The 144,179-nt window shown below is 38.9% G+C and overlaps 2 protein-coding genes across 2 annotated transcripts; both read right to left on the bottom strand.

Moving 5' to 3' along the window:
* Positions 1–2,679: 2,679 nt before the first annotated feature.
* Positions 2,680–5,478, bottom strand: ARL14EPL (ADP ribosylation factor like GTPase 14 effector protein like). The gene is made up of 3 exons (XM_063084859.1): positions 5,383–5,478; positions 3,357–3,496; positions 2,680–2,902 (listed from the first exon to the last, which is right to left on the bottom strand). The coding sequence occupies exons 1-3, from the start codon at positions 5,476–5,478 to the stop codon at positions 2,680–2,682; spliced, it is 459 nt and encodes a 152-aa protein (XP_062940929.1).
* A 26,593-nt stretch (positions 5,479–32,071) lies between these two features.
* LVRN (laeverin) lies at positions 32,072–97,876 on the bottom strand. The gene is made up of 20 exons (XM_063087866.1): positions 97,179–97,876; positions 79,387–79,529; positions 78,217–78,356; positions 74,852–74,978; positions 68,300–68,454; positions 66,113–66,226; positions 56,143–56,283; positions 55,560–55,625; positions 55,400–55,465; positions 54,834–55,006; positions 53,154–53,230; positions 52,699–52,838; positions 50,480–50,535; positions 48,313–48,466; positions 46,643–46,737; positions 44,639–44,746; positions 43,734–43,901; positions 43,381–43,518; positions 36,032–36,107; positions 32,072–32,212 (listed from the first exon to the last, which is right to left on the bottom strand). The coding sequence occupies exons 1-20, from the start codon at positions 97,874–97,876 to the stop codon at positions 32,072–32,074; spliced, it is 2,976 nt and encodes a 991-aa protein (XP_062943936.1).
* Between the last annotated feature and the right edge of the window lie 46,303 nt (positions 97,877–144,179).

The following is a 144,179-nucleotide window of genomic DNA, read 5'->3' as shown; positions in this document are numbered from 1 at the left end:
ATATTCATGAAGACACACCATCAGCATTGAAAGATAGCCAAGCAGAAAAGAGAAAAATCCTATTACACTGACAAGACAATTTCCTTGGCTAATGTAATCAGACAGTGCAGCTGCATTCCTTGTTAATCTAAATTTAGTTCAAATAACTAAAAAGCTTTACTCATTTTGTGATTAAAAGTTAGACACTTGCAAAATAAATTTCTGACAAATCACATAAATTTATTTTTGCAATAATCATTTAGTGCAGGAATCTTTTAAAAAATGCATTGAATTGGCATATCAAGATGAAATAACCTGATTTCTGAAAAAGCATTTCATCAAATGTTTTGTTAAGTTCCATAAAAGCAGTATGAGGTGTCTGCTTAGTAACTGTGTGATGTTTTACTTTATTTTTTGCCTTACTTGGAAAACTTAACATAATTTGCCAATATACTTTTTAAACAAGATTATTTTAAGCCAGATTACTTGCTTAAGACTGAATGACAAGAGGAGGAAGAAGGGAAGACAATTTTAATGCTAATTTGCTGAGGATTATTTTTTAGTCTGAAAAGAGGACAACTGATGATATAAGGCTGCATTTCTCAAGCTTATCTGATCATGAGCCTTACCTGGGATGCTCATTAAAAGATATGGACTCTGGGTCTCACCCCTAGAGATCTTGATTCCTCAGGTTTGGGAGGGGGCTCAGACATGTGTATTATTAAAAGCACCTGGATGAGTTTTAGATCAGGCCAATTTGGGGAATATGTGGTATTATGGAAAGAACACTGACCTAGTTTTAGTCTTCAAAACACGTGTTGTCAGCTCTCCCACATGTCTTTACCCAACTCATTTTATTACAATAGTTCTAAACTTCCTCAGTTATAATAATAAAAAAACAAGACAATGAAAACAAAAAGACTGTTTTAGTCCACAAACCCCATGAGGATGGAAAGCAGGTGGGTTTTGCCCACTTCTCTATTCCCTGCACCTAGCCTGCTGCCTGATGCCCAGAGCAGCTCTCCTTAGTATGTGTTGACTAATTCACAGCTTAGATGAGCTGTAAGGTTCCTTTCAGCTTTAAAATTATGTGATTCTAAAATAAGTAATAAAACAATGCCTTTGACCCACCATTTACAAAATGATAGTTATTCTCAAAACGAAATAAAAACTAAGCTGAAAGAGGCCCCCACTTCTCACTGGTTTCAGAGCTGCACATTCCCAGTACGTGTCTCAAAGGCCGTGACTCGGGTAATTTGCTGTTGTATCTTCCTCACAGAGCTGGGATGGTTAAAGATGATGCATTGGAAGCACTTAGGATGATGTTTGTTTGGCTCACAGTGGATGCTTAGTAAAGGTAAGTGCAGTCCCAAAGACCAGGTAAATATTCTGTGTAAAATGATGCAGAAGAAAATGAGTTCTCTTACTACACTAGAGGAGTACTGCGGTCACAGCATGATTTTTAGGAGTTTTGATACTTTAGTCCTAAGACATACCGTTGAGTAATAAGTCCAGAATTGTCAGAAACCTTCCCTGGCATGCGTACGTTGTGCAGAAACAAGTGTTTTTGACACTGATTAGAAGGAAAAATAAACACTGAAAACTTAACATTTCAAACGTATTTTAAAACAAAATGCTCTTATTTATTTTTTAAAATTTATTAAATTACTCCATTTAAAAACTTCCTCATATTATGTATCTAATATAACTCAGAAGTGGTTCTCAGTGTGGTCCCCACACCAGGGGCATTAACATCACCTGGGAACTTGTTACAAATGCAAATTCTTGAGCCCTGTCCCAGACCTAATGAATCAGAAACTCTAGGTGTCCGGCCACAAAATCTGTGTTTTAACAAGTGCTCCAGGTGATTGTGATGCACGCTAATGAATGAGAACCAGTGACAGGGTAAACAAGACCATTGTCAACAATGAATTCAGAGAAGGCTGAACTCAAATTTCTATATACCTCCTACAGTTTATCAGAATTGAAAAGACCACATTATGTACCCAGTCAACTGCCCATGAATACATTCAACTAGCAAACATACAACAAACCATTTTCGTATAATGTTTCCTCCCTTTGAAAAACATCCTGAAATACTGACCCTGAAGTGATAAAAGTAAACCACTGGCTTTGAGGATATTGAAGTCCTAAAAATACACATTTTTAATAATAAAAATATTACCAAGTATTACCAAGTTTCATTTTAATGTTATTAAAACATGAACAATTCAAAATGAGGCTATGGATATATACTGCAAACTCACAAGGGTTTTTTCTTTAAATCCAAATGGCAGTTCTGATTTAGAACTGGTACAAGGTTCTAATAACTAGCTATTGTAGATTTATGATTCTATGTTGTATGTAAGAAAAGCTCTCAGCTATAGATTCTGAAAATCTTAAAGCTACATTTTATACAAAAACAGCCAAGAGGGAAGAGATTTTTAAGTTGATGGGGTTAATGATGACAGGTGCTGATCCATCCTCTGTCACATTCTTAGGTCACAAGTTGAGAAATTTGAGAAGACACACTCAGAAGGTTATAGAACTACTGCTCATCCTGCACGGTTCTGCAGCTTGAGAGAACATGAGTCTTAGGTATGTTTTACCAATATTTTCCCCAAGGCCTAAAATTCACCTATGAGAAAGAGATCAACTTAAATGTATAAGAAAAACAAAGCAGTCTATTCACAATAGCTCCTAGTCAGGAACATTAAATGGCAGCGTGCTGATGACCTCTCCAGATTCAGTGACAATGGCATCATAGACCCACCGTCGGTTGCAGCGGCACTTCGGCCCACACTTGTTGGAGTTACATTTGGGGCAGGGGTAAAAGCAGCCCAGGCAATTCTTCTCTAGGCAATCACACAGGTCAGCATCATTACAAATGAGCCTGCCACTTTTGTCATACTTCCTCACAATTCTGCAAAAGAAAAGAATGACACTGATATGACAATGTAATTGTCTTCGACATGGAGAATAATAAATAGTGAGCAGCAAACTTCCTATGCATGCTCCTTTTACTCTGAAAGACAGCAGCCTAGAGGTCATCCAGAAACACTCCAGAATATTATATGGCAGTGATCTTGTGGGAGATCCGCACATGGGAGATTACTTTTAGTAACAACAAAAAAAATCATTAGAAAGAGAAATAATATAACATAGGAATGGATTCAGGATATCAAATGGGCACAGGACTATCAATAAGTGCAATGATAGTGCATCGGAAGTCTCTCCTACTAAAGCTATTACTCTAGTACAGGGCAGTTGAAGCCCTTTTTAAATCGATTCCTAGTTTGAGATTACAGTCTATTTCTTGAAACTAACTCATGCATTTTATAATCCCACAAATCAAATATAGTAAGTTATGACCTTACTTGTATTTTACAGAAAAATACTCATTCATCTTTGACATTCGTGCTTTCTTTCTCTGCTCCCTTGTTTCAGGATTAAAGTCTGCTACCTGTGGTCCAGGGTTTTGAAATGCCAGGCATTTTAACTGCCGCTCTATTTGTTGCTGTGAAACAAATAAAATGTATTAGTCGGAAAAGCTGGATAGTTTTATCTGTTTTACATTGTCTCAAAATTAACTCTCTGACTTGCACCATAATGGCATAAAAATACAGTATATATGTTTTACACAGAGAAATAAACAGTTTAATCTGACTACTTTTCAAAAGATAAATTTTCTCCCATTAGGCCATTCTTTTTGAATAAAGAAATACGTAATATGAAACTCATATAATAAAAATATTTTTTAAAAAAATTGAGGAGGAGCAGAAGAATTCTTTTTATACCTGTGAAACACCAGTCAGTTATCCAAATCTGATGGGGATGAACATCAGAATTAGCATTTTATGGTGGGTAAGAAGGGAGTAAAAGCCCCTTAGCTGTTAGCCAAAGAAGCCCCTGAAAAGTGTCTCTAACCACAGTGAGAACCCACAGCGCACTCAGCTGTCACCTTCAGTGCCCTGCGGTGTTTCCTACCTACTCCATGTCTTGTTGTGGTGTGGACTCCACTGGGGCTCCAGTTCGGAAGAGCCACCTGAAGGATCCACTGTTAGGCACAGCCAGATTTGAACAAGGAAAATCTTGCTAGAATGACTTTCTAGAGTGGTTAAGAGAAATTTTCACAAGTCTCTGGGGACTTATATTATTAAAAAATTAAATGGGACCTAATCTGGAAGACAAGCAGCAAAACATTGCACAAGTAGCACACAGGAGGGTCCTTCAGAAAAGTTCATGGATAGATTTGTACTATCTTTCAATTATCCTCAATTCATATTATCTTTCAATTCTATTTTTCCGCCAACTTTTTGAAGTACCTCCACGAACTTTTTGAAGTACCTTCGTATGTCATGAGGAAAAGGAATGCTCTTTTGAAGGATTCTAGATGAAAATAATCTCAGTAGCCTGAAAACATAGAGGCTGACATATACATGAAATACAATACCTTGAAACAAAAGAGAAAATTTTAGGATATGACTTTCAGTGTAACAAATAAGTAACAGACCTCGTAGGCTTTACTGCAGTTTGTTTAGTTTAATAACAGTCTAGTCAGTCTAAATAATACATAAATATATTTCTTGAAAATTTCATCTTGTGTGTATATTGGATTTATCTTAAAAACTTAACTTCATGAACCATTTAGGAACAGCTATGAAATAAGCACAATTTAATATCACCTATTGCTACTCTCAGCAGCATATGTGCAAATCTTGGCTCTACCACTTATTAGTGGTGTGCCCAGAGCAAGTTCCTACTTTTCTAAGCCTCAGTTTCTCCTTTTGCAAAATGCAGTTCACAAAAGTATTTGTGATAGGGTTAGATGAGTTAATATATACAAAGTTTTATAACCATGACATGACCTAATAAGAACAAAATAAGAGTCTGTTAAATAAAAACATTCTAATATATTCTCTCTATATATATTCTACTGTGAGGGCAGGATTTTTTTTTTTATTGGTCATGAATATTCATAGGGTACAAAGCTCACCATCACCACTCGTGCTCAAGATGTGATGGCTAGATCAATATTGGCAGCATGCCAATTACCACAAATTGTGATTATACCATGTGCCCCCCACCCAATTAATCCCCGACCTCCCTCTCCCTCCCCCTCCCCCTTCTCCCCACCCCACTTTGAGGGCAGGATTTTATTGCACAGAACACTGGGCTAAAAATCAGGGAAGTGAGAGGTGGAGAGAAGATATTAAAGTGAGACCAGCCCCGCAATTAGCAGAGTGAAGCAAAGGGCAAGTCCCAGAACACAGGGGAGCAGAGATCCTTCCTGAGAAGTCCTGACTGGGCTTCACCTTCCCACCTAAATCCATGGGCATTTCAGAGATGCCCAAGTTGGGAATGCCTCAAAGAACATGGAATCATAAAATCTGTGTGCCATACCAGTTGTTTCTGTCCAATTTGACAGCTTTTCTCAGGAGAACTTTTATCTGTGGGTCCCTCTTGAATGGAATTGTTTTTTGCTGATTGTTCACTCATTTCTGATTGCAAAAAAAGTGATTGGAAAAAAAGTAAAACACATTAATGTCACATAACCAGTAACTTCATCTTATGCCTCTTTTCTTCTCTCCCTCCACGTCTCACTTTGTCCCGAGGCCAGACTAGCTCAGAAAGCCATCTGCACTCCCTGCTCCTCTTTCCACTCGTTCTCAACTTCTGCACCTGACTCCCCTGGACCACTCTCCTGACATTCTTTTCTACCCAGTGTTCCATGAGCAAGACAATTCCATCTTTTACAGTCCTTAGCATCCTAGACCTCTGGAGCAGGTGACACTGGGGACCTTCCTCTCCTGCTTGAAAAGACTATGAATTCTTAGACCTCCACTCTTCCCCCTTTACACTTATTCTTTTGAGGGAAAAAAAGGTAAGACATTATTGTCATATAACTCCAGTAACTTCACGAAAATCTCATCCATTCCCTTGGTTTCAGCTGTCACCTCTTCAGATATCATTCCCAAGCCTCGTCTAAAAGCCCTGACCTCCTCATTCAAGTTCTGACAAAATTATAATGTAACTTGTGCCAATGCGAAGTCATCAGTTTTTTATAAAACCCAGCTGCTAAAATGCCATAATTTACTTCAAATTACTTCAATACAGATGCTCCTTGACTTACGATGGGATAAACTACGAACCCAATAAACCCATCATAAATTGAATATATTTGCTTCCAATTTACAATATTTTCAACTTTTTTTTATTTCATTGCTTTCACACCATCGTAAAGACAAAAAATCATAAGTCAAACCATGTAAGTCGGGAACCATCTGTATATATATATATATATGTGTGTGTGTGTGTGCTAGTTTGTGGGCGTGTGACTGAGGTAAAGCCAATACAAGGTGGTAATCATGAATGCACAGTCCAGGGCTGGTCGGTGGTGTTCTATCAGAAAAGACAACACTCCAGAGGAGGTGTCCACAATCCCCACTGCCCTCCCTAACTCTCGCCAGAATGATGATTACAGGGCATCATTTCTACCAAAGGAACCTAAGAGCTAAGCTTTACTAAGGTGGCTTGGGTCATTTGGCACCATCTCCCTGCCAACTAACTGAAAATTCCACTTCTATCAGTGGATCTTTGAAAAGTTACATGACTACGCCAATTGTCAGGTTACAGCAATTCATCACTAAAGCTAAAACGTTTCATTATTTTAGTTATACTAAGTTCTCCATTTGTATTGTCAGAGCTAGGGCTCAGATCCTTCTAACCCATTTTACAGACTGGGTCACCAGACCCCTCACACGCAGGTCCAGGGTAGGTAATTAGGAAAGATCCCGGGATCCATTGGCAGACGACATGAGCTCAGTCCACAGCAGCAGCAGCTTACATCAGTAGCAGCAGAAGCAGCGGCGGTGGCCTCTCTGCGCATCCTGGGGGCACTGGCAGCAACAGCCTCCAGCAACAGTAGTGGCCTCCCCTGGCCCGCCTGGTGATATCCCAGGGGCTGGGGGAGGGCACTGTGGATCAGAACCACTGTCCTTTATACTTAAGCCTATAACCCAGGACACCTGGGTGCACATGCGCAGTTACATTAGACTATAACCAAGGAACACCCGGGTGCAGGTGCATATTTACATCATATGCTGGGCAAGATTCTGAACATTTGAGGGGCCTTGACCATTTTCCTGTATTTTCCCTGCAATCTTCATTCTCCTAACATCTAGGGCCAACACCTTTGCTCGTTCCTCTGTTCACACTTTCCAAGTCCCAACATTAGGTTAGAAAGCAATATTGATTTTTCTTTTCTGATATTCCTAAAATTGATTCCTCTTTTCGGTTCTCTATTGAGTAGTCCCTAATGATAATAGTGGTAGTGGTGGTAATGGTAATATTTTACCCTTGACTAAGATGGCCTCAGCTTGACCAAACTTTAGACAGGTTTCTTCCTCACTATAGATCCCTGACTTCCCTTTCCTTAGAGGATTTACTTTAGAAATCTTTCAGTTATACACTCTTTCTCCGGTCCTTTGAGATGCAAATGTTCTCCCTTAATCTTGTCATTTTACAACGGAAGACTGTCCTTCTCAGGGACCTTGAAGCCATCCGTTTGAAATGTAATCATTAAAGAAGATGTTGCTCTTATCGCCCAGTTTCTATGAGAGGATAGGAGCCTAACTTTGAATAGGCACCAATGAGCAAACACAGGTGGCATAATCACAGAGAAAGACATTTGCAAACTCAGGAATAACTCAATGTGCTCAACACATCCCATTGACTAATCTTCCCCCCCACCCCAAATTCTCCAGTACTTTTCCAGTAGTTCATCCCAGCTCTTAAGAACACTTTCACCCTTTGTATCAGTGGAGTTGAGTTTACACTGAGTTCTGGTCTCTCTCTCTTATGTCAATAGCCGTGTATAGTCTTCCTTGCCTGTTTAAAAACTGTACTTTTTCCAGAGCAATTTTGCTTTGACAACCTCACATGTAATTTCAGATCTGATTAGGCAAACATTGCTGTGGAGTATTTTTCAAATTTTTATATAAAATCATATGGAGCTGTTTTAAAAATCATAAATTCCTACTGAATCCTAGATCTATTGGGATTATAATTTGAAAGAGAAATCTTGGAAATCTGTGTAATTAACAAGCTCTCCAGGTAAATACTATTGTTAGGCAATTATGGGAAAAAGGGTAGGGAAAGTAGTTATAATTTTCTCCATCCACTGCTGCCATTTGATCCTAAAAATATTGTCCATATTTCCTTCCTACCCTCAATTCATCTAATACATTCTGGCCTTTTTAATAATTTTCCTAAATCAGAAATTTCTCTAGCTCATTCCTATTAAAAAGACTACAATGACTCCCCCTGTCAATAATATCCCACATTCCTGGCATATCAGATAAGGTCTATCAAAGCTGTCTCCAACCTCCCTGTCTAGGCTCATCTCCTGTTATACCTGCTCTTGGGCCAAAGCCACCTGAACTCACTACTCCCATTAATGCACCTCCCATCTCTTACCTAACTGAATCTTTCAGTCTTGAGCTCCAGTCCCCTCTCTCTCCTCTAAGAAGCCCTCACTGATCACGAAGATCCCTTTTTCTTTTGGGCTCTGTTTGGCACTTCATTAAGAAAATTTCGAAAAGGAGGTCCCAAACTCTTTAGCTTCTCCATGTAACAAATATTCCTCCACATGGGAATAGATGTGACAGATTATGAGCATCTCTGCAAGCAAGGACTTTTCCTGAAAAGGTATAGGATTTAACTGCCCTGGGAGAAATGCATATCTTATGCAAATCTTCTGCCTGAGGTGCCTTTGTCTAAATCCTTTGTGAAATGCAGGTCTCAACAAATAGATTGAGGGAAAACTTGCTCCTTTGTATTCCAAGTAAAGCAAAAGGAAATCATAATAGAATTTCATCAGGGACTGAAATTGTAATTGGATTGCATTATGAGCCCAAAGTATCTGTCCCAGGAAAAGTAGCAAAAAGGTTCAGAACTCCCCCTTTTTCCCTTGCTCGATATTTCCAAGGCAATATTCCTAACCACAGAATGCAGGTGCCCTTGAAATTGGATGAGTAAAAAATATATATATATTTATTTTCACTAACCTCTAACTGAAATTCTGGCATCCCTTCTATTATAATGCAACCAACAAACCACAGTAGTGCTAGCAGTACCTGTTACTTTGTTGACTATGAAAATGCAGATTTTCATAATCCATTAGAGTTGCTGTAGTTACGTCAAAATTTCATTTATGTTCATCGTTTCTTCAGAATAATGGTAGTTCTTAGACGTGCTACTAATGTTGTTAGTTGACATATATTACATCACAACATTTTGATAAGTATGTTTTAATATAATTGGTTTCCTTTGTAACCTCAGAGATTTTATTTTATATGATTAAAAATATCATTTTGAGAAATAGTCCATAGATGTCACTGTCTGCCAAAGGGTTCTATGACACAAGAGAACACGAGGTACTTCAAAAAGTTTATAGAAAAAGGGAATTGAATGATAATACGAATCTTTCCATGAACTTTTTGAAGTACCCTCCTAATAGATCTGCAACATAACCAGCACCTCTTTAGACAAGCCCAAGTACAAAATGGCGCCGCCCACCTCCCCCTCCCCTTTCCAGAAGGCTCCTGACTAAAACAGAAACCCCTTTTGCTTCCACAAGGACGCAGCTCTCCACCCTGATCCACATTAGCATAATGACCCTCCTTGATGGTATCAGCCAGCCCTTGGCGCACTATATAAGCTCTACCACCCCCACGCCTGGTGCTGTCCACCATTTTCAGGGCAGCCCTGGGCTGCCTGCTATTTTGAGTACAGCCCAGCAGATTTTCTTCCTTGAATGGTACCCAGCATCTCGGCTCATTTTCTTTCACCTCCTAAGGTTAAGAATTCCTGCTACAAGGAAGTGAGAACCTGCTGCCACCATCTCCATGATCATGATGAGGAGAATCAACAGCTCCCAGCTCAGGATCATTCAAGCTATACAAGATGCTCATCTTCAAGCAAATGGCTGGAAGACATGTAGTATATCCTGAATTATTGCATTTGTTGGAGATACAAAGAATGTGAAATCAGTTTAATAAACACTATTTTGTCCGAAAATTATGTCAGATTGCCTATGAAAGATCCAAAATATGGTTTAACATTAAGAGAAGAGGCTCCTCCAGGTTGCAGACTCCCAGACTCCCCACCCAGACTCTAGAGCAGACCTAGTCACAGTGTGGTCTGAAGATGTGGCAACTGTGTAGCACCAGCATGTGGAAAGAGAACAAGCCTGGGCTACATGGAAATCAAGTGCTTCGTGAAGCACATTGGGTAGTCTAGCTGACATTTTTCTTCATAGCAAGACTGTTTTCCTGGAGAAAGCAGTTCATTGATTTACACTCTGACACAAGCTCCTTAATTCACCATGAATAGGATCCTTGAGTAGCTCAGGAGTATGTGTTGGTTGCAACATTCATCTTCTTTCTATAGTCAGTTTAACTTTACATGCAAGTTACTATTTCCGTTAGGTCTTTTGCTTTCTGGGAGCCGTCTTATACCTTTCTTTACTCCCACTGAGCTCAGAACTCGAAGCCATGCTTGATAAATATCTTGTGAATATTGTGCTATGGCTACCAGTTATTAGGTACCTACTATGCACTAAGCATTTTGCTAAACATTCTACATATATCACTTCATTTAATCCTCACAACAACACTGTGAACTAGATATTATTTTCTCTGTTTTACAAATAAGGAAACTGAGGCCCAGAAAGATAATCTGGGTCACATAGTTACTGGAAGGCCACATACGTTTGCAACCCAGATTTGTCTGACCCCAAATACTATCCTCTTTTCAGGACGTTCCACTGCTTCAAGGTTAATTTTAATGATGATCATGATCTCTACACAGGATATTGCTGAGAGAGGGGTTGTAATCAATGTAAGCCACACAGAGCCTTTTCAAAAAGAAGCCTGGGGAAGGAATATGGAAGAATGCACTTTAGATAATCTCAGGTCTACCGTTTTTAGTTCTTCTGTAGCAGCACACAGCTCAGAGGGTGTGCTGGGAAGAGGCTCCCATCTCAGGCATGTGAGCCACATCTGACTTAAGACTGGATTCTAAAGTCAGCATAGAAGAAGAAAGTCACTGTATTAGTCTGCTTGAGCTGCTCTAACAAAATACTACAAACTGGGTGGCTTAAGCAAAAGGCATTTATTCTTTACAGTTTGGGAGGCTGAAAAGTCCGAGATCAAGGTGGTGACTGTTGTAGTTATTGGTAAGGGCTCTCTTCCTGGCTTGCAGACTGCTGCCTTCTTGCTAAGTCCTCACATGGCCTTGTCTTGGTGCATGCACATGGGCAGAGCTCTCTCTCTCTCTTCTCCTTCTCACAGAGCCACCAATCCTATCAGATTAGGGCCCCCCCTTATGACCTCATTTAACTTTTTGGGGTTAGGGCTTTAACATATAAATTTGGGGGAACATAATTCAGTCCATTACAGTAACATAGAGACAAAATTACCCTTGAGAATCCCTTCAGAAAATGCTGCATATGAATAGCCCTACACAGACAGGAATTTCCCCAGCATTGGAATAGATTATCGGTTCTTAGGTTGAGCATCAGATGAAGTAGTTGGCTTACACATTGGAGTTATGATGGCTAAATTATTCATGATGGATAAAGTATGTTTTCCTTTAAACCTTAGGATCATGCACCCTGGCAAGTTGCTCACTCCGTGGAGGCCTCAGGAACTATGTCACTCAAGGAAACAGCACCAAGTCCAAGTCTCTGTCTTCACACTTACTCTGAGGCTCAGGTCATTGAGGGGAACTCCAGGGAAAATGGCTCACACTTTAATCACTTACACTATCTTTAGGGTGCCCTAAAGATAAGTGTGTGCAGTTGAATTTATGTAAATTGATTGTGTCTTGCATAAAGTAGAATGAGTATGTTTCCACCTTTACCCCTAAAGGCAAATTATCAAAGCATGAAGTGTTCATTTTAAACTCTAGCCCAAAAGTTGATCTTTATTTCTATTCAGTAGCAGATAAAGCCATTTATTCAGAGACACTATCTGTTAGACATCCCTTGAAAAATATTTGGAAGCAAAAGACACACATTCACACAAAACAAGAGAGTCAAGCTATTTTAATCTCATTGTCTCTAGACTTAGTTCCTATGCTCATTAAAAATGACAGGTCACTGAGATAATTGACAGGTTAGTCACATCCCACCAGGGGCTTATTCCTTAGACAGACAATTACTGTGCAGGTGGTCAATTAAGTCATTCCCCTGCTGCTCCCTCCCAGATGGTTCAGCTGTTTTCAAATCCACAAAACTATAACTTCTAAAAAATCTCCATTGCCATTTGTCTGTAAGAGTTATAAGTAAGCTTGAAATAAGCTTTTGAGAGTGTTATTAGATAAACAATGTTAATGCTTTAGAAGCAACTTTATTTACAATATCTACAGATTCCTAGAGATACTTTTGTAACTGTATTTTCCTACACACACACACACACACACACACACACACAAAACTCACTCTTGTGGCTCAATATAAAATAATGTGAAACACATATAGTATATTTAAAATAATTTGAAAGTGCACTCAGCAGAGAATTTTATAATCTGTGTAATACAATGTGACCACATAGTTGCTATCGCTAATGCTGTGAATGCTATAATCTGGCATCACTTTAAAACCAACCCCCTCAAAGGGCCCGTCTGGGTCAGTTACAGGTCAGCATCTTCAAGGGTCTAACGATCCCTTATTTATAATATGGATCACTTGAGTTATACATTCAAGTTCTTCCTTGCAATTTTGAAGATTATAAAAAACAGAAAACTGGTTAGTCTGCCCTACCAAAGGAGAGTGGAGAAGGAAGAATACTTTTTATGAGACCCAAAGACTAGACCATTTTCAGCATTATCCTGATAAATATATTCAGCATTATCATGATAAATATCCTTCTAAAGAACTCATCTCCAATACTTAAGTGTGGAGGTTCTTTCTCCCAGACCTCTACAGCCCTTTCATGCTCATTTCTTAGTGTTCATTTTTATTTCTGTCCACACTGCAATAAAAAACTCCAATGGTCTTTCACTCTCAACAACAAATGCATTAATACAGCAATATAAATGGAGTCAACATTCTGCGACTCGCTTTTGCCTCTGCTTTCTCTACCAGCCTCTGAAGGCATCAGGTTTAAAATGCACCATTTGTGAAGGAGAGCCTTTCAAACGATGAACTTCCACAGTCCTATTACTATCGCTTCTTAAGGAGAGGTGCCTTGTGAGCTGAAGTAGTGGGGTGGTAAAGAGAAAGTGCACCTACCTTTAAGTTGGATGAAAAAGAAGAAAAGAATACTGGAAAGAAAGAGAAACTGTACTGCCTTGTTTCCTTTGTTTTGCTGAGAAACCATGGAATCCTCAAGGGAAAAATCGTAAGGCCTCAGAGGTGCTTCTACAATCTAATGCTTTTATAATAATGGCTGGGAAGAGGAGAAGTAGAAAACGGGGGAAGGTGGAGGTAAATGTTCACTGCTCTTACACCATGAGTCTATCTAAAACCATACGAAATCAGGTAAGGACGGTTCATCTTCTCTCCCATCTTCCACTCACGATAAGCAATTAATCTAGAGTTAAGTTTCTATTTCTACTCTACTGCTCAGTCTCATTTCTCCACTTAAAATTTCCAATTAACACCAAATTGACGTTGGCTATATTTGTACTTCAGTTTAAACAGCATGCTATATACACTCATGTATATATGCCAAAGCCATTTAAGAAAAAACTATGTTGTCCCAAGAGAAAACTAAACTGTATTTATAAGCTGTGTCTAAGAAATATATTAATCTCTAAATTACAGCCCTCTAAACATTGTCCTCTGCCACCAGGATTCAGATATTATGTTGTGAATCATTTAAACCATTTCACTGGAAGGTTAATTCCTGCCCTGTTCATCTGTGAATTATAGGGTAAAAACCACCATTTCATTACTAATTACTTTTATTGCAAAGAACAAGGAAAGGAAACAAAATTCTTAATTATAAGGGCTTGCAACCCATCTGGCAATGATGCAACACCTCTTAAGGTTGTTCCAGAATAGAAATATTTGACCTGAACTATATATTGATTAAGCCAATGCTATATTTTGAGATTACACAGTCAATTTTGTATAATAAAAAATGGGTTTCTTCTTGCCAGTTCTGGACTGATAAAATTCAAAGCAGGTAAAAATCCTACCAAACTTTCCCACAAACTGCCAGTCATCACACCCTTCAAAAATATATTCTTTGGTCAATGTTTCTCTTTGTTCTCACACAATCAGCAGGAGAAGTTACTCTTCCCTGATCTTAACACACAAAACGCTACAGTAACATGCAAAAAGAACAAACATATCAAGGGCCAAGGGCAAAGGCAATAATGCTCTTGAAACAAGACAGAAGAAAAGGAAAATCTTCTAAAGCATAAGGATTGTAACCAACGAAGAAAAAGCCCAACCAAAAACTTTTAAAAATTGAAGTGCTGAGAAGTAGCAGTGCACCACAGAAATGAAAGTTGTTGCTTTCTCTTATTTCTTCAACTTAAATAAGAAAATAAGTCATAAAAAATAATCATCCTGTATTATTTACAAGTTTCTCAAGCAAACCCTAATATGGTTTTTGAACTAATGGTTTAACTGGTAAATCTTCAGGAGAACTTTATGTCACCTTTTAAAAAGATAGTTTAATTTTTAAAGATGGAAGAGGATTTTTTTTAAAGGTAATAATTCCTCACTAAATTTGCTAATCCAGACAACATGAGGCTTCTGGATTAAGATGGAGGAATAGACAGTCGACCAGTGTCACTCTCTCCCACAATCGACCAATTTACAACTGTTAAAAAAAGCAGTGAATGCCAATCTGGTAGAACTGAGGGAAAAAGGAGGACAGACCTACAGAGTTCATGAAGATGAGAGAAGCTGCGATGAGAAAAAGAAAGGATCACCCCAACCATTTCAAGCCCTGGCCACTTCAGGGCTGGCCCTGGTGAGCACAGGGAGTAAGAGTCGGCAAAAATTGCAGCTGTCCCCTTTATGGGAAGTTACTTGGAGGCTGTAGGGGACCCCAGGCCAGCAAGACCACTGACAGGGTTCCCGTGGACCCACATAGGAGTGAGGGGCCACAGACAACTGAAAAAAAGGAGCCAAAGGCTTGTGAGTCGTCGCAAGGGACCAGTGAATGGCCTACCCCAAGGGAAGTATTTGTAGCGTGGGAGATGGTCGAGACAGGCCCACTTGGGAAAATTGGGGCACAGTATGGACAGCTGATCTGCTCTACAGTCAGCACAGACCCCCTCAGTGGAGACTGGTCAGGAATATAGAACTGCAGGGGGTGTAGTTTGCTGAAAAGACTTACGGCTCAGGCCAGAGTTTTCACACAACCCAGGTGTACCGGCCATCACAAGACCCGGAAGTGCTTACAAGGTCCACAGTTAAAACCTGAGCTGCACAAAAAGCCTTCCCCAGGGAATCAGCAGCAAAGCAGCAATTTAGCTCAACCACAGAGCTCAAATGCTGTTCCCCACAGGAAGTTCCCCCATTTTAGAACTAAGCAAAGGACAACAGTTAGTTCCAGTGCAGAGTTTACATGGTGGGTGCAACTAACAATCCAACACAGAACTGAAAGAAAACACAAAACACCCACAGATCAGAGACAGAGTTCTGATATTAACCAGTAAAGATCTAAAACCACCAAAGAACACTTATAAAACTAGAAAGAGCCGGAAGACCCCCAGGCTCCTGAGCCAAGCTGAGGGAAGCCTGAGGGCCTCAGCCACATGCCCCTGATGTCTGCATCCAGTCCAGCAACAACTGAGCTGCTGCCAGAAGCCCACGGGCTACCAAGCTGGGGTTGTGGGGCTGTGAGGGCCTCAGCCATGTACCCCTGACATCAGCATCCAGCCCAGTGACAAACCAAGCCACCACAGAAGCCTCCGGGGCTCTTGAGCCTGGGTGGTGGGAGCTGAGGGCCACAGCCATGATCCCGTCATCTGCATCCAGCCCAGTGAGGACCATACCTCCAATAGGAGCCCCCTGGGATCCCAAACAGGGTAGGGGGGAGCCAAGGGCCTTATCCATGCCCTCCTGACACACACATGTAGTCCAGTGATGGCCTACCTACCTGCTGCCAGAAGCTCCACAGGTCCACGAGATGGGGTGGGTGGGGCCAATGGCCTCAGCCACATCCCCTGATGTTCACATCCAGCCCAGTGACAACTGAGCCACTGCCAGAAACTCCCCAGACTCCCAAGCTGGAGCGGGGGAGTCCACAGGCCTAAGCCACGCCCCCCTGTCCCCTGCCCTCTGCAAGCAGGCCAGCAAAGGAGCTGGCTGTGGGCCAGCCCCACCCCCGCAACTCCATTTCTCTACCTTCCTCCCCCCACCCCTCCCACTGCTCTGCAACAACGTTTTTGAATGTAAAATAATAATAAACAAATTATAAAAAATAAAATAAATTTGCTAGTCCAGAATATATTACACTTTTGACATGACTTTTACTAAGAAAATGTATTTCTTTCTCCTCAGATATTCTCAGGTTTTCTAGAGAATAAGTTGAAAGTAAAATTGGTTGCTTTTTCAAAGGAAGGATTCACATGCTAAAACACTCCTCAGTTTACCCATTAATTCTCAGGGAGTAAAAGTCTTTATGGTTTTGAGTTGTATTAATTTATTTTATGTTTGTAGCTATCTGTATATTAATTTGTAATATATATCACAAACTATACTTAAAAGTAATACAGCGCATAAACTTATTCACTGTAGCATTATTTATAATCACAAAATATTGGGAGTGTTCATACACAGGGGAGTGGTTGAATAAACTAGGGAGCATCCATATGTACCATAAGCATTCAGTATTATGCAGCAGTTAAAAAAAAAGAATAAAAAGACCTCTAGGAAGAAACATAAAGTGATTCCCAAAAGAAATTGTTAAATGAAAATGTAGAGTACGAAGAGCATTTATGGGATACTACCCTTCATGTAAGAAAGAAGGGGATATAAGAAAATTCCTATTGTGGTCAAACGATTTTAATAAATTCAATATGATGTAGAGTGTGGCTAATGAAATAATTAAAAATTCACTAGATTTACAAAAAATAAAAAGGATTATAAGCATCTAGAGAGGGGCTACAGTAGGAAACTCTCTAGCTTTATATTCCTAAATGTGTTAGCATCTTCCTCAGCAGCTTCTGAACAAGCTGTGACTGGGCCTACTTGATACTCTAATGGAAAGACCCCAGTGAGGATAACTCTTATTGTCTGGGTACTATTACTGCTGTTTTGCTTGTGGTTATTGTTTGATTAGGGTACTGTTTTATTGTGAAGCTATAATGAGTTGTATTTTTGAAAAGCCATATTTCCCAGTAGGAATCACCATGGGGGTCCAGAAATGGATGAAGCTGATAACCTAAGCCAGGACCAGTGGCTCTGTCATTGGAAACTCTCCCGGATATCTACCCCCACTATGCTTTAAATCATCCACTCAGCAAGCATTATTAAATACCTCTTATCAACCATGCACTGTGCAAAACAGAAAGAGACAAGACATGGTTCCTTTCTTCAAAGAGCTCACAGGTCTAGTATGAGAAGATATGTAATCCAATAAGTACAAGATGTGCATCACACAGGGTCAAGGCACTGCCGGGCCAGTTGGGGGAGTGGAGGGACTGGTGCAGTTTCCTGGAGATGGAGGTGTCAAGAAAGACTCTAGAAGAGGTGTCAGTTGGTGAATCTTGAAAAATGCACAGGGAAAAGCCAGATAGAGAGGGAGTGGGAAGGGCATTCTTGGTGAAGTTGCTCTGAGTAAGAGCTTAATGCAGGGGAACTCTACATATTTCGGGAGAGCCAGTGGAGATATGAGGGGCTGTCCACGCTGTGATAAGGCTGAACCCCAATGTGCACTGCAGTAGTCTCTGTGTATTTATATTGACTCTAATGAGTGTCATTCTAGATGATAAATATGGAATAGCTGGCAAGCAGGTGAAATAGGCAAGGAGAGGGAAGTAAGCAGGGTTACGTCATTGAAGGACTTCCAGCAGCTCCAAAGTTTGGATAATCATTAAAATGGTTTTACACAATTTATAACCTGAACAGAGAGTGGTATAAATGAATATAATGTGCAAGTTAATAGTTTTTATATTAAAATAATTGAATTAGTTTACTTTTATTGCTATTATATTTACTCTTAGTATTACATATTTACTATTAATATTAGCATAACTATTGTGCTAATATTACATTACTAATTTTATTTAATAATATCATAGCACACATTATTTCATGGAATACTTCTCATCCTCAGGACAGATTTTGCACTTGCTGTACCTAAATTTGCTCCTATTGTTCTCTCTTCCAGAAATGCCTTCCTGTCACTCCCTTTTTGAAAATTATAGACATTTGGTACATAACCAAAGCTCTAAAATAGACATCTTCTTGGACCTAGCAATTCTCCTTTGGGAAATTTATTCTAAGGAAAGATAAAGATCTTTGTTAAAATTTAGCTACAAGAGTAAATCTTGTATTAATTGCATGGTTGTAGAGTTACTAGGTTGGGAGAGTAAAAATTTAGCAACTTAATTATCAAAACAAAATAATGTAATATGATGTAACCATTCAAAAGGTATTGTGGAAATGTATTTGTTTACAGGAAGAAAGATCTAAACACTTTATTGTTTAAAAAGCAGCTCTGAGAATGTAGAGGGTTTTAAAAAATGTTAGACAGTTTTGGTAGTTCATTTTGTAGGCACTTAATGATTTCTTCCAAATTTTCAAACTTATTGGCATAAATCTGTTCATAATATAATTGTGTTATAACTTATGTCTGCAGTATCCGTAGTTATTTTTTTTATCCATAATACTATTTATTTGTGACTTCTCTCTCAGAGATTTCTAATCTTTTCAAAGAACTTTTAGCTTTCCTTTTTTTTTTTTTTTTTAATTTCTGGTGTCTATTTCATATACTTCTAGAAACTTTAGGTATATTTTGATGTTCTATTGCCTTAATATGGATGCTTAGCTCATTAGTTTTCATTCCTCTTTTTTTTTTTTAATCTCATGTAAGCATTTACGGTTGTAAATCTCATTAGGTTCTGCCTCTACCAGCCCAGCTTATTTTTTATCTTCTCTCCTTTTATCATCTCTCTCTCTCTGATCTGATCTCTTGTTTCAACGAATAAATGATTTTTTAATGTTTTTATTCCATAGAGGAGTTTGTTCAGTATTTTCTTCTGTTTAATGGTATATTTGTTCTTCTTTGTGTTCTTTACCAGCTTTTTGTTTTTCCTGGTACTTTTGCAGATGTCCCATTGTGGTCCATTTTTATTATCTGTGATCTTTGCATTTGCTGAAGGATGAGAGGAGGAGGGCCTGGGGTCAGGGTGGACGAGCTCGGGAGAGCAAGTAGTTAGATGTATGTATTGACTTGGGAGTTTTCCCACCAACTCCTTGTTCAGGAGACTCACACTCACCCCAGACTCACACTCACTCCTGGTGCATGACTAAGTCTGAAATGTCTCTGGTCCTCTTATCGATCAAGACTAGTAACTGCAGAGCTGATGGCCACCCACCTTCTTCCCCACTCTCCTGTCCCACACAAGGGCGGTGTGTTTGTACATTTCCTCATTCTCCTCCATTTCCTCTGCTACCCCATGATGCCTCTCAGGCCCCGGGGTCCTGTTGGAAGCCTGTCTGGGGCTCGCAATTCCAAGCAAAGGATTGCAGGTTTGGCCTTTTAGCGGATGCTACTTAATTTTGGAAGATTCTGCATATTGTTAAAGATCCACAGAACCATATGTTTTCTCTCAAATTTCTTTCACTATTGGGCCCAAATTTTACTTTATTTAGAAGTCATTATTCATAGATTGTGTTTTTCAGATTGTGCTGTTTCCTTTGCATTGAATTTTTATCTCTGTTTCACACCTCCCATATTTACCAGGCCAACTTCTAATACTAACCTCGTTTCTCTACCTTCAGTCCTTTATATCTTGGTGAATCACTGTCATCGTTATCCTCCTTAAAATTTCTGTTACATTGTGTTAATTTCCTCCTCCAAAACCTTCGAGATCCTGAACATATTTCAGGACGTCCATGACATGACCTAATTCTTCCTTCCCAGCCTTCTTTTTACTGCATCCTTCCATTAACCTGACACTAAATGCCAGAATTCCAGAATGTTCTCACCTCCAGGACTCACTTATGCTTTCCTCATGGTGTATGTCTAAAATCACCACTGTGAAACCCCCCCTTATTGCCCAATTAGGATAAGCATCCCCTGCTTTTCTGTTTCCAAGCTTGTTTGTAGTTGGTTATTTATAAACTTGTCTCCCCTGCTGGATTTTTCCCACTTCAGGGCAGGATCCTTATGACTTCATCTCTATAGCATGTGCTACAGCAACTAGTACATTGGTGCTCATGTATATGCACTGATAGAAAAGATCAATGACACATTTTCCACTGGGAATAATAACTTTGCAACCTGTTTCTTGTAAGCCTGAGCAATACAAAGCACTTTTTCCAGTGTCTACCTCATTTCCCCACCCTACCTCTACTTTCACCTGCCCTGTTAAATTGGAGAATGATTCGTGCTTTGCATGATAGGCCAGGAAAGCCTTAAGTTTCACAAACACAGTAGTGACTAAGAGCAGTCCATCTCAACGACTTTATATCTGCAATGTGTTTCCTCCTCTTACTCTTGCCACAACCTAAATCAACATAGTGTTGATCTCTAATGTGTGTTTAAAAAAGAAAAAAAAAGAAAGAAAAAAAAAAACACAAGCTAAAACTAAACAAAAACACAGTCTTCTGTGTGGGTAAGGAAATACCATTAGATATTAACAGTAGGTATCTCTGGATTTTTGTTTTATAATTTAGAATTTTCTATATTTACCCATTTCTTATAATAAGCATATATTTCACATTTTTAAAAGTATTAATAAATACTTTACAAGATACTTCCAAGAATAACATACAGTATAGCTCTCTCATATGTGCAAAATAAATAAGTCCAGCAGATGGCGCAAAAACCACAATCCATAATTAAAATAGCTTTTAAAAAAATAATAACCCTTACTACTTCAAGAATGCCATATGAAGGACATGTTCTTAGTGATCAGGAATCAGCCAAAATGGATGCCGGTTCCAGAATTTTCATCTCCACTAAGAATGATTTGTTTACTTCTACAATCAAAGGTGAATCATTTCAGAGGTAAGTAAGGGGCCTCTGTGATAAGAGGGATGTATGAGACCTACAGAAGCTGCAGCACAAGACAGTCTGTGTAGAAAATTCTTAAGGAGTGGACAAGCTATACGTCAGTGTGATGTCGCACCTGCAAAGGGCTTTGGAGATCATACAGTTCATCAGTTTTCAAACATTGTTTTTAAGATTCTTCTCTAAAACTCCTGTATATGAAACCAACAAAAGCGGAGCTATCCTAATTAAAGCAGGAGATGGGGGCAAGAGCCATGCTAGGCCTTCTCTTTAACCCAGCTCAGTCCCACTCCTTTGGTGGCTGACATAATAAAGAATTGGCTATGCTTAATCAACATTTATGGAATCCATAAAATACTTTCAAAAGGTCCCTAGTGAAACACCACCAATGCAGCATATACTTTCATTTTACTCCTGAGGAAATGGATGTTCAGATGAGGAGAGTTGCAAATTAAAAATGAAAAACATAAAATGCCAAAAAATTATTAATTGCTGTATAGGAAAACATCAATAAGGACATTTGAAATGCATCATAAATTCAACATTAATGCTTTTCATAAATTTGACATCTGAAATTAGAATTTATAATGTATTAAGTGTCTGATATTTGTAACTTCATATTTACTTAAATCCATTTTCTGGTTGTATATGGTTATGGAAACTATAGGAAACTCAGCATTTCAGCTAAAGCTAGCTTTCATTAGTAATATAAACATATTCCTGGGTTATATTTATATCAAAAAGTTTATTTATATCAATAAAATATCCTTATCCTGTATTTAATGTACAATCTATAATTTAGGGGTGCAATTATTAAACATAACAAATAGTGATTTGATAGTATAAAATTCATTTTAGAACTTCTGAAATCCTGTAAAAATCTGTCTTAATAATGTTTACAAAGTAGATGCAACAACCTATTTAAATGCATTTACCTAAGGTTTCTTTTCAATACAAGTCCAAATTTAACTATTTTTATAAAAATTATTCTTAGAGATTTTTCTTGTGTTTTGAATGCCCACGTCTATATGAAGCACTGCCTGTTATTTCCAGGACCTTCCTCCTTGACACCCTATATTTCTGGTCTTGGAAGATGTGTGTGAATTAAAAACTTTTGTTTGAGGCTTCTCAGTATACAATAGACTTTAAGCTAATAGAAGAAAAATTCAAAGGTAAGTGGGGTTTGGCAGGGGGCAGAGCAGGTCTTTACTCTTGCTTCTGCCTCTGTCTCTGTTAGCGCTTTGATCTTAAGCATCTGTTCCCTGCGTTAAAATCAGAAAAATTACATTGACCTGAGTTGCTTATTAAGCCATTGTCTCTCAGTTCCACATCCACTTTTTTATACTCTGCATTGTGATGTTAGGACTTGGACTCTACAAACCACATTTTGGCTTTGCCAGATCTGCCACGAGGGTCTCTGAGGAACACAGAAAGGCTGGAAGAGGAGGGAGAGGGGCTTGCTTGCTCCTTCCTGTTTGCTTCCAGTTTCTATCTGCATCACCCTAGAAGTGGCTTTTCCTTCTGGCAGTGGCTGTGGGATTCCAGTGCCCAGGATTTTCTCCTCAGTCTCCCAGACCCAGCCTACTGTGTTCCCCCAGAGATACCAGCACTGTTGGGCCAGAGCCCCCTCCACAGAGGTCTGGATCCAGCTTGAAGAGGCCCTCTGAGTTTCTGAGGCATGGGCACCAGTTAAGCCAACCCCCTCCTCAAGGTTGGGACCCTTGCTCTACTGAGACTTTCTCTGAGCTCCGAGGTGGCTGCAACAGACTCCAAGTTCCAATAACACCCCCCACCCCTCCCTTGCTCCACCCTCCTAGAGCTAGCTGTTTCCTGCTGTTCCTATTTTTGATGTTATCTCAGTGCTACCCTTTTGTCTTTTCAGTTCTCCAATACCAGTTCCTTATAATTTCAGTCAAAAAAGCCAATCTGGATTCTGATTTCCTCATTGGATCCTGACTGATGCTAGAGATTCCCAGGAAACTGATTCTCAGGGTGGGATTCTGAGCTTAGGCTCGATCATGCCTTTGGCCTTGAACACAGTGCTACCTCCTAGTGCCACCAGTATTAATCACCTATGGTTGATTACAATGAAGTACCTACTGAAGCAAGGTGCCTTCAGTGACCAAGTGGCTGCTATGTTTAACCACTACGACTGCAAGAATTGTGGGATGGAATGGCTATTTCTGAGTGTGCTGGAGCACTCACAGAATGAAAATGACCAGCTTGAGACATGTTAGACAAATGCAGTTCAACTAAAAGAATCTCTGAATTCTTGTAGCTGCTCTGCAGGATGCATCATTACAGTGCAAGTTGAATTCACAGCCTTGCCAAGCTTCTAATGTGAGAATTAGGGCATCGGTTGGGAAGAAGAGAGATCCTGAGATGTGGAATAAGGAAGTCTGGGTGAAATCAAACATAACAAAATCTTGTACTTCCTTGTCCAAGCTTCTACATTTTAATAACTCCAACCTTTGCCCTTTATTCTCCAACCCCATGGGAGAGACCTACTTCTAAGCTATAAACTGGGGTTCTTCTTTTGCTTTTTCACTTCTCCAATACTTGTTTAACAAATTCCTAATATTAAAATCTCTTTGTTAGAACAGACAAACAAAGAACTGGTCTGGTTTCTGTTTTTCTGACTGAACCCTAATGGAGACACTGCCTCTGAGGACTATTTTGAGGCTGAGACAAAGCGTATGTAGCACATTATGTCACACATAGAGGTCACTCAGCAGGTAGTGGTGTCTTCCTGCCAACCACATCACTTCCCTATTGCATTATGCTACTTTTAATTGGGTAGGTCATAACTTCTCTCTGAACTTATTTATAAAATGAGTGTATTTTCTCTAAAATTTTGGGTATGTGTTTGGGGGAGAAGATGAAGGAAACATCGACCTTATGAAGAAATGAATGATTGGGCTAGTACTCTCACCCTGCCTACCTCTCACAGGAGTTCATAAACACTGAAGCTACCATCTGGGGCCAGGTGATTGGAAGGCCTCCTTCTCACTATCGATAAGTCAAAGGAACCCGTTCTGGAAGAAACCATAGCTATTCTCTGTTATGGGACATTCTTAGGACAATCTCCTAAACGAGACCTGAGATATCTAGCATCACCAAAGATTGTTCCTGTGTTGATCTCAAGTAAGATATGGTAGCATTGAGGAATCATTCTCAATGATAGAGTGATCGTTGCTCAGATGATAGAAACTCTGAACTTCTGTAAACCCCATGATAAGAGCCTCTTTATGCCTCCGGTATATATCTATGAACTCTCCAGGTCCAGGACTTGTCAAGACATCAAAATAAACCACCCTTAGCAGAAGCCTGAGAGCAGAGAAGGTGACAGCTTCGTCTCATTTTGCTTGACATTGTTTGCGAAGGTAAAGAAAGAGAGGAAGGCTTTGTGTTCTGCAATTGTTTTTCCATGGCAGTCAAAAGAATCGAAGTGCAGTTTGGCCTAGGACAGGCAGTTGTTCACACCCACAGTCTTTACACATACACTCGAATATACACACATGCATACACAAACAGCCCTTTTTCACAAAATAAACTTTTCAGTGAAGAAAATAAGTTACAGTGTACTTTTAAGAATATACAAGTGTTCAGATGCCCATACTGGCTAGCCACCAGGAAAAAACAACAACATGGCTTGCATAGGAAAAGTTTCTATTAAAAAGCCTGCAATTTATTATTTTGAAAATCCTGATTCAAGGATAGCCTTTTAAAAAATACTACAGAGAATATCAACCTGTATTTTTCATTCTGTACTTCTAAATCCCATTTAGAATTTTGAAGGCATGTTACAGCACTCAGGTGAAAATAATTTTTATTCATCCAGTTAGAATTTTTCCAATGAAGAAAGTATATTGTAAAAGAAGTTGGTAGTACCTAGCAGAGAGTTTTTATGTTTACCCGCATTAAATCAATATAGTAACAGTTAAGAATACATAACTATATATCAGGTAGTCCCCACTTATCTATGGGGGATATGTTCCAAGATCCCCAGCAGATGCCTGAAACCTAGAATAGTAGTGAACCCTACATAGTCGGCCTCCTGTATCAACCAACCGTGGGTCAAAACTATTCGAAAAAATAACAATACAACAATAAGAAAACACAGATAAAAAAATACAGTATAACAACTATTTACATAGCATTTACATTATATTAGATATTGTAAGTAATTTAGAGATGACTTAAACTGTACGGGAGGATGTTCACAGATTATATGCAAATATTATGCCATTTATATCAGGGACTTGAGCATCCGCAGATTTTGGGACCCAAGGGGATCCTGCAACTAATCCCCCACAGATACCAAGGGACAAATGTATACACTATTTTTTCCTATACATATGAATTCTATGATATAATTTAATTTATGAATTAGGCATAGTAAGAGATTAACAATAACTAATAAAACCGAACAATTATACTCTAATAAAAGTTACATGAATGTAGTCGCCCTCTTTCTCTCTCAAAATATCTTATTCGCCGGCCCCATGGCTCACTCGGGAGAGTGCGGCGCTGGTAGCGCCGAGGCCGAGGGTTTGGATCCTATATAGGGATGGCCGGTGCGCTCACTGGCTGAGTGTGGTGTAGACCACACTGTGCCGAGGGTTGCGATTCCCTTACCAGTCAAAAAAAAAAAAAAAAAATCTTATTGTACCGTACTCAACCCTTCTTCTTGTGATGACGTGAGATGATAAAATGCCTACATGATGAGAAGTGGGCTGAATGATGTAGACATTGTGACCTACGTGGAAAATTCCAGAAATAAACAATTCATAAGTTTTAAATTGCATGCTGTTCTGAGTAGCGTGATGAAATCTCACACTATCCTGCTTGGTCCAGCCAGATTGCTATTAGTCACTTGGTAGCCATCTCAATTAGATCAGATTTAGTTAGATCACTGTCATTGTATTACAGTGCTTGTTTCAAGTAACCAACCCCTATTTTACTTAACAAGGGCCCCAAAGCACAAGAGTAGTGATGTAATATTTTCAGACAATGGTTGACCTTGAGAAACTGAATCCACAAATAAGGAGGGACTATGGTACTACACAGCTTCTGGACTTAGATATCATTTATCACTGGCTATATGAAATGGCAATATATTATTAAGACATTACTGTAGCATGAAGTAAATGAAATTGCTGCCATAGTAACTTCAAGGTTACAGCATTTATCCATGTATATATAAAGGTTTTCCCAGAAAACTCAGTGAAATTTTAAGTTTTAATAACTTCAGAAGTATAAATGTTACAAACTTACACGAGTTTTAAATAAGCTTTATTTGAAAATGTAACGATTTACATTTATTTTACATTTACATGGCTTTGTTAATTTTGAATAATAGTTTTTTTAATTTTAAGTTTTTAGTTGCTCTGATTGAAGATGGAAAATGCTAACTGAAACCAGAAATTAAGTCTTTTGAGACAGCTTGTATTTCCACTTTGGGCTTTATTATTAAAATGTTTAATGGGTAACTTCAGGATTAGGACTGTGGCTGTGTCCATTATCAAGTTTGAAAGAAAAAAGCAACACAAAATAAAAGTGCATTGCAGTTCTAATAATAACTTTTATTTATTTTTAAGTTTATTTAATCACAAAATTATCAAAAAGTTGGAATTGCCATAATTAGTAAGTTAGTTGCCCCCCTGTTGCCCCATTCACTCCTTGATATGTATGTTTTACAACCAAGGACATTTTCTACATAAATACAGCACGACAATCAAAGTCACGATATTAACAATGATACATTTTTAGTATCTAATCCTCAGACTCCATTCAAGTTTTTCCAATTATCTAAATAGTGTCCCTTATAGCAAAAGGATCTGGTTCAGAATCACTCTACATTTTATTGTCATCTGTCTTTAATTTCCTCTAGTCTAGAACAGACCTTCCTCTTTTCTTGACCTTCATGACCTTGACACTTTTGAAGGTTATTCTGTGGCTTGTCCCTCAGTTTAATGTTTCCTCATTATTAGATTCACGTTATGCAGAGTTATTAGGAATGTAACAAAAGTGATGCTGCATTTTTGTCATTTCATCTTAGTAAATGGAACAAAATTTTATTTATCCTGCTGTGATAATGTTCAAATTGATCACTTGACCTAGGTGACATCTGCCAGGCTTTTCCACTGTAAATCACTCATTTCCCTTCATAGCTAATCATTATTTTTTGTGGAAAAGTACTTTGGAGTTATGTAAATATCCTTTTTCTCCCCCAAATTTTATTAATTATTCTGATATATCAGTGTAGATTTATGATTTCCTGTTTTATTCCTGTACTGTCTTTATTATTATAGTACTCAAATTTCCCAGATTTGGCCAAAGGAGCCTCTTCAAGCTGGCTTTCTGCTCTTTTGATATGTTCCCATCTTTCTTTATTTCCTTGCTTTTTGGTACAAAAAGATGAACCATTTCTAATTTTCTGTTTCCTGCCCCAGCCCTGAAATTAGTCATTTCTCCAGGGAGCCCTGGTTCTTTTAGGGGGGAATGGCATTTAGAAGCCACAATCTGGGCACTAGCTGTGCTCTTTGTTATTAGGGTTGTCTTAGCTCGAGCTGCTATAACTCTGGGAGGCTTAAGCAACAGACATTTATTTCTCACAGGAAGTTCGATATCGAGGTGCTGGCAGATTTGGTTCCTGGGGAGAGGTCTCTCCCTGACTGTGTGCTCACAGCTTTTGCTTGGTACAGGCATGTGAAGAGAGAAAGGATGCTCTGGCGCCTCTTCCTCTTCTTGTAAAGGCACTAATCACATCATGAGGCTCCACCATCATGCCCTCATCTAAACCTAATTACCTCCCAAAGTCCCCACCTTCAACTACCATCACCTTGGGGGTTAGAATTTCAACATATGAATTTGCAGGGGACACATTCAGTCCCTAAAAAGGGTGCTGCTGTTCCCAAGTCCTCTCAGTGGAAAAGCTAGGGTTTATTTTATATCAATATCGGTCTATATAGAGAGAGATAAAGAGCAAAATATATCTCTACACACATTTACAGACATTTATTACATACTTTTCTTGTATTTATAAATCCGTCTATATACATAAAACCATGAGTCCATACCAATACCTCCAATTACAATCTAAAAATGGAGTTCATTCTAATTTCCTCCTTTTTAATATCTGTAACTCCCTTCTACAATAGTGAGAAACCTAGATCCCATTGTCACTTAGATGTGTTCTTGTTTAATCTGTACCCTGTGGCAACCACCTCCCACCTCTGCCTCTCCCGTACTCTCCTCAAGCTCTGACACCTCACATCAGGCCACCAATTAGGACATCCTCCTTACTCCACTAGCCCTTGAACTCTTCATTCTGGGTCCCCCCCAGAAGTCCCTCTACCCTGTTTGGACTCTGAGCACCCGTGCTAGGCTGCCTTCTGTGTAGATGTCCTCCCTACCTTGTTTGGCTGTGACTCCTCATGCCATAACCCCTTTCTCCCGTGTGGTCGCCCTACTCACCCTGATTGGACTCTACACCCTGTGCGATCTCCTCCCCTCTGTGTGAGCTCCCTCCACTCAAAGCTCTTACAGCCCACTTTGGGGCATGGACACCGTGGTGCTCCCTCAGCTCCCACTGGTGCAGACGCCTACTTTGTTCTGTTTCACCTTTAGGACTGACTTGTTTATGAAGGGAAAGGAAGAGAAAGAGTCCAAATAGGTCCTAAATCTGTGTGTTCTAAAGATTACCTTTGCCAAATCTTGTTAAATTGGAGAGAAGAGCAAGCTAGAGGCAATAGAGTGTTTCAAGTGCTGCTGACTATGCTACATAATTCTTTGTGTGGGGGAGGCAGTTATATTTACTCGTAACCACCCCTTAATCTGTGCTTTGTGCATATTAATCCTGCTAGAGTTTCGGTGAGAGAAAAATAGCTTTATTAGAGCAAAAACTGGGTCAAACGAGAAGAGTAACCAAGAAGAGCTCTCTTTTAAATTTCATCTCACTTTGCTTCTTCATTCATATCTCAGAATAAATTGCTGTACAGATTGTCCTCCGAGATCTAAGTTACAAAGGACTTTGAACATCAGACTAAGGTGTTTGTTCTTTCATTTAAAGTCAACAATGGAAAGTTACTGAATGGTTTTGAGCAGGAAAGAAGCACAAGAATGTTAAACTTTTAAAAAAAAATTTCTAATTACCAAATTGAAAAAAATAATCACGGATACATTGTACATTTGTTAACTGTTTTTAGGAGGAAAAATATAAAGTAAACCGGTTGGGTAGAAGAAATTTTTATAGTTGAGGTGCTAATAGATACACTGGTTTTATTGGCTAATGAAGTATTTATGCCATTTGGACAAATCCTCCTCAGTATCACTCCCTGACTTGTTACCGCCTTATTGCCAGCCCAGTAATTAATCAACAATTACTTGTTTTTGAACTAAGTAGAAGGTCAGAAATTTAAAAATGTAGTGCTTATCTGGAGTAACTTGTTTCATCCAAGTAAGAAAAAATGTACATTATTCAAAATTCTTTTTCATGTTTAGAGGAACGACTGTTAACCAAATATTTGGGCATTTGATTTTGGAGAAACACTTCCGGCACTGTTTAATTACTACAGAAAACTAAGACGAAATGGGAATTTAATTTTAATTAACTTTAATTTTCAGCAATTGATCCGGACAGACCTGCCTATGTGCTTTTTTGGCAAGATCAGGAGTGCTTGGCATCACACAGTATCTTCTTGGGTCCTGAGTGTCAGCCTCAAAGTGCACGTGGTAGACTGAGAGTACAGAGGGTAGGAAAACCAGTGAGAGAGGAGAAGGACAACCAGGCAGAAGGAAGACAGAGGTTACTGAAATGGGGAAAAAGAAGACAGGGGAGCCTGAGGGGGAAAGAAGGGGTGCAGAAATGGAGGAGAGGGCTAGGGTTTTAATGTGTCCCCTGAAGTTTGTGTGTTGGAAATTTAATCCTCAATGCAACAGTGTTGAGACGTGGACCTTTAAGAGATGATTGGGTCATAAGAATTCTGCCCTCATGAATGGATTAATGCAGAAGTGGGTTAATTATCTCAGGAGTGGGTACCTGATAAGAAAGGACGAGTTCAGTTCCTTCCTTCTCCTGCATGTGTGCTCTCTCACCCTCTTGTCTTCCACCACGGAATGGCCCTGGCCAGAGGCAGCCCCTTGACCTCAGACTTCCCAGCCTCCAGAGCTGTAAGAAATAAATCTCTGTTCTTTATAAATTACCATCTCAGGTATTCTTTACAGCAGCATAAAACAAACTAAGACAGAGAAGAAGAGGAAGAAGAGAAAAGCAGTTGAGAGGATGCATGAAGACCAGGTTTTTGAGAGATGAGGTTGATTATCGGAGGAAATACTGGTAAGATAGAACAAATGTTTAAGAAAACACAGGAAAATATCTCACACACAACAGTTTGAAGGCATGGAGATATTTTATTTCTTAAAACTTACATTTCTAAATCTAAGGAAAAATATTCTTTGACCGGTAACCCAGGCCTGAGTAGGCTGAGCTTTGGTTATGGTGAAGTCCCCTGGCCTCCCACTGACACTCCGCAAGCATCCTCTTTGTGAAGTGAATACAAAAGCGAACTGTTGTATTGCATTTTAATTTGTGGCTCTTAATTTATACATGAAATAGGAAAAAAGCCTTAGATTACATTGCCTTTAATTTATATAACATCTTTAAAGACTTTTAGTTGACATCACATTCCCTAATCTTTACAATATCACTTTGAGGTAGATAGGAGATCTGTAGTTTTTCCTCCATTCTACAAAAACAAAGTGTAAAACATGAAAAAAAAAAAAGGGGGGGGATTAAATATCTACACAAAGCCTAGAGAAGGAATGATTTGCCTTAGTTGCCCTGTTTTAATCAGTTGTAACAAAACTAAGGTAATTCCATACATTGTGACTGATGAACATGTTTAAAGCAAGTTGGTCACATTACAAATAGGTTTAATTTGACCAAATGAAACCATGTTTCAAACTTAATCCCCTGCAAAACTGTAAGGATTATGCTCCAGTTAGCCTTTTACTTCTTTTTGTCTCCTTTTGAATTTTTCCTTTTGCTCTGAAGTTTAGCCCATAATTGCTACTGTGGTTTGACATCATTGCTTTTGCTCACAGGCTTTGGCTGAAAGAGTATCCACCCCACAGGTGAATACACCATCAAGAGCTTCAGGGCAGAGTCTTCATCTCCATTTTGGCCTCCACAACAAGATCCACTTCATGGATCTTACAATCATTTGTCTTTTGTGACACCACAAATTTCAGCAGCCAACAACATGTGGTTTACTGCAGTAGATACTGTGGAAGAAAGAAATGGGCAGGAGAAAACATATTTCTTGCTGTAAGGGATCATTAAATTGTCTGCTCTTTCTTTTTAAATCTTGCTTTTCTTTGGCTTTTCTGCCTTCTGGTGAATATTATTTTGGGGAGTTTCTATTGCTTTTATACTGTCATGTTATTTTTTCTCATGACTCTTTTCAGTATTAAAATAAATGAACCCTAGAGTATTGCAAATCTGTGTTTCCCTCAGAAAACAATGTGCTCTTCATTAATACCAATGATTTAATAGTCCATTGGCCTTCACAACAGAATGAACAAGACTTTCTAGGTATATTTGTTTTTACAAGGCATTTGAAATAAATTCTGTGGGTTTGCAGCCCAACGTGAAATGAAATCTCCAGAAATACAGCAGTGTTGGCAAAATCCTCAGCAATTACTGGCCCTCGGGGCCAAATGTGACAAAATGGGAAGAACAGGATTCTGAGTAGTAAATGTGACTAAAATACAAATAACAAAACTTGTGGTTTTCCAGACTCACAAAGAATTGGAAGAAAGAACTGTAAGCAAACTACACTATAATATGCAAGAGGCATGCTGAAAGTAGCCACAAGCTATGTGTTTTTCCGTAGCCACTCAGCTATCCTGGCACTTAGCTTTTTGTTTTTCAGATTTTCGTTCTTTATTGTCTGTAATTTGGCAAGAACTGTGATCCTCTGGTGCTCCTCCAACATGTTACTGAAAAACTGCTGCAGCTGGAAAGACAGAGGGACAGTTGATCAGTGCAATCTAACTTCTCATTTAGACAAAATAAACATCTGCATGCTAAGTAGCAACATGATTTTGCAAATGGGTGATGATGGTTGGAATGAGTAGAAACGTATACCCCTTGACTGGGTGTCCCTGGGGATACTGTGACTGAGACAATGTGATGAAGACCATACCTACCCCAAAGAATCAGATGCAGACTGGAAGGGCCATGAAGCAGAAACGTTTTATTCATTGCTCTACTGCCAAAGCACATAGTAGGTCTCAAATACTTATTGAATGCATATTGGATATTACACAAGACTTGCAGACAGAGACACAGTGAAACACCACCCCCTGCCCCAACACAGACTTTGTTTTTAATCTCAAAAGAAACTTCAACTTCCAAAGCCCAAAACTGGTACATAATATTTGTGTCTTTAAAAATGTTATTCTTTATGTAAGAATATTTAGATAGTGGATGTGCCACTGGTTGAATTCCCTCATTGGGTCAGGTCAAGCATTCAGTTACAGGAATGTTTGCTGCAATATTACATATAGGCCAGACCCCAGCTGAATAATACATTATATTCCAAAAGCCTATTTCTATATCAGTGGATTAAAACTCAGAGCATGTATCACCATAAAATGATAGTGTACCCATACCAGCTCATTAAAAACTCACTTAAACCCTAATGCACTTGAAATTGAATAGTAATAGGGCTATCATGCCTAATTACAAAGTAAAAGAAAAATAAAGTTCAAGGGAAAAGTAGGTTAAGGAGCCAGGAAATGAGCCTCCAGCTCTTTCCTTCCCTGTCCAAACTGCCAGGAGATGGAGACACATGCGCACAACTCCACACCCTGGTGGTGGGCCCATGACTGGGCCCCTGCAGTGATGGTATAGGAGCTGGGGGACTGTGGGATTGTAGGAGGGCTGCATGTGTGTTGGAGAGCTTGAGGGAAGCCAGACTTCTAGCAGTGTGGAGTACAAAGGTCAGAGCCAGAAATGCAGAAGGTGTATGAAAATGGTGCCTATGAGAAGGGACAGGCAACTCAGATGACTTCTTTTTCACTTTTCTCTTTAATGGATAGCATATAAACTTATGCAATATGGTAGTACTGCTGGACATTAATACATTATTGAAAGGATATTCATCATAGCTAATTTATTTTCAAAATTGCTATAATTTAACTACTGCTAAATACATTTTTACATATTTAAAAAACTATCATATAGAGTTTTGGAACTTTGAGGATTGCTAAATTTATACAAATTTTATTCATTTATTTGTTAAACAACAACAACAAAACTTTACTGGGTCCTGTAGAGACAAAAATGAACTGATGCACTTTAGAAGATACAAACACAAACACGGTACTGATTCTGGGAGTGTTCATTCAAGCACGTTCTGGGTGTGTTCTGGGTGTCTCACTTGTCCAGGGAACACCTGATAAATTGGGTCCTGACAGCTCAGCTCAGGCAGGCCAGAACCCAAACACAATTCCTTCAGGAATTAGCGGTTCTTCCTCTCTCATAATAACTATGAAACTGGCTGCTTCTCCTTTTCTTTTCTTTTCTTTGCTTAGTATCAAATTTCAGACCTTTATGACCTAGACAATTATCTGTTTATTTGCTTGCATAGGGTTGATTTTCCTTTGTTAATATAGTTTCAGGCTCTGTTGTTTAATTTTAATCAGTTTTATTGGGATATTATTTTATTTTATTGGGATATAATTTTTTATTGTTATATAGTTTTATTGGGATATAATTTATGCACAATGTACTGTATGCACTTAAAGTGTACACGTCAATAAATTTTGACCAACGTACACACCTTTGAAACCACCACCACAATCAAGATACAGTACCTTTCTGTCACCCAAAGACTTCATGCCCTTTTGCAGTCCATCTCTCCTCTGCCCTAGGCAACCACTGGTCTGCTGTTTGTCACTACAGATTAGTTCACATTTCCCAGAATGTGACTGTTTTCTTTTACTCAGCATAATTACCTTGAGATTCATCTGTGTTGCTACACAAATTTGTTCCTTTTTCATTTCGGGGTGGTATCCATTGTATGGTTACATTACATTCTCCTTATTTATTCCCCTATTTTTTTTTTTTTTTTTTTGTTACCTGTAAGGGGATTGTAACACTTGGCTTGGTGTCGCCTGCACTGCGCTCAGCCAGTGAGCGCACCGGCCATCCCTATATAGGATCTGAACCCGCAGCGGAAGCGCTGCTGCGCTTCCAGTGCCGCACTCTCCTGAGTGAGCCATGGGGTCGGCCCATTCATTCCCCTATTGATGGACATTTAGACGGCTTCCAGTTTCTGGCTAATGTGAATAAAACTGCTATGAAATGCATGCACAAGTCTTTGTGTGGACATAGGTTTTTATTTCTCTTGAGTAAAATCCTAAAAGTGGAATTATTAGGTCATATGGGACTGATTAACATTTTTAAAAACTGCCTTTTTTCCAAAGTGGTTGTACCATGTTACATTCTCTGCAGCAGGGTAGAAGAGTTCCAGTTGCTCCACATCTTTGCCAATGTTTGGTACTATAAATATTTCTAATTTTACCTACACTACTGGGTGTGTAGAGGTTGTATATATTTTTTATACTTGTTTTACTTTGTGTGTATGTGTATCTTTTTGTAGACACTTGCTTTTGCCCCCTCAGTTGACTTTCTGGTTATAGTATTCCCTTTTTCCTTCCAGAACCATCCCTCCCTCATTCCCAGTGCCTATGATTTGGATGGGGCTGCCTCTAAGTGTGGGCTAGGCCAACCAGAGTATTTCATCCCTATGGACACAGTGATTGGTGCATGTGACCCAAGTAAGATCAACCAAAATCCTTTTTTCTGGGAGGGAACTTGAAGCTGAATAAAGAAGAATCCCTCTTCTGCAAGTGAAAGTGCTATTGATTACGTAAGCCTGGAGCTATATAATTGCCTCCATGTGGAGAAAGCCCACCTAAGAAGAAACTCAGCCCAGAAGAAAGTCAAGCCATGAAATGGCAAGCCCTGCATTAGAGTCTAGAAGACACATGTGACTAAGAGACAGTCTTAGTCCTCAAGGAGCTCATCATGGCCTCATGGGTTAGATAGACATGTGAGTATTTATTCACTGATTACAGTATAACGTGGTAAGCACTATGCTAAAAATATTTATAGGATGATTTGGGAGCATGAAGGAGAGGGAATTAAATCAGTTCATTTAAAAACTCCTCAAATAGGTGGTTGGAGCAGGATTTTAAAGGAAATATCCAGCCAAGGACAGGGATCAGAGAATTCCCCAGACAGAAGGTAGAGTGTTTGTGAAATCTAGGAAATGTGAAACAATGCAATAATTTAAGAAAATCTGTAAGTGGTACTGTATAGGCAGAGGAAATGTGATGGGGGGTGGGAGGGAGGGTGGGGTCTGTCTCTCTTACTCTCTGAAACTCAGTGACGTGGTGGGCAAAATGAAGCTGGAGAGTAAGGCAGGGGCCAGATCATGAAGCGCCTCATGTGCTAATCAAAAGATTTAAAAATTTCTTCTAAAAACTATGAAGAGCTATTGAAGCTTTGGCAGCAGGGCAATAACCGGCAGCAATGTGAAGGATGGGATGGAGGGAAGACTAGCCTGGGACAGGTAGCCCAGCATCTACTGCAGTAATTCAGGTGAGAAAGGATGAAGCCCCACCCTCCACGAACAGATGGTATCTATTTCAGGGGCAGGATATAGCTAAAAAAATGCTTCCTTCACAGAGATTATAGAACCAGTGGAAGCATAAAAAGTGTTTTCCAAATTATCATGATATTTCACAATACTTAAATTACTTACCTCCATGATCTGTAAATCTGTATTTATGGTTCTCCCTATTATATACACTAGAGTAACCAATGATTGTGTTCCATACCTACAAAGCAATAAGATGCCAGTCAGGGGTGGAAAGTGTTTTGTAAGATAAATCTATATTTTATGCAGCAGCTAAATGCTTAGTAAACAGCCCCTACTAATTATCTCTCAATTCTAAGCAAAAACATGCATGAACTGGTTTAGCTTCATCTTTTAATAGAAAATCTATTATATATTACATTTTATTAACACTGAAGAAAAAAATTATAGTTAAATGTTGATATGTGTAACACATAGTTTTAAAAGTTTTATTTAAATATATTGAAAACAACAACCATGCTTATCTTTTTAAATAAGGTAGTCAGAGTACATGTCCCATGTCTCAAAGTAAGAACATTTAAAAGGGAATACATAAATATGATAATTATGCCTCTTAAAAAACAATAATTAATACAGGATCAATTTCTGAACTGCTGACTAAAACTCCCTAAACGTGTACTTAAAATTTTGTATTTGTGCATGCTTTTTAGAGAGAGGATATCTGCTGATATTCTCAAAATGTTGAAAATGTTGGTGATCACTGAAGGCTAAGTACCATGGCTCCACTTGAGCTCCCTCCAACAGACATGGTAATTGAAACCTCTCCTTTTGCATGGTGTCCTTGAATATTCAATGAGATCCATCTAAAAAAGGCCATGAAGTGTTGTTATGGAAAAACAGCTGATACATACCTGCCCAAAGCACTGCTTTAGTTAAAAAAGTAAAGGACTTTTGGATGCATTAAGAAAGAAAGAAAAATTGAAGCAGGTTATTATAATAAACTGAACAAGAAGTGGTTGAACTGCCTTGATAGTTAATATACACAATTAATTTATTTCAAAACTGTATATTTGAAATTAAAAATTATAAGAGCTAACTTTGGCATAATATACAAATAACGGTGATAGAAAATAGTGCTTTTGAAATACCACATGTTCTCACTTATTTGTGGGAGCTAAAAATAAATAAATATACATACAAATAAGGGTGGGGAGAAGGAGAAGACACAACAATCACAATTCCTTGAACTTGTTAAGACAAGTGAACAGATATGAAGTAGGGGGAGGGGGAGGGGAGAGAGGGAGGGGGAAAGAGGAATGGGTAAAGGGACATGAAAATCAACTACAATGTATATTGAGAAGTTAAAACAAAAAAATAGTTCTTTTTAAAAAAATCTTCCAGCTGTAACTTAAGTCATGCGTGCTTGAGCAAAGAGAAAGACAAGAGATAGTCTGCATATAATTCAGACAAGCAAAGCTGTTTCTTTGCAGAAAGAGGAAATATTTCTTAGTTCTCCATTTCAATTGGCCAGGTAGAAAAAGCCTGTGAGATGAATAACTCAGGAAATTTCAGTTTCTAAGAAACCAAATTCTAACCTTAAAAACAAAAGGAGAAAACAGAGGAAAGCTACCTAGGGTTCTAATGTTTGATTTTCTACCAGCTACCAGGGAAAGTTTACCCCAAGAGGCAGGGCTGGGTTTGACCTTTGGACAACTTATAAATTGCAAAAATGGGGAATAACATGTACTTAGAAGCATTGTTCTGGGGATTCAATGGGATAATGTATGTGGAAGCACCTATTAGAGTACCTGGCACACTTCATTCCTTCCTGTTCTTATCCATTTCAAGGGGGGGTGTTATTTTTGAGACAGAAATGATTTATCACTCTTGCTGAGAGATATTTTGAAATATTACTAAACAAAATACTCTTTGCGATATGACTGAACAAAAATACATGCATTATAAATACTTTATCCCCACCAGTATTCACACACATTCCCATTAATATAAAGACAAGAGCCAATGTGTGTTGATATAGTGATCCTTTTTAAAAAATTTATAACATTCAGTACTAGTGTGGACACCGTGATTTGGGTACTCTAGTTGGCTTGCCTTTCTGCTCTCCCCTTGGTCACATTTCCCCTCCCTTCTCCTCCTCTCCAATGCCAGGTCTGATTCCCTGTGGCAAGCACGGGGCACCAAGACATCCAGCCTGATCCAGGCCAGGCATGGGAGCAGGCCTGCCAGTGCCTGGGGGTTCCACCTTGACAACATCTCAGTTTGCTTGTGTGCCTATTTAACCTTTTCAACTCTGTGTTGCCTAACCATGAAATACAACAGAGTGGAAATGAAAAGGAGTCCAAGTTTTCAAGCTTAGGACTTTAGGCAGTATAACAATATTTGGAGAAGAAATCAAGTGTTCAGTGAAGAAGAGAGGAAGAATGACCTTGGACAAGTTGAGTTTGAGACTGATCATGCCTTGTACTCTATATTCAAATAAAACCAGGGTTTTCCTGTAGGCTGTGAAGCCCAATTAACAAGAATAAGGGTACAAATACTGTTTCCTACCACATACAATAAAAAGGCACAAAAAATACTATTGCTTCATTCCTATTCTCATCCTGTCATAGGATTTATCCATAGATGCAGGCACATATTGACTTTTCTGTAACCTGAAAATTGTCTTTATGGCCAGTGGAGGATCCCTCTTCGGAATCAGAATTCACGACAGCCTCCCAGTCTTGCCTCCAGGCATTTTCTGGAGTCCTGTCCTCCACTCAGGGAGACGTTTACCAACTCTGCCTGTTCAAATCATGCTCAAATCCCTTCCCTTTAAATTCCCGAAGCCCTTGCCATCCCTTCTCTATAGCATTTATCAGACACCATGTCCTAATTACTATACACCTCCAACAAAAGCTTGAACTGTACCTTGACACAGAAAAACTAAAACTTTATTACTAAAAAGAAAATGAGAATTTATCAAATACCACATCTGTTATTTTATAGAAGAAACCAAAGCCTAAATGTTAACTAATAGGCAAACAATAAATAGATGTTATTTTAATTCCAGCTCCAGATGAGAGGATTGGAAAATTTTGTTCCTCTCACCTGTCTTTCTCCTGGAACAACTGGTCTATGGCAAAATGGTACTTTGTGCACATTAGCATATCGCCAGCTGGAGTTGAGGACTGTACCTACAAGATAGTAAGTAGTCAAAATGTGTGGAAAACTCTAGGTTTCTTTCTACAGGGCTTCCCAGAGACTTCATGATGCTAAAATACACCATGAGTTTGCAAAAGTGAGGTTTAAAACAGTTTCAGAACTGATGGGGCTGTTGTCTCCCTAGTTCACAGAAGGCTTATCTGTATCTTCCATGAGTGACATTCAGTAGGACACACTTGAGAAACCTAATTTAAGTGCTGACTTTTTAGTGATCAGTCACATTTTAGCAAATTCAGTGTAAATTTTACATAGTTAATAAAGAACTTAATTTGGCATAAGCATTTTTTGCTTATATTTTCATACTATCTATCACTACAGGAAGACTGGTGACATATAAATACTCGTGTCAGGCTGGCTGGTAGCTCACTTGGTTAGAGCGTGGTGTGGTACCACCAAGGTCAAGGGTTCAGATCCCCATACTGGGTAACCACCAAAAACAAACGATCGAAAAACAAATACTCGAAAATAAAAGAACAAAAAAAAAAAAAAAAAAGAAAAACAAATACTCATGTCAAATGTAACTGTTTGATAAGTGATAATTAAATATTCTGATGTTCAGAGAACTAAGTAAATATTCTCGTGCCATTTTGAGTGTATCTATTTTAATTATAAAAGTGAACATTTATTTCCTTCTAACAATCCATAAATAATATTACTGTCTATTCAAACAAAACCATTAGCAAAATTGAACAAGACTGCTGAATATAAATTAAACACTAACTTTTTTTTCACCTTTTTTTTTTTTTGGTGGCTGGCTGCTAAGGAGATCCAAACCCGTGACCTTGGTGTTATAAGGCTGTGCTCTAACCAGCTAACCAACTGAGCTACCTGGCCAGCACCAAACACCAAAAACAAATGTATTAGATGTAAAAAGCAAATTTATTTGAGTCTGAAAGACATTTTGTGCAAGAAGAGAGAACTAAAATAAATATACCATAAATAGAATAGATATCTATTTTATGAGTATGAAATTTGGTAACCAAAAGGTAAAAATATTCAAGCCATGATTAAAATTTTATGCATTTATAGTTCTAGGAATTTCTTGGGAATAATGATAAGCCCCATTTAGAGTGAAAAAGAAAAAGGAATTCTTTGTAAACTCTTATTTAATACAGTTACATAGATCATTTAAATAAATTATTAGACAATGGACTTTTCAGAAAGTGGAATTTAATCTTCGGTAGAATGTTGTCAACATTTTCCTGTTCTCTAAATTCAGGAAAAAAATTCTTCTGAGGAATAAAAATTAAAGTCATTTAAATCTAGATTGATTGCTGCCATCGTAACACCCATGTTGTAGGGCTCAGGTGCAGTGCATCCTCTAATTTTTTAAAAATGAACTTTTCATTGTAGAATATTTTAGATTTTACAGAAAAGTTGCAAGAATATTAGAAAAAATTCCCATATCCAGTTTCTCCTATGGTTCACATTACAATGATACATTTATCACAATGAATGAACCAATCATCCCCTAATTTTTAAGTGAGATATCAATTTAATTAGAAACATGCCCTTGTCATTTATTTTTCAGTCCAGTGACTTTTAGTAGCAGAAGAGGTGCCAATATAAGGAATGCAGCTGTCCAGCAATAATGCCAAATATGTGTCTCAGGTGACACCATATATTTACTTTGGGATTCCATGGGTTGCTTAGAGCCATTTTGGGGTTTTAATTTGCATATGCACTGTGTGTGATATAAGAAGAGAGAAAAAAGTGACTTGAGGAACTGGTTTACCCCTTAGATCAGTGCTGTTCAGTGATGGGAATGTTTTGTATCTGTGCTGTCCAATATGGTAACCACTGGCCATGCTGAGCACTTAAAACAGGGATAGTGCAACTGAGGAACTGAATTTTAAATTTTACTTCATTTTAATTCATGTAAATTTAAATATTCACATGTTAGTTAGTGGCTATGATATTGGGCAATGCAGCCTTATATAAATACACTGTCAACTGATTCCATGTTAAACTGTATCAAAATCACCTGGGGAGCTAGTGAAAGGTATAGATTTCCTGCCCTATTCGAAAAGATTCTGATTTTAAAGGGATAGATGGGCTTGAAAACCTTTATGTTTACTAACCACTCCAGATGATTCCAAACTGCTATTAAATTTGGAATTTTCTGATTTGTGCTCAGGCCCACCTGTCTGAGTGTGGACACAGTCTGGGGCTGACAGGCATCACTTCACTTTGAACCACAACATCAATATGTACAGTCCTAATACTTAGAAATGCATACTGTAGTGGGGAACCCTGAGCATTTTCTGACTGTTAATCTGCCCCCTTCTGCTGGAGAAACTGTTTAAGAAATTTTATGCTTGACTGTCTTAATCATGAACTTTAGCTTCTGTGACCTAGCTTGCTTCCTGAACCCAAGCAAATTAGGCTCCAGAACTGACCAATGAGCTATGTCTCATATCCAACCAATCTGTACTAACGGACTTGCATCCCTCATTTGCATTAAGAGGACCTGAATGAGAAGTTGGGCGGGAAGTTTTTGGCTATATAAGGCGGGCCTTTTCCCTCATTTGGGGAGACATGAGCCTAATGCTTGTGCTCTCCTTGCTTACAAGCAATGAAGTGCTGTAACATCAAAAAGAGCTGTCACACCAAAAAGAGCTGTAACACCAAAAAGAGCTGTCAACTATTAAAAGAGCTATAAAACCAACGTTGGTCTTGGATTGCTCTGTGCAAGCACCTCACAACACATACCAAGTGCCAGGCACTACTAAATATTAGGTCTGGGAAGTAACTGTGAACCTGTGTCTTGCTCAGGGCCAAGCAGTGCTTCAGAAGGAGTGGAGAATGTGTCAACCTGTGGTGATAACCAGTTGAATCCTCAGGCAAATCATGGCATATTTCTTAAAGGCATTGTTCTCTCAACATTTTAATTAAAAAATTGCTACTAGAGAGGTCAGCAGGAGGCTCTGAAGAAAACAGTGTCCTCGGGTAAGCTGACAGCGTCACAGAACAGGCAAAGCCAGATATGGTAGGCCTAGAGTGGGCATGGGGATAGAGCTTTTGTTGCAAGCTCCAGGGAGAGAGAAGAGAAACAGATGGACAATCCTGTGAGGTGTGAGTCTCCGAAACTTCACGAAATAAGGGGACCTGTGATAATAATTCTGATTTAAAACAACTTCCAAATTCCCAGTGGGAGGTAGGGCTTAGAAAGGAGGCGATTATCTTTAATGACTTACACAAAATGGAAGACATAATTTATCCCCAAGGTCTTAGGGATTCCATAAAATGTAAAAATTGTATAGGACCTCTATATATGAACCAAGAATAATAGATAATTTAAAACAGGAGATATTCTCATCGTGTGGGTATGTGATGTGTGTTCCACTGATGAGCCAGACAAATGGTACAGTACAAAGGAGCTCTCATCTACACGTTAAATTTCTGATTTAAAAACACATGTTTTGGTGTTGTAAAGATATTCAATTAATGTTTACAAAAGAAAAATAATCCATTATTTTCTCTATAAGAACATCTTATCTGTATTTTTAAGCATTTATATTCTACATATACTTTTTGTTCCAAAGGGATAAACTTATTCACAAAACTTATCTTCCGACTGTTCAGGTGTTTTCAAGTGTTTCAGGTGTTTGGACCTAAACTGTCGGTACTTAGTATCTGCTAAATGTACAGTATGTGAGTAGGATTATGTATGATTGTATAGGACATATTAATACTGGGCTTTTAAGATTTATGGTTAGGTAATGTTCTAGAAAGACCAGCCATCAAGGGCATGATGTCTGATTTTTGCATGTCAATGTATATTTAACCCAAAAGGAGAACTAGGAAGGAAGGAGATTTAATCTTAAAAGGCGAGAAACATAAAAAGTTAAAAAATATAGAATCTGGATATATAAAAGGAATCTGATAAATAAAAGACATTAGCAACATCCAGGCCAATGTAGTAATGAGCACTGTTGTCTCTTGAAGATATTGTGATGTACTTTGCAAAATAAATAAATGAATGACATACACTCATACCAAAAAATACAACTTGCTCTAATCTGTGTCTCTTAAGATAAGCTTTTTAGCGGACACAATGGACATAATGAGTTAGATAAGTATCCCATGGAAATCCATTTTTGTACAGAAAGCCAAAACTGAGGGTAAGTGACTTTCTCTTCCACAGCCAGTTTGTGGTAAGACTAAATGCAGACATCTTTTTTTCAGTCAGTGCTAAGGACTTTTACGAGTAAGACTCAGCCGGACTAAAGCTGAGCTTCTAGCACCAAACCAGTGACCCAAACAAAAGAGGTCTCAGTTTTCCTTCTTACCTTTTACTCACAGCTTGCCAATTGTTGACTAAAAAGTCCTTTGCAATGTACCGGCCAACTTCAGATGCTGCCACAGTTTCAACTACATTTGTTTCATCAAAAGTGTATGGAGATTTAGTGATGGCGTACTCCATATATCTGCAAAAGTGCATTTGCAAAAAAGTAAATAAGGAAAAAATTCCAATATATGGAGTTAATTTAAAGAAACAGAATTAAAATCCCATGGTTCTAAGTCAGTGATACAAAAATATGCTGTTTCTATTCTTATATTAGCACATTTCTATTTTTCTCACTTTAGTTTATTAATTGCATTTCTCCACCAGGAACTTTCAAGGTAAGTTGACCATATTCACCTGTTAAGTATCCATGGATCTTTACTGCAACTCATTGCATGAGCAAGTTGAATCCTTTCTTCTTCCTCTGTTTTATTAGTGTAGATATTTAACAAAAAGTCCCATTCTTTATCACTTCCCAAGGCAATGCCATAACATAAAATTACACTTTTAATTGGATAAGGTATTCTGTAAAGTACAACATGCAATGATATTTTTCATAGTAGTTAAGTTTTATGTTTATCCAGGTTGTCATATATTTAGACATATAAATGTAGAAAAAATATTTGAGATCTCAAATATAAAGGGATCTGGAGAAGCAATTGTGGGAATTGTCATTAGCATTAACACCCTGAGAAGAGATAATCAAATTAGCTTAGAAACTAAGGAGTTTTAGGAGAGAAGTTAGAATAGTACAGTGTAAGTTGATCATGTAGTTTGTTCTTGTATCTCATTATCATGTTTCCTAGGAGTCCATCTGAAGTGGTATATTAGAGGTAATAAAACCAAAATGACAGAGTCATAGTCTCAGCTCTCAGTGAGACTGCAAGCTCAGAGAGACACAGAGAGATGCTCTGATGTGCTCATAGATGCAGCAAAAATACAGACTCGTAAACAACAACCTATGAAGACTCCAAACATGCATAGAGAGTTCAAAGTTAAGTGCTTATTGGGAGAATGTATTGGCAATGAGAGGTCCTGGGTGACAATCCATTGTATAAATACTTACCTTCTAATGTTATGCACAGACCTACATTAGACAATTGTTTTCTTTAAAGAAAAGATATTTGAAAAGAATAGCAGGAGAGAGAGATTAACCAAGAGAAAGCAAAGTGACCACTCCCACAGTTAGAGCATCAAAAAAGTAGAGAAACTGTTGGTACTAAAATGCACAAAAACAAGGGGAATTAGAATATTACTCTTACTCATTCTCTGGGTGTTTCATCCACATTCTGAAGAGTTCTCTTGACAGCTTAAGACAGTCTTCAAGGCCCAGCCAACATGCAGTTTCAAAAAGTTTTTCCAGTGATATTCTTGAAGAAAAAGTCAAAGAAAAACAGTTTATTTTACATTACTGCCTTCATGTTCTCTGCCTCCAAGAACGTGTGTTTCATGAAAGGATGGTATTTTAAAACATCCTTCCAATAATAGCAGGTTTGTTTTTTTAAAAATGGCTTTTGTGGATGACAAGCGTATTTAAGATTCAGGGAAATATCTGCTGAGAGGCTTTCAGGCACCAAAAAGCTGCTAAGACTATTATTTTTTGAAAGTAAGAAATAAATTATGGCCATCCTTCATCTCCCTCAAACACACATGGGTGTACACACATTCCACATCTGTTGTCAATTTATTTGCCCTCCCTTTTAAAATAATTGCCTTATGGATTAAAAAAAAGTGACTTTAGAGTATCTGATCTAGTTTATTTCCCCCTTCTACAGTTTGTTTTCCCTCACTTAAGCATCTGTTTCCTCCCCTCCTCCTCCTGGCTGTTACATACATGCCCAGAAAAAGAATCAAGGTGTTTGGTTTGTTTTTATAGTTGAGAAGGGGTATACCTTATGATTCGAAACAAAATAAGCTCAAAAGAATACAACAAAGAAAAATAATAAATCCAGGTAAGCAATGCCTTTTGGTGTGTCTCCCTACCCTCTCCAAGTTTGAGGTCAGGAATAAAGAAACCCAAACTGACCATAAATTTCCAGAAAATGCAGGAGCCAAATCTCTGTTGCTCCACCCTCTGGTTTCAACCCAGCCTGGCCTGACCTTCTGATAAGCAGAAGTGGAATGTCCAAGGGCAGAGGTCCTCTGAGACAGGTCTGGGCATGCACTGACATCTCACGCCCTCTCCCCATCTATCCCAACCCCAAGCTGGCTGCAGCAACATGGAGCTCTGTGGAAGTGCAGTCTAACTCCCCAGGGTTATTCCAAAGAAAACTGACCCAGGGATGCTACAAAAAGTAGGCAGCTTCAGTCCATTTTAGGAGAACCAAGGATATGTCTGGTTAATGCATGTGCTGCCTGACTGAACACACTCTTGCCTTCCCATTCATTCACACAACTTGCCTGCCCACTCTCCATCCCAGGTAGTTCTTATTGTCTTCCACCTCCTTGTCCATTCAGCTCTATGTCCTTCCAGCCACACATGTCCTAGCGCTCAAATTGCTACCCTCTCAGAAGGGTACTATTGAGAGAAAATAATCACATTTTGTATATTTTCTATTTCTTGCTTGATCTAATTGATTTGAGCTTGATGTTAACTAAAAGTTGTAGATATAATCCCTGTATTGTTGTTGGCTACGAATTCCCTCCCTAAATCTAGAAGCCTGGCCTGCACATATAAAGCTCGGGTCACCAGGAGGCTAGAGGCACCACAGCCCCACCTTGCCTTTCCCTTCCTTTTCAGACCTTCATGACAATGTGCTCACTTCCTTCATCAAACCAGTGATGTAAAAATCATGTGCAATACTTACTAACAAATGATACACAAATGACCGATATATGTCACTGTCAACCTACCTCATCTTATCTGCATAATGGTAGAATTCCTGTTAGCTATTATATACAGAGAAGACCTTTCCCCCCTGTGGCCTTTTCATGCCCTTCATCTTACTAGTATAGGTTAGCTTTGCTTAGTACAACCCTTCACCAATAGCACACTTTCAATTTCCAACAGTAGCCTAAGCTTTGAGAAAATAGAACTGTAAACTTCTGTGTGTACCTGCATGTGCTTTACAGGTAAATCAAGATCCCAAACTATTATTTCCTATGTATACATGTAGCCCACTAACCCTAGAGCTATTGTTCTCAAATAGCATACAAAATATCTCGTGGATAATAGATATCAAGATTTTTATTTTGTGAATCTGAAATCCTGTCTATTAATAGGAATCATTTTACTCTAGTTATTACTGCTTAAAAAAAATACTTACAGAGCTAAATAGTTATCTTGCAATGCCGCCACATTTTCACAAATTATAGTTGAATAAATATCCCATATTGATTTAAGTCTCTTTAAGAGATATTTCTATAAACAACAAAGAAAATATACTGTTAGTTCTGACTCACAACACTGAATTTTCACTGTATTTCTATTTCTCTGAAAAGACATTAACAAAGTGACAGATATTTCCTCATAAAGTAACTTTATTTGTTGCTAAATGTGAATTGGTTTATATTTAACATCCCTAGGTTCAGTTTCCTCATACATAAAAGGTGATTTACAATAATCCCACTTATAGTGTTATTGTGAAGATTAAATAATAAAATGTATGTAAGCACACTGCCCAGCACATTATTTCATATAACCCCAAACATTTCCAATTGTCTTCAAAATAGAGAAAAAAGGTAAAAATATAAAACAACATTTCTACCTTAAAATTTCCATGCTAAGTGGAAATCTCCAAAAAAGGAGAACTGGTTTATGCCCTGGACAGATTAAAGCCCTGCGACTGAAACAAAGTTTCTCCAACTGAGCTATCAGTTGGTAAATATAATATTATAAAAGTTGGACATTTACTAGTACATGCCTAAGAACAAATTAGATGCTATTCATTCAAATTCTTTAAAAACAAATATTAATTTTTACTTCTTTACTCAGAACCAGTCATCAGATGTTCTCAATGAGCCAACTCAATCCCACAAACATTTAAGTGCCTTCTGTTGGTCCCCATCCCTACACTCAACGAAGTTTCCGTTGGTACTTTGAATACTAGAAAAGAGAAAGCCTAGAAGCCTGAGGTGTTTGTGATCTCACACTTAGAATGACCCAGAAACTCACTTGAAATCATCACCTAACACACTTCCTGATTTGTAGGTGGCCCCAACTGTCCAAAGGGTGCTCCTGGATTTTCGCTTTGATTTTACCTTGCCATCTTTCTTGAACTTTTGCCCTTTTATATTTTTTTATTTATGATGGCGTGTCATTTCTTCATTTATAAATTCTAATTTCCCTCTTTCTCTTTCTAACACCAAAAGCAGCTTCAAAACTTTTACTACTTCCAGGGGCCGGCCTGTGGCTCACTTGGGAGAGTGTGGTGCTGATAACAGCAAGGCCACAGGTTCGGATCCCTATATAGGGATGGCCAGTTGGCTCACTTGGGAGAGCGTGGTGCTGACAACACCAACTCAAGGGTTAAGATCCCCTTACTGGTCATCTTTAAAAAAAAAAAAAAACTTACTACTTCTGGAATATATCTCTTGGGCTTTAAGTGCTAGCCCTATAGATCAGAATATTGCAATTATGAACATAGGGTTGTTAAAAGTCATTCTGTTTGCCAACAATCTCCTAGGGAAACAGTTGCTAACAGAAACTGTAAGAAAAGGCATGCCATTTTCATCCACTTCTGGTTTCTTAGGACATATTGTCACTTCACCAAGAATGAAGTCCCCCTTCCACACTTTTCTTAATACTCATCTCCTAGATCAGGTCTATGACTAAGACATCTTCTTCTAAGAGTAACCAGCTATTGCTAAGAAAATGAATATATACATATATGGATCTAACAGACGATTACTTTGGGATCTGTCTCACAGATGCCAGCTAGAATATGGGAAGAGGAAGAGAGGGTTTATTTTAAAACTACATAAAGAATGAAATTACCTTTAATAATGTGTATATATCATAGTTGTTCACATCAGAAACAAGTTCCCTGGTTACCAAGTTTACCAAGACTGCATGCCATACTATGATTTCATCTTCTTCAGCAAGGTACTTGGTTAAATCAAGTGCTGTTTCAATCTCAATATAATTGTTTCTGTTTGGTTTAAAAAACACACACACTCAAAAAAACCTTCACTCGCTCAATGATTTGCACACTTTCCATATTTGTTCCATGCTTCAGTGCCTGGCTTTAATAAGGTATGTGAATAAATCAAGAAGCTAGGGGGTAAAGGTCTCATCTTATTGAAAAGGAGCCCAAGCAATGTTGACAGATTTTCCATTTCAATTTGGTACATTCAAGTGCCCAAATTCTTGAAGGCCAGAAAAATTCAGGCCAAATGTTGGACTGATTATTGGGCAATAGAATATTTGTGCATTCACCATGCATTCTTACGAGTGTTGTTTCCATTCAACAAGTATTAATTAAAAGACATTTTCTAGCAAATGCTCTGCTGGTGGGCACACAACCTAGAGCATATGACTCTACACTTGCCTACCATTCAGGAGCTTCAGTGAGGAGCCAAGACTTATGCATAAGAAGCTGCTAATGAAAGGTCCCAGAAAAGGCAATGAATATAATAAATTAACAAAGGAGGAAAAGACACACATGGAAAAGTCAGGAAAAATATGGAAAAGTCAGGGAAGGCCTCATGGAGGTGAAACTTGAGAAGAGCACTGAGGGAGAGAAAGAGGAAGGCAGCCCAGGACAAAGAAGATAAAGTGGGAATTACTGTCATGGGCAGACCAAGCTAACAGAGGCAGGGGATTTCTTTTGTGTATAGTGAGAGAGGGGCTAAGGAGTAAGATGGCTCAACCCTGTGGGAACCCTTGAATGCAAAGATGAAGAGGCTAGGTTTGGTAGGAAGGCACTCTAGGTATTTAAACAACTCGGGCAACATGATGAAACTGATGCCTAAAAATTTTATTGCAATAGTGCTGAAGAAGACAAAATGAAATTCAAAAAGACTAAAGGCTGACGGCTAAGGTAAGTGGCCAGGCAAAAGATGATGAAAGCTTGGCTCCATGTGGAAGCAGTGAAGGAAGTAAACAAGGTGAGAATCCAAAAGACATTATCAAGAATGAATCGATAAGACATGGTGACTGGCTGAGCATGGGAGACGAGAGAGGGGAGGAGTCAAGCACACCTCTGAGGTTTCAGGGTTGGGTGACGGGAAGAACGGTGGTACTTTTGATGCAGAGAGAGAAATTGATAGCAAAAGCAATTTAGAGACAGAAATAACGTTCAGTGGTTAAGGTACTAAATTTAAATGACCACAGGATAAACACAGACAGGAGGAAAAACAAGTAGAGATGCAGATTTAGAAGTCATCACCATATCTTTCTGCAAACATTTATTAAGCACCTATATCTGCTGGGCACTGTAAAGATACATAATAAAATGGTCACAGAAATCAAAGAATGAATGAATTATCCAAAGGGAAGATAGAAGAAAATAACAAAACCTGGGAAGAAGTCAGATACATGAAGAGAATGAGGTTTGCATATCAGAGTCTCAGAAAGCCAAAAAGGAAGTTTCAAGGAGGATGGTCATGGGGGTCCTAGACAGGAGTTTCAGCAAAGTATTAGGCAAGGAAATGTACTGCAGGTCACAGAGGGAAAAAGTAGGAAAGAAATTAAAGACAAAATAAGCAGACATTTATTCAAGAAATATGACAGGCCAAAGAAAGAGAACACACTAGATAATTTATCATATATATACTCCTTAATTTTATTGCCTGAAAACTTAAATTCTGAACACGGTTTATATGGTTAAATGCTTAACAGCATAGCTTACATAAAGTAAATCTAATAGAAATAAAATCAATAATTCTTCAATGTATTAAAAAGAGGTCAGATTTCTTTAAAATTATACCTACAGCTATCACCCTTGGGTAACAGAAATCATTTCAAAATTGCAATTGATTGTCTGTTTATTTCCAGCAAGACTTTATGTTATAAAATTCCACTATGACCACAGAATTTAATCCTAATCTTAATCAATTAGGGCCTGTATGTAATAAGGAACAAACTTCATAGTGATCAGGATTTTATTTTTATAAACTTCTTCAGGTACACTCTAAAACCATGAGAAAAGAAATATACTCACTTAGACAAGAAAAAGGCATCATCAATCAACTGCAGTCTGTGAATAACAGGAATAGCCTGCAGAATTAGATCCAGATATGTGCAGGAAAAGATGAGAACATTTTTTAGCAAAATATTTTCAAAGTAATAACAACAATCTAAAGATCAATATTGCCTACGAAACTCTTTCACATGAATTGTCTCAGCTGCAGAGAAAGGATAATTTCTAAGAATGGTCTTCATAATTTATTCATTATACATCTGTTTTTAATAAATGATCCCTCTGTACATCAAACATAAGGCTTAAATATGGCAAAGAGTTTTGCCAAAATACTCCCTGAAACACACTATGTTAAAAAACAAGGGCTGGCCGCTTAGCTCACTCAGTAGAGTGTGGTGCTGATAACAGCACCAAGGTCAAGGATTCAGATCCCCATACCAGTTAGCTGCCAAAAACAAACAAACAAACAAAACAGGCAACCAAATTTAAAAGCCCTTTCCAAAACAGAAAGTATATATTAAATTATCTTACAATGTGAAATTATTTTCAGGAGAATTTTTGGCATAGGAAGCCTTAGATAAATTTGTCATTGCTTTGGTAATATTCAGGTACTCTTGCAAATGGTATCTGTCTTCTGGAGATTTTACTAATGTGACACAGTACCACCAATTGAGCCCCTCACATCCACGGAAGTGCAGGGACCAATTGCCAACCTAATTCTTTAAGCTTTTGTTTGAATTCCTTGGCACTTCCAGGCCACAGGACTCTGTTCTCAGTTTCAGTTCCCTGAGGATTCCCAAAGCCTCCTTCAACACCTCCCAGCACTTGGACATATTTGGTCCTAGAAACTTTATCTTCACAACATCCTTTTGTGCACCTGAGCTAGCCAAGCTGAATTCTTCCCTTAGCAGTCTCATTTCTTTTCTGGCAGTAATAACACAACATCTTCTAGATTAACATTAATAATCAAAATTCTATTTTATTAGATCACCAATTATGTTTTAGAAATAATTTACCTCAGTTTTTCCATAAGTAAATCTACAATGGTTTCAAGAAATCACTACCTAGTACTTCCATGGCTTAGAGTGACCTTAGAAATTAATAAGAATTTAGCCACTGTGAAAAATATTTGAAAAGAAAATATTATTATAAGTAGGTTTTGAAAATTTATTCAAAATCCCAGTAATAATTTTTTTAAATTACTGAAAATGTTCTGAGTGCCTGAATTGTGTCAGGCAGAGGCTAAATATAATGTACGTATTATTTTATTTAATCTTCACAACAACCCTTTAAGGTTGGTCTTTTACACCCATTATACAGATAAGGAAATGGAGGCATAACTAGTCAAATGAGGGGCCCAAGATCACACTTCTGGTAAATGATGAAGAAAATATGAACACAAATCTACCTGACCGAACCCAAGCTCTGGGCCAATAGGCGGTACTGCCTTCTCTGCTAGGGAGGCTGCTGTGTGTCTCAGAGAACTTTCCAACAGAGAGACACTTAAGATACCTTTTAGTTCAACACTTCAGTTTTATGAATGGATTCTAAGTGAATGTCCCAAGTGTTCACAGCACATCACAGTAGAGCCAACTGTATAGACTCCTAAGCCAGCATCCATCTCCACCTACAGAGACTTACTTTAATTCAGCCAATTAAACCAATTGATTAGAGCTGGCCAACATTTTGATGTTTATACACTACATAATGATTTATAGTTGTTTTATCATTCAAAATGGTAATGGACTATTATTGATATTTTGTGAATTATATTCTCTCCTCTGAGAGAGTGGGAATATGTTTTTAGCAGTAAAATTAATATTTTCTGGTATATACTGAGTATCTATTATAGGCTTAGGAATTTTAAGTATTGTTTACCTACATCATATCTAATCTTCCTGATAAATAAGACACTATAACATTCCCATTCTAAAGTGAAGAAATGGAACCAGAACATGTAAATACCTTGCCAAAGATCACAAAACCAGTGATTAATGGGAAAATGTATTCTGATTCCTATCTGGAAAAGAAAAATTATTTTGGAAAAGCAAGATGAATGTTCAAAACCACAACACATTCAGCCAAAATTTCCCCTTTCTAAGAATAAGAAGAAAAAAGTCTCTGTCCATCATGCCTGGGGGTGAGGGTGGAGTCTCTTCTCCCCAGAAAGCTCAACTTCTAAAAGGCTAGAGAGTGCATTATTAATGATATTTAATTAAAAGTATCAAAAATAACCTTACCTTAGGATCCTTTTCAAGCTGTTGATTTAATTTCTTCCAACCCAATTTATCATAATTAACTCTGTAATATCCAGTCATATTCAAATTTAAAATCACCCAGTCATCATCGGAATCTGAAACTTGCATTTCAGGGAATACTTCTACAAAGAAATGTAGGAATAGTTTGAAATGGTATATTTAAAAAAGATTTCAATACATACTTATACTGCATACTCAATAAACCCAATAAAACAAAGAATTAAAGGAATTCTAAAATATACATTGATCTTACCATATAAATATATATATTTTTTCATATAATGGCTTTTGACTTGAAACTTTTGTTTAAAGCCCTATGTTCAATGAGAATGACATATTTTAGTATTAAATGAGGTAGCAGCTAAACAATTCAACATTTTATTCTCTACCTTTATATATGTATATATGTAAAGATGTTTAAGAAATTTGTTACTTACTGCTGCTTTTATCTAGCCAGACTAAAGATTGTGTAGTTCCATTTTTTATCCAAAGAACAGGTACAATCCATGTGCCACTTATTGGAAGAAAATTTAAAATTAGTTAATTTTCACACATAACAATATACGCTCTGAGCCAATGATAAAGTGATGATATAATAGCATACAGAATTTGAGTTCTTTGGTCATTCTCGCTGAATATGCAGTTCTTTGCTATTAGGATTGTTTGCTGTTGTTTTTACAGTTTTGCTTGAGCTGTTTGTTTGCTTCTCTTTTTGTATCTTATGGATTTACTTCTTCATATAACTTAGGTAGCTACTAAGTCTGTCTTGTATCTGAAACCTTCAAGCCATGTCTATGTTCAATTATAGCCACCTGGCCTCACTCAAGGGTAGTTCAAATGTTGCAGACAGATCCAAATCTGTCCGTGCCCAGAGAGATGATGAGTAATTTAAGAAGAAAAACCTTGACAAACATTTAAAAATACTTTTCAGCTTTAAGCTTTCTCCTCATCTGAAAAGTGTTCAACAGGAATCAGGCAGAGCATTTATATTTATTGAATGCCTACATTCTTCCACACTGGCAGATGTGACCTGGATGAAATAGCCAGCCACATGGAGCACATGAGTCATTTGAAGAGACATACTACTTGGAGTTTGGGCAATATTTGCAATGTTGCTCAAATTCTCACAGGCCTGGTTTTTCAAACTTTCAACGGTGGGTCTGTGTATATCTGCATAGCTAAGACTCACACCTCTTCTCAAAAGTCACAGACTATTACAGTGAGAAGGAACCTTTGGGCCTCCTGTTTCTCTCCCCTGGGATTTTAAAGAAAGAGCAGGAATACCTAAAAATTTTGGTGACAGTATTTGAAAATTAATTACTCATTTGTGCTGATATTTACTACAATGAGATCTGAGGATGAAAACTATCAAAAACAGTTGAAAATTAACAAATGAAGAGGAAAGAGAAAGTGGTGAATGGTAGGCTACCTTATACTCATTGCTTCATTTTCACGACAACCCCCTGGGATTCATGCTATTACACTTATTTTTATAGATAAAGCAACTGAAACTCGGAGAATTTAAATAAGACTTAACCTAAGGTTTGAATTTGGTAAGGTCAATATTTGAACCCAGGTCTAACTGAATCTACAGGCCATACTTTTAATGTTGTAGGTATGGCTACAAATACACACATGCACACACATACATATACATGCCCACACGTACACAGCACTATTCCTCACGGACATAGTTAACATTCAGTTCAGTTTCTAGGGAAGAGAAGACCGCATTGCAACAGGATCCCCTTTTCTCTTAACGAACAGGTGGCCACCTGTGGCTCTATCTTATTGTCTCTCACCCGGAACCCCAAGTCATTCTACCTCTATCTGAAGGCAAATAGGATAAGCAACACCCCAAGCTGTGGTTCCTGGTGTGCCCCTAAATCCCAGGGGAGGGGCACTTCCTTGAATCCCCGCCAACTGCAGGTCTCTGGCCTTGCTCAGGACTCGGGGGCTCTGCCTGATCCCAGTGCGCAGTGACATCTCTTGTGGAGTCACTTTGCAGAAGGGTGTGGGCCCAGCAGGGGCTATGCTTCCTCACCTGTAGGCTGGTTTCCATTGACCAGAGCTCAACCTCAAGGAAGGTGTAGGCAAAGAGGAACAAAGCTACCTACTTGTGAGTTAGAAGAGTCTGATTTTCAACCTTTTCAAGATAAAATGGCTCCTGTGTCATGTCACCAGTAGATACATTTAAATTGATAACTGGAAAACCATTCTGGTGTGTCCAGCTGTCCATTATGCCTTTTACTGTTGCTGGCAAAAGAATTTTATTCTGGTCGTCTATGGCCTATTTTAAAAAAATGATCACAAAAGCAGATATGGTTATCAGTAAAACCTTCTGAAGCAGCAATCTCCTAAAAGAAACTAGGTATCACTCACTTATGTACTAATCCCCGGTGGGTGTTATTTTGTGTCAATTTCAGAACTCTGCATATCTCTGTAAATGAATGTTTCCTTAGGTCATTCACTCATTCACTGAACGCATGCTTACGGATCAGGCTCTGTTCTTAGCACTGGGAATACAGTAAAGACTAAAGACACACCTCTGACCTAAGAGAGTTTCACAAACAAGGCAAAATCGTTTTCCTGTAGAACTGCCATTTACCCATGGCCTTCCGATCTTGTTGCACTTTCATACAAAACAACTTAGCAAGAACATGTCTAAAAGTAGAAAGATTACCATTTGAAAATGCCTCCATAGATCATCCTGTTCAGCATTTGAGTAAGAAAATGTTTCCAAATATGACTGTAAAAACAGAAAAGTTAGGGTTAAAATAAATAACACGCCAATACAATTTATGTTTACTGCCATGCAGGTAACAACGATCTTGTAAACTCACCTTTAGTGCGCTGATAAATAAATGCTCATTCAAGAAACTAGCAAGCATCCGGGCCATCGAAGCTCCCTAGGATACAGGAAGCTGTCTATTATTTAAACAAAATTCAACATCTACATACTTTCACATTCCATTTTCATAAGCAATATTCTGGGCTGTGCTCCCTATTGCATTTTACACTTTGAGTTGAATATATGAATTATCCCAAAATATGCTAACAAAATAGACTAAGTAATAGGTAAAGGATGAAGAAATGTTCTGCATACAAAGAGTTCAAGGGTACATAAAATTTTTTTAATTTAGGTATTTACAGGGCAAGAATAAATTTCCACCAAATAAGAGGGTTTGCATTAAAAGTAGCAAGTTGTTTAAGTCTATTTATAATGGTAGATGGTACCATGTGTTTAATAGGGCTTGATTAATACTTGCTAGATGAGAATTAATCCCGAAACCCATCTATTGAATAAAATTAAGGTTATCTATATCAAAAGTTTTAACTTACATAGTAATCTACAACCCTTAGAATCTATTATATTCAACCTGCTGCAAGAGTACAGAACAAAAAGAAATATATGATTGCCTTTACCTTGTTATAAGTATATAAGTCAAAGAGTTCTCTTATTTCACTTGTTTCTGTGAAATTTTCCATCTTCATGGACACAGCTCTAGACACCAGGGCGTGATCTTCTTTGAGGATATGTAAAATGTGAGAAAAAAAGACTTCATTCTATAAAGGAAAAGATTGAGCCACTTTAACTTCCGAGGTCTCACAGAAAAACAAAATTCAGTGGTCCTAAAATGCTTTCAAAAACTGATATTAAAGATAGAAAAACACAGTAATTGAAGTGTCTGTGAATCGCAATATGACAAATAAGTCAAGATTCCTTGAATAACAAAACTGTAGAATTTTTTCCTTCCCATTTTGTATCCTTTTTTATTTCAATTAAAAAAAAATTTCAAAAGTTAATGTGGTTCCCAAGAGCCATGGAAGAAAATTCTTAGTCACCACCATCCCACCCCCCAACCTGGAGTGGCGATGATTTAGGAGGAGTTTCTGGCTGTGAGAAGGTGAGTGGACCAGCGGTTCAACCCACAGGGGAGTCTGCACTGCCCTTGCAGCTCTGTGCTTGGTGTCAGGAACTACTGTGGGTATGCACGGCTGCATTGGCCTGGGAGGGACACATGTGGAGTCGTCCCCAACCCCTGGGTCCCAGACTGCTGTGGCAAGCTTGGGACAGGGATGGGTCCCAACACCTCAATTTGGTTTTGGCCCTGTGCCCTGGGAATGAATGGATGCTCCAATGCAGCAAGGGTGCCATGCTCAGGATGGAGGGGGTTGGTGTGCTCACCATCCAGACCCAGAAGGCAGCTTATTCATGTCCATTTCCCACAGCCAGTGACCCCACCCACATTGGCGAGATGCCCATACAATACTTATAGCCATGAGGAAGGGAAGGGGAACCCACACACCTCTCTCAGAGGTGGCCTCTGCAACCATGTGCCTACTATTGGGAACTCCTGGCAGCACACATGACTGAATTGACCTGGGGAGGGACACATGTGAAACCACCCCCCACCCTCAGGCCACAAGCTACCATAGCAGTCGCAGATTTGAGATGGGCCCCAACACCCAAGACCATTTCGCTCTGGCCCCAGCAGCAGTTTCACTCCGCTATGGCCACATCATTGCAGCAGGATGCCTACACCCATGTCCACGCGATGTCCTATGCCCTGGGAACAGGCAATCCAGTGCAGTGAGGGTAACACACTCAAGATGGAGTGGGCCAGTGCACACACTTCACGGAGCCAGAAAACCTCCTAATCAGGGCTCCTGGCTATTGCTGGAAACCCCTCCTTCAGTGAGGCACTCTTGCAATTCATGCAGCCATGAAGAGGCAGTGGAAGACTTGTACACCTCTCTCAGGCACAGACACATACCTGCAGCACCAGTGAGCCTGCCCAAGACTGCTGCCCATCCCAGCAAAGGTGGCTTCAGAGAGATCCGGCATCTCCCTTGGGGTACAGCAGCCAGCCCACAGCCCCAGCAACCTCATGAGGGGCAGCCCACCCTAGCTGAGGAGATCCAGAGTGTCCCAGTAACACTCTTAGGGTCACAGGCATCTGTTTATAGCCGCAGCAGCTTCACCCAGAGTGGCCACTTCAGCTGCACAGTTATAGAGAACTCCAGTGTCCCTCTTGGAGGTGAAGGGACCCACCTAAAACTGCTAACACCTCTCCCAGAGTGTCCCACTTCAATAGTGGGCTGCAGACCATCCCAGTGTCCCTCATGAGAGTACACGTCCTCATACAAAAATCCAGTGACCCTACTCAGTGTTACCCACTTCAACAGCAAAGTCACAGAGTACCCCAATGCCTCCCGTGGGGGTATAGGGCTCTGCCCAGAGCCCAAGTGATACTACTGAGTCACCCACTCTAGTTGAGGGGCTGCTGAGCACCCCAGTACTCCCTCAAAACCTAAGGTCCTAATCCCACCCCCCAGGAACACAGCTATATGCTGCCTACAAGAAACTCGCCTTACCTGTAAAGACTGACACAGACTGATAGTGAAGGGATGGAAAACTATATGCCATGCAAATGGAAGTGAAAAATGAGCAAAAGTAGCTATTTTTATATTGGATAAAATAGACTTTAAACCAAAAACTGTAAAAAGAGACAAAGAAGGTCATCATATAATGATAAAGAGATCTAACCAGCAAGAGGACATAACAATCATAAGTATATATGCATGCAACATCAGAGCACCCAGATATATAAAGCAAACACTATTATACCTAACGAAAGAGACAGACCCTGATATAATAATAGTTGGGGACCTCAACACCCCTCTGTCAACATTGGACAGATAATTTAGGCAACAAATCAACAGAGAAACACAGGATTAAAACTACACTCTAGACCAATTGGACTTGGCAGGTATCTACAGAACATTTCATCCAACAATTACAGAATATACATTCTTCTCTGCACGTGGAACATTCTCCAGGATAGACAACATGTTAGGTCACAAATCAAGTCTCAACAAATTTTTTAAAAATTGAAATCTGGAGTTCTGGTCAAGATGGCAGAATAGACAGTTCCCAGCGTCACTCTCTCCTACAAATCACCCAATTTACAACTATAAAAATGTAATATCAGCCAAGCTGGGGCTGCTGGAGCTCAGGGGAAGAGGAGGAGAGACCTACAGAGTTCATGGAGGTGGGAGAAACCACAATAAGAGAAAGAAAAAACTGCTCTGAGTGCTTTGGGCCACAGCCACTTTAATGCTGGAACTGTGGAGCACATGGAACAGGAGCCAGCAGAAGCCACAGCTGTGCCCTTCAAATGGAGTTACTTAGAGGCAGCAGGGGAGAAGAGGCCCTTGGCGGCCCCCAAGACAGCAAAACCACTAATAGGGTTCCTGTGGACCCATGCTGGAGCAAGGAGCCAGAACAACTGAAAAAAGGGAGCCATTCAGAGGCTGGTGAGTCAATGCAAGGGACTGGCACAGGGCCCATGGGAAGTGTTTGGAGCATGGGCAGTGGGGGAGACGGGCCCACTGGGAGAACACTGGGACACAGCAAGGACAGTCAACCCACCTTCCAATCAGCACAGGACCACTCAGAGGAGACTGGTCAGGAATGCAGAATTGCATGGCATGCAGTTTGATGAAAAAACTCAGGCCCGGATCAGAGTATCTACACAACCCAGAACCACAGGGTCTCTGGAGAGCCGGAAGTACCTATAAGGTCACTCATTAAACCCGGAGCTGCACCAAAAGCCTTCCCTAAGGAAACAGCAGCAAAGCAGCAATTTAGCTCAACCACACAGCTCGAGTACTGTTTCCCACAGGAAGATCCCCCGTTTTAGAAGTAAGCAAGAAACAAAAAACTAGTTCCGGCCCACATACACCACCAGTGCCTTGGGGCCTGCCTGGGAACCAGAGGGTTGGAGCTGGGGACCAGACTCCACTCCCATATCCAGGCACATCATGCCAGCACCTCCAGGCCTGCCCATGACCCAAGGCATGGAGAAGGGGACTGGACCCCCCTCCCACAACCAGGCACACCGCACCAGCACCTTGGGGCCCACCCAGAGATCCAAGGCATTGAGATGGTGACTGGACCTCACTCCCACATCCAGGCAAACCACCAGTGCCTCGCTGCCCCACCCAGTATGGAGCCAGGGACCAGATCCTCCACCCACAACCAGGCACACTATGCCGGCACCTCAGGGCCCGCCCAGGGACCTGAGGCATGGAGAAGCGGACTGGACCCCCCTCCCACAACCAGGCATACCACGCCAGCACCTTGGAGCCCACCTGGAGACCTGAGGCTTGGAGCTGGGGGCCTGACCCCCCTCTCATAATCAAGCACACTGCCAGCACTTTGTGGCCCTGGCCTGGGGTCTGGGGCTTGAAGATGGGGACCAGACCCACCTCCCACAAACAGGCACACTGCCCCAGTTCCCTGGAGCCTGCCTGGGGACCCAAGGCATGGATCCAGGGATCAGACACACCCCACAACCAGGCATACCACCAGTGCAAAGGAGCATGCTAAAAACATCACCTCTGCGTGGCTGGCCCATCACAGCCACCACAATAGCCATGGATGCTGTGAAAGCGGCTAGACACTACAACCAGCACGTAGATGGTCCCCAACCATTATAGTACATTGACACAAGAAGAGTCACCAGCAGATATAAAGAAAAGAAGAGGATGTCTCTCTCCACAAAGCCCATTTCAGAGTGACAGAAGAAGCATCTGCTCTATGATAATATTGGGGGACCTGATTACACCTCTCACCATTGGACAGATCTTGTAGGCAAGAAATCAACAGAGTAACCATTATTCTTTCAGAAAGAGAGAAGAAATCTAGGGCAATTAGAGTGGGGAGGGGAAGGGAGAGGGGGATGGGGAGAGATTGGACAAGGGGCATAAAGAATAATTATGATTTGTAACAATATATATGCTAGAAATATTGACTTGATCAACATATCTAAATGTTGAACCCCAAAATATGTATAATCAATTTTGATTCAATAAATAAAATAAATTATAAAAAAGAAAAAAAATATTGAAATCATTTCAAGTTTATTTTCAGACCACAATGCATTAAAACTGGAAATCAATAACAAGTGAAACCCTGGAAACTATAAAAATACATGGAAGTTAAAGAACATGCTTCTGAATAACCTATGGGTCCAAGAATAAATTAAACAGGAAATCAGGAAATTTCTTGAAACTAATGAAAATAAAGCCACATGATACCAACATCTATGGGATACTGCAAAAACAGTACTAAGAGGGAAGTTTATTGCAATAAATGCTTACATCAAAAAAATAGAAAGGCTTCAAATAAACAACCCAATGTTAATCATCAAAGAACTATAAATACAAGAACAATCCAATCCCAAAATCAGCAGATAGAAAGAAATAATAAGAGCAGAAATAAATAAAATGGAGGCAAAAAATAAATAAATGAAACAAAAAGTTGGTTTTTTGAGAAGATAAACAAAACAGACAAACCATTATCTAGACTAACTTAAAAAAGAAGAGAGAAGACCCAAATAATAAAAATCAGAAATGAATGAGAGATTACAACCAATACCACAGAAAAACAGAGAATCATTAGAGAGTATTATGAACAACTATAAACCCACGAATTTGAAAACCTGGAGGAAACAGATAAATTTCCAGAAACATACAAACTACCAAGACTACAACAAGAAGAAATAGAAAACCTGAACAGACGAATAACAAGCAATGAGATTGAAGCAGTAATCAAAAGTTTCTCAACAAAGAAAAGCCCAGGACTCGGTGGTTTCACTGCTGAATTCAACCAAAACCTTTAAAGGAGAATTAATACAAAAACTTCTCAAACTATTCCAAAAAAATGAAACACAGGCCATTCTCCCAAACTCATTCTATGAGACCAGTATCACTCTCATACCAAAATCAGACAAAGATACAACAAATAAAGAAAACTATCGGCCAATATCCTTCATGAACTCAGATGCAAAAATTCTCAACAAAATATTAGCAAACACAATACAGCAGCACATCAAAAAGATTATACACCATGATCAAGTAGGATTCTTTCCAGGGATGCAAGGATGTTTCAACATACACAAATCAATAAATGTGATACACCGCATCAACAAAATCAAGGACAAAAACCATACGATCACCTCAACAGAAGCAGAAAAATCATTTGACAAAATTCAAAATGCCTTCATGATAGACTATCAAGAAATTAGATATAGAAGGAAAATATCTCCACACAATAAAAGGTATATATGACAAGTCCACTGCCAATATCATCCAGAATAAGGAAAAGCTGAAAGGTTTTCTTTTAAAAACAGGAACAAGACAAGGATGCCCACTCTCACCACTCCTATTTAACATGGAAATACTCGGCAGAGCAATCAGACAAAAGAAAGAAATAGAGGGCATCCAGATTGGAAAAGACAAAGTCAAATTTTCCCTGTTTGCAGATAACATGATATATATAGAGAGAACAATCTAAAAACTCTACCAAAACACTCTGAGAGCTGACAACCAGATTCAGCAAAGTAGCAGCATACAAAATCAATATACAAAAATCAGTAGCATTTTTATACATCAGCAAAAAGCTATCAGAAAAAGAAATCAAGAAAGCAAGCCCAAGGTCTGGCTGGTTAGCTCAGTTGGTTAGGGCAGAGCATTAAACCCCAAGGTCATGGATTCAGATCCCCATACCAACAAGGAAGAAAGGGAAGGAAGAAAGGGGAGAAAGGGGAGGAAGGGGAGGAAGGAAGGAAGGGAGGAAGGGAGGAAGGGAGGAAGGGAGGAAGGAAGGAAGGAAGGAAGGAAGGAAGGAAGGAAGGAAGGAAGGAAGGAAGGAAGGAAGGAAGGAAGGAAGGAAGGAAGGAAGGAAGGAAGCAAGCCTGTTTACAATAGTCACAAAAAAAATAAAATACCTAAGAATAAATTTAACCAAGAAGTTGAAAGATCTCTACAGTGAGAACTAAAAAACATTGCTGAAAGAAATTAAAGAGGACACAAAAATGGAAAGACATTCCATGCCCTTGGATTTGAATAATTAACATTGTGAAAATGTCCATACTACCCAAAGTGATCTACAGATTCAATGCAATCCCTATAAAAATACCAATGATATTCTTCATAGAAATAAAAAAACAATCCTAACATTCATATGGAGCACTGAAAGACCATGAATAGGCAAAGCAATCCTGAGCAAGAAAAAGTAAAGCCAAAGGCATAACACTACCTGACTTCAAATTATACTACAAAGGTATAGTAAACAAAACAGCATGAAACTGGCATAAAAGCAGACACATAGACCAATGGAACAGAATAGAGATCCCAGAAATCAATCCACACACTTATAACCAACTGATCTTTAAGAAAAACCCCAAGAACATACATTGGGGAAAGCACCTCTTCAATAAATGGTGCTGGGAAAACTGGACATCCATGTGTAGAAGAATGAAACCAGACTCATACCTCTTGCTATATGCCAAGTCAACTCAAAATGGATTAAAGACTTGAATATAAGACCTGAAACTATAAAACTAGAGGAAAATACAGGGGAAACACTTCAGGATGTAGGACTGGGCAAGACTTTATGAATAAAGACCTCAAAATTAGACAGGTGACAAAAGAAAAAATAAACAAATAGGATTATATCAAACTAAAAAGGTTCTGCACAGCAAAGGAAACAACCAACAGAGTGAAAAGACAACCTACAGAATTCGTAGAAAATATTTGGAAACTATATATACAATGAGGGATTCATATCTAGAATATACAAGGAACTCAAACAACTTAACAGTAACAAAAACAAATAATCTGATTTAAAAAATGGGCAAAGGAGCTGAATAGACCTTTCCCAAAGGAAGACATACAAATGACCAACAAGTATATGAAAAATGCTCAACATCACTAATCCATCAGGGAAATACAAATGAAAACCACATTGAGATATCATCTCACCCCAGTTAGACTGGCTATTTTCAAAAAGACAGAGAATAACAAATACTGGTGAGGATGCAGAGAAAGGGGCATTCTTCTGCACTGTTGGTGGGACTGTAAATTAGTACATTCATTATGCAAAACAGTATAGATGTTTCTCAAGCAGCTACCGATACAAATATCCTATGATCCGGCAATGTAGCTACTGGTATACACCCAAAGGAATGGAAATCATCATGTCGAAGGGATACCTGCACTCCCTTGTTTATTACAGCTTTATCTACCATAGCCAAGATGTAGAAACAAAATGTCCATTGACGGGTGACTGTATAAGGAAAATGTGATATATACACAATGGAACACCACTCATTCATGAAAAAGAATAAAATTCTGCCTTCACAGCAGCATGGATGAGCTTGGAGAACATTACATTAAGTGAAATAAGCCAGGCACAGACAGAGAAATACCACATGTTCTCACTCATAGTGGGAGCTAATAGATAGATAGATAGATAGATAGATAGATAGATAGATAGATAGATAGATAGATAGATAGATAGATAGATAGATAGATAGATAGATAGATAGATAGATAGAAAGATAGATAGATAGATAGATAAGAAGGAAGGAAGGAAACAACAATCATGAATAATATGATGAACTTTCAGAAAAAAAGAACAGAAATGTGGTTACTAGAGTTGGGAAAGGGGGAGGGGGAGGTGGTTCAGCAATAAATTGGCTAATGGACACAAAGAATGATTATGTTTTGTAATGATAAATATCCTAATTATCTTGATTTCACCATCACACATTGTACAGAGGTATGATATTCAACAATGTACCCCACAAATATGTATAATCAATTACATTTCAACTTAAAAAAAAGAAATATTTGACCTTGTACCAATAAATATGAGTGGTGATGTTGCCTGTCAGGGGGGGAAAAAGTGATGTCAGCTTTTTAAAAAATATATATATATGTATATCTAGCCACTGCATATAGTGATTGGGTAAAATGAGTCTGTATATTCACCATTACTTCTTCCTGCAAGCTGTGATATCCCAGAGAAGAGCTATTTCTATTAAATCTATTCTTATCCTAAGACATATAACAATATTTATTGTAATAAATTTGTAAAGAATATCACAGTGGTAACAAGCACAGGCTTTGGTGTCCAGCTATCTGGATTTAAATCTTATCTCAGCCTCTTAAGAGTTGTGTGACTCGTAAAAGTCAGTCAACTTCAGCTCTTTGAAATTAGTTTTGCCATCTGAAAATGGAGAAAACAGTACCGTTCTCACTGGATTATGATGAGGATAAAATTAATTTATATAAAGTTCTTAACAGAATGCCTAGCAAATAGAACATGATTAATAAAGGTTAACTACTTCTGTGATTAATTTTTATTATTATTTCTTCAGAGTTGTTCTAAGGATTGAAAAGAGATAATGCATATTATGATCTCCAAGCACATCACATGTGCTGAGTTAATGGTAGGGGCCTTTTCTCTTCACCAAGGCTGCTGCTTCCTTAGTCCAGGCAGAAGAGTGGCAATGTTAGAGTTGGTGGTTCTGGGGCCAAGAAACCCTTGGTCCTTAACATTCCAAACCCTTTGCTATGACTCATTCATATCATGCTTTGATGACTTTCCACTGAAGTTAGATCAAAAAATAGAAAAAAAATGGATATCTGTTTCTGCATATGGTTTTGTGATGTCGCGACTAAATTTCAATCAAATTACTAGATTAAAAGGAAATTTGATCACCAGAGATCATTGACACAAGGCCTTAAGCTCTTTAAAAACAAAGCTCGGGGCAACTTCCTCAAGCACCAGGACCTGATACTCTTCTGGCAAGAGTTGTAATCACTCAGCTCCACAAGTGACTGAGAAATGTAAACTCAGAAGTGATTAAGAAAGAAACCAATAATAAAAAGAAACTAATAATAACTAATAGCCAAAAGAAACTAATGTTATAATCTTAGATTCAAAAATACCAGTAATACGTTTTCATCACGTTTTGCCAGATATCAATAATAGCCATTTTAGTTGCAGTAAGAGGTAACTGAAATTGATGTTTAATGATATATTCTATATAATTAAGAAAATAGAGGGTGACTTTGTTTTATGGGAATAAAACTTCTTTCCTTACTGACTCTACACACAGGGTTAATTTGTGATCCAACCAAACACTTTAAAAAACAGTTATAGATAGTACTAACCATGTATAGATGCAAACAATTTTGTAAGTATTGAGTACATGGAAAGGACTTTTGAAGAAAACTAAGACTTATTATTTGTAAAGTTTATACATATGAAAGGACTCATGATATAATATGAAGTAGAAAAAGCATTGCAAATTTCTATATAATTCCCACTTTCAAAAACATTTTTAATATATAAAAAGCCTGGAATAAGAAACAAAAAGATAGCATGTATCATCTCAGATCATGGATCATCTCTGGGATTACAGACAATTTAGTATTCTTTGTATTTTTCTGTATTTTATACATTTTCAATAATGCATATGCATTACTTTTATAATCAGGAGAAAAAGTGTTAAATAAATTTAACAAACATACTTACTTTTGGGAGCTTAGGATTGATGTAGTTAATTATTTCAAACTCAAAATAAGAGGCAAAACCTTCATTGAGCCAGATATCGTTCCACCAATTCATGGTAACCAAGTTTCCAAACCACTTTTGGAAATGAAAGAAAAAAGAGTTTCCTTAAATTTAGTTTAGATTATATTTATTGAAATTGCATGTTAAATAAACATAAGATCAAAATACATAATTAAACTTTTTATACCATCGATAATAATACGCGAGAATAGGACTCCAAAAAGCATGTTCTTATTTTTACGTGAGGAGATATCAGTTATTCATTTCTCTGAAATAATTATTTCATGTCCAATGATTGAAAGCAATTTTTGTTTTAAGATTGTGATATTCAAACATAAGGTCAGCTAGAGTAGCATTTCTTAAACTGTCCACTCTCCTCAAAAGTTGTTCTTAGTTAAAGCAAAATTCCTGAGTGCTGACTTACCACCTACTAACTCTAGCACCTTATACTCTAACCAGGCTACAACAGGACTTTTCTGTAAGCAGCTGTTATGTTTTAAGAACATGATTTGCTCTGTTCTGTGTACAAATCACTCAAGCAATCATATGTTCTGCAACATGGTGGTCTTATTTTCTATCTGAGCTAAACAGGAACAAAAGTATCAAATGAATGAAGAACAGAATTAGGAAAGAAAAACAGAAAAACATGATGATTTCCAAAACCAACAAACCTATGCCCTGGTATTTAACCACATTCTTATAATAGCTGTGATGTATTAATAGTTGGCAGCCTAACTACTTAGTATTCCAAATATTTAGTATTCCAAAACCACATGTCACTTAGGCTGTTGTAGTGGATTGAATTATGTCCCCTCCAAACCCCCTGAAGCTTGAGTTGTGTCCCCCAAGTTTTATGTATTAGGAACTTAGCCCTCACTGTGACTGTTAAGAGCATAGGAAATCCTATTATGGTAATTGTAAGGTGGGGCCTTGAAGAAGCGTTTGGGTTGTAGGACCATGCAGTAGTGAATAGATTAAAAATGGTGGTCAGGGGAGCAGTTCTGAGGGCTTTAAAAGGAGAGTCTGTCTTTCTCTCTCTCTCTGCTTTCTCTGCTTCCACCATCTTGCAATGTGAGATCCCCAGGTCACTGTCACCACCACCAGATGGACTTTGGACTTTCCAGCCTCAGAAACTGTAAGCAATAAATTTTGTTTTCTTTATAAATCACCCAGTTCCGTGTATTCTGTTATAGCAACACAAATTAACTAATATAGCTATTATAAAAAATGACACTTGGGGGCTGAGCCCGTGGCGCACTCTGGAGAGTGCGGCGCTGGGAGCGCGGCGACGCTCCCGCCACGGGTTTGGATCCTACATAGGAATGGCCGGTGCACTCACTGGCTGAGTGCCGGTCGCGAAAAAAAAAAGGACAAAAAAAAAAAATGACACTTGGGGTGACTGACCAAAACTTGTGAAAGTGTGTGTTGACTGTGCACTGGGGTGTTATTCAATCCTAGTAAACTGCTCTTTTTCAAACCTTGTGTTAATGGAGTAGAGACCAAAATGCAGATGTGAGAATCTCCATCAAATCAAATACTAAACTTCTAAAATCGCAGTGTGAAAGAATATAGATCTAATTAAAAGAATCATTGTTTATACTGCCTTTGGGGATGCAGCTCAAGGATTAGTTATTGCTCACCTCATTAATATATCGCCTGCAGCCATTTAACCTCTTCTCTCTATATATAGATGTTGATAACAACAGATGTCTATATAGAAGATATATATATATATACAAACATGTTTATAACAATTCACTAATGAAATGTGGATATCTTTCAGTGACCCTTTTGAATATCCCTTATTTTAAGGTGGAATGAAAAATAAATACTCATAGCTCTGTGTGGCTTCCTTTTCCTGAGGAGAATTTTGTGGACCAAAGTTCATCTTTGGATATAAACACGCAACCCACGACTGGACTGCAAGGTCTCATCACTGTGATCCATCACCAATAGCTCAAATCCACCCAGAATCTGATTACACAAATCCTTCCTTGTTTGTACTCACTGTCACACTTTTTGAGGAATGTTTTTAGTTTTGTTTTTTTAATTTGGTATATGGCAGGGGTTTTTTGGTTTTTGCTATTTTGGGTAGAGCAGCTGAAGAATACCTTCATGTAAAATAAGAACAAACATTTTACCACATGCCTGGTGTCCAATCTCATGGGAGACAATGCAAGAAATCACAGTCTTTTTTTCTGTCAGTTGATCATTTGGTTGCAGCAATAATAATGATTCATCAAACATCAATAGTCCCCAATTTTCCATTGCATGGTTGTCAAAATCAGGCAAGGCAATTATATCTAAGTGGTTTTAAATGGAGAAAAAAATGAAATCACCTCTCCCCCAAATTTTAGATTTCTAGATATAAATATATCAAAATGAAATCACAATATTACTGAAAATTACAAGTGAATATTTATAACCTGAGGAGAGAGCAGATTTTTTAAGGACTAATACCAAAGACAGAAGCCAGAAAATAAATTGTTTTAATTGTTTTATATAAAAATCAAGTACTTTCAATGAAGGACTTGTATCCAAAATATACAAAGAACTCTTAAAATTCAACAATAAGAAAACAAACAACCTGATTATAAAATGGGCAAAAGGTCTGAACAACTATCTCACTAACAGAGATACACAAATGCCAAATATACATATGAAAAGTTGCTCAACATGATTTGTTGTTAGAGAACGGTAAATTAAAACAACAATGAGATACCATTAGATACCTATGAGAACAGCTAAAATCCAAAACACTGGCAGTATCAAATGCTAGCAAGGATGTGACACCAAGAGGAACTAACATTCACTGCTGGTGGGAATGCGAAATGGTACAGTCACTTTGGAAGACAGTCTGGCAGCTTATTACAAAGCTAAACATAGGCTTACCGTAAGATCTAACAATTGCACTCCTAGCTACTTACCCAAGTGTGGTGAAAACTTATGCCCTCACAAAAACCTGCACACATACATTTATAGCTTTATTCATAATTGCTAAAAATGGGAAGCAATCGAGATGCCCTTCAACAGGTACATGGATAAATAGGCTGTGGTATGTCTCTACAATAGAGCATTATTCCGCTACAGAAAGAAATGAGCTATCAAGCTACAAAAAGACAGGGAGGAACCTTCAATGCATATTACTAAGTGCAAGAAGCCAGTCTGAAAAAGCTACATACTGTCAATTCCAATTATATTACGTTCCGGAAAAGGCAAAACTATAGAGACAATAAAAAGATCAGTGGTTGTCTGGGATTCAGAGGAAGCAGAAAAGATGAACAGGGGGAGCACAGGGGATTTTTATGGCAGTGAAACTATTCTGTGTGATAGATTGTAATGGCAGATAAATGTCATTTTGTATTTGTCAAAACCCATAGAACTGTACAACACAAAGAATGAACCCTAAGGTAAACTAAGGATGCTAGTTAATAATAACGTATCAATATTGGTTCATCAGTTGTAACAAATTTACCACAGTAATGCAAGATGTTAACAATAGGAGAAAGCAGGGAGGCGCATGGGAGAGAAGGTAGGGTATACAGGAACTCTGTACTTTCTGCACAATTTTCCTGTAAACTTAAAACTGCTCAGAAAAAAAAAGAAGTCTATTTAAAATTAAATACTTTAATTCACCAAAAGACAGTATATACAAATGTGAAAGACAAATCACAATCTAGGAAAAATATTTGCAGCATATACCACAAGCAATTAGACAGTTTTTTAAATATTTAAAGAACTCTGACAAATCAAAAAGAAAAAAATGTAAACAATTCACCAAACAAATAATTCAAACAGCCAAAACTCTTATTTTAAATGATCGATTTCATTAGTTATAAAAAAATTTAAATGATATAAGTTAATGTTTCAAATATGTAAGATGAGTGATTAGTATCAGCATAGGCACAGGAAGACTGGCACGTAGCCTGTTGGCGAAGGAGTCAACTGGTACAATAATTCTGAAGCAATATGGAAAAACATTTCATAATCTTTAAAAATGTTCATACCCTTTGACTAAACCATTCTATATTAGGAATTTATACTAAGGCAAATAGTATAGATATTTATAAATATTTCTTTATAAGGGTTTCAGTGTTTTTAAAGTAACCAAAAAAGGTGGAATCAATCCAAATGTTCAACGACAGAGGATCGAATAAATTATTTGGTTAAATTGATATGCAGGCATTCTATGTCTTAAAAATGACAATACAAAAGAATATTTAGTTATCTTGATCCTGTTGCTAAATACTGTAAACTTAAAAAAAAAATTACCATTCAAAGAGCAGTGTCAACTCTATGGTGCCATTTTTGTTAAAAATGAAGCAAATACAGAGAAAGACAGAGATCGAGACTGAAAGACTTTGGGAAAATACTCATATATACCAAAATGTCAGCTGTGGTCATATCTGTGTGACAGAATTACAGGAGATTTCTCTTCTCTTTTTGTGTGCTTTTCTCTGTTTTTCCAAATTTTCTAGTGTGATCACATTACTTTTATAACTAGAGGAATAAGAGTTTTTATTTTCTTTTTCTAATGGAAGAAGTATCATTCCTATAACCCATGCTACCTTTGCCTAATGAATGTTCTATGGCGTGCTAAGTTAAATATTTCAGTTGACTTTACACATGGCTGAGGGTGACAGTGTGTTGTAAAGTAAGCGTATCGCTGTCATTCCATAGCCTCCCCCAGTTACTGCTCTATTACCTTTGAACATACTAAGTTGCATTAGCCTTGGTTGCCCCTCCTAACTTTTCTCTTTCCCTACCTGCTCCCATCTCACCCACCAACCCACCCACTTTCCTCACAAAAGACTGCTCTGCTCCACTCAAGCCAATTCCTTTGGTGTTCTATAACCACAGGAGTTTTTTCTCTGCAAGCTGTTTACTGTCCCAGGAAATCTGCTCAATCTATGAATGCTATGAATACTCGTGGTCCAATCTCACCAGCTATAAGAAAACATTTCTTTCTAACCCTCATGACCATTTAAAAAAAAAACATTTTAACTTTAGATGCATAGAATTAGATTAATCAAAATCCTTGTTTCTTGATACGCTATCATCATTGGTTCACACCTGACACTGTTTAACTTTATTTTAATGATTAATACAGTATTTTAAAATAATAATAGGAATATTCATGAATCCACCACTTAACCCTTTAGAACAGGGGTTAGCAAACTTTTTCTGTAAAGGACCAGATAATAAATATTTTGGGTTTTGTATTTACCATTCCCTTACTTTATAGAAATAATATACATATGAGTATATCATATTGTTTAGTTTTTATGTTTTTAAACTTTAGAAAAAGTGTTTCATCTTCATAGCCCAATAGTTTTCCTTTGTGTGAATGTACACAGTTTATTTATCCATTCTCCTATCAATGACCATTTTGGTTGTTTTCAGTTTGGGGCTAATATAAAAAGTGTAGCTATGAACATTCTTATCAATGCTCACATCTTCTGGTACATATATGCTCAAATTCTTTTTAAGGATATACTTAGGAATGGTATTGTGGGTTTTAAGGTATTCTAATGGTCAACACTGCAATATAATAAACAAATAAATTTCAAAATAGTTGTAAAATGTCACATTCTCTCCAACACTTGACATTTGTTACAATGTTTACTTTCTGACCACTGAATGAGTATAAACTGGTGCCTTGCTGTGACCTTGAATATTTATTTCTCAGATTACTAACGAGGTTAAGTATAAGTTTACAAACCATGTGTGTTCCCTTTTCTATAAAACTTCTTTTTAGATATTCTAATTGTTTTTTCTGTTGGGTTATATTTAAGACTTTTGCTCAGCCAGTACTTTATCTCTTGCTAATTTAACTCATTGCTTATGTTTCTAACATATAGAAACAACCTCCTCAACTCAGCTACTTGAACAGAGCCCCAGCCACCTACTTTTTCTACATTCACACAGCATCCAGAAAAGTAATTGGTACTCACTATTTCCTCAGTAAATTATCATTAATTACAGTAATTATTTTACTGCTTATGATTTATCTTGTACTTTTTTTTTTTTTTTTTTTGTAGCTGACCAGTACAGGGGATCTGAACCCTTAACCTTGCTATTATCAACACTACACTCTAACCAATTGGCTAACTGGCCAGCTTGTACCTGAATTTTATTGCTTCAAAAATACATACCAAGCTGTGATGCATAATACAAATAGTTAATCCACTATTATTCCTAGTTAAGAGCATAACCAAAACATTAAAAGGGAAGTTGCCATTTAAAAATTTGCAAATCTTAAATGCCCATATTTATTCCTAAAGGCATCATGCCACTTTTTTCTTTCAAAACTTATAATACCTCAAACACCTAACTCTGTGAGTATCTATAACATTTTGATATTTCAGTCCACTTTTGACCTTTAAACAGAGTGAGTAAAAATGATAGCAACACCAGAAAAAAAAAAAAATGCTATTCTATATAACAAATACATGAACACAGTTTATATTACCTTTGATTCTTAGGCTTAGAATTCATCGAGCAAGCTACAAGATAAGCTAAAAGAACAACATGGTAGAAATAAACCAAATGGCTTTTCACCTGACTCACTGAGAGGAAGAGTATGACATATGGGGCAAATGCTGGCAGCGAAGATATCTGTTGTTTTGTTTTGTTTTATAAGGGACTCCACCAAGAGCTAAATCAATTAAGAAACATTAATTTATCTTTCTCCTAAAGATCCAGTAATAGAGAAATTTCCACCTATCAAAAGGAAGTTTTGATTAAGCACCACCTATGGGTGCTCATAGGATAACGTTGGTTGAGATGCTATGAAGGATATTTTTTTAAAGTGCCAAATATAACCCAAACACCCAAGAGTTGATAATCTAGTCAGAATTTAAGTGTAATTACTGAACTAATTGTACATATGTATGTATTCTCATCCTCCCATAACTTACTGTTTACCATGAGAGAAGCATTGCCATAGCATTTAGAGGTACAAAGAAAAACACAATCCAAATACTGATGCCAAGTTGCTCTTGATCCAATAAGGGTAACAATTATGATTTGGTAGATTAAGGGGTTGGATGGAAGAGTGTACTGGATGCTGTGGCAGCATGAGAAAAGGATTTATGGAAGGCTTCCTGGATGAGGGGGCACTGAATCAAGAAATGTACGAATTGAATTAACCAGCTGGACAGAAGACATTCCAGGATGTGCAAAATGCATGTGCAGGAGCCTGGAGGAGAGGAGAGGAAGATGACAGCACTGGAGGGTGCACAGACAGTGCTAGAGCATCCCTCCCACTCTGAGGAACTATCAAAAGCCCCAAAGAGCCTAGTAAGAAGTGCACCATTAGAAAGACATGGCACAGAGTTTGGATTTTATCCTCAGGGCAATGGGAAACGACAGAGAGGTTTTAAAGAGAACAGTAACATGATCAGATTTTGCTCTGAAAAGATCCTTCTGGTTTCATATGGAGGATGGGTTGGAGGGGGCCAGCGGGAAGGTGGTGAAACCACATGAGGACTGTTCTGGTAGAGATGTTGGTGATGTAAACTAGGGAGAGCTAGGGGCACGTGAAGATGTGAGTGGATGGATGTAGGAAAGAATAAGGTGAGTAATTGGATAGAGGAGGTGCTTTGAGGGAACAGGGGATAAATGATAGCTCTGGATTTCTCATCTAAATAAACACAAATACAACTTTTCTTGCCTTGACAAGGGTCGTCTTAGGAGCCTCCAGCCACGGAAGTTCCAGGAGCTTGGTCTTCTGCTGCCTCCAACCCCCTAAATGACAGGTGTCACCTCCAGGATCCCTGAATGGGTCGAGGCTGGTTCTCAACCCTTCGTACCCCATTCTTCTTTAGCCAGAATGCAGAGCCCCTGGCTTCCTGGAGTTCAGGAGGACCAAGCTCCCAAATATTTACTCCCCAACTCTTCCACCATCTGCTGATATAGGCAGAGAATTTTTAAAAAATGTATTGAAATATAATTGATTACACATATCTGTGTGGTACAGCACTGAATATCAATACCTGCATGCGATATGTGGCAGAGCATATTTTTTCCAAGACTTCCACTAACGTGTCAGAAAAAGAAAACACATTTACATGACACACTCAATTTAGAGAGAAAAAAACACTGAACAACTTTCTGAGCTGAGTGGCTCATACAATCTTCAGGACATACCACACAGATCTATGACAGATAACACATTTACATATTTCCTTAAGGGTCGTATTATAGTCACACATGATTCCAGTTTTATACAATGATAATTCACAGATGGGACCACTAAATCCTAATCCAATGACTTACAGCTAAACAAAAAACAAACAAAAAAACCTTACTATAGGGAAATGGCGTAACTTAGTAAGCCCACTAGCTAAAAATATCCAGAACATAGCACGGCACACTTGCATCATGAGAGAAAAGGCCAGAACACAGGAAAGAAAGCAGCGTCTGGAGGAGGTAAGGCTGCCCTTGAGTACCCAGGTGAGATCTAGAGAGCTACTGAACACCCACTGAGCACACAGCACTGTGCAGGGGAAGACCAGAGAGACCTCTACGTGTTTTGGAAGGTATAAGACCTTCCAAATGACAAGAGGCCAGAAGGCTAACTCCAAATAGCAGCTCCCTGGTCACAATGGGTCTCTAAAGGATGATTTGTATATCCTGTTATCTCAACCAGGAACCCATAACAGGAAACCAATTGCATTGGAAGGGAAGATGCCTTACCTGTTTTTGGAAGAGAGTAACTAATATTAAATAAATCCTCCAGAAAAGAGAAGATGGGACCTGTGATATTCAAAGCAAAGTCTGCATTTCCATTTGTAATGGCATCTTTCCGAGCCCAGATGCGTATCTAAATAAAAACAATTCAGCAGTAATTAGGAAAAGGAACAGTGCTTTTGGAAAGTGGCAACCTGCTTGCTTCAAACCCTGGCTGCTTTAGAGCCAAAGTCTTGCCTTTTGAGACAAAGCTACGTAATAAAATGTTTACATGCATACACGTGCTGAGAAAACCTCAGAAAGCTGTTCACTAAGTTATGAACAATGACTACCCCAGAAAATGTGTTATTTCAACCTTTGAGAATAACATGTATAACTCTATAATTATTAAAACAATCCTTGGAATGGTCCACACCACCATCTGCTCCCAAAGAAATTGTTAATTCTATGTAAAAGGGCACCTTGGATCCTTGCTCTCCTTTTCAGGACTTCTTTCTAAAGATCCAAAACAGAATTGTGCTCTTAGTGAGTATGGTACATATTAAGCAAATATGAATCACGCAAGTTTAAAATGATTTGATAATTAAAACATTAATAGTTCCATCTTATTTTCAAAAATTGAAATAGGGTTAATTCCCTTAATTTTTAAAAGTTCATCAAAAGTCGTATGATTTTAAAACCGTTGAAGCAAGTGAATTATATCCTGTTTATTCTTTTGCCAAATGACACTTCCTCTTTAGAAGGTAAAAAGAAATCCCTGCTATGTTTTTCAGTTTTACATAACCACACTGTTGTTTGGGCACTTGGAACTTATTTGTCAGATTTTGATGACTAATATGCTGATGTTTTAACATTCATTATTATTGCAGTCTAAAAGCATTTTATACACTATAACATCATCTAAGCAACTTTTAATAGAAATGCTAGCATTAACGCTAAAGAACATGCATGAAACTCAAAAAACTTGGAATAAAAGTTAGAGGTTAGAGAATTAAAATATTTGTCCTGATGTGAGGGCGGTTACTTAAGAAAGAGCTCCCTGCAAAACACTGGAGAAAATGATAAGAAAACGAAAAGCAGCACAACAATATCTGTAGGTTTGTGCACTCTAAGAATACACTCGTCATTGCTTTCATTTCTGCTGGAAAATTTGTCTTGAATTATGTGAATTTCGAATTACGTGAAGGGTTCAGGAACTCTCTCCTTTTACAAAATGCAACCACCTGTTTTTGAGGCTCCTCCGGGATCCCTTCTCTGTGCCGCAGAGGCCTCATTAAGCTGAGAAAGATGGCCCCAGGGCTGAGCCCTGCCCTGACACTAAACTTCCCCTCCTCTAACTTCTGACTTCTGAGGCGACAGTTAGGAAGCCTGCTCAACCAAAAGCCCCACAGTTGAGATAAAGTGTGTATTTTAACTGTAGCCTTTTGGAAAATAATAGCAATAACAATTAATATTTGCACATTAATTTTCGAATTACTCCTCCCGTAACTTGCCATTCTGTAAGCTAGAAGTAAGGCAAATAATTGGGATTTCAAATTGGGTGGGAGGGTGAATGGCCCTGGCAGGGAGCCATTTTGGAGATGCAGACAAAAACCTTCTTCAAAATCACACCTGGCCCACCATTGTCCTGGTGGCCCTCCCTAGACACAGCAGAACTTGACATCTAAGAGAGGAATATCTTTGCAAATGCCCATGTGTGCTAAATTTTACCCAAAGTATGTTATTTCCATCCTTACTTATGTGTTTCTTACGTTTATCCTTATGCCACACATTAACCACATTTTGAACTTCACTACATCTTTATCTCTAACTTAACAAGCAATTTTTGTACAGGCTGGACACTATTCCAAGCATGCAATTTGGCTCCCCTGTAGATTATATGGTGGACTCATTCACTTTGTGGAGCTGAGCCATAGCCAATGCAACATTCCGCTGATAAACTCATCCCAAACTCCAGTTTTCTGGCTAAGAAAATTACTTTCTTAGGCATGCTTCATTTCCTCTTTTCTTCGATAGCAGCTGGTGTTCTTTTCAGAGTGCTCTCTCATGAAGAAACAGATTTTTTCCCTTTACAAGAATTGTTGACTGTGCAGCAGCACTGACCACAACAAGCTACTTGAGATGTGGATGCTGAGGGACTGCCTTGGGTCTCTCATTAGTTAGGGGGCCCATTCCTTCTTCCCAGGCTCAAAGTATGTGCTTCCAGACCATGTCTGAGCAAACTTGTCAATATATTTCATGAATGTTTGGCTTGGCTAATGATATATCTGTGAATGTCAAGGATCTACTAGTCATCATCCAATAAGAGAAATGAGGCTGGAGCCAGCAGCTCAGAAAGATAAAAAGCTGTTTGCATCCAACACAGTATTATTAATTCATTAGGGTTAGGAGGAACGTAGGAGGGGTAGCTTTGAAAATCACTCAACCAACACAGTATTAGAAATTCATCATTAGGTCAGGAGGAGTGTAGGAGGAGTTGCTTTGAGTGATTCTCCCCCTGATGATGGGCTTGGCTCACTTACACTCCCTCGTCTCCACATGTCAATGGTACGAGCCTAGAAGATCTCAGGCTCGGGAGAGTGCCTCAGCCAGCTGTAGGGCCTGATTTTTCCCAGCCTCATGAAGTCTATGAGACTAGAAAGAACTGGGCCTAAGGCAATGACCTTACTCACCTCCATGCTCCATCAAAGGGAGTGAACCAGAATATAAACCACTGTCACAAATAACCTCAATAATTTCCTAAAGCGTTATTCTGTAATGAGGGGATAACTGGGTGAAAACTCAGTACTTCAGGACAGAGCACCCACTTTACACAACTCTGGAGAAGTGTCACACACCCCAGAGTTGAGGAACACAGCAGTCCAGTGCCTAGATAGGAATGACATTTAACGTGTATGCACCATTTCAGCCAGAGCAGTTGCTCCTGACTGGTATCCACCCTAATTGGTTGGTATCTGAGCCATACCAGTTGCTAAACATTTGAGCATCACCCAGCTTTAAGACTACATTAACACTGCAGGCTAAGGACATAGTATATACTAAAGCTGAGCTGCAAGGCGTCAGCGTGGCAGCTCTCCCTATTCTCTCCCATCCTCTGCAAAGGCAGAGACAGACTGAGAAGAGGAGACTCAGAACCTGCCTTCAGGAATGGCTTTCATGTGCAGCCTTTCTGTGAAAATCCCTCCACAGAGCTGCAGTGGGAAATGCTATGTTTCATTTTGCAAAGCTACACTAAGAGCTTCAACAGGGCTTGGGAGAGAAGCAGAAGGTGAAGATGGGATATGCAGGCATAGCCCCTGGACCCAGAAAGACTGGGTAAACAATCTGCAGCTAGTACATTTTTGCATACCTGGAGAATCTTCCTTACTCACCTCCTTGCCCCTCTCCATTCTGCTGACATGATCAAAATCACATATAGCAAATGCGGCTAAATAAGTCGGCATGTGGGGTGTGGTATGAAAGGTGGTAACAGTCCATTTACTTCCATTCACATCTTCTTTTTCAGATTGACCTAGAGAAATTTATTTTAGTCCAAATCACTGTAAACCTAAGCAATAACATCTACCTTTGAAATAAGTTATCAAGTCAGTTGTCACCCAGCTACTTGTTCCCAATTACTTTCTATAGTCTGGCAGTTCAAATTTCTCTACCTACCTCTAAGCTATCAAAAACTACATTAGGAAGATCTAAGGACAACATCTTGGGTCTGAATCACCATCTTGAGTAATATAGCCTTGATTGAGGGTCAAATCCATGAGCACTGTAAGTTTGGTCCCTGATCTGCTTCCTTTCTCTTCCACCCACTTCTTTAGTTTCCCAGTGTAGCCCATTTCTCACAACATGCAACTTAGAGTTGCTCAGGCCCATAGTAAGTCAACAAGGTGGAACTCTACCATTCTCAGGTTTCAGATAGATCTTCGGCAGAAGCAGTCTATGTATATGAGGGCCAGGTACTTGATGTGAAATGAGCTGGTGTACACTAACAGGGAGTCGTGGGGACTATGGCATCACATAAGAATTGCAGGTCCAGTGCTGTTAGATTTTCTGTGTTTTTAAGGAAATAAAAATCTAGATTTTCATGTGAAACTAATTCAACCAAAAGAAAAAAGTCACATGAGCCAAATAAAACACATCTGTGCACCAGGTTCAGACCAAGTCCAACAGCTTTTAATCACTAATGATCAATAGTTCAAGCCCAAACTAATGAGCAGGCAGGCTGCCAATGTAAATGAACAGTGTAATGTCCCCAGCTTTTAATGCTAAATGAATCAAGATTTACTGTCTCCAAGATGTGGGTGCTGACATATACCCCATGTAATAACTGTTCTCCCTAATTACAATACACTGCAATTATACTACACTACTAATGCACTGCCTGGAAAAGCTATTGATATAAAAGCTATTACAAAGTTTATACATATTTACATATGTGCGTGCGTGTGCGCGTGCGCGTGCGTGCGTGTGTGTGCACGTGCGTGTGTGTGCGTGTGCGTGTGCGTGTGTGTGTGTGTGTGTGTGTATAGACAGGGAGCATGACTTACCTAGCCTTGGCATGTTGGAAAGGGCCACATAACTTGGATGATGAATAATTGTAATATTAAAACTTGCCTTCAGAGCTGGCTCATCAAAACAAGGGAAAACATTCCTGGCAAATGTTGGTTCCATCTGAGATGCTACCAGGGCCCTGAAATACATTTTTGGGAAAAATCCATTTATTTTTTATCCAAATCAATGGAAGCAAAAAAAAAAATATTGAGAAATATGGCTTATAATTAAGCCTGGTGGACGGGAAGGAGCTAGTCACTTCCCCTCCTCTTCCTCACTGCCCGCCCATAACACACACACACTCCAATTCTCACCGCATCTTCGAATTCTTGTACGACCTAAAATACAAAAGAACTCTTTAATTTTCAACCACAAAATAATATTTGCTTCATTACATCATAAACCTTTAAAACCTTTTATAAACAAAATAGGAACAAATATAGCAAATATGCAATGGCAGCCTTTTGAGAACCAGGTCTTTTTTAAACCAGGATTACTTCTTTTATAATGGTCTGCTGCTTTCTTCCTCCACCAAAGTACAAGTCAGTTAAAGAATGTCTTTCTTTTTCTTTTTCTTTTTTTGCTTCTTTTTGCTCACATATCCCATCTTTCTGGTTGAAAACTTACAAAAAGTTGTATTTTAAATACCCCTGGTGGTAAACAATATAGATACATAAAAAAAGGAAAAAGAAACTAACTTTCAACTATATATGGGTAGATTTATCAAATCGCTACTGCTTCTTCCTCCATCTCCATGGAAAAATACAAAAAGTGCTATTATGCCATAGTGCACTGACGATTTATAGGGAAAAGCTCAGCAACAAGAATATTCTGAACAAACAAGATGTCAGGTTCACGCTCTGCAAACGCTGCCTGAGTCTGAGGACAGCATGAGTCCTAGCAAACAACTTTCTCCTCAAAATAAACCTGCAGTCTCATTATCCCATTTGCCAAGATTCAGTGATCTGGGAATGTGTCTTTAGACAACAACTGGAGATGCTAAATTCTTTGTTCCCATTCTCTCCTGGCTTGCAGGGTTTCTACTTAGAAATCCACTGAGAGGCATATTGGGACTCCGTAGAATATTACGTGTTTCTTTTCTCTTGCTGTTTTCAGTATTCTTTCTTTGTCTTTGGTTTTTGATAATTTGACCATGATGTGCCTTGCAGTGTTCCTCTTTGGATTGAATGATTGCTGACTTCTGAGTTTTCTGTATCTGGATGCTGTCATCTTTCTCCATGTTTGGGAAATTTTCTGTCATTATTTCCCTAAATATGCTTTCTATGGCTTTTTCATCTCCTTTGGGTACACAAATTATGCAGAGCTTATTTCACTTGAGGGAGTCCCGTAATTGCTGCAATTCTGTTTCATTTTTTCTTATTCTTTTTTCTTTTTGCTCCTATGATTGGATAATTTCATATGTTCTGTCTTCAGGCTCACTGATTCTTTCCTCTGTTTGATCAAGTCTGCTGTTGGAACTTTCTATGGAGTTTTTCAGTTCAGATAGTGTATTCTTTATTTTGAGAATTTCTATTTTTAAAAAATTAATTCTATTTATTTGTCAAGTTTTCTGCTCCTGAATTGTTTTCCAAATATCAGTTAATTTTCTATCTGTATTTTCTTGTGACTCCCTGAACATTTTTAGGAGGATTATTCTGAATTCTGTCAGACATTTCATAAATCCACTGCCCTTCTGGGTCCATTGCTGGTGGTTTGTTGATTTCCTTTAGTGGTGTCATATTTCTCTGTTCTTTCTTGATCTTTGTGTCTTTACATTCTGCATGGGTATTAGAGGAGACAGCTACCTCTTTCAGGTTTTATAGGTGCTCTTTGCTAGTGTTAGATCTATCCTGCTTAATGTCGGAACTTTGTCTCTGGTCTATTTGTTTTTTGTTTTTGTTTTTCCTGTTCTGTAATGGCTTAATAGCAACCACCACCACTTAAAAACTGCACTAGAACGAATTCGCTGTCCTGTGGTTAATTCCTGGAATAGGAGAAACTTCCTGCAGGGACTGGAACTTGAACTTTGTGCCTAAGCTAAAACTGCTGCCTTACTGCTGATTCTCAGACTGGGAAAAACTTTTGGTAAGAACCAGATTTTAAATGTTGGACTTTTAGTCACTTCCAGGTCACCACAAATGCAACTGGGCTGTGTGAAAATTCTGGCCTGTGACTGAGACTTTCTTGCAAACTGTGCCTTGCAGTCTACCACACTGACCAGTCTCCACTATGTGGTGCCCATGCAGATTGGAAGGTAGATCAACTGTCTCCCCTTCTCCCCAAAGAACCCCTGTCCTGAGAAATGGGATGTACACCCCAAAGTGTTGCAGGGCTTTTTCCAGTGATCATGGCACCCTTCTCCCTTGCAAACTCCGAGGAGCATCACACAGATGGTGCTGCTGTAGCTTTGCCACTCTTAGGTAGCTGCTCTGTGTGCTGGTAGGCCCTCTGTGTGTAGCTGGGATGGGATCTGGTTGGGGTAATCCCTCCTTCCACTTGTTGCAGTTTTCCACACCTTCATGGACTCAGCAGGTCTCTCCTCCTCTTCCCCTAAGTTTCGGTGATTACAGGATGGTAGTGTTTGTGTTTTAGTAGTTGTAAGTTGACCTGTCATGGGGGGAGCAATACCAGGATCATCTATTCCACCACCTTGGTCTCTTTTTTCAACTAAGGTTCTGAGACTTAATGTCTCTTATACATTTATCCTTGCTTCAGGCCCAATTCTTAGATAAGTAAAAGATGAATTCTATAGATATCTCAAGAGAGTGTGTCCCATCCATTCCTCATCTCTGTGAATCCCTCCTTCACCATAACGCCCCTGCTCACATAAGAATTCACACAGCTTTAGGAAGGACACATAGAACAGTAAGCACATTAAAAAATCTCTCACAGTCAGCTAATTTGAAGTGTCCATAAAACCTCACTGTGACAAAGCTATATCTTCCATCAAGCTTTTTTTTCCCTGTTCACTTTTTCCCACTTTATTATACTCTTGTTTGCATGTACTGGAAAGTCTGTGGACTCTGACACCAGCCACTTTGGCTACTAGACCCTGCTCCATCTATTACCAACTGAGCAATCCTGGAACAGTCATATAATCTTGCTGATCCTCAGTTTTCCCACCTAGAAAATAATGACACTATCTACCTTGTATTGCTGTTTGAGCTTTTATATTATTAGTAACTAAACTTGTCAATAAATCACCTATGAATTCTCCTATACTCCTTCCAGTCTCAAGAATAGTTCTTGATAGAGATAAACTATAGAAGAAATAAGAAAGGGATAAGTTACAGAGTAGGACTGGAGAGTTGGAAATCACTAATTACAAATGCATTAAAAAAGGTCCCCGATGTTAGTGCTGAGAACAAGCTAAACATGAATCATGTTTGTCTACCCAATAAATTTTAAACTACTACAAGTTAGAGGTTATGTAGTTTTTCTTCTGTATCATTTACAACACTTGGCAAAAATCTGAGTTTATAGCAACTGAATAAGTATTTGCTCAGCCTTGGAGTGATTATAAAATAAAAGCAGCTTGATATAAGTATGTACAAAAGAATATGAAGTACTTTTGCAGAGTTTGTTATACTGGCATTTGTTTGTTTTGGAGTTTTGGCTGCTGTCTTTAAGAGGGATGGGATAAAGTAGAGAAGATTCAAGCAATTGACAATATAATGGAAAGAATAAACTCAGGGACTTTAGCCACCTGAGTTCTTGCTCAGAATATGCTGTGTAATCACAGTTGTGCATCTTTGGGAGATTTGCTTAAACTCTCTAGATATCCATTTCTATAAAATGTAGGGATGGAATTAGAAGATCTCTATGACTTCTTAGAGCTCTAACACTGTGATTCTAAGAGGGATAAAGACATACAACAGGATGGAAAAAGAGCCCATGAGATGGCCTTAACTGAGTCATCTAGAGTTGGGAGAAAAAGTCCCGTTGGGGGTTCATGCATGGCTTTCAGGAGGTCAATGAGCCCTCTGAAATTGTAGGACATTTTGTACAAATGGTGATATATTAGCATGAAAAGGGGTAGTATGGAGTGAAAAAGCATATCCAATTATATAATGCATGCTTACATATTTGGAAAGCTAACAAATGTCTATTGCTTTTGTAACAGAAACTATAATGGAAAGTAAAACTTGATAACATCTTCTCAGTTGCCATGACTTCACAAAGCTTATGAATCTCAAGGAGGTTGTAAGGTGGGAAGCAGGGAGATAAATCATACTCTTCAAGGAGGTGGAAAACTTACTGTATGGTTCAAAAAAGCTAAGCGACACCAGCTTAGAGAGTCACCAATTTAGCAAATCAAGCATCAAGCAAGAGCTTTCCAATACCATGATTCAGGTCTCCAGAGAAGTGAAATAAAAGAAACTCTCTTGGATTTTGTTCAACTATTTCCCTCCCTAGTTTTATACAAACAAACAAAAAGTTAGTGAGAAATTCTTATAACACACAGCCCTTTTTGGCTCTCAACCTTGACCACAAAGGTCAGTGCCAGCCAGCAGCACATATGATCTGGTTAAGCCACATCTGAGGACCTCAAAGTGGTGTTTCTTTCCCTTCTTTCTCTGCTTTGGACTCAAGCAACCCTGTAAGGATATTCTGACCTCAGAAAATAGAACCATCTGCCACCCTTTCTTCTCTTCAAATCTCACTGAAACATGCTATTATGGTGTCCATTACGTCTGTATTTACAGTGGTCAACTGGTGTGGGAGTTAATTTGAGAGGATTTGTCTCCTAGTGGCTCAGTATTGCACATCCATTTTCCTGCCTGCTTGTCTAACCAGAGAATTATGGGCTTGCCACTTTCTTGTGCTTTAAGAGATCTTAGCAGTCAAGAAACACATCATGCCTTTGGGGAATCAAGCTACTACCACTTTAAAAATGTCCACTATATCCATTCAGTAAGGTATTTCATTCCAAATTATTTTGTAAACTCCTTATGACTATGGCTATAGTTAACAAGTGCTGAATAGCATAACTGGTCAAAGATTAAATAAAACTCTTCAGAGAATTGTCTTCCCCCCCCCCCCACCAATATTTTTAACACAATAGCACACTCAGAAATCAAAGTGTTTAGTAGAGCCAGATGTTACACAATTGGACTGTGGTTCAAGGACTGGTCCATGAATCATGTTTGTGTAATAGGATCTGAAAATTGAAGTTTCCACCAGGCAACAAAACATAATAGATGTAGAGTTCTAAAAAAAGGTGCCAAACCATGTTATGAAAAAAGTAAATGGCCCTGAGAACTGTTGGGCTTCTCAGCTAGATCAAGGACATAGAAGAAGAGTCAGGGAATGGAGACAAAAGGATCAGAGAACAGATCTCTTGGCATGGTGGGGGGAGGGGATGGGGATGCATATTATTTTGCCGAGCCTTCCATGCTCTCAAGGAATTGGGAGGAGGTACCACCCTCTTACCTAGACTAGGGGGAAATGATCCTTCAGAAAGCCATAAAAGTGTTTCCTGAGGCTGAGAGATTTAGAGGCTGGTGCCAACTCACTCTTAAGAAAGCTGAAACTGATGCTGTGGCCGGGGCCTAACTCCTACCAGGTGCGGATCTAAAAGACGAGAGAAGAGAACAGCTGACTGCTCTGGAGTCAGATCCAGAAGAGTGCTGCTGCCTTGGGACCCATGTCAGTCCCACACAAGGGATGTATGAGTGTTCCTTGAAAGAGCTGTGGGCCCTGAGACACAGAGTGAGTCAATGTGGAGACTGTCTAGGGTCCTGTCCAATAGAGCCACCTGGAAGAGGTTGAAGGAGCCTGGAGATGTATTACTTGATGTCTAGGGGCTGAGGAAGGATTAACAGTGACCATGAGAATAGAGAAATAAGAGAAGCATTCTGCTGGGTGAAGGGAATTGTAGGAGAGAGAGAGAAACAGCAGGAAAACTCTGAAAAGTCCTGGAAAATTACATCTCATGGGAAAAAGGCATCTGGTAGACCAGAGTAAGACCAAATGACAAGAGTACTAATTCAGGTAAGAAGTGCCCTAAGTGTCACCTCTCCCTGTCTCCCCCAGCCTCACTGGACCCTCATGGGATCAAAATAGCAGCTATCAAGATAGGCAGGGAGGACTAGAAACACAAGGTAGAGAAATGGAGAAGGGCCACTATCCATTACCTTGTTGCAGATTTCCATCCTGAAGCCAGCTTGAGAGTGTGAAAGTGTGGATAGAGGCAGGAGACAGGGAGATTTAGCAGTAAATTAAGTTCAAAGTTTTGAGTATTACACAGGACTTGATTTTCTAATTTTTCCATCTGACTGTATCTGTGCCTTAGTAACTGTAGATCATCTATCATCTAAGAATGAGCAGGAAATTATGGGCTGCTGGAATTTTCATGCAGAAGCAAGAAAGATTACCCCATAGACTAAATTTCCCACTGTAAAAGGACAATGGGAAAAATAAAGTTGCATATTTACTGAATTATGAGGTGTATTTTTTCAATATGCTAATTATACTTGTTTTCAAAAGATATAGGATCTAGATCTATACCTAGAATGAGTAATACCATCTTCCAGAGAAAACTACTCAGTCACATAAAATATATGGGTTTGACACCTCTATAGGACAATAAAATCACCTCTTTCTTCTGTGACACCAACAACATTATGTACCTGGTACTTGGGGTCATCGGCCTTGTTCTGAGATTTGCAAAATTCTTTCCAAATATTGCTCAAATTTCTCTCCTGTGTGTCATACTCTAAGTACTCTGCCAGATTTCTGAGCATAAGCAGCAACTGCAAGGAAGTCTTTTTCAATTCTCTGTTCTGTCTACACCTGCACGAATTGCTTGATTTTGATCATGCTACTCTCGCCTTTATTTGTCCCCCCAAACATGATCTTGGTTTTCTCCAACTATTTCACATTTTCTTCTCTTGATCTTTCTATTTTCATTACTCTACAGATCTCCCAGTTCCTTCTTATCTTTTATCACGAGGATGCCATGATCAGAAATGTAAGAGGTATTTCTACAGAAATCTTTGAATAACAGAGGGATTATATGTTCTCTTGAATTTCAAAAACGGAAAAGACCTTGGAGAGTTCCACCATCTTAATTTATAGATGTGAAGGCTGACTCCCTGAGAGGTTATGCAACTGATTAGACAACTAGTACATGACAGGGGAGGGACCAAAATCAGAGCTTCAGCTTCTAATCCTGGGATCCTTTCCAATGCATACCCGATCTGAAGTACATAATGTAATAAATACTTAAAGCAAACTAAGCTGTCATAAAGATGACTGAGATTAATTTTATAATAGCATTCCCAGATCTGGAGAAGATGAGGCTTCTGTGTTTTCCACCATGAGGGAGTAATATAGGTTGAAATTAACCTTCTGCTGAAAACAACTAAAGAACTTTACAGAATATGTGAACTACTGTTTACGGACATTAGATAACAGAAAACACAGGACTGCAATCCCCAAAAGAAGAAAAATAAAGTGGACTCTACAATCACTCTTTCTGCCTGGAAGTAATCTGTAAACTGCAACACAGAGAAGGGGAACTGAAACAGAGCCCAGTGGTCTCAGAGTTGAGGAGACAGAGATTAGAGTTCAGGGAGGCCTAGACAGCTAGAATTTGCAGGGTAGAGTATAAGAAAGGAGGTAATCATGCAGAAAAAGATACCCAGAATCTGCATAGGATTTCCTTTGAGTCTTTGGTCAAACATCAATCTGCACTTCATAAGGTCAGGCAAAGAAAAGCTGTTGGGGAAAAAACAAGTACCAGGGAAAGGTAAGCAGAACAATTCCCAGACCTCCTCACGTAGTGCTAGGAGTGGTTTGAATGCCAGCTAGCCAGAGTATAGAAACCTCCAGGATATATGGATTATTCAACACAGTCCAGGAGGGTAAGCCTGAGAAGTGAGCTAAAGTAGACCTACAGTAAGGGCTACTTTAGAGCTACTCTCAAAGAACTTAAAAACAAGGCTCAAGAGATTCAAACAAGGATCCAAAGGATCACGAAGTGACTTAAGTGCCTATCCAAAAAGGCCAGCATTCTTTAAAGCAATATAACAATATCTAGCACTCAATAGCATAAAAAGTTAAACGTAGGGCACTCAATAAAAAATGAGAAAATGCCAAGCTATTTGAAAATGAAATAGTATGTTCTGAATAACCCATGAGTCAAAGAAGAAATCAAAATAAAAATTAGGAAGTATTTTGAACTGAATGAAAATGAAAAAACAGCATAACATCAATTTGTGGCATGCCACTAAAGTAATGGTGAAAAATTTATAACACTAAATGACTAAATTAGAAAATAAAAAGAATCTTAAATTAATGCCCTTGTGTTAACCTTAAAAATACACAAAAAGTAAAAGAAATAAAGCTTAAAGTAAGAAGAAGAAAGGAAATAATAAAGATCAAAGTACAAATCATTGAAATAAAAAGTAGAAAAATAGAGAAAACCAATGAAACCAAAAACTGGTTCTATAAGAAGATTAATAAAATAGATAAATCTCTAGGCAGACTAATCAAACTTATGGAATATCAGAAGTAGAAGAGGCATTGGAGAGTCCCACCCCCTTAACTTACATGTACAAAAGCTAAGGCCCTGGGAGTTTATGTGTATGGTAAGACAACCAATAAAGGGTAGGGTGGTATTAGACCAGGGCTCCAGCTCTCAAAGAAGAACACACAAATTACCAATATCAAGAATGAAAGAGTTGATATCACTACAGATTCTACAGATATTAAAAGAATAATAAGAAAACATTTTGAACTTTATACTTATAACTTTGACAACTTTGAAAACTTTGATTAAATTGTCAAATTCCTTGAAATATACAAACTACCAAAGCTCACTCATGAAGAAATAGATAACCTAAATAGCCCTGTATCTGTTAAATAAATTTAATTTGTAGTTAAAAACCACCCCACAAAGAAGTTCCAGGCCCAGGTGGCGTTATTAGTGAAATCCAACCTGGCATTTAAGAAAGAAATAGTACCAAGTTTACATTAATTCTTTCTGAAAATTGAAAACGTAATACCTCGGAACTCATGCTTTGAAGCCAGTGTTATTCTGATACCAAAATCAGACAAAAATATTGCAAGAAAGAAAAATTACAACAAATCAAGGTCTCTCATGAACATAGATGCAAAAATTCTAAAGAAAATTTTAGTAAATCAAATCTAACAATATATGAAAAGGCTAATGCATCGAGACCAAGTTGTATTTTTTTTTTTTTTTTTGTCTTTTTCGTGACCGGCACTCAGCCAGTGAGTGCACCGGCCAGTCCTATATAGGATCCGAACCCACCGTGGGAGCGTCGCTGGGCTTCCAGCGCTGCACTCTCCCGAGTGCGCCACGGGCTCGGCCCAAGACCAAGTTGTATTTATCTCAGGAATGCAAGATTGGTTTACCATTAGAAAATCAATGGAATTTACCATATGAAAAAACTAAAGAAGAAAAACCACACAATCATTTGATGAGATGCCGAATAAGCATTTGACAAAATCTGACATCCATTCCTGATAAAAGCTCTCAGAAAATTAGAAATACAGTGACAACCACCAAGCCACAGCAAGAAGGGCCCTGGGTTCCTGAGCTGGGGAAGTGGGAGGCAAGGGCTTTTGCCACATCCCCCTGACACCTGCACCCAGCCTGGCAATGACCAAGCCACCGCTGGAAGCCCCCCAGTCTCCTCTGTGGGAATGAGGGGGGTGCCGCAGGCCTCAATCCTGCCCCTCCTCCTTCCATCCCATTTCCTTCCCCTTTCCCCCTCCCCTGCCCTCCCAACTGCTCTGCAACATCATAGAATGTAAAAAAAATTAATAAAATAAAATAAATAATAATAAAGTGAGCTCAAAGGAAAAAAAAGAAAATTAGAAATAGAAGAGAATTTCCTTAACCTACAAACAGAAAAAACTACAGGGAAAATCATAATTAATGGTGCAAGTATTAATGCTTTCACCCTATATTAAGGGAAGAGACTAGGACATCTGCACTTATTTCCTCTATTCCACATTGTACTAGACATTGTAATAATGCAAGAAAAAGAAATAAAAGGCATCTAAACTAGAAAAGAAGCAAAGCTGTCATTATTCAAGACAGTATAATCATCTATGTAGAAAATTTAATTTTTTAACAACAAAAAAGCTGCTAAAACTAATAAGTGAGTTTAGCAACAATATAGCATAAAAGGTCAATATACAAAAATTAACTAGCAACAGCAACTGGAAATTGGAATTTTTTAAAATACCATTTACAATAGATACAAAAATATAAAATACTTAGGGATAAATTTGACAAAACATGTATGAGATATGTACAGTGAAAATTATAAAACCTTGCTGAGAGTAATCAAAGAAGACCTAAATAAGTAAAGAGATATACCATGTTTATAAGTTGGAAGACTCAATATTTTCATAATTTGAATTCTCCACAGTCTTAGTCAAAACCCCGGCAGGATTTTTCTTTTGTCTTTTTCTGTATAAATAAATAAGCTAATTCCAAAATTCATACAGAAGTGCAAAGGACCTAAAATTACCTAAATAACCTTGAGAAAGAATAAAGTTGGTGATAAATATTACCTGATTTCAAGACTTATTATAAAGCTACAGTAAGCAAGACAGTGTGGAATGGGCATAAATATACATAAACAGAGCAATGGAACAAAATAGAGAATCCAAAAATTTACCCACCATTATATGGACAATTGATTTTTTTTTTTTTTTTACAAAGGCGCAAAGACAATTCAGTGGAGAAAAAATAGACTGTTCAACAAATGGTGATGGGACAGTTCAATTTCCATAAGCAAAAAAACCCCCAACACACACACACACACACACACACACACACACACACACACACACACTAACCAAAAAACAAACAAAAAAACCTCAATCTATATCTCACACCATATACAAAAATTAATACAAAATGGATAATAGATCTAACTATAAAATCTAAAACTATAAAACTTCCAGAAAAAGGCACAGAAGAAAATTGGTATGAATTTGGGATAGACAATGTTTTCTTACACAAAACACCAAAAATATGATACATAAAAGGAAAAATTGAAAAATCGGACTTCATCAAAATGTAAAACTTGTGCTCTTTGAAAAATGCTAAGAGAATAAAAAGACAAGTCACAACTGAGAATATTTGCAAATTATATATTGAGAAAGGACCCTCTCAAAATTCAATAATAAGAAAACAACCCAAGAAAAAAATAGAGAAAAGATTTTAACAGACATTTTGCTAGGAAGATACATGGGTGGCAAATAAGTCCAGGAAATGAAGCACATTATTAGTCATTAGGAAAATACAAAACTGTAATGAGAGCCATCATACACCTATTAGAAAGGCTAAAATTAAAAAGCCTGGTAATACCAAGTGTTGGTGAGGATGTGGAGCCACTGGCATTCTTCTAGACTGTTCATAAATATTTTAAATGGTCACACTCCTTGGAAAACAGTTTTTCAGTCTCTTAAAAAACTAAACATCCACCTACCATATAAGCCAACCATTGCACCCCTAGGTATTTACTTAAGAGTAATGAATTTATACAAAGACTTGTACATGAATATTCCTGGGAGCTTTATTTGTAATAGCCCCAAACTGGAAACAACCCAAATGTCTTGGTAATTTGTTGGATAAACCAATTTTATCCATACAATGGAATGCTCAGCAATAAAAAAAGAATTGATACACACAGAAAGGATGAATCTCAAAGTAATTCTACTAGGTGAAAGAAGTCAGACATGAAAGAGTGCATACTGTATAATTCCATTCATATAACACACTAGGAAATGCAAATTCATCTCTAGTCAGAGAGTAGATCTATGGTTGCCTGAAGATAAGGGGGTCAGAGGAGTGTGCAAAGGAAAGATTACAAAGAGCACAAGAAACTTTTGGAGGTAATGGATATGTTTATCATCTCAATTGTAGTGATGGTTTCACCAGCACATATGTATACATACATCAAATTATACACTTTTAATATGTGCAGTATATTGTATGTCAATTATACTTCAATAAATCTGTTTAAAGAATGCTAGAAATACAAAGAAACAAGATAAAGTACACAATAACCCAGAGAAAAAGAAGTCAATAGAAACAAAACCAAAAATAACAGAGATGCTGAAATTAGCAGACAAGGACCTTAAGACAGTTATAATAAATATGCCTAAGATGCTCAAGGTATAAAAGAAAACATGAACATAATGAGAAACAAAATGAAAGACAAACAAAAGGAAAGTGTAGAAATTTTATTTTATTGTGTTTTAAAAGTCGGTCAAGTGTAGCAGTGAGGGGCTGTATACCAACTTTAGTGACACTAATGTTAATAAGTTCTAATAACCCACTACCATTGAACTAGCCTGAAATTTTGGAAATAAAAAATACGATATTTTAAATGACAATTTCACTGGATGGTACTAAAAGCAGAATGAACACTGCAGAAGAAAATAAATCAATGAAATTTATGACAAAGCAATAGAAAGTATCTAAAATCAAACACACAGAGAAAAAATACTAAAAAACAACTAAAAGAACCTCAGTGATCTGTTAGAAAATGTCTGGCAGCCTAATAGGTAATTGGAGTCCCAGAATAAGAGGAGACAAATTAGGAGACAGAATAAAAATTTTAAAATAACAAATGAAAGTTTATCCAAATTTGATGAATGCTATAAACCCACAGATGCAAGAAGCTCAAGGAATTGCAAACAGAATAAACCAATGATAATTATACAGAGGTAAATCATAGTCAGATTTCTGAAAACAAGTAAGGGAGAGAAATTTAAAAGCAGCTAGAGAAAAAAGGCAAATCACACATAGAGAAACAAAAATTAAAATTCAAAGACTTCTCTGTAGAAACTATGAAAGCCAGAAGACACCAAAATAATCTTTGAATTGCTGCAATTAAAAACAACAAAAACAAACCTGCCAATGTAGAATTCAATACCCAGAGAAAATATCTTTCAAAACTGAAGGAAAAATACAACCTTTTCAGATTAACAAAACCTGAGAAAATTTATCACCATTAGATCTAAATTTGAAAAATTATTAAAGAAAGTTCTTCAGGTGGAAACAAAATAATAAAATATGGAAACAAATGTACACGAAGAAATGAAGAGCACTGGAGACAGTATAGATGAAAGTAAATACAAAGGATTTTTCTCTTGTTGAAAATTTATTCAAAAGTAATTGATAGTTTAAAGCAAAAATAATAATACATTGTGGGGCTTATAACCTATGTAGAAGTAAAATGAGTAGCAACTATAGCATAAAGGATAGGAGAGAGAAAAAAAGAAGGATAAGGTTCCAAGATTCCTACATTACACGTGCAGTGGTATAATATCATTTGACTATAGTCTGTGGTAAGTTATGAATGCATATTGTAAACCCTAAGCAATCCTCCCACCCCACCTCCCCTCTCCAAAAAAAAAGATACAGTTAATTAGCCAAGAGCTAAGATTAAATGGAATACTTTAAAATACTCAATCCAAAAGAAGGCAAAAAAAAAAAAAAAAGAGGGAAAAATAGAACAAAAAACAGATGGGACAATAGAAAACAAATAGCAAGATGGTAGATTTAAGCCCAATCAAATCAATAATGACATCAAATGTGGGTAGTCTAAATACCCCCAATCAAAAGACAGAATGCCAGACTGCAAAAAGCAAGATCCAACTCTATGTTTTCAATAAGCAATTCAGTTTTAATATTAAGACACATATAGATTAAAAGGAAAAGGGTACAAAAAGATACATCATGTAAACACTAATGATTAGAAAGCTGAAACAGGGAGAAGGGGAGAAGATCACTGGTGTAGAACATGGCGTGCATAGAGCAAATCCTCTCAAAAAGTGCTGTGGGCAGTTCAGGAAGAACTGACTTTTCTAATGAAGACCAGAACTTCAGAGTTCTCAAACAAAAGGAAAGCATGTTCTTCATGTTAACTTTAAAAATTTCATTCCAAACCTTCTCAATCTACTTATGCCAACAAGAAAAGGAGGTGACACTATTACATTGAATTGTTTTTAAAATGTTTTTCATGTGGTTAGATATATGCTTCTCATATGCATTCATTCTGTACATAAGTCTTGCACACAGTAAATGTACATGTGGATGCAAAAAAATTCATAACTATTATGAATTCATAATTGACCAAAATTAGATATTTTGCTCTATGAAAAACCATATTTAAGAGGATTAAAAGACAAGCTACAGACTGGGAGAACATGTCTGCAAACCACATACAAGAGTACTTCAAAAAGTTCACAGGAAAATAGAATTGAAAAATAATATGAATCTTTCCATGAACTTTTTGAAGGAGGCTTGAATATCTCACAAAGGAGTCAGACCTAGAATATATAAAGAACTCCCAGAATTCAACAGTAAAACAAACAATTCAATTAGAAAATAGGCAAAAGACATGAAGACATATTTCACTGAAGATAACATATAGATGGCCAGTAGCACATGAAGCGATATTTAATGTCACTGGTCACTACAGAAATGCAAATTAAAATCACAATGAGATATCACCTATCAGGACAGCTGAAGTAAAAAATAGTGACAATACCAAATGATGATGGGCAGGATGCAGAGGAACTCTATCACTCCAGCATTGCTGGTGGGAGTATAAAATGGTACAGCCACTTTAGGAAACAGTTTGTCAGTCTCTTAAAAACTAAACATGCATCTACTGCACCATCCAGCAATTGCACTTTTGGACATTTATCACAGAGAAATAAAAACTTGTTCACACAAAAACATGTACACATTACTCATAAAAGCTTTATTGTAATCGCCAGAAACTGAAAACAACTCTATAGGTGAATGACTAAACAAACTTGTGAATCTATACCGTAGAACATTACTCACCAATAAAACGAATTGAACTATTGATGCAGGCAACTTGGATGGCTCCCAAGGGCATTACCCTGAGTGAGAAAAGCCAGTCTCTCAAGGTCACATACTATATAATTCCACTTATATAACATCCTAAAAATGACAAAATTATAGAGATGAGGAAGAGATTAGTGGTTGCCAGGGGTTAGAGGTGGGGGAGGGGTATGAGTGAGTATAAAGTAGAAGTATGAGGGCAATGTTTGAAGTGATGGAACAGTTCTGTATCAAGATCGTGGTAGTGCTTACACAAATCTACCCACGTGATAAGTGACATAAAACTGTATCCACATGTAGTACCAATGTGCAATTCCTGCTTTTGATATTTCACTATACTTATGTAAGATATAACCATCTGGGGAAACTGGGTGATCAGTACATGGGACCTCTCTACACAATCTTCACAACTTTTGGTGAATCTACAATTACTTCAAAATAAAAAGTTAGAGAAAAGTATGATGCACTGATTGTGGGCATCAGAATTACCCGATACAATTGTTAAAATATATGTTTCTGAACCCCATTCTAAACTCACTGATTTGATTTTTTCTTTTAAAATTTTTAATTGTAAAATACACATAACATAAAATTTACCACCTTACACATAATTAATTCTACTGTTCAGTAGTATTAAGTACATTGACATTGTTCCACAACCGGTCTCCAGAAGTCTTTTCACCTGCAAAACTAAAGCTCTACACCCATTAAACAATAACTCTCCTCGGGAGTCCTTTTCTTAGACTCATATCTTCCAGGAACTTGGTAGAGTCCATGTTTATATAACAAGGAGGCTGCTGGTAACAATGATTATCCAACCTATTGATAGCAGCTGCCATTGCCCAAGCTGTGTGACAGTCACACGCACCCCCTTCTCATTTAGTTCTCATAATACTCTAAAATTTGAGTTAATATATCTATCCCACAAATGGAGCAACAGACTCAGAGAGGTTAAAAGACAATTCACACAGCTTAGGTTCAAACTCAGGACTGTTGTGCTCCCAGAATCTGCCACACCACTGCCATCATTCTGTCCAGGTTCTTTGTGACCTTGGCTTCAAGCTTAACCACAGGTGTCTTTTCCTTGTGGTTTCAGAAACAGAGACCCAGAGTGACAACTTCCTGGTAACAACTCTTCCAAAATGTCACAGTTCCGGAGCTCTACCTTGGCTTATGAACATCTGTAGGACTTTATTATGATTTCTTCTTGTTTGAATTTTTAATGTTCTGAAAATATGGTTTCTAGTTACTGCTAGAGTTGGCAGCACAATAGAAAAATGGAAAGGGACTTTCCTTTCCCAAGTTTGCTGGTTTGTCTGGGCCATTGTCCCACTAAGACAGGAAGAAGGAAGAGATGAGGGAACAGATGAAGATTTACTGACTGACAGCAGAAAACACTGTCAGATATGTATGCAAAGAGTTTCCATTTTTTTTCCTCTGAATGATCCTGCACCCTGAAATACACACCGTTATTTGGATTCTCAGTGCAAGTCCACTAACACACTATCCTAATGAGAACATTTCAAAACTATTTTTCAAGCATTGATGCATTTTTAAAAGAGAAAACCCAAGTATGCTGTCCTTGAAAACAAAAGCTACAGATTACACACCCACTAAGGCAGCTCATTAAACTTATTTTAAAAACCCTTGAAATTTTGAATATAGTGCAGGAGATGGTTTAGGGGGTAATTTAGTGGTTTCTTTCACTCAGAGAACATCTGAGAACATTTTGTCTAATAATAAAGAGCAAAGTACATGCAGTTGTGTAAACCGCAAATGCTCCACCAGTGCGTGAGCGAAGAAAGAGATCATGGTTTGAAAAAATACCTTTCTGTTATCTGCCCCTAAGCTATTCCCCGGAGTTCGGCAGAGGTCTGTAGCATGGGCACAGAGCGTGGAAAGAGGCAGTCCTTCTCGAGCAGGGACTGAAAATATTCCGTGTGGGAGACATTATCTCAAATGAGTGTAAAAAGAACATATGTACATTACGTGTGCTTGCAATCTCAGAGGGGAGGTCCCTTGCTGTTGCTTTTATTTTTTTATTTTTATTTTTTTCTACAGAGGAATCCCAGAAGTGTCTAGCTCTGAAGCTCTGCAGAGCTTGACAGAGAGCACAGGGCTGATAGGGGATGCCCCAGCTCTCCAGCGAAACCAGATGCGGGCCACAGGCATGGGTGGGAGGAGATGAATTAAAGGCGATTCCGAAGTTTCGGAGAACCTTAGCAAAAATCAAAGGATATGGGAACAAACAGCCCCGACGTGGGTATATTAGGTCAAGAGCAGCAGTTACATTACAGTGTCTGGAAAAAGAGGCAAAGCAGGGAGGTGAGCGCGGGGAGCGCTAGGGAAGGGAAGAGGAGCAGAACCGGAAAGGGTGCTTTCAGCCTGCACTTCTCCAACTTGAACGCCGCCGTGAATCACCCGACGATCTCCTTAAGACGCAGATTCCGATCCCCTCCGTCGGGAGTGGGACCTAAACGTCTGCATTTCTAACAAGCTCCCACCTATTACAGCTGCTACTTGTCCAAGAATTAACCTTTAAATAGCAAGGGATTTGTACGAAGAGGTGAAATAATTCCGGGCTAGAGAAGGGGCTTTCTGAAGAAAAGTATAAACTTCTGGGGTAGCAGCGACCTCAAAAGGGGCGACGATGGAAACAAACTGGATGGGTAGTGACAGGGTCAAAAACTGGGAGGAAGGACCACGGTCTCAAAGCCTTTATTCCGAGGAGGGTCTCAGGAGGAAAGGGAAGGGAGGCGCTCGCCATCTAGTCTCTAGAAGAAAACGTCGCAAGGATGGGCTGGGGGCTCTTTGGGGAGGGTAGGAAACTCACGCCTGGGCACGGTAGGCAGCTGGACCTGCAGCCTGCGCTGGGACGCGGGGGCGAGGGTCTCCCCCGGGCCGGCCAGCCCTTACCTGTGCTCCCCTTGGTCGGTGTAGACGTTGAGGAAGAGCCCCTCCCTGATGTCCCGGTACACTGGACCCGAGAAACTGAGCTGCAGCTCGTAGTGACTACCAGGCTGCAGTGCCTCGCCGAGCTCCAGCACCAAGTATTGCGTATCCAGCGTAAACCACACGTCTTCTACAGGCACGCGGCCCACGGTGGCGTTCCGGGTGCCCGGGGCCAAGGGACCTCGCACCTCGGCGTGCTCGCAGTCCAAGAGGAGGCTGTGCAGCAGCAATAGCTTGGTGGCCACCGTGCAGCGCACCGTGATGTTCACGCGGCCGGTGAAGTGCAACGACGGCGCCGAGAGCTCATCGGGCCGCAGCCGGGGCCACAGCTCCAGCTCGTAGTGCAGCGGCACGAGCCAGGACGGCAGGCGCAGCTGGTCCCAGGGCCCCGGGGGTCGCCAGTCGTGCGGGGTGCTAGTCACCGTCGGCTCGTGTGCACGGCCGGGTTTCGGGGTCGGCGTTGGCTCCTCCTGCCTGCGGGGAGGGGAGGACGCGGCGTCCGGGACCCCGAGGCCAAGCCGTTCAGACGGCGGGGCGTGCGCGCAGTGGCCGTACAGGGCGGCGAGCACCGCCAGCGCCAGCAGGAGCGCAGCCGCCAGCCCCGCCAGCAGCAGGACCAGTGCGCGGCTCACGTAGAAACCGGAGCTGGAAGGGGGACCCATGGCGGGGAGCGGGGAAGGGCGCGAAGTGGGAGCCCAGAGACGGCGGCAGCGGCTCACATCCCCCGCCGGGGTGCTCAGTGATGGGACCCCCGCCCCTCTTCTCTTACACCGTCTCTCCTCCTCCTCGAGGAGCCTGGGAGGACTGGGAGGCACGAGAGAGTGTTTGGGACCATGGCTTCCCCCTCCCAGCTAATCGGATCCAGGTCCCTGCCTACCCACCCCCGCCCCCTCCAGAGCCGGGGGAAGGGGCGGACCCGGCGCACCGAGGCGCGCTCCGCTTCGAGTTCGAAGGGAAAAACCGCGCAGAAGAGGCTTCCACGCTCGGCGCGGTGGGGCCGTAGGACCCAGCTCGAATCTGGACACCTCCGACCGGGATATTTGGATTAATGGGACTCGGTGGGGGGGGGGGGGGAGTACCCCGGTATGGTTTCAGTATTGTGGGAAAAGGGACAGGTACAGAGCACCCTCACCTTGACGGCAGCGATGAGCTACCGGCAACACACCTGCTTGGCTGCCACCCGGGACTTCGTGTGCTAGGGGATGGGGTGAGTCAGGCTTGAGGACCGGGACATTTGGGGACGCGCTCTGAAGTGACCTTGCTAGGGACGGCCGCGCCGTCAGAACAAAGTTCTGGAGCCAAATTTGTGACCCTAAATTCGCACCTGAATAAGCCCGGGACGCGCGCGGCCCAGGCGGCGAGCGCGAGGATGGAAACAGGGTCCCGAGGATGGAAACAGGGTCCCGAGGATGGAAACAACGTCGGGAGTATCGAAGCCGATCTGGAGTTCGGGAAGCCGGGATGGGGGAGGGGAGGGCGGGGAGCGGGAAGCTGCGGAGCGTGGCGTCTGCGGCTCCCCGTCGAAGAGAATAAAACAATCTGGCGGCCAGTCTTTCCACCCGGAAACCACGGGCTGGAACCAGTTTCCCAGGCGGTGCCCTCCTCGGGGAGGTCTTCGGCAGGCCGGGCATCTGTTTGCCATTTAGCCAGTGCTCCTGGGCAAGTTCTCCATGCGCGCCGGGTCCCGAGTTTGCAGTCGCGCGCGGGAGAATTGGGAATGGGATGGCAGGTACCTGGAGGCGTTGGGGAAGAGGGAGGGGAAGGTAGTTAAGATCCCTTTGCAGGCTGAAGATTTATTTCTGCGTATCTCGTCTTTAGACTCCAGTTTTTTCAGGGCAAAAATAATTTTTCGTCGCAGCTACAAAGCAGTCTTCGCTCTTCTGCTTTGACTGATCTCTCTTCCAATGAGGAAACCCTTTCACCCGAGTTTAGAGACAGGATAGGCCACGGTGATTTTCGAGAAATGTGCGCTTCCTCGCTCTCCAACGGAAATTATCATATTAACAACAACAAAATCCTAAGGATCAAAACAAGGAGGTGGAAGGGGATTTGATATAAAGCTCAGGCAGGTGGTTTTGCTGTAATCTGTGGACAAGTCTCCTGATTCCAGGTTGGATTGGCTTTCTTTAGAAAAGAAACAGTCATATTAAAAAATAATTATGACCATGCTGCGGATTGATTGGTGTCCCCCAAAGTACATAATAAAAAGTTCAATAGTAGCTTAATTCTCACTGTAACTGTTGAGGGTAGGAAATCCTATTATGATAATTGAAAGGCGAGGCCTTGGAGAGGTGAGTAGATTCTGAGGACCATGCCCCAGTGAATGGATTAATAATGGTGGTCATGGGCGTCGTTCTGAGGGCTTTAAAAGGAGAGCACAGAAGAGTCTCTTCTCTCTCTGCTCTGCCATTTTCTGCCATGTGAGACCCCTGCATTGCTGTAAAGCAGCCACCAGAAGAAGACCCTCAGCAGATATACTCCCTGGACTTTGGACTTCCCAGCCTCGGAAACTGTAAGCAATAAATTTCATTTTCTTATAAATTACCCAGTTTCAGGCATTTTGTCATAAGCAACAGAAACAGACTAATACAGACCACATGTATCGCTTTCAGAAGATCCTGGGCAGAGCTGAGGGAGGAGATGCTCCTTTTATTTCTACACCCAGAAGTTGCACTGCCAAAATTGTGAGCTACTGCGCTAGCAGGTGAGATGGGGATTGTGACAGATGCAGCGTTAATTAACTTATTACTGAACTTAAACACCCTCTGGACAATTTCTTGAAGGATTTGAAGGATTCCAGACTTCCAGGGAGAGGCAAAAGACAAAAGAAGTCAATAACTGGTTACTTCAAACACATTAGAGGTGTTCTTCTCCTCTATTACATGAAGAAATGCCACTGAAAAGTATATACGTGGACATGAGTATATTTAACCCATTTCTCTAATATCATTAAAGAAATAGATATTGGTTCCCACACAAAAAGTTTCAAAGTAATAAAATCAGAACAAATGATTCAGCAATTTAAATATCTTATTAAAAGGGAAAATATTTTTGATAAATCATTTATGTTACTCAAAGGAAGTTGCAAAACAGCATACTGGCTGAGTCAGAATTACAATAACAATAAAAAAGTGGAATGTATTATATGAGATATTTGACAACTCAATGAAAAAGTAATTCTGAAATATAGATCAGTTGCCAGGAAAACATTCACTAGAAATTAAAAAAAAAAAATCAAAAGCTGTTCAGAAAATATGCTTACTATTCAGATAAGTTAAAGCAGTGATTCTCAACTGGGAGTGTTTTTGGGGGTGCCCTCCCCCACCCACCCCCAATCAATTCGACAATGTCTGGAGACATTTTTTGGTTGTCACAACTAGGAGAAGAGAGTGCTACTGGTATCTAGTGGGTAGTGGCCAGGAATACTGGTAAACATCCTGCAATGCACAGGACAGCCCACCACAACAAAGAAGTATTCTGCCCAAAATGTTCAAGCAGTTTATAAGCTACCCAGGTGAAACTTCAGCTTTGTATCTTGTGCCGCTATTTATCTCTGCTGTTCATGTTTATTCTTTGGCATGCCTGTTATTTTTCCATCTTCATTTCTTGGTACTTATTATGAACCCCTATAATACTTTATTGCACCTCTTGGGCCACATTTTCCTTTTTTTTCAATTTGCTTTGAAAAATTACATTTTTGAATGGGTAGTATATTCATAAGGTTTAAAAATCAAAACAATATGAAAAATTATATACCGAATGTCTTACTTCCACCACTTCCATAGGTAATAATTTTTAATAGTTTCTTGTCTATCTTTAGTGTTTCCTCATACATATCAAGCAAATACAATGATATACTCTTGTATTTTTCCCCTTATTATATAAAAAAAGTATATCATATGCAGTTCTGCACCTTTATTTTCATTGAACAATATATCCTGGATGTCTTTTCATATCTGTCCACAGATATATTCCACCTACTTTTCTACACCTGCATAGTATTATATCATATAGATATACCATTGAAAAGATGTCCCCAGTTTGTTTTATTTGAAAGGACTCACCAAACTCCAAAGAGTATATTCATACAAACTTTTATGTAAAGGCAAAGGATATGGTGCAGCAAAGAGTACAGGCAAGCACTGGAGGTCAGAGAGACATCCCATGTGCAAGCTCCCTAAGGGCCGTTATTTGCACAAATGGACCATGCTGTTTTACCAGCCTGAATTGCCAAGGTCTGTGAGAGGAATCTTATCTAAAGAGAGCTCAAAGGAGAAACTCTTAGGCCATTCAAATAATCAGACCAAGTTTGTCAAACCCGTAAGCCCAGTTGCAAACCATCAATAAAGAAACCAACTCTAGGAATCTCCAGGAAGAATTTCAGAACTTAATCACTGCCTCATAAACTGGCCAAGAGTCAAAAACCATATATCCAGAAGGTATAGTAAGGACCACTGAAAATGCTTTCCTCCATAGTAGTAATGTGAATGTGGGAAAATTGTCAGAATTAACTATTTTGGCACTCTGGAAATTAACCAAAGGCTTACAGCAATCCAAGGAGTGTTTATGCAAGAAAAACAGGTAAATCTCAGTAAAAAAAGAAAGAAAGAAAGAAAGAAAAAAGAAAAGAACAGTGAGCTTGGTGGTATTTTAATTTACCCTATTCTCACCTCCCTCTTCCCAGATCCATGGTAGCCTTGAAATTAAACAGCCTGCTATTGTGATAAAAACTAGCACTCTGGCAGCCCCTGGAAGGAGCAGAAAGGTATTGGAGCCCTTTCAAAGCCTCATTCTCAGAACACTGTCATTATGTGAACTACCTGGTAAGTCCCTGGAAGACCCCACTTGCCAGCTGTCTTTATTTGATCTGACTCAGAGTTCACCCAGGGGCATTGGCTGACAACAACCAGAGGCAATTGTTTAACATTGCAACTGTCTAAGGGCAAACAATTGGGGCAAATAAGAAGCTCATCAAAAAGCTTAAAAGGTAAAGCTCAGGAATGAGATTTCCATAGGGGATGCTGAAAAGCACCAATGTATTCCTGAAATTATTGTTATCATAATTCTGACTGAGCCAGTATGCTATTTTGTAACTTCCTTTGAGTAACATTATTTATCAGAAATCTTTTCCCTTTAATAAGATATAAATAGCATAAAGCTATGAATATGACCAAGGCTATACACATGCTTAAGGACCTGAGAAGGACTAACCTGTAACTTCTGGGTAATCTTGAGACATTGTTTGAGCTCGATGTGAAGGCTAACACAGAGCTGTCAACTGCTTGGCTGAGTGTTGAAAGGATGCCTCAACACACAAATATATCCCTTCTCAAAGACTGGGCAATTTATTGGTTCTAGGCATTTAAGGAAATCTCTGTGTTATCATTAGTTGACCACTAAGCTAACTGAGCAAGGACATCAGTGGCCACCACAACAAAGAAAACAGACTTTACTGAATTAGTTTAGAAAAGTCACTAAGCAAAAACAACAACAACAACAATAATCAGCAACAACAAATGCTGGAGAGAGAAGAGAATCTGATTTTCAGAATTGTCATATTATTTAAAATGTCATCTTTCCAAAAAAGAAATTATGAGACATGCAAAATAAATAAGAAAGTATGCCCATAGACAAGAAAAAAATCTGTCAATAGAAAATGTCCCTGAGAGGGCCAAGCCCGTGGCGCACTCAGGAGAGTGCGGCACTGGGAGTGCGGCGACGCTCCCGCTGCGGGTTCGGATCCTATACAGGAATGGCCGGTGCACTCACTGGCTGAGTCCCGGTCACGAAAAAGACAAAAAAAAAAAAAAAAAAAGAAAATGTCCCTGAGGAATTCAGATACTGGACAAAGATAAGTCAAAGACTTTAAATTAGCTACTTTAAACATGTGTTTTAAAACTAAAGAACTAAAGGAAAATATGAGAATGATATTTCAGTATGTAGAGAATATCAATAAAGAGAATTTATAATAAATGAACCAGTAGAAATTCTGGAGTTGAAAGTACAATAACTGAACCAATAGAAATTCTGGAGTTGAAAGTACAATAACTGATGAAAAATTCACTAAATAGGCTCAATAGTAAGTTTTATCAAGAAGAAGAAAGAATATATATGAAAGAAAATATATATGTCAAATGAAATTATTCAGTTTGAGGAACAAAGAAAAAAATGAAGAACATAACCTCATGGACCTGGGAGACACCATCAAGCCGACCAACATACACATCATAGGAGTTCCAGAAGGAGCAGATACACAGGGACAAAGAGATTATTTGAAGAAATAATGGCCCCAAATTCCCCAAATTTGGTGCAAGATACAAATCTAAAAATCCAAGAAGCTCAACAAAGTCCAGGTAGAATAAACTCAAAGAGACCCTCACCAAGACCCACACCAAATTAAGTTGGTATAAATTCAAATTAGATTATTAAAACTTGATTATAATCAAACTGGACAACCAATGACAAAGAAAGAATCTTGAAAGCAGCAAGAGAAAAGTGACTCATCACATATAAGAAACCCCTAATAAGACTATTAACTGATTTCTCATCAGAAACCTTGGAGACTGCAAAGCAGTGGGTTGATATATTCAAAGTGCTGAAAGAAACTTCCTATCAACTGAACATTCTATATCCAAAAAAACTGTCTTTTAAAAATGAGGAAAAAATCGACATTCTCAGATAAACAAAAGCTGAGGGAGCTTGTTACCACTAGACCTGCCCTGCAAGAAATGCTGAAGGGAGTCATTCTGATTAAAATGAAAAGACACTAGACAGTAACTCAAAGCCATGTGAAAGTATAAAGATCTCTGGTAAAGATGACTTTGTGGGCAATTATAAAATCTAGTATTTTGGGCTGGCCTGTGGCTCACTTGGGAGAATGCGGTGCCAAAAACACCAAGGCCCCAGGTTTGGATCCTTATATAGGGACAGCCAGTTTGCTCACTGGCTGAGCATGGTGCTGACAACACCAAGCCAAGGGTTAAGATCCCCTTACTCCTCATCTTTTTAAAAATAAATAAATAAATACATAAAAAATAAAATCTAGTATTTTTATAATTTTGATTTGTAACTCCACTTTTGATTTTCTATGTGATTTAAAAAACAAATGCATAAAAACAATTTTTAATTTATGTTATTGGACACTGTATTAGTCCATTTCTGTTGCTTATAACAAAATACCTGGAACTGGGTAATTTATAAAGAAAACAAAATTTATTTCTTACAGTTTTGGAGGCTGGGAAGTCCAAAGTCCAGGGAGCACATATGACGAGGGTCTTGTCCTGGTGGTGACTATAGCAACTCAGAGGATCATCACATGGTGAACATGGTGGAGCAGAGGGAGAGACTCTTATGTGCTTTCCTTTCAAAGCCCTCAGAACCAAGCTCCTGACCACCATTATTAACCCATTCACTGCAGCATGGTCCTATCTCTTCTTCACGGCCCCACCTTTCAGTTACCATTATAGGATTTCCCACTCTCTTTACACTGTCACAGTGGGGACTAAGTTTTTGGAGATATCAATCCACAGCAAACACACAAAGTATAAAGACATAATCTATGACATCAATAACAGAAGAAGGGGACAGAGCTGTATAGGAACAGAATCTTTGCATGCTATTGAAGTTAAGTTGGTATAAATTAAAATTAGATGTTAAATGAAATCCCCACGGTAACCACAAAAAATTTATAGAATGTGCACATAAAGAAATGAGAAGGGAATCAAAACGTGTCATACAAAATATCAACTAAACACAAAAGAAGACAGTAATGGAGGAAATCAAAGAAGAAGAACAACAAAAATCTATAAGGCATATCGAAAACAAACAGCAGTATGGCTGAAGTAAATCCCTCCTTGTTGCTAATTAGTTTAAATGTAAATGAATTAAATTATCCAATCAAAATAAACATATTGGCAGAATAGATTTTTTTAAATGACCTAATCATATGCTATCTGTAAGAGAGTCAGTTTAGATCTGAAGAAATAGGTTGAAAGTGAAATGAAGGAAAAAATATTCCATGCAAATAGTAATCAAGAGTGCTGAGGTGGCTATAATAATATCAAACAAAATAGACCTTAAAAAAAGGTTACAGAAGACAAAGATATTATATATTAATAAAAGGCCCAATACAGCAACAAGATATAGTAATTATAAACATTTACACATCTATATTCCGTACTTTCAAAATAGATGAAGAAAAAATTGACAGAATTACAGGGAGAAATAGACAGTTCTTCAATAAGAGAGACTTCAGTATTACATTTTCAACAATGGATAGATCAACAATACATGATAAGTAAGGAAATAGAGGCCTTGACCAACGTCATAAACCTGCTAGACACACATTACACAATGCTCCACCAACAACCACAGAATACAGATTCTTCTCAAGTGCATGTAAGACTTCTCCATGGAGAGATCTTACATAAGGCTAGACAACAAGTCTCAATAGATTAAAAAACAGATACCATACAAAGTATCTTCTGAGATCACAATAGGATGAAGTTAGAAATCAATTAACAAGGAAAACTGGAAAATTTATAAATTTGTGAAAATTAGACAACGTACACTTGAAACAACCAATGAGTCAAAAAAGAAATCATAAGGGAAATAAAAATATACTTTGAGTTGAATAAAAACAAAAACACAACATACCAAAACTTATGGGATACAATGAAAGGAGTGCTCAGAGGGAAGTTTATAGCTGTAAATGCCTGCATCAAAAAAGAAACATCTGAAATCAATAATAAAACTTTATACTTTAAGGAATTAGGAAAAGAAGAGCAAACCAAACTCAAAGCTTGAAGAAGAAAGGAAATACTAAAGATGGGTGGACATAAACAAAATAGAAAATGGAAAAATAATAGAGAAAAATCAAAGAAACCAAAAGTTGGTTCATGAAAAAGATCAGTAAAATTGACAATCCTTTAGCAAGACTGACAAAGAAAAAATGAGAGAAGATGGAAATAACTAAAATCAGAACTGAATGTGGGCACATTACTACTGACCTTACAGAGATTAAAAATATATATATATGTTATAACAGAATACTATGAAAATTATATTCAAATTGTGAACAAATTAGTTAACCCAGAAATGGGCAAATTCCTTGAAACGCACTACATACACGGATCAAGAAGAAATAGAAAAAGAAAATTTCATCAGACCTATAACAAGCAAAGAGAATGAATCAGTCATCAAAAGCCTCCCCCAAAAGAAAAGTCCTGGACTTGATGGCTACGTCAGTGAATTCCAACAAACATTTAAAGAAAAGTAAAAACCAATCTTTCTTAAACTCATCCAAAAAAATGAAGAGAAGGGAATACTTCATAACTCATTCTGTGAGGTCAGCATTACTCTGAAATAAAGCCAGATAAAAACATCACAAGAAAAGAAAATTACAGACCAATATCCTTATGAATATAGATATAGATGCAAAAATGATCAACAGAATATTAGCAAATCAAGTCCAACAGCATATTATGAAAAGTGGTGCTATAGATACTCTTGTATATGTCTTCTGGTATACATTGTTGAGTAAATAACTAGGAGTGAAATTATTAAACCATAGGATATATATGTACTTTCAACTGAAATGGATGATGCAGAGCTATTGGCTGTATCGGTTTACACTACCAACAGGAGGTTAGGGTTTTGGCTGATCTCATGTAGTGGTTATGAAAGTGTCATTCAGATCTCCTGCTGCAGTGAGTGAAGTTGACTGACGGCTCAGCTGCTGCTCTGAATCCACCACGATGTTCACACTGAGACCACGCTTCCCATGGCTGCTCTGAGCTGGTGAATAACTGAGTGTGGTTGGGGTGCTAATAAAGATCCTGAGAAGGACTGTTTTGGCTGGAAAACTTCCCATTGGCCAGCCAGAAACTTTCTTGTAACTGTGCTACAGTCTGAGGCTTCCCATCCTGCCCTCCTTTCTTCCCTCCCTCCTGCACAGAGGTCAGAACTGCATTACAGTCTGAAGGCTTTCCCTGCCTCCTATGGCTCCCTGCCCTTGTCCTCTCATAGTCATTTCTCCCAATAAATCTTTTGCACATCTAATCCCCTTTGGAGTCAGTTTCTTGGAAAACCTAACCTAACACACTGTAGAAAAAGTCGTGTTTAAAATTCTGTTACACTTCTGTCTGGATACACATAGAATTTTTTCTTTTATCCTCATAATTCAAAAATTGTTGCTATGGTGTGTTTAAGCATAAGCCTCTTTTTATTGATTTTTAAATTAGAACATCATGAGTTCTTTTGATATTTGTAATTTGAGTTCTTTTTCAGTTTAAGAAAGTTTTTTTAGACTTATGTTTTTAGTTATTGCTTCTGTTTCAATGGTTCTTGTTTCTTCATCAGAAACATCCATAATTTTTAGATTAAATCTCTGTTGTCTTCTTTCCCTATTATACTTTATTTTTATCTGAAGTTATTTTTCTCTGTAGTTATTAGAAAATTTATCAAGTGTTTCTTCTCCACAAATAGCTACACAAAAGGAAAAATCTGTTCAGTGTTGGGACTTGGGCAAGGACAGCGTCTGGACTTAGTACTAAGAAAGATTTGACCAAGTAGATATAGTGTGAAACCAAGAGTCCTACACACCCGTAGATGTTGAGACTGCATCTCATACAACTCTTCTGTCTACTGCAGCTCCACAAGGCTAAAGTGAGGTCTCGACCCCCTGTCACCACTATCACCAACACCACTGTCTGGTTCTCTGACACTGAACAGAAGGAATATAAAGAAAACTGCAGCGCCCAACAGGCTTTGCTGACTCCTGTCTCTGCCCCCTCCTAAAATGCTGTATTTGCAGGGATAATACCACTTCGGATGCAGCATGTCACTCCCTGGATACCTTCCTCATTGTCCTAAGGAGTTGTCATTATTTACTGAATGTAGTAAAAGAGGGGCTAGAGGAGAAGAGGATTGGGAAGCAGTAGCACTGCAGCTGCACCCAAAAGCCTCACGTGTAAAGAAGGTGACACCTGCCAGTCTCTAGTTAGAACAATTTTGTTTCTGATCTAGGGAGTGGTTAGTTTGGGGGTGGGGGTGGGGTCTTCCTACTTAGTTCCAGGCAGGCAGATTTGCCTTGTTTCTGACTGCATGGATCCAGCAGTAACTAGAAACTCCTCCAAATTTCATCAGTAGTTGATTGTTACTCCTAATTTTTAGTAGTGCTATTCTTACCCTTTTCTAAGCTGATTAGGTATTTAGTGTCAAGCTGGGAGAGATTGCATCAGGAGCTCTTGTGAGCTGCTGTTTTATAGAAGCCTCCATCCCATCATGTATAGGCTTATACAAGACATGTGCAAATAGCTTCTCTTTCTTTCCATACATCAAAGGCATTTATCACAGAGACCATGGCTTGAATGTTCATGAAGCACTGAGCAGAGCACCCTCACAGTATAATAGGTTCGAAAAATGTTTGTTGAATGAATAATGGGATTCGAGTGATTACTTCTCAAGGATTATTTCTCCTACTCTGTCACACTGCATATAATATTTTAGTCACTCTCACTAAATTAATGTGTTTAAAATGAAGATCAACTGTGTGTAAATCAACTCTCTTCCCTAAATTATGAAACATACTGCCTGACTCTGGCAATTCATATACCATTGAGAACAAACAATAAAGAAGAGGAAGATAAAGCCATGAGTATTTCCTTACACACAACCTGGTATGGGAATCCCAAATATGAAAACATATTAAGAGAAAAAAAAAGGAGAGGGAGAAAAACTCACAAAGTAGCAAGCCATCTTAGATAATAATACTAAAAATATGTTACAATATGTGCTAATTTCTTTTTTAGTTATCCATTTAATTACATAAAATCAAATAAAAAAAACTTGATTTTCAATAAAATATTTTGTTTGGCCACCTGTTTATTTAGATGAGGATTTAAGGATTATAGGACTTCTCAGACAAATTTGCACAAAATGGTTAATTGCCATATGTTACTGCCAAGTGAGTCTTGATGTATTAGTTAAAGTTTAGGTTAAGTTGCTGTAACAAAGGGACCTCAAAAAGCAGTGGCTCAAGCAAGCAAGAAATTTGGGGGTTGTTTTTGTTTTGTTTTACACAATAGCCCAGAGGTAAGTGGAGGATCCAAGATGGGCAGGTGGGTCTCTTCCATGACATCACCCATCCCCAGGGGCTGGTCCTGGTCTGCATGCTCAACACTGGCTCACCAATGCTACATCTACAACCTGGCCTCATAAAGGGAAAATACGGAAAATCAGGGGCAAGGGTTTTCTTTTAGAGAAGTGATGCAGATGTGGCTGCACATCTCTTTTTTGCTCATATTCCAATGGTAAGGAAATCGTATGGCCATATGTAACTCTAAGGAAGGCTAGATATGTCTCTAAAATTCTATGGGAGGTTTCTATTACTAAAACGAGGAAGAAAAGAATGGACACTGGAAGACATTTAACAGTCTTTGTCATACTTGTAAAAAGCAGTTTAGTATAGTCATTCTTTACTCAGAATTTAAAGAAAATACTTATAAAGAAGAAGCTACCACAAAACTAAGCTTCAGGGGAATAACTGTATAGTGAAAATATTATTTTTATCTAAGGATGAACAGAAAGCACTCTGTGCAGCTATCATTAGTCACACAGTTTATGAGCCATGACATTCAACCAAAAAGATCAGACCTGCCAATTGCTCTTTCAGTTCTCCAGTGTACTCTCCAAAGTGATCACTGGAACATACTGCCCACGTTTTGAGGAGGCAGGATTCTGCTGAGCACTGCTCTGTGATTGGTACCTCACTCAGCTTGCTCAGAGGCCAGAAGGCCCTCACGCAGCTTCAGGTGAAGCTTCAGCATTTGTGTAAATCAGGATCACTACACAAAAGCAGAACAGGCAAGTTCTGCAGTTCAAGGAGAAAGCAGAAAAGCAGGCTAAGAGTTCAATAATTTAATTTTCCTTCCTGGTTTTATTACTGTTTCACAAAGGAGCTTTTCTATGGACTAACAGAATCAAAATAAGATCAAAAATTATAAAATGGTTGTTTGTTTGTTTGTTTGTTTGTTTGTTTGTTTAATCCCATATCTGGAGGCATTTCATCAGTGGCCAAAGATAAATTCATAGGTGGCAAAGGCTAAGATCAAGAGGTTTCATAAAGGTCTGTTTTACCCTCTGTAGCAGCTTTATGGAAAAGAGATTGGTATCTTGGGCTAATTATTCTCAGATCCCTGACACCTAATCCAATTTTTGCCCTATACTCTGGGAGGCTGAGCTCAACCAACTGCATCAGCCAGGCTTTCTTGATCTCTGACTCCAGCTGGGTTTGGCCAATAAGAGGAACCATCAAAAGATCAAAAGGCAGAAAAAGAAAGGTTGAGGTACTTCCTGCCCTTGGCTCCTTCTGAGTCTTAGCACCATGGTTCTGGCAAGGCTGAACTCCTCTGTGGCCACAGCTCCTGCTGAATGTCTCTCTTCCCAGGTCCAGCTTTCTCCAGGCTCTGGCAATACCATTTCCTCTCTCCCCTTCGGGTCGAAGTGTGGTAATGATTTCTCATTGTTTCTAGTCCCTAGATGAGTAATGATCCTTATTTGTTCCCTTAATTCTGTCCATACCTCCAGAAACAGCCCCTTTATTAAATTCTCTTCAGTTAACCCATGAAATTGTGACATTTGTTTTCTGTTGGGACCTGATGCAATAATTTTATCAGCAATGTTCCAGAAAACAGACTCAAAATGTGACTAAGGAATTGGGCAATTCACATATTTGAAGAGCACATGAATATCCTCCTTGCTGGGACAGTGCTTATTCAAATTTTTACCAGTAGTGGCATAGGATGGATTACAGATAGAAAGCAAGGCTCTGGGTGATTGGGTGGCTGTATGATTTAACTACTATGTTGACAATGGTGATTATGAGGATTATAGATTATTACAGCTTCTTATGACTGCTCTGGAGAAAATCCAAAAAGAAAAAGATAAACTTAAGAATTTAAATTCCCATTTCAAGGTACAAAAGATAAACTTAAGAATTAAAATTCCCATTTCAAGGTACAGTGGACAGTCAGGAAATCTCTATGGTCACTTTTTTTTAAAAAGTACTTTATTTCATCTAGCTGCAGGACCAACATAGTTTTGATTAGGCCAAGAGTTGTAATGTCACTTAAATGTGCAACTCCACGAGGTCTCTAATGCTAAGGTAAGGGCAATGTTTGGGCAGGAACAGGATGCTAAGATTTGGGTTGGGTATATTTCAACAGACATAGACAAAGCTGAGAACTTCATAGCATCAGTTTTCTCTAACCCTTCTTTATCAATGGAAGCAGCTCTCTATTCCATCTGAGAAAACAGCCTTCCCTTGCAGAAAAACCTTTCTGCCTCATCTAGTGTAGCTGCCTTATAAAGGAATATTTATTCTCAGGCCTCTCTCAACCATTTCTCATTGCCTCCAGGCTCAAAATGAGATCCTAAAATAGCCCAGAAAACTATACAGTTTTCTCCAGGAAGAGAGCCTAAGTACCTAGGATCTTTCTTAGGTATTTTGTATCAGCAGAAATCTAGAGGGTGTATATAGGAATTGATTTTAAGAATGTAGACCAAATATGAGATTGGATCAAGCCGAATTTATTGAAATTGATGCTCTCATCCAAGACTCGATATTTAACATTTGAATTGAAGGTCTAAGACTGGAATGAATTGAAACCTGAACTCAGCAGTAGCCTATAGTTATTGAGCCTGGTATGCGAGGGTTCTCAACCCACTGCACATTAGAAACATCTCAGGAGTATTCCAAATAATGATGCTGAAGCCCCAGGCATAGAGATTTTGTTGTAATTTGTCTGGGGTGGGGCCCAAGCATGGGTATTTTTAAAGCTCCCTGGGTGATTATAATGTTGAGAACCACTGTTGCAGAGGAAGGAACCTAAAAGCTTGTGGAAATATTGAAATGGATCTACTATGTGTGACCTATTCTTCCACCTCCCAAACATACCGTAAAAGGGCCCTTCGGCACTGCGCAGCAATGATCTCAAAAGCTCTCAGAAAAAATAGGTGCAGCCACCAATGGAAGACTAGCTGACACAGGGCACAGAGCCTGGGGCAGGGGGAGACTACCCTGGTGACCTGTGATGGAGGACAAAAAGGATAAAAGTGCCTGCCACCACCACCCTGCTCTTTGGTGTGGACCAATTGGATTATGAACGTGCAGAATGATGCACAGGCCCACACATAAGGAAAAAGCCCAAGGGTGGGTGGTGGAACAGTGGTGAATCAGAGAACTGAACTTACACTGTGTCCCACATAAGAGTCGCCCAATCAGCATATCAGCCTCTTTCTGGCAGCCCAAACTCACATAATCATGCAAAAGAAATACCACTTCAGCCATAAGAAGCAATCCAGTAGCCAAGCCACACTTCTGTGTGAGAGCTCCTCAGGGCATCTGGTCAAACCCACATGCAGGGTAAGTGTTAGGGAGCACACAGAGGGGAGAGATGGGGACCAGAGCCTGTGTGGGTCCAGATCTGAACCTGGGACACCCCAACAGGATGGTCTCAGGCACTAGGGGCAGAGGAGACTTGAAAACTTCAAAGACAGTATTCTGAAGCACAGGACCCTCTGAGGACCAAGCCAGAATAGAGGCTCCTCTTGCTTAGGTATAACAGTGATACTGGTAATAGAATTCTACTTTCAGCCATGATAAAGTAACTGGAACCAGACTTGCCCTCCTATGGTAATCAACTAGAAGGCTGGATAAAATGTATGAAACAACTGTTTTCAGACATTAAACAACAGTCAGTACAGGATTGTGATACCTCTCTGAGAGAAGGAACATAAGTGAAGTAACACCTATGATTATCTTGGCTTTCTACCTGAAAGCATTTTCTGAACTGGGGAGAGTGGGGCACCTGGAGTTAATAGAACATAGAACAATATCAGACAGGAAGAAATTATGCAGAGAGATTTACATAGGGATTCCTTGATTCAATTGCTGCATACTTAGCTGCACACGCACAGGGTAAAATGCCACAAAGCCAGGCAAAGAACTACCAGGAAGCTGTAAACGGAACAAGTCCAGAGCTCACAGAAGACTGAGAGATATCTGAGTTCCAACCAGCCAGAGTGAAGAGAGCTCACTGAACTTCGGGGCCTTTAGTAGCAGCTACAGAAGGGTAACACTTTAGTTTTAGGGCCGAACTAACCTTAGAGGAAAAGGCTGTTTTAGACTTGACCTGCCAAAGCTCAAAAACAAGCCTCAAAATTACCAAGCTGATTCACAAGTAAGTGAGCTGTCTGCCAGAGCAAAGTCACAGCCCTCTGTTCGTCTAGATCCTCCCAGAAACAAACACCAAAATGAGATTAAATGTGCAGTGAACGTGCTAACCCTTACTAGGGAGGGATGGGCTCCTCTGCATATCCAGAGGTTCTGGGAAGGTAGTTTGTAGAGTCAGCGTACTCAGGGGTGTCTGTTAGATGTCCCTGTCTCACTTTTCGGGATTGTATGTTTTCCTTACCAGGGCACTGATCTTCACATAACATACCTGTGTTGGCTGAGCATTCAAACATCACTGGAGCTCTGCAATTCTTACAAGTAGGTCTTTAGCCTACTGTTCAATTGTATCTGTCCTTCTGCTACATAAGTTGAGCGTATGAGGACTTCTCTGTAAACTGCCATGGAAGCTCTCTGGTTCCCATAATTAGCAGTTAACTGCTTGGTAACAACTCTTAGTCTCTCATTATCATTCTGAAGGCATGAATGCAACTTATTGGTAACCAGACAACCTCAATATTTTTTTGGTATAGTTGTCTCAATATTTTCCAGTTTCTTGGGTCTATCACCTTTAATGTCTTTATCTGGTTTTGATATCATGGTAACACCGACCTCATAGAATGAGCTGGGAAGGGCTCCCTCCTCTTGCATTTTCTTGAGAAAATTTGTATACAATTTGTATTAGTTTTTTCTTAAATCATTGGTAGAATTCACAAATGAGGTCATCTGGGTCTAGTGTTTCCTTTGTGGGAAGAATTTTAAATAAAACTTCAATTTATTTATGAAATTTGGGGATATTTAGCTCTCTGCTCTGCCATTCTCACTATGTGACACTGCACTGCTGTAGAGTCACCTCACCAGACATGTTCCCTGGACCTTGGACTTCCCAGCCTCCAAAAGTGACCACAGGTTGACCACATTATGGCTCCACCAGCTCCTAAGAGAAGCAGACCTCAATGTAGAAGGGCAGGGTCCTTGAGGCACTGAGACACAAACCTGAAGCTATGAAGCAAAGGTAAACCACGATTTCTACACAGATGTTGCTGCTCCCACTGTCTGCATATTGCTGGCTGAAGTCCAGATCCTCGAGCCACACAGTTTGTTTGTGCCCACCAGGGCTGCAGATCATGCCATGTTTTCTCAGGCCTAACCCAGAGTCAAGAGATTAGACACTCAGAGCAGTGATAGCTGCTGATGAAGCAGTTGCTCTTGAACTTTTGCTAAGTGTGGTTCCCATGTTTGATTGCGACAATGACCCCAATTCTTTGCCCTTCCCTGTAGCCATACCCTTGGCCTAGTGAATTTGAGCATCCTCCCACTACACCGCAGGCAAGGTGACCTGCCCTATTTCCTACATGGGACTCAGCTGTGTGCCTTACTTTGGCCAAGGGGATGTTAGCAGATGCTCAAGTGAGCCAGCTGAACTGCAGTGCCTGAATGAGCCCAGCCAAGATCAGCCGAGGACAACCAGCTAACCCTAACCTGTGAGCAATGAGCAGTTCAGCAGAGCCACATGGTTGACCCTTTGCTGACTCCAGTTATTTGGTGTGAACAAGAAAGCAAGAAAATGAAAATATAGAACCTTGGTGAATTATTGTTCAACCAGAAGACTGAGATATGGGATGAATGAAGGAACTAGAAAATGGAAAACACTGATTGCTTTACAGTTTCGTCCACTCCACATCCATCATAGAATGTCTTCACATTGTGGCAGGACAATCATTGACCTGTCTTAACTAAAAGAAGAACTTTTCAGTGATTGCTTCCATTAAAGGGTATTAACATGAGCTGCACAGGCTGGTGTGGGACATACAGGAATAAAGAAGAAGAGGAAGGGAGAAAGTGTGGGTCCCTGCCACAGCCAGCCCAGGTTCTACTAGCATTTTTACAAATGAAACTGTAAACACCAAAGATCTACCCTCAAATACAGAATGTTACCAAGCAGTGATGGGGCCTCAGATTAGATCAACTGTTTCTAGACAACCTTCTGCCTATGCTCTGAGGAGGACAGAAACAAGAGACTGAATGCCATAAACAGAAAATGAAAGACAGGGAAGAAGGTGGTGGTAATAGAGATGTGAGGAAAGGGAAAACTGGGAATACCTATCTGAGCCTTTGATTTGGAAAAATAGGTGCATTAGAACTTGTGAGGTCTGGCCAGCCTCACTCCACCTCCTTGAGACTTCTTGCCTGGCCATGGCTGGTGGAAACCAGCACAGTCGAGTTCTCTTTCCCGGATATTTAGGATTGGTGCTCAAAATTCTCTGTAGCCTCTTACCGTGCACAAATGTAATGCTAAGGGATGTGGAGTTGCTTGTCTGCCCAGATCCACGTAGGGAAGCAGAAAAAGCTGGGAGAGAGAAACAGAGAGTGTTGGAGGGGTTCCTGCCTTGGTTCCTGTATTGGATTCTAGTCCCTCAGGGAAAGTACCAAGGGTCCTTTTCACCCTTGGTTGGGTTCCAAGAGACACCCTGTATCCTTACCATTATCTCTCCTCCCCAAGCTTAAGCCAGTTTGAGTTGTTTCCCGTCATGAATCAAAGAGCCTTAACTAAGACAAGGGGAATAGGGAAACAATTCATAGTCTAGTTATCTGTTTTACTCTCTTCCTAGGTTCTTTTTTGTCTGTCTCCAACTCCAATTTCAGAGTTCAATTCATGAAGACCCTGCTCTCTCCAATCATACATGGCTATGGAGTGGGCAGTGTTACTCCGAAAAGGGATTTATTGTATTGGAGGAGGGAAAATATCAAGGTGAATTAGTATAACTAAAATGAGTTGATGCAGCACATTTAGGAAAGAAAGTACAAGTTGATGCAAACTGATGCAGACATAGATGGAAACAGGTGAGCTGCAGACTATTTTGTGTTCTTCCAACTGGAGGACTGACAAAACTAAAGGCACTTAGTTTGACCAAGTAGAGTTAAGATTTGGTCAAACACTACACTGCCTGTGTACCACCAATTGCCCAGGCAGTGAGCTTCCATCCTTACAATAATGGTCCTATGAGGAAACGTACACGCAAATGAGGCAAAAAGTAATTAGCATAATTAGAGGCAAAGCAACTTGTGGTCCCACCAGCTCCACAACAGGGCAAGGGTTGGAAAGGAGGGGGTCTGATTGTGTTGCAGCAAAGACAAAGGGAAGACTGAGTTATGTAAAAAATGGTTAAAGCCCATGTGCTGGAGAGACAGACAAGAAACTCACAAGTATATAAACAAGAAAAAAAGCTGCTAGTGAAACTCTTTATGGTGAATTCAAACAGGGCAATGTAATTATGACAGGGCAGCTATTGAGATAAGGTGCTGGGGCTATCTAAATTAGTTTTTAAATGTTTTTATTTACAATAAATATATAATAGCAGTAGGAGTTCTGCCTCATGACCACATTTGAGAACCACTGCTGCAGGGACTATGGGGAAATATAAGACCAAATCCAGCCACCTGGGCATTGACTACCTCCTAGAGGAGAAAATCAGAAAGCTTGTAGAAAGGGCTCATCGAACATGGAAGAGAGTTAATTCAATAGGATTTCCCTGATGATCCCTTCTCTAAATGCTTCCTCCAAACCTCCTTAGCCACACCCTTCTCATTGAAACAGAAAAATTTTATATTTGTTGGAAATAGCCTCTTGGTTAAGGAGCCTTGCCTGTAAACCTGACAATCAGACCTCCTTCCCTTAGGGTCCAGACACATTCCTTCCTTTACCCGCTCCACCAAATCTGCCAAACAACATGGGCAGTGGGATAGAAGTAAACAGGGACACTGTATTAGCCCATTTCTGTTGCTTAAAACAAAATACCTGGACTGGGTAATTTGTAACAAAATGAAATTTATTGCTTACAGTTTCAGAGGATGGGAAGTCCAAAGTCCAGGGAACATATCTGGTGAGAATCTTCTCTGGAGGTGGCTTTACAGTAATGCAGGGGTCTCACATGGAAGAAAATGGCAGAGCAGAGGGAAAGAGAGAGACTCTCACATGTTCTTTTAAAGCCCTCAGGACCACGCCCCTGACCTCCACTATTAATCCATTCACTACAACATGGTGCTCAGAATCTAATCACCTCTTCAAGGCCCCACCTTTCAATACCATAATAAGATTTCCCACCCTCTTTACACTGCCACAGCGGGGTCTAAGTTTTGGGGGCACATCAATCCACAGCATTCCTACCCTAGCCCCCTCAAACTCATGTCCTTTTCACATATAAATATGTGCATTTCATCCCCATAGCCCCAAAATCTTAATTTATTTCAACTCAAAATCTGAAGTCTCAAGGTCCCATCTGTGAAATAAAAACAAGTTAAATACTTCTAAGACACAATGGTGGGACAAACATGAGGTACATATTCCCATTCAAAAGGGGAGAAACAGGCGAAAAAACAGGGGTAACAGATCCTGAGCAAGTCCGAAACCCAGCAGGGCACGCATTAAATGTCAAAGCTGGCAAATAATGTACCTTAACTCTATGTTTGATATCCTCTGCTTGCTGATGCAGGGGCTGGGTCCTCAAGTCCTTGGGTATCTCTGCTCCTGTGGCTTTCCTGGTCTCAGGTGATGCTTTAGCTCTCACAGGCTGCTATTGCATGCCCGTAGCTCTGAAAGTCTGGAGTCTCCATGGCAGTCCCTTTCCCATGGATCCACTAGGCATGGCCTTTGTGGGGTTCTTCTACTGCAACTCTGACCCCACATTTCCTTTGGCATTGTTCTAGTGAAGACTTAATTTGGTGAATCCACCCCTGTGACAGAGCTCAGGAAGAGCTCCCAGGCTTTTCTGTACATCCTTTGAAATCTGGGTTAAGGCTCCCAGGCACTCACAGCACTAGCATTCTGAGAGCCTACAGACTTAAGACTACGTGGACACCACCAAAGCTCCTGACTTATAGCTTCCAAAGCTGCAGGTCCAGCCAAAACTGGGGCCAATTTAGCCACAGATGGAGCAGCCAAAGCAGCTGGGGTGCTGGTGCTGGAAGCAGCTTCCCTAGGTGGCCCTGGGCAGTGAGCCTGTGCAGGGAGCCTCAGGCCTGTTCACTGAGACCATTCTGTCTTCCTAAACCTCTGGGCCTGTAATGGAAGAAACAGCCTCCAAGATCTCTGAAATGCCTTCAAGGTCTTTTTCCCTTCTCTTGATAATCCCTTTCTTCTGTACTCATCTCCTTAGCAAAGAGTCCCTGGGCTAGACAATTGAATTTTTCTCCTGAAAATGCTCTCTCATTCTCTACCACACCACCAGGCTGCAAATTTTCCAAATCTTTATGTTCTGCTCTCCTTTTAAATATAAATTCCAGCTTTACATCATGCCTTTTCTGCCATAACTCAGCATAGGCTGTTGCAAGTAGCTATGCAGCTTCCTGAATGTTTTATTGCTTAGAAATTTCTTCTGCCAAATACCGTGGGTCAGTCCCTTGAAGTTCCACGTTGCATTATACTTTGGGGCATGAACAGAAAATGCAGTCAAGTTCCTTGCCAGTTCATAGCAAGGGTGATCTTTGACCCAATTTCCAATATGTCCCTTCTTATTTACATCTGAGATCTTCTCAGAATGGCCTTTACCATCCATATTTCTATCAGCATTCTGCTCACCACCATCTAACTAGTCTCTAAAAAGCTCCAAACTTTCTTTGGTTTTCTTGTCTTCTAAACTCCCACCAGCAGCTAGCCTTTTTCTAACGTGCTCCTTCAAATTCTTCCAGCCTTTGCCCAGTACTTAGTTCCAAAGCTGATTCCACATCTGCAAATATCTGTTATAAGCAACAGCCCAGTTCTCCGGTACCAATTTTCTGTACTACTCCATTTGTGTTGCTTATAATAAAATACATGGAACTGGGAAATTTGTAAGAAAATGAAATTTATTGCTTACAGTTTTGGAGGCTGGCAAGTCCAAAGCCAGGGAACACATATAGTCAGAATCTTCTTAGGTGGTGGCTTTACAGCAATGGAGGGGTCTCTTTACAGCAATGGCAGAAAATGGCAGAGCAGAGAGAGAGAGAGACTCTTACGTGCTCTCCTTTTAAAGCCCTCAGACCAAAACCCTGACCACCATTATTAATCCATTCAATAGGGCATGGTCCTCAGAAGCTAATCACCTCCTCAAGGCCCTACCTTTCAATACCATAACAGGATTTCCCACTCTTTTTACTGTCACAGTGGGGACTAAGTTTTGGGGGACTTCAATCTATAGCAGACACCTCATATGTGCATGAAAATAGCTAACTATAGACCCTGCAGAAAATGGAAAATGACTTCTAGGAGTCAGGGAATTAAAGAAACTCAGAATCATTTGGGGGAGAATTTGGAGTCTGTCACTCCATCCTTCACTTGTATCCTTTTTATATTTCCAACATTTTTCTTTCTTTCTTTTTTTGGCAGCTGGCTGGTACCAGGATCCAGATCCTTGACCTTGGTATTATAGCACCCCCTCATAACCAACTGAGCTAACTGGCCTGCCCTGCATCATTTCTCTTTACTTACATTTAAAAAACCAAAGATGCCTTCTCTCCTCAACTTCCTCCTCACTAAAGATTTCCCTGGTGAAGGTAGAAGAAGCTTTCAGGAAATGAAGTTCTCGGGAGAAAATGACATCAGTCTAGGATCATTCACACTTCTGGGTCTGGGGTAATGGTGGTGAAGGGTGGGGTGGGGTGTGAACACCCAGGGAAGCCTGCTTTTCCTTATACAGGCTTCTGTGAGAGCTAGGCTGAGGTTGTAGATTAAATGATCGGAGACGCGAAGGAAGACACAATAGACGAGATGCAGGTGAAGAGCGGAGGGCCACTGCTCTCTTAGGCGAGTAGCCCCGACCCAACCGCTGTTACAGCTTTTATTACATTTAGCAAGCTTGTGCATGCGAGATAAGCATTAATGCATAAATTCTGTTATATTTTTCTCAAGAGCAGAAGGCCGTTACCTCCCTTCTCAAGCACTTGGTTATCTATAATGCGCCTCCTGGGAGCATCCCAAGAAAGTGTTCCCACAACTTCAAACATTCTCAAGGATTGTTTGCAATCCTTGATATTTCTTGGTTGTTAACTCGTATGCGAGTTCACCAAGTGAACATGTTCTTGGGTGCTGACCACAGATGTCCATTAACCATTTCCTTCATGAGGTAGAAAAGCAGTCCAGGGAAGAGAAAATATGAGGAGACAGGCTGAAGGGAAGCCTTAGATGGGAACATAGGAAGAAGTTGGGGCCCTGTATGCCCACTGCGGGGCTATACAGAAGCATGGTCAAATGCCCAAGCTCTCCTTCATTCATTCATTGGGGTAGGGGAGGAGGAGAGAGGGAGTCATCAGAACCTCATCTTTAAGTGGCCAAGGGGCTCTCAAGAGGTGATGAAGTTTTCCTCAGAGCTGGAACCACTCCAGTTCAGAGAGAACAGACCCAAAGGGCCCTCCTGTGGCTCTGATGCACTGAAGGTTTGCAAGTCCTTGCTGCTCCAAGTGTCATCTTGGTCCAGCAGCATCAGCAGCCCCTGGGAGCTTGAGGGCAATGCAGAACCTCATCAGATCCTATCCCAGGGCTGCCAACTGGGAATCTACATTTTTGTGAGATTCCCCAGAATATTCAGGTGTACATTGGAGTTTGAGAAGCACTACAGTAGGAGGCTCTGCAACATTAGACTGAAGAAACCAATAAAGAGCCCTCCAGATTTGAACCTCAGAGTGAAAAAAATGAGGGGTATCTAGGTTACCCAATTTTTCATAAGAAACTTCTACTGGTTTATCTCTTCCAATAGAGTTAGTCTGTTTAATGTATATTATCAAATCTGTTGACACAAAGCTGACCCTAATACTTCATTATCCTTTGAATGTCTGTAGAATGACATCCTTTCTTTAATTTCTGATATTAGCCATTTGGGTCATCTCTTTTTTTCTTCATCAGTCTGGCTAGAAGTATATTAATTTTATTGATGTATTTGACATGTGGTTTCATTGGCACTCTTTTTGGTTTTCAATTTAATAGATTTCTAGCTGCATCTTTCTTATTTTCTTCCTTCTGCTTGCTGTGGATTTAATTTGCTCTTGTTTTAGCTTGTTAGCTGAGAAACTGATTATTGATTTTGAGACCTTTATTATTTTCTACTGTAAGCCTTTAATGCTCTACATTTATTTCTAATAATAGCATTAGCTGCTTCCCACAAATGTTGATATATTTTCATTTTGATTCAGTTCAAAATTGTTCTGAAATTCCCTGTAATTTCTCATTTGACCCATGTGCTATTTAGAAATGTGTATTTTAATTTCTAAATATTAGGGGATTTTCAGATATATTTCTATATTTGATTTCTATTTTAATCCCATTGTTTTCAGAAAAAGATTTTAATTCTTAAATGTGTAGAGACTTGTTTTATGGCTCAGAATATGGCCTAGGTTGGTGAAATTTCCATATTTGAAAAGAATGTATATTCTGCTGTTGTTAGGTATAGTATCCCATAAATGTCAATTAGGTCCAGTTAACTGATAGTGTTGTTCAATTCATCAATATACTTGTTCATTTTCTACCTATTTCTTCTAACAATTATTGAGAAAAGAGTACTGAAATCTCCAGGTGGAACTGCAAATCTATCTTTTTTTAGTTACATTAATTTTTAAAACATATTTTGAAGCTCTGATTTTTTTGGTGTATACACATTTTGAGGTGTTATGCCTTCTTGATAAAATGGCCCCTTTATTATTGCAACATATACCTCTTTTATCACTCATAATATTCTTTGTTCTGAAGTCTGCTTTGTCTGATATTTGTATAGCCAATACAACATTTAATTAGTGTTTTCAAGATATTTCTTTTTTTTTCTTTTTACTTTAAACCTACACACACACACACACACACACACACACACACACACACAGGTGTTTCATAAAGTTCATGGAAAATTTGTATTAACTTTCAATTCCACTTTTCCACAAACTTGTTAAAGTACCCTTGTGTATGTATATATTTATATTTGTGTGTGTGTGTATGTTTGTGTGTATCCTTGTATTCAAGCTAGCTTTCTGTAGACAGCACATAGTTGAGCCCACCTTTTGATTCAATCTTATAATCTCCATTTTAATTGAGGTATTTAGACCATTTAAAACTACTATAGTTAAATATATCACTTTTATTTGCCATCTTGCTAATTTTTTTTTTTGCTATTTTCCCCTCTTTTTTAGTTTTCTTTCTGCCTTCTTTTGGATTAAGTATTCTTTAGTATTCCATCTTATCTTCAATGTTGGTTTATAAGTTATGCCTTTTTAATTTTTAATAGTTTCTCTAAAGTTTACAGTAATTCATCTTTAATTTGTCACAGTCTACCTTCAAATAATATTATACCACATCATGTATAGTATAAGAAGCTTATAAATACACATACTCTCATTTCCCTCTTTCCTTCTTTTATGTTGTTGTTGTCATACATTTTGCTTCTATATGTGTGATAAGCCCAAAGTAATTTTTTTTTTTTATTTTTTTTTTCCAAAGTAATTTAATATTTTGATATAGAAAGAAAGTTATCTCTTAAAATGTTTAATGTTAAGAAAAAATATTTTATATATGGTAATTTTTACCAGATGTTAAGTCAATGAGTTTAGCACATTCAAAACTGGAAATTTTAATAACTCTATTGGAAAGACAATACTTGCATTGAGCTATGGCAATTATTTATTCATGCCCTGGGACAGCATTTGCCTATGATTTTGAAGTAGGCTCAATAACATTTCACTGATATCCTTTTTCTGAGAAGTGAAAAAAATCATCAAATGTGATGAAAGGTTCAAATTCTCACTGATTAAACTATATGCCCCACAGCTTGATCTTCTTTAAAAATTCCAACATTTTAGTTTCAGCATTAAAAATCATGATATTCTGGGTCAGATAAAATAGAAGTATGTTCTTAAAGGTATATAGCATTGAACAGGCCCAATAGCCCAATATGGGTCCTGATGAATTAATAAGCCTCTCATGCTGGGACCTAACTTTTTAAAATTACATATAGAAATGTTAACCTTGCAAGAGACAGGAAACTTTCCCCAGAGTAAAGTCTCTGATACAGATAAGGAATTGTAACACAGCAAAATTACTGGCTGTCAAGGACAGACATCCTTGGAGCAGGTTAACTTACTGATTGATATATTTTAAAAATTACTTTATTGTTATGTAAAAATAAAGAGGAAACTGCTGTAGGAAAACACAGTATTTGCTAAGAACAAGCTTTTGTTGGTGGATTGACTTAACCTTTTGCAAATTGCATTATGGAATGTCACTTTGTTATTTCACTGATGTTACCAGTTTCTGTTGTTAAACTATACTTAGCCATAACTCCAGCTATTTTTTTTTTTCTGTAACTTTCTGGCCTGGAGAATAAATACTGAGAAAGAACCCCAGTTCAGGGTTAATTTCCCTAGGAGGAATGCCTCTCTCTTGAGGGTTCCAGGAAATTAACCCCTTCGGGGTATCTCACTGCTCAGAAGAAACGGGCTTTGAGTAATTCTTTTTGCATCTCTGTCACCCCAGGTGAGGCAAAGCAACAGCTGAGCCCTTTAAAAAACTCTGTTTAAATGACCATCCCCATTAGGTTTTTCTGAAAGTTCACAGCACAGGCAGTGGCTAGGGAGCCCTCTCTCTCTGAGTATTCTCTTATTTCCTGGCAGAGAAGAGAGATGGAAAGACCTGATATAAAAGTGATGTCCAAAGCCCAGCTATGAATTTCTCGTCTGAAGACAGAAATCCATTATCTTTATAATAAATCTTTCTTCTACCCAGCACCTCCCAAACTCCCCTATCCTCAAACGATGCAGGGACTCTGCTAGAATTTACCCAAAGGATAACTTTATTTTTAAAACTCTACTTCAAACGACCCTATCTCTAGCCAGCTTTTCCTGAAAATTCATAATGTGGGAAGGTAGCTGGGGAGGCCACAACTTAAGTGAAAAGAGAAAAGGGTCTAATTAACTCTACCACTGCCAGTGCTTTTTGTGGTTACATGGGATTTCTGGTAAAAAGTGGTCCTCATTCTCTCATGTCTCATTTACCCAGATCCTTGCACAGGCTACTATGGTTCTTTGAGAGTAGAACAGCTCAGCCAGGCTCCATGCTGGGGATCCCAAGATTGCAACTCATAGGGCTCAGCTATTTTAGTTCCCACAAAAGCCACCTTAAAATATACCAAGCAAGCCCCAGAACCTACTGGGTCAATCACCATCAGTGAGACCAGGGAGCTATACCTCAAATCTCCTTTAAAAAAGCAACCCTACATGATCCCAAAATGCCATACCTACTCTTCAAGAAGGGCTACCTTCAGTGACTTGAGAGATGTTCTGGCACTTCTCTCCCTAGAGAAGAGGAAACAAAATCACAAACTGAATCCATAGTAAGGTACCTGGATAGAATATTTATCCTCTCATATTGTGGAATAAGAAGTTCTAAGAAATTGAGACACACAATAAATACACATAATAAATGTCCTTAATATAAGAAGAAAACAAAGGAAAATGGAAAAAAAAAAAAAGAGACTAAAATAAGATTAACAAAAGCCAACTGTAAGCAGGCTAGGAGTTTGGTCCCTTCTGGAATCCTTACTTAATTACTTCTCCCTCTTTGGGGTCCTTCATTCCCAGGATGGAAATACCAGAGGCAGAAAGCCATTTTTCTCTGGAACCCCTGTTGACACTGTGTAAGTCACTGCTCTTCAGAACTAGGTGTCCCTATAATTAGGGTTGTGGGACCATACCTTGCCCACACACAACTCAGAATTATTAATTTGCATATCATCACATCACAAATTCCAAAGTCAGCCAATAAACCACTGTTAGAGTTATTTTCTGAGATGGTGATCTTCACAAACCAGACTATAGAGGAAAACCAATGTTCTGGCAAATGCATACCTGCTGACTGTTCAATTACCTGGTGGGTTTTTTCCCTCTCTTCCTACTTCTCTGTTGGCGTACTGTGCTTCACAAGGGGGCGCTATTTCCCATTGACTGCTCTTAGACACACTGATGAGATTTTGAAGCAAGCCCTGATGGCTCTTCCCCTCACATATGTAGAGTAATAGACTGCTATCGAAACTTCAATACATATTTCAGGAAGAATAAAATAAACTATTTCCTTCAATAGTGCACAGTTTGCTGGGAATGATGTTTTACTTGCCATTTTGATGTCTAGAAGCATGGGAAGAACATGGCCTATTGTTCTTTTATACTTTTTTCCATGCTAGAAATATACCCACATTGTGGAAAATTAGAAACAGAACAGAAAAAAAGTTGTCATCATACTAACATAAATCACTGTGAACATTTTGGTGTATTTTCTTTCAACTATTATTCTCATCGGTCCATTAAAAAAACCAACCAATCATAGACACAATCATAGTATAAATAAAATAAAGTCCCTTTTTATTTAACTCACATCATAACTATGTCCTCATGTTACTATCTATTTTTCACAAGGATTATTTTATTTTTAATATTTGTATAATAGATATTTTGTTTACTTACTGTTCTCCTACTGTTATACATTTAGATGATTTCTAAATGTTTGCTATTACCAATAAAGCTAAGGAGGGTAAAATAAGGCATATTTCTAATTACAAAATTATATTGCTTCCTTAGGAGTAGAATTATAGAGTATTACAATGTGACCATTTCTGCTTTTAAATAAATGTCACTAAATTGTCTTCCAGCTAGGGGTGGAATTCAAAATATTTAATACCTAGTATGGATACAGGCCAATCAGAACAGACTTCCCCTGTGAATAACCAGTACAGGAGCCTTGGGGCACACCACCAGAAAACAGCCTGCTTGCACCCTTTACAGGGCCACCAACTTGCACTCTTAACAGCAGTGAATATTACCATTAAAAAAAATCCCTCTAATTGAAAAAGGGGGGGGATCTCTCATCTTTTTTCACCACTACTATATTATTGCTAATTGTTTAACCTTACTAGAATGGCTGAAAAAATTTTTTTATACCAATTAGATTCTTTTGGAACTTAGCTTTTTATTTCATGCCTTTGCACACCTATTTATGGGAGTCCAATGTTTTATTTATACACCAGAGGGGCCATATTGCACAGTAGATAAAGAGCAGGCTCTGAAATTAGGCAGACAGAGGTTTCAATCCTCAAACTATGACTTTCTAGCTAAATGACACTAAGCAAGTTACCTCACCTTTCTATGTCTCAAGTCTTCATCTATAAAATGGGAGAAATCAAAAGTACATAACTGAAAGGGTTTTTTAAGAGGATTAATAATCCTATAAAAGCCTTAAAACAGTGCCTCGCAAATGACAGATGTTAGCTATCTGCTCCATTTGCATGAACTCTAGGTAAAGAGTGTAAACGCTAAATAAATTGCTTCTTTTGGAAAGAAATAGATAATAGGAACAAAATCGAAGGTTCAGCGTGGTGGAAATGGTTGACAGGCTGACACAGGCACTGGCAGTCAACGGGAAGCCAACAGCCTCACTGTTCTGCTTTGCCTTGCCCTCTCCCAGCCCCACCCCCCTTTCTCTCCCCCCACACAATCTCAGACCACAAATCCAATGAAAAGTGTATAATAAACTAAGGTTCTTCTTTCCTTTCAGACTATTCTGTCACTTAGGCATGTCTGTCTCTAGCAAGAAGGTGACTGAATATTTCTCTAGAGAAACTGAATGGCTACAAAGAACAAATCTCCAGAAACTGACTCTGGGAGACCCTGTCTTCAAAAGGACAGCTCAGCGCTTCATGTCACCCAACACTGAAAACCACCAGGTGTCAAGCTCAGGCCATGGGCCACTGGAGAAAAAGCTTTAATATGGAGGAGAGAGAGCAATTTCTTTTTTTTATTAGTATTAAAATAGGATATACAAACATAATCCCAATAAGTACGTATGTCTCCCTAGCAGATTCTTTCAAAATGTAAATGGAATTTAAACAATGTTAACCTAAATAACAAAGTTTCTCTAAAAGAATTATGAGCTTAATTGGGAATAAAACATTGCAATTGGAACATAGTAAACTATGTGCATATTCAAAGAGGTAAAGGAAGACAGGAGTTTTAAAGGAAAAGTAATGGAGGTTTACACCATTATTTTGGGATAATTATCTTTGGCTACAAGGATCAATAACAAGGGTGATGCCAGTCTCAAGTTGGGCAGTCATCAGGCAGATGTCCTCACAGAAGTATTTTTTTATTATGGTTCTGATGATCTCTGTGCAAGGCTGTGGTTTTGCGGAGTCCTCTGGGATAATTTTTATCAGGCATTTGTACATGAGAATCCACCTTTCATGGCATTCCCCGGCTCTATTTGTCAGGGTATTTTTTAAACAAATGTGAGTCCATTTTGATTCTGAAAACTTTCACAACAACATACTATACACAAAAGTTTTTCAACTTATCAATTAACTATATAATCAATTAATATAACCCAATTACTATATGTGGATAAATTTAATGCTTTTATTTGAATATAAGGTCTTATGACAACTCTCTCTTCCAATGAGGAAATATTTGAAAATACTTTGTACTTTTTCCTGAAAAATAAAAGTTCATTGTCAGATGAATTTATAACTGTTCCTTTTGGAAGATTATATCGTTCTACCACAACTAGAGATTTTGTTTTCTTTGGCAAACTGGGGAAAAACATGCAATCTTCAAAGGTGCTCAGAATAAATGCTTTATGGATGGAACTGAGATGTTCATATCAATTGACCAGAGAAGTTAAGTACTAGAGGCTAAAGGGAAAAACAGAAAAAGCTATGAGCATCTGCACAGATGTTTTTTCATAATAAGTTAATTCATGAAGAACAAGTGTTGAGGGAATCAAAAACAGGAAGACCTTTCAATTTTTAGTACCTCATTATTGTCCCAAACCACAGAAATTTGGCTCAGCTTCCTTTTGCTGGAATGGAATACATTTGAAGATGTTGCTTTTGGTTATCAGCTCAGAACAATGCACTCTCAGAACTTAATAGAATAACCCCCTTCTCAACCATGCCATGCTTTATTTTCAAACTCCAAGCCAGAGCTTGTCCTCTCAATGAAAGAGCTTACTTGGGAACAAGACTGGTGCCAGAAACAGCAGATTCACGATGTTGAGATCTGTGCTCAAAGCTGGAGCTAACTGTGGCTTGTGGTCTCAATACTTGTGACGCATCTTGCAAGTAGTTTCTCACAAGTCATAATTAAAATCTCAATGTGGGATTAGAAAAAAGTGAGATGATATCAAAATAATACAGGCTTTAAAAAAGAGGGTTTTTTTCCTTAATGCACAAATCCAGTTCAATATTGCAGATTGACCACACCCAAGACAGAAAAGGAATTTTAAAAGAGGATTCCACAAGGATGAGTAAAGGCAAGAATGGATAAGAAACTTCAGCAAATCATTGGAATAATTAGAAAAGCTCAGAAACTTAAAACCCAAGTGTCTGTGGAGGGGAACAGTGATGAGGAGCGAGGGACTCCACCTCCACAGACACAGAAAGTCTGAGGATTCACAGGTGTCTGTTTCCATGGAAGGTGCATATATGCTGTGGGAATAAAAACAGGGGCTTGGTTGGACACATATGGAGCAAACTTGACTCCCCACACACCCTTTTGTTCACTTTTGGTGGCCCAAGACTTCACATTACTGCTCCTACCCACCTCCACACATACAGGTAAAGTGGAGGTTTATCGTTTGGTGCAGGTAAACAGAAGTGGCTCTGATCTCAAGACCTGCCCTAGCAGAGGGTGAGAGTAAGCCATGGGAAGGAGACTAGGAGAACTCACCACATCCAAACTGAACTCTGGACCCTCCTCTTGTCTGAGCAGATGGCAATATCTTCCTTCTGGTTACACAATCCACAGACCTGGGAGTCTTCCTGAACACCTCTCTTTCTCTTATACCTCATACCCATTTTATCAGAAAGTTCTGATAAAATAAATCCAGAGTCAGTGATTCTTTGAAATCTGACGTCAGAGCCTGTCTGATTCCCCTTCAAACCTGGTAACAGCACCCCTTCTAACTAGTAAAAAAGCCTTCCCATCACCCACGAGGCCCTCCTTTTACCTCACTGTCCTCCTTTTTCCTCCTCAGTCACTCTCCTGCTGCCATGCTGACCTCTTCGCTGTTCCTAAAATGTGACAAAACCGCTTCCACCTCAGGGTCCTTGCACTTGCAATTCCCCCTGACTCTGCTGCTCTTGCTCCAGTTATCCACATAGTTACTTTCTCACTTTCATCAAGTCTTTTTGTCCAAAAATCAATTTCTTAATAAAGCTTATCCTGATCACTCTATTTAAAATTGCAACTATGTAACACTCCCAATCTCCCATAACTTGCTTTTTTTCTTTTTCTTTTTCTATGGCACTTATCACCTACTAAGAGACTGTTTAATTGGCTTATTTCCTATATCTATTGCTTATTGTCTATCTCCAGGCTGCTAGACTGTAAACTCCATGAGAGCACAGATGTTTCCCTGTTTTGTTTATCGATGGATCCTAAGTACATAAAATATGCCTGGTACATAATAGGTGTTCAACAAATATTCACTAGTGAAATGATGAACAGCTTAGTGAAATTCCACACATCGAATGGAATGGCTGTCCCTCCTTACCCTGCCTTGCTCCCAAAGTTCTAGGAGCCTGGCATATATCCCAGACACAAGATGAGAGGAGTTTTCTCGTAAGAAACTAAATAGCCCAGAGAAAAGACCTCTGGCAAGACACATTTGAGGGAAAGGGCAGCTCATGTCCTGATGACCATTAGGTGAAGGATACTAGTCAAGCATTTCCTCCAAGACTTCCTCCCCCCCCCCACCACATGCAAAACTTGTAATTGGCATATGAATGGTAGCTAAGGATCACGGGTCATTTGAGGAAAACTTCCAACATGAAAGAAAAAAACCGAATTGAAAAGCAAAGAGGAACTAAGAGGAAACAGAAAATACAAGAAGTATAAGTTTGTTTTTCTTTTTTTAACTCTGCAATTAATATTGCTGGTGAGATAAAAAAAAAATGGGGGTTGGCGGTTAGCTTACATGGGTACAGCCCCATGTTATAACACCAGGGTCAAGGGTTCAAATCTCCATACTGTCCACCCACCAAAAAACACAAATGGTATTGTGAATATATAACAAGAATGAAATAGAAACAATAGAAAACCAAGTTTAAGGTCTTGGAAAATTGGAGACAAAAAGATAAGAAAATTGGAGGACTAGAAAGAGAGAATTGACAAAAACAAAGAAAATTATTGATGTGTTAACATAAATCTAAATCAAAAGAGCATACTGTATGACAAGCACAATTAACTGGAAAACAACACAACACCTCAACCACAAAAACTCAAGCCCCACATTAAGGCATTTCATTGTGAATTTCAAAGCATCAAAAATAGATCAGTGAAAAAGGCTCCAGAGAGAAAAAACCAAATGAACAAAAATGGCATCAGACTCGCCTCAACATTGCTAGAAGCTAGAATAAGATACAGCAGTTCCTTCAAAATTCTTAGTGAAATTATTTTCAAGCTAGAATTCTGTATCTGGCCAAAGTATCAATCAAGTATGAGAGTAAACTGAATATCTGAAAATTTTATATATGCAAGGACTAAAATTTTACCTTCTATGCATCTTAGGAAGCCAGTGAAAGATGTGCTTCTCCACACATTGAAAAAAGACGAAGACATGGGACTCTGGAAACAACAGATCCAACATTCCAGAGATGAGGCTGTGCTGCAGACCTACACAGAAATCAGCCCAGGAGCATGGAAGGCTGTCTTAGCTCCAGGCCAATGGGATGTGTGGGTGATGGCAAAATGATCTGACGTGTTCTTTCCTTTGACAAACATTTCCCCATATTTGACAGCTCTATTAGAGCCTTTTAAGAAAATAGCAAAATGGATACTTGCAAATAAGTGGATACAAGCAAATGAAAAAACAAGACAATTATTAACTCCAGGAAGAAGGAAAATATATCTAACAACAGAAATATATTCATGGCTATACTGTTGGTTTAAGCAATGAACAATGTGCACATAAAACATTATGGATTTAACCTAAACTGTGGCATGACCATATAAGGAGGACAGGAGGAAAAAGGATTAAAAGGGAATGGTGTAGAAGACAGCTTAATTTCTCACTTGATGTAATAATTTCAAAAGGTACATTCTAAAATTGAGAAATCAAAAATAGCAGTTGATGCAGAACATACAGAAATATGGAAGTATAGCCAGAAGAAACAGCTAAAATAGGATTGGGGGCAGGGGGAAGATGGTCTGGTAAGGGATCACTGTTTTTTACTATAAGCCCTTTAGTATGGTTTGATTTTCAAAATAATATGTGTACACATTACTTTGGTAAAAATATAAATTAATTTCAAAATTAAATAAGTACATAAGTACATATAAGTGATGCATGTTCATTAAGAAAAATGAAAAAGATAGCAGAAGATGTGGGGGTGAGGTACCATAGTTTTGTAAGCCAAAACAATCATTGTAAGATTTTGTTATATTTACTTCATCTTTTATAAAAACAGTATTATAACTAGATTTTATATACAACTTAAATTCTGTTTTTTTATATAATATCATTCCAAAAGCAATTTTTCTCAACCATTTTAGAAGCTGCATAACATGCCTCTGATCTCCTTTCTAAGCCCAACAAGGAGCTATGACCATCCCATTGATTCTTAGTACTCATACAGATGCCAATGGAATCTCCAAAAAAGAGATGACTGGAGGGGAGGAGGCTCCTTTATAAAAATTAAAATCTTGCATCAGGTAAAAATCCTTTTGAAAATTCAACCCAAATTAGCTCAAGTAAAAAGGGAAAATTATTTGCTCACAGAACTGAAAAGTCCAGGTTATCACACTCAGATGTTGACCTAGGTCTCAAACCATGTCACCAGGACTGGATTTCTCTTTCTCTATCCTCAGTAACACTTGCTCTTTTAGTCAGTTCTTAGTTGGCTTTTCCTCCTGGTTACCAGATGATTTCAATGGTTTCAGCCTTATCTCCTCCCCTCTTACCCACACATCCTCAAAAGGCCTGATATTTATCTCCTCTGATTGGGCCAGCTTGGGACGTTAGACAATACCAGAACCTGTTATTGTGGCCAAGAGACGTAGTGCTTTGATTGGCCAGGATGGGTCACATGCTCTACTGCTCCTCTTCCTGATGCCCTACCAAGACCATATGGACTGAGAGCAGGTGGGAGTGGATCTTCCATTAAAAATCTGAGGCTATTTCTGGAGGAAGGGGGATGGATGCTGGGTAAACAAACAACAAATATCTGTCACAAACTTGTTTTGTTTTGTTTTATTGTAAAAGTAAAATAGAGAAAAATATGAACAAACAAAAACAAATCACAGCCATAATATTTTGGGGTGTTTTTCCTGCTGGTCTTCACCCTCTGCACACGCCCCTGGCTCACTTGTATATGACTCGTACCACTTAGCAAGCCCACAAAGCATCACAAATCCAAATATTAGCTTTCTCCATGCTGCCCAGGGCTCCAGGAGAAGGTACAATGACTGAGATGACTGAGCAGGTTGGCAGCACTATAAATAGTGGCCATCATCTACTGGATCTTTAGTCCTGCTATTTTTCTGTGTCTTGCTTTTTCACTACCTACCACAACTATTTTCACAATTCTCCATCCTCCCCACTATAACTCCCTTTCTCTCCTACTTCATAGAGAAAACAGAAGTCAGTAGCTGGGAACCTTCATCTTTCCAAACCAGAACTATTTATGTCCACATGTAACTTTTCCTCTTCCTTCCGGACACAATAAGTGGCATGTTCATCCAGGTAGGCTCTGAATCTTATTCTCTCACATTTTCTTGGAAATCTTACACTATCTATTAATCTTATTCTTTCTCACTTTCAAACTCTCTCTTTCATCTCCCTCTCTACTGCATCAGTTCTCTTCCCACTTAACATGCTCAAGTCTGTATTATTTAAAGAGAAGATAGTTCTTGACCTCCCGTGCCCGTCCTTCTATTATTCTATCTCCTCTATAGCAAAACTTATTTAAAGAGTATGTGCTTTATTTGTTGTCTCTATTTTCTTGCCTGCCATTCTTCAAATTACCCGAATTGAAATTCCAACCCCATTATCTCCTGAAACTGCTCACTCTCAGGTCACTATGATGTCCAATGTTACTGAATCTAAAGTTTTCATCATACAGCCTCTCTACAGCTTTCATCACAGTTCTGCTCTCTTCTGTTTGAACTTTGGGACCCAGCTCTCCTTGGTTCCTTCTTCCTTCTCTGGCCCATTTTTTCAGTTACCTTTGCTTGACCTTCTCTTCTACTTGAACATTAAATATAAGAGTTCTTCACCCAATGGAACCCTAGGCAGGAGCTGTGGGCAGCACCCCTTGCCCAGCAGAAAGCAGGAGCATGCCAAAACCACCACTTCTGCACAGGTGTCCACCACAGCCATAGCCACTGCCATCACAAGGGTGTTTTAATGCCACAGTAACAGCCACAGCCACCATTCAGGGAGCCCATTGCCTATTCAACTGCATTGATACAAGGAGAGTCACCAGTGCAGAAAGGAAAAAGAAGATGAAGTCCCTCTTCTCAAAGCCCACTCCAGAGTAGTAGAAGAAACAACTGCTCTCTCAGATGACATCAATGTAGAGGTACTAGAAATAAAAAAATAAGAAGACAAGAAAATATGACACCACCAAAAGAATACAATAATTCTCAAATACCAGACTGTATGGATCAGGAAACTCTTGAAATGACTGAAAAGGAATTCTGAGCAACAATCTTAAGAAATGTTAATGAGATATGAGAAAACGCAGTTAGACAACATAAGGAAGTGAGAAAAAAAATCCAGGATATGAAGGAGGAAATTTACAAAGAGATTAATTCCTTAAAAAAGAATGTAGCAAAACTCCTGGAACTGAAGGATTCATTCAACAAAATCAAAAACACAACCAAGAGCTTAAGCAACAGGCTAGAGTTATAAGAAGAAAGAAGTTCTGTTCTCATCTCAAAGACAGTCTTTCTGAAATAACCTAGACAGGCAAAAGGAAAAAAGAATTTTAAAAAATGAAGAAAATCTAAGAGAGCTAGCACACAACCTTAAGCACACAAATATTTGAATCATGGGTGTTCCAGAGGGGAGGAGAAAGGAAAAGTCATGGAAAACCTATTCAATGAAGTAATAATGGAAAACTTTCCATGTACAGGGAGAGACATGGACCTTCAGATCTAGGAGGCTCAAAGATCCCCAAATGGATTCAACCTAGAAAGATCATCTCCAAGACACATTGTAGTTGAATTGGCATAGCTCAAAGACAAAGAGAGAATCCTAAAAGCAGCAAGGGAAATGTGTCAAGTCACCCATAAGGGAGCCCCTATCAGACTAACAGCAGATTTCTCAACAGAAACTCTGTAGGCCAGAAGAAAATGGGATGATATATTCAAAATATTAAAAGAAAAATACTGCCAGTCAAGAATACTATACCCAGCCAGGCTATTCTTAAGAAATGAGGGAGAAATAATGTATTTCCAAGACACACACACACACAAAATCTATGGAGTTCACCACCAGATAACCAGCCCTACAAGAAATCCTCAAGGGAGCCCTGCATGTAGAATCTGAAAAATAATAATCACTACCATGAATACACAAGAAAGAACAAAACCTGCTGGTAGAACAAAAATGCAAATGAGAAAGGGAAAGAAACTAAATCTTACCACCTCAAAAAAACAAAAAACATCAAAGACAAACAATAAAAGGGGTAGAAAGGAACAAAAGATATTTAAGACTTCCAAAAGAAAATCAATCAAACGCCAGGAGTAAGACAATACCTTTCAATAACAACCCTAAATGTAAATGAATTAAATTCCCCACTCAAAGACATAGATTGACTAATTGGATTATAAAGCTATAACCAACTAAATGCTATCTGCAAGAGACTCACCTCACTTGTAAAGACACACACAGACTTATAGTGAAGGGATGGAAAAAGATATACCACAAAAATGGAACCCAAAAATGAGCAGGAGTATCTATTCTTATATCAGATAAAACAGATGTTAAGCTAAAAACCATAAAAAGAGACAAGTCCACTATATAATGATAAAGGGATGTATCCAGCAAGAAGACATAGCAATTATAAATATATATGCACCCAACACTGGAACACCCAGATATATAAAGCAAACACTATTAGGCTGAAAGAAAGACATAAACCCCAGTACAATAATAGTAAGGGACCTGAACACCCTCTCTTAACAGTGGGAAGATCATCTAGGCAACAAATCAACAGAGAAACAGAATTTAAACTACATTTTAACCAATTGGACTTGTCAGATATCTACATAACATTTCATCAAACAACTACAAAATATACATTCTTCTTATCAGCACATGAAACATTCTCCAGGATAGACCACACATTAAATCAAAAATCAAGTCTCAACAAATCTTAAAAACTAAAATAATTTCAAGCATCTTTTCAGGCCACAATGGATTAAGACCAGAAATCAATAACAAGTGAAACTCTAAAACTGTACAAATACATGGAAATTAAACAACATGCTCCTGAACAACCTATTGGTCCAAGAAGAAATTAAAGAAGAAATCAAAACATTTCTTGAAACTAATGATAATAAAGACATATTATACCAAAACCTGTGGGGTACTGCAAAAGCAGTACTAAGAGGGAAGTTTACTGCAAGAAATGCTTACATCAAGAGAACAGAAATATTTCAAATAAACAACTGAGGCTACCTCAAAGAACTAGAAAAACAAGAACAACCCAATCCCCAAATCAGTAGATGGAAAGAAATAATTATGATCAGAGCAGAACTAAATGAAATAGAAATCCAAAAACAATACAAAAGTCAATGAAACAAAAAGTTGTTTTTTTGAGAAAATAAACAAAACAGACAAACCATTAGCTAGATTAACTTAAAAAAAGAAGAGAGAAGACCCAAATAACAAAAATCAGAAATGAAAAAAGATATTAAAACCAATACCACAGAAATAGAAGAATCATTAGTGACTATTATAAACAATTATAAGCCAACAAATTTGAAAACCTGGAGGAAATGCGTAATTTTCAAACACGCACAAACTACCAAGACTGAACCTAGAAGAAATAGAAAATCTGAACAGACCAATAACAAGAAATGAGACCGAAGGAGTAATCAGCAGTCTCCCAACAAATAAAAGCCCTGGACTGCATGGCTTTACTGCTGAATTCTACCAAACCTTTAAAGAGAAATTAATTACAATTCTCTTCAAACTATCCCCCCAAATTGAAACAGAGGCCATTCTTCCAAACTCATTTTGAGGCCAACATCACTCTGAAATGATAACCAGACAAAGATACAACTAAAAAACCCCCACAAAACTACAGGCCAATATATCTGATGAACATAGATACAAAAAACCTCAACAAAATATTAGCAAATAGAATTATCAACAAATCCAAAAATCATACACCACTATCAAGTAGGATTCATCCCAGGGATGCAAGGATGGTTCAACATACACAAATCAATAAGTGTGATACATCACATCAACAAAATCAAGTACAAAAACTATACGATTATCTCAATAGACACAGAAAAAGCATTTGACAAAATTCAACATCCCTTCATGATAAAGACTCTCAGCAAATTAGGTATAGAAGGAAAGAATCTCAAAACAAAAGCCACCACCAATATCATCCTGTGATGTTAAGAAAAGGAACAACACAAAAATCAACCATATTGTATCTTGATAAAATTAATTAAATTAAAAGAAAAGGAATAAGACAAGGATGCACTCACTCACCACTCCTATTTAACACAGTTTCGGAAGTACTAGCCAGAGAAGTCAGGCAAGAGAAAGAAATAAGCAGCATGAAGATTGGAAAAGACAAAGTCAAATACTCCCTGTTTGCAGATAACGTGATCCTACAAGTAGAAAACCCTGAAAACTCTACCAAGAAACTCTAAGAGCTGATTAACAATTTCAGTAAAGTTGTGGGATACAAAATCAACATGCAAAAATCTCTAGTGTTTTATACTCCAACAACAAACTATCAGAAAAAGAAATTGAGAAAGCAAAACCACCTATAATAGTCACCTAAAAAAAGAAAATACCTAGGAATCAATTTAACCAAGGAGGTGAAAGATCTCCACAGTGAGTACTACAAATCACTGTTGAAAGAAATTAAAGAGGACACAAGATGGAAAGACATGCCATGCTCTTGGATCAGAAGAATTAACATTGCAAAATCCATACTGCCCAAAGTGATCTACAGATTCAATGCAACCCCCATCAAAATACCAATGACATTCTTCACAAAAATAGAAAAAGCAATCCTGACATTCATATGGAACAACAAAAGACCCCAAATAGCCAAAGCAAAGTAATCTTGAGCAAAAAAAATAGAGCCAGAAGCATAACACTACCTGACTTTAAATTGTACTACAAAGCCATAGTAACCCAAATAGCATGATACTGGCATAAAAACAGACACACAGATCAATGGAACCAAATAGAGAGCCCAGAAATCAATCCACATACTTACAACCAACTGATATTTGACAAAGGCAACAGGAGCATACATTGGGGAAAGAACTGCCTCTTCAATAAGCGATGCTGGGAAAACTGGACATCCATATGTAGAAGAATGAAACTAGATCTGTACCTATCAAAATACACCAAAATCAACTCAAAATCAGTTAAAACTTATATATAAGACCTGAAACTATAAAAGTACTAAAAGAAAACAAGAGGAAACCCTTCAAGAAGTAGGAGTGGGAAAATATTTTATGAACACGAACTCCAAAAGCACAGGCAATAAAAGAAAAAAACAAACAAAAGGGATTAGTTAAAAAGCTTCTGCACAGTTAAGGAAACAATTAACAGAGTGAAAAGACAACCTATGGAATGGGAGAAAATATTTGCAAACTATGCATCATCAAGGGATTAATATCCAGAATATACAAGGAACTTAAACAGCTACACAGTAAAAACACAAATAATCTGATTAAAAGGAGTTATTTGAACAAAGGAGCTAAATAGGCATTTCTTAAAGGAAGATATACAAATGGCCAACAGACACATTAAAAAATGCTCAACATCACTCAGCATCAGGGTAATACAAATCAAAGCCACATTGAGATATCATCTCATACCAGTTAGACTGGCCATTATTAAAAAGACAGAGGACAACAAATGCTGGAGAGGATGTGGAGAAAGGGGAAACCTCCACTGTTGGTGGGACTGTGAATTAGTGTAGCCACTATGGACAACAGTATGGGGGTTCCTCAAACAACTACAGACAGAACTGCCAGATGATCCAGCAATCCTGCTGCTGGATGTACACCCAAAGGAATGGAAATCATCATGTCAGAGGGACACCTGCACTCCCATGTTTATTGCAGCTCTATTTACAATAGCCAAGAGTTGGAACCAACCTAAATGTCCATCACTGGACGACTGGATAAGAAAAATTTGGTATATATACACAATAGAATACTACTCTGTCAAAAAAAAGTAATGAAATTCTGCCATTCACAGCAACATGAATGAACTTAGAGAAAATTATGTTAAGTGAAATAAGCCAGGTACAGAAAGAGAAATACCACATGTCCTCAGTCATAAGTGGGAACTGAAAAAAATAGAAAAAGAAAGGAAAATACAATAATCACAATAATTCCTTGAATTTTCAAAAGGAGAGAACAGAATTGAGGCCACCAGAGGTAAGAAGGTGGGTATGTTTAGGGAGAAACTGGTAAAGGGCCACAAAAAATGTTTACATTGTGTAATGATAAAATAAGTAAATAAATAAATAAAAAGGAGTTCCTCAAGGCTTGGTCTTGGGCCCTGTTCTCTTCTTACTCCATGCTCTCTCTTCCTGAGTGACATCATTCTGTGCCATGGGTCCCAGTATCACACATATGCTGATAAACCTAACATTCATGTCTGCAACCTCGACCCACATACCTGCTGCTCCTTGGCATCTTCATTGACTGCCTCACAGACTCCTCAGCCTGAACTGGACTCATTCTTTCTCCCAACTTCTCACCCCATAATATCTGCTGTCTTCCAGTGTTTCCTGTCTAGGGAAATGGCATCTACACTCCCATCCCCAGTTGCTCAAGCAAGAAAGTTGGGAGTTCTCCATGTTTCCTCCCTCTTCTTTACTCCTTACATCAAATCAGTTGCCACATTTTATCAGTTTTGCCTCCAAAATATCTCTTTAATGTTCTCCCTTCTCAGTGCCTCTGTATCCCCTCCCGTGCCAGACTAATGCTTTCCCTGATCTGAAGCATTGCAAAAGCCTCTTAACCCTTCTCCTGACATGTGATTGCTTGTTCCATGTGAGGCCTGTCTTATCCGCTGGACTGTTTACTCCATGAAGGCAAAGATAAGGACTGTCTTATTCACCACTTTATTTACAATCCCTATTACACTGCTTGGCAGTGTATATGCCTAATAAACATTTTGCAAAATTAATGAAGGAACATAAAATTCCTAAATTCCAATCAACTGCTAATATCACTTCAAGCAAACATGTCTTTTACTTACCCCAAAATCCAAAAGTAAGAAAAAAATCTTCCTAGTAGCGATAGAAAAATGTGTCACAAATTTATGTACTCTGCTCCACAGCAGTTATATGAATATATCCTCAGGACCTCAGAACAGAGGAAGGAAGGTTTATAGATGGGGAAATAATGTGCCCCATCACACAGCTGGTGGGTGAAAGAGTAATAACCAGAACTCCAGGCTTCTGGCTACTATTCCTTCCCTTTTTTTTTTCAATTTGCCACAGACGGGACCTATTAATGCAACAGTATGCATAAAATTAATCTTACTGTCCTAACAAGTTTATTTATCTAGCTTCCCCTGGAATCACTGGACTTCTTCCTAGATTATAAAAATCATTCACCGGGAGCAGCAGATTATAAACTTGGAATGGAAGTGGAAGCTAGTACACTGAGAAGTAAGGAGACCACAGAGCCATCAAGCACCACAATCTCAAACACTGCACAGCAAATGAAATTAGATGCAAACAGCCCAATACCTTCATAACTCATTGACATGTTTATTGAGCTCCTACTAAATGTCAGGCATATTGTAGTTGCTGGGGAGGTAGCAGTGAACAAAACAGCCAATGTCCCTGCTCTCAAGAAGATTGCATGCTAGTCAGGGGAAACAGACAATAAGCAAGCAAACAAAAAAATAATATTGGGTAAAATAAATGTTTCAAAGAAATATGAAGTCAGTAAATGAAGAGAGTTAGGAAAGTGGGGCAGCTGCCATGTTGGACAGTTAGAGTGGCTAGAGAAGATCACTCTGAAGAAGTGATGTTTGAACAAGTGAGGGAGCAAAGCATGCAAACTTCTGTGGGGGAGCATTCCACTGAGGCAAGAGTGTGCTCTCTCTTGCCGAGGAACAGCACAGAGGCAGCATGGCTGGAGCGGAGTGAGAAGGGAGGGAGGCAGTGCAGAGAGTGGTGCCAGGGCTGCGGGGTCCAGAGCAAGGCAAGCACATTGGATTTTCTCTATGTGATGGGAAACCAGTGGAAGGTTGTGAGCAGGAGAAGACATAATCCGGGTTCATTTCAAAAGGATTTGCTCTACTCCTGATCTTTTTGATGCTGACCTTTCTTTCTTTCTTTCTTTTTTTAAAGATGACCAGTAAGATGACCTGATCCTGTGCTTTTTCTAGTATGAGGATACTTCAAAAAGTTCATGGAAAAAATGAAATTAAAAGATAATACAAATCTTTCCATGAACTTTTTGAAGACCCCTGTATATCACTTCTCTACCTTCTATCTATTTCAAATGACTACCCTTAGTCATCCAGGATAAAGTCAACAATGGTTTGGTTATATTCTGTCTACACTGCTTTAGGAGGCTGAAAATGGAACAGATTTCCCCACAGAAATAGTTAATATAAAAAAAATGGAGGGAGGGTAGCAGTCCTACCTGCAGAATTTATTTAGGTGGATCATCCCATTCCCTGGTAATACCTGATAAATTACGTGTTACATTTAAAGAAAATAGTTACAAATTAATGAACAACTTTAGACGGACCTACTTTCTCCTCCATGTACCAACTCTATTTCCACGGATGTTACATCCACTAGTATAGAATTATGTTCAAGAACGTTATTACTAAGGCCAAGAATCATTTCCAAAAACTAGAGAGCTGAGGAAAATAAAATTATTACACATAATTTAAATGTTCAAATCCAAATCAAATCTGTGTTTCAAGATCAAAAGGTCTATGATTTTCTGTGCTTTTTGGCTATGACTAGATAACCAGTTTTCCAACTATTATTCAGTGGCTTTATAACTCATAAGGCTGATTGTTGATTTATATTATGGGCTATTAAAACTCTTTGGTTTAGATAATAAGCTTCATTTTACCCTGCTCCTTTTATATTCAGCATAATATAAACTCAGCATTGCTTCAAACATTCTTTTTCTTTCTGGGACTCAGGCTAGCTTTTCTAAGTGTTCATACAGGCTTAGCAAGAATTAAAATTGTTAAAACTATATTGAGGGTTGCCGGGTTATAGCAATTGCTAAGTGACTACATCATTTGTATGGCTAGGCATTTCATAACTAAAGCCAAAATGTTTCATTATTTTAGTTATACTAAGTTTCCATTTGTATTGTCAGGGCTAGGACTCAGACCCTTCGAACCCACTGTACAGACTGGGTCACAGACCCCTCACATGCAGGTCCACGCTAGGTAATTGGGAAAGATTCCAAGCCATTGGCAGACAACATGAGCTCAGTCCTGGGCGGTGGCGGCCTCTCGGGCATCACTGGGGCCCTGGCAGCAACAGTAGCAGCCTCCCTGTGGCCCCCCACCCCACCCAGGGGCATCCAGAGGGCGGGGGCGCTGTGGATCAGAGCCACTCATTCTTTACACTTATGTCATAACCCAGGACACCTGGGTGCACATGCATAATTACATTAGATGATAACCAAGGAACACCTGGGCGTATGTGCATATTTACATCAAGTGCTCAGCAAGATTCTGAACATCTGAGGGGCCCTGACCATTTTCCTTCACATTCCCTACAAGGATAAAGTATGAGGGTAAAGTACGTCAAAAAGTTCATAGAAAGATTCCTATCTTTCAATTCTATTTTTCCGCAAACATTTTAAAGTACCCTCATACCTGCAAACTGGGCAGCCTGCATTTTACTTGATCTACATAGTCTGCAATTCTGTTTGAGAGGGGCAGTTGCATCAAATATTACAAAAGAGATGTTCGGATACTTTTACAATGCCACGAACACTTTACATTACATTATCTTTTTAAAAAATGTTCTTTGTCACAGAAGCCTCTCTATCTTTTAACTTCCTTCCTCTCTCTGCATTGGACATGATAAATCTGTCAGACTCACTTCATTGATCATAGAGAAAGAGGCTAATGACCAGCTCAGCAAATTAGAAGCAATTTGCAGGTTCTACCAATATATATGGTGGAAGAGCAGATATACTGCTAGCACATCTCCGGCTCCTACTATGTGCCACTGTAGCAAGTACTTTATATACCCGCATTTCATTGACCCCTTGTAATAGTCTTGCAGGTGGTTGGTTTTGCCTCCATTGTATAAACATGGAAACTGAGGCTCAGTGAGCTCACCACACAGAGCTGAGAAGTAGCAGAGTTGGGATTTAAATCCAGGTCTATGTGCCCTGCCTGAAGTCTGTGCTATTTCCATCACTTAACATGTCTCTCTAAAGAACTATGCTGCCTATTTATTAACATTGGGAAATAAAATTTAAATGAAACAAAAAGAAATATTTACAGTGTATAGAATATACTCATTTTTTGAAATGGAGATTTTTTGCTATCTTCAATTCTTTTTCCTGATTGACCTTCCTTAACTGATCTCCTTTTTCCCTGAAGTTACCTGATTCCAGGTCTGCCTCAGTCTTCTCCTTCATCTCCAGTTGCAGGATATGTTCTTTCCCATATCTGCAGTGTTCTAGGTTGGTTTCCTATCACACAGTTAATCTGATAGGGACCATGTACAGAAAGTGAAGGAAAATGATCAGGGCCCCTCAGATGTTCAGAATCTTGCTGAGCATTTGATGTAAATATGCACATGTGCCTAGGTGTTCTGATACAGATGCGCATGGGCACCCAGGTATCCTGGGTTATTGGACTTAAGTATAAAGGATGAGTGGCTCTGATCCATAGTGCCCCCACCTCCGAGATTCCCCCAGGGGGCCATGAGGGGCCACTACTACTGCTGCTGGAGGCTGTTGCTGCCAGGGCCCTGGGGACCCTCCTAGAGGCTACTCAGCCACTGCTGGTGGATCCGTAAGCTGCTGCTGAGGACTGAGCCCATGTCATCTGCCAATGCTCCCAGGATCTTTCTTAATTACCTATCTCGTGGACCTGCATGTGAGGGGTCTGGTGACCCAGCCAAGTACATAAGGGGTCTGGTGACCCAGCCTGGCATGTGAGGGGTCTGTGACCCAGTCTGGACAATGGGTTTGAAGGGTCTGTGGGCCCTGAGCCCCAGACAATACAATTGGCTATGTCGGCAGGATTCAAGATTCCGACAACTGCCCTAACCCTTAGCCCTGACAATACAACTGGAAAACTTAGTGTAACTAAAATAATGAAACATTTTGATTTTAATTATGAATTGCCTAGCCATACAATTGGTGTAGTCACTTAGCAATACAGACCATATAAAGCATTCTTTATTACCAAAAGGGAAATGAAATATACAAGTGTTGTGTTCCATGGTCCTAATAAGAGAAACAGAAATCCTAAATCACCAATGCCTGGAGAGTAAATGGCA

The sequence above is a fragment of the Cynocephalus volans genome, chromosome 2, assembly GCF_027409185.1.
Source record: "Cynocephalus volans isolate mCynVol1 chromosome 2, mCynVol1.pri, whole genome shotgun sequence".
Lineage (NCBI taxonomy): Eukaryota > Metazoa > Chordata > Mammalia > Dermoptera > Cynocephalidae > Cynocephalus > Cynocephalus volans.
The sequence above is the reverse complement of the archived record's forward strand: the minus strand, read 5'-3'. Positions and strand labels throughout refer to the sequence as shown.

Excerpts from the sequence above, each read along its gene's own strand:
- ARL14EPL (XM_063084859.1), bottom strand. The coding sequence starts at position 5,478 with ATGAGTGAACAATCAGCAAAAAACAATTCCATTCAAGAGGGACCCACA. Across the intron at positions 3,497-5,382 it reads AAATTGGACAGAAACAACTG|CAACAAATAGAGCGGCAGTT; the intron begins GTATGGCACACA and ends TTTGTTTCACAG. Across the intron at positions 2,903-3,356 it reads TATTTTTCTGTAAAATACAA|AATTGTGAGGAAGTATGACA; the intron begins GTAAGGTCATAA and ends TTTCTTTTGCAG.
- LVRN (XM_063087866.1), bottom strand. The coding sequence starts at position 97,876 with ATGGGTCCCCCTTCCAGCTCCGGTTTCTACGTGAGCCGCGCACTGGTC. Across the intron at positions 56,284-66,112 it reads TCAATCCTAAGCTCCCAAAA|AATGAAGTCTTTTTTTCTCA; the intron begins GTAAGTATGTTT and ends TTTCCTTTATAG. Across the intron at positions 55,626-56,142 it reads ACTTATATACTTATAACAAG|GGAGCTTCGATGGCCCGGAT; the intron begins GTAAAGGCAATC and ends CCTGTATCCTAG.